We start from the raw sequence: 112,752 nt of genomic DNA, 5'->3' as shown, positions 1-112,752 counted from the left end.
TATCTAGTAGATCACACGTAGATATTCAATGTGTATATAAAGCCGAATTTCAACCAGCTTGATTACCAAGACCACCCCATTCTGGCGCATTTTTCTTCAACATCTCTTTCCACGTTTCAGAAGTGTCAATGCCTGGCCCACTCCCGAGAGCTCTAGTTTTCTAGTTCTCCATTTCCAGACCATTCTAGCACTACAGTTACTCTTTTAATCAACCGTGACGCCACGTAACTTACACAGTGGACGAGAACAGGAGAGGAAATGTCGTCCTCGGGGAGAGTCCAGTGTATGTGTGTATCGGCCTGGAAATACTGGGTTCATGGGCGGGAACGGGAAGTGCCCTGACCATGCTCTCTGCAGTGTGATTCACTGTATGAGCTTGCTGTGAGCGAGAGAGTGAAATAGATGCTAATTTAAAAATGCAGATGTTCTGCATTTGATTTCTATCAAGAGTTGAAATGTTGAGAGACAATTTAAAGAAATAATAAAGTGTCTTCCATTATTTAATAAGGTGTTTGGGGTTTTATGTCCCCCTTCCCTGTTGCTTTGAAGTTTGAGTTGCTTGGGTTCTGGGATTTTTTTTTCCCCCTCAAGCCATGTTTAGTTCCTTAATTACACTTTCTTCTCCATGAAACTCACAGGTAGTAAGAGCTGGCATTTGAGTGCTTACTGTGAGCTAGGCACTTTATTTTTTAATTTACTTTTTTTTTTTTAATAGTTTTCTCCTTTTTAAAAAAATACTGATTTTAGAGAGAGGGAGGAAGGGAGAGAGAAAAACACTGATTTGTTCTTCCACTTATTTATGCATTGATTGGTTAATTCTTGTATGTGCCCTGACCGAGGCTTGAACCTGCAACCTTAGAGTATTGGGACAACGATCTAACCAGTTGAGCTACCTGGCCAGGGTGTGAACCGGCACTTTACGATGCATGATCTTGTATAATAGCCTGAACCCTGCTGTAAGGTAAGTACTGCTGTGACCCCCCCATCATACAGACAGGAAGTGGGTGTGCAGAATTCAGCTCTGGTGCCCAGGAGAAATGACTGATGTTGCTAACAGTCATTAAATAGCTTGGAAGGATGATGTGAAAAAATTAATTGTATTTTTAATTCTTTCGATCCATTTAAATGCCTCAGGGAGGAAGTCAGTTTAATGCTAGCTTGTAATTAACAAAGCAAACAGGCGTCAGGCTCAGAGCCTCTGGCAGAATCTCAGCTAAGTTTTCAGTTACCTTCTTTTTGGTATAGGCTGTACTGGTTTTCTATCTACAGCCGTGACAAGAGATTCCTTTAAAAATCTAAAGTGTTTTTAAAAAATAATGGTTGACTCAAAAGCAAAATACATGGCAAAAATCTTAAGGGTGGTGTTAAGAGCAGCTATGGTTTGGGACATCCTGGCTGTACGTGCCTGTGACGCTGACGGCTCCACTGGGTTGGCCCCCTTGGGGTGGCTCAGCTGCTGGGGAAGAGACTGATCAGGTTTCTCCATTTCATGCCCTCTCTGAACAAATAAATACCCAGGCCTTGAGCCAGATCAGGGTCTAGGTGCTGGGTTTGGTTTTAGCTACAGCGTGGAAATGGCACCTGCTGTCCTGGCTGCAGCAGCAGCAGCTACCCTACAGGTGACTGCCGAGCCTGGGAAAGTGAAGGAAGCCAGACACATGCATCCACACCAGAGCGGAGACTTCAGGCAGATTGCTTCATTTGTATATGTAAATGACAAACATTTCAACATCATCGGGCCCACCAGCTGTACAATGTCGGCTCTGCTGCCAGCTCCCAGCACCCATCTGTGGCACCCGATGCTCCTGTACCCATGTCGGGGATGAGAGCTGTGGCAGACGATGCAGATTGACCCCCGATTTCCATTCACCCCTTCTCTTGGTAGTGGGAGATCTGAGTGGTAGACGTATGGCCACCCAGAATAAAAACTGCCTTAAAAATTCACTGATTGATAGAAGCATTGCTGGACAGGATAATGCTTCTTTCTTTTTATTTTCACTTAGAATAATGAGTTGATATCTTAGAATCCCCAAGTGACTAATTTTTAATCATGAACTTGTTGGTTTCAGTGTATTTTACTTGTTCCGGTGTGCATTATTATTGTCTTGGATGCTCAACTTCCCGTCTCTGGCCAGTAGGAGCCTCCTGTTTCCCGAATCCCTCCGACACGGCCCTGAAGTCTGATCGCTTCCTCGGGTTCTGGTGTGTCACGGTGCTTTAGGCTCCTCGGGTAGGTGTCCTGCCCGAGTCCTGGAATCAGATGTTTCTCCAAGTCCTGGGTCTGTTCACGGGGAAATGACATTGGGAGACTGTAGTCTGAACACTTGGGGAGCTGACTGTCGCTGTACTGTTTCTAGGTGTTTTCAGTGGGCAGAGGTAGGAACAGGTTGACGTTTCAGGAAAACAACACACAAGTCCATGCTTATACTTAAACTGAAATTCAGGACCACAGAGTTTCTGTCTTGCTCCCCCACACTGAGCATCCTGGTCCTCGAGGATTCCGGGGAAGCTACTGCTAATTTTGATGTCGCCTCCCATGACTAAAGCTGATCCTGACTGATGTGAGGGCACAGCGGGCCTGCAGTGGCCCTTGGAGAGTGTCGGTTATTCACTGGAGCTGGGGCGGAGGAAGGACGAGGCTCGGGGGCGGGAGGAGCATTTGCTGCGTGTGATGAACTGGTTGCTCGCTGCTCTATTAGGAAATGAAACATCAGGAGAGAAGCCAGCGGGGGATGAAATGTGGTTTAAATGCTGTTCCTCACCTTCCCCTCACCCCCCACCCCAGAGGGGCCTAGGGTCCTGCTGTTGACCTTTCCAGCCCTCCTTCCCACTCTCACTACTCTTGTCCACGCCCCTACGCACCATCGTTTCCCCGCATTGTTCGGCGTGGTCCGGGAGGCACTTCCTGTGCCGTGTCTTCTGCAGCTTCCTGATTTCATCCATGTCGGTATGTCCATTCTGGTCTCATTAATGCGCCCATACAGTCTCACTGCTGTATATATTCCACCGCATCATTGTACCAGCTTATCCGTTCTCCTAGCAACAATCATTTGTTTAGCTCGGATGTATCCAACATCTGGCTGTCACAAGTGTTCTTGTAGGTGTCTCCTGGGGGTAAGAATTTCTCTAAGGCAGGCCAGGGGTGGGTGAAGTTTTTTTGTAAATGACCAGACAGTGAGTATTTTCAGCTTTAGGAGCTAAGAGCCATACCCTCCAAAAGTATGTACTTATATAATGAGAGAAAACAATTTTTCACAGTTTTTTTTTAAAGATTTTATTTATTTATTTATCTTTAGAGGGGAAGGAGAGAGGGAGAGAAACATCAATGTACGGTTGCCTTTCATGCATCCCCTGCTGGGGACTGGCCTGCAACCCAGGCATGTGCCCTGGCTGGGAATGGAACCGCCATCCTCTGGTTCGCAGGCCTGTGCTCAATCCACTGAGCTACACCAGCCAGGGAGATTTTTCACAGTTTTTTAATTAAAAATTCAAGACTTTATTTATGGACAATGAAATTTACATTCCATATAATTTTCATGTCATGAAATACTTTTCTTTTGAAAAATTTTTTTTCCAAGTTTCAACCATTTGAAAATGTTAAAAACCATTCTTAGCCTTCCGGGGGCACAGCAGCAGGAGGGCGGGCCGCCCCGGGCAGCGGCCTGCCATCCTTGCTCTGTGGGGCGTGAGCCCAGGGGATGGCCGGGCGAAGGGGAGCAGGTTACAGGCATCTGTAACTGTCCTTGGCTTTGCCAGCTGCTCTTCCAATTCCTGTTGTCAGCTGGGATTGTCACCAGAGGATGAGACCTCCTGTTGCCCTTTGTATCAATTACATCGAATCTCCCCATTGAATGTGCTGCTCTAGTTCCGGTTTCATTTGTAATCACATTTTGAAAAGTGGTGATAACACACTGTGTGTTCCTTTTATTCCTTTATGGAAGAAATAAAAATATACATAAACAAGATATTTAAAGTTGCCCATAGTCCTTCCACTCAGAACCAAAGTTATAACCTGGCGCCTGTCCTTGCAGATTTCATCCTTAGAGGCATCGGGTTTGTTTTTGTTGTGACAGGAACCCCACCAGAAGTGGCACTGACAGTAATAACACACGTTACCTCACGCAGGGCCATCTGGAGGGGGTCAGTTCCAAGGCTGCTGAACTCGCTGGCCCAGCTGTGTCACCAAAAACTCACGGGGCCTTCTGTCTTTCCCCTCCGCCACCCTCGGCGTGCCGAGAGGTCTTCCCTCGAGGTCTCCAGCCGGCAGAGAGGCAGGCCCAGGCTCACGTCATCCGTCACATTATGGGAGGCAGAGGCCAGCCAGTGGAAAGAGGCTGTTTCCCTTCCTTGAATGTCTGTGTGACAGTGAGGGAGCACTTCCAGAAATTCCCTAAGATGTTGCTTCATTCTGCTGCCAGAATTGGGTCAAAGGCCTACCCTCCACCATTCCCAGGCGAGGGGGAGGGGCAGGACCAGGACAGCTTGGGCTGGGAACGGCCCACTTTCCCCTTGATGCATGTGGTCACCCATTATCCCCCCAAATGGGTTTTCTTAGCCAGGACGACAGGGCCCAGGGTAGAGAATGGTGGTTGGGTGGCAGCGTACAGGTCTGCCAAGAGCAGGGACTAATGGGTATTTGAGGAGTCCTATCTGAACTTTAAAGAAATACAAGATTTCTACTACTCTGATTCGTTTTTAGTCATTTTAGCATCTCAAACATTTAAGGAGAGGATGAAATTTTTCTCTCTCTAAAGATGGTAAGATGCAGCCTAACACTGTAAACATCTCCATACCCTAAATCTTTAATCGCTGGTATTTTATTATTTTCCCCACCAATTCGCTATCGATGGGCTCTTTTCAGCTTTTCCTCACTGTAGGTGTTGCCAAGGTGACTGCCCTTGGGGCGGAGCTCCGTGTGCACCTGTTCGCTCTGAAGGGAAATGCTGCGACAAGGCACAGGACGTTTCAGGCTTTTGAAAGGTGTCCCCTCGTTGTCCTCCAAAAAGGTCTAACCAGCCAGCCCTCCATCAGCAAGTAGTTTACTTTGCCACAGCATAAACCAGCTACATTTTTGTGGACTTTTTTTTTTTTTTTTGCGAAGCAAAGATCTATTTTCTTCCCCATTTGTATCAGGGAAATCAGTCTTCCTTCTTCTGTCATGTGTCCAGTGGGGTCCCCAAAACCCCACTCCACTGGTGTGAGAAATGGCAGGAACTAAAAGGAGGGCGTGTGGCTGCTCTTCCCTTCACACCTGCACTCTGACCATATTGTTCTTATTTTAAATACATGGCCTGGGGCCCCAGCTCGCGTGGCTCGGTTGAGCAGCATCCTGCAAAGTGAAAGGTTGCTGGTTCAATTCTGTCTGGGTCAGGGCGCATACAAGAGACAACCAATCAGTGTTTTTCTCCCTTTCTCCTTCCTTTCCCCTCTCTCTAAAAATAAATAAAACATTAAATAAAACATATGGCCTGGGGCCTTGAGGAACGACTTAATGAGTCTGGCCGCTGTATCCACAATGTTTCACATTCAATTTCCTACTTACCACAGGCCTCCATTCTGGAGGGAGTCGGGTGGGGCGAGGGGACTGCTCCCCTTTCCTGCCTTTAAAGTTCTAGTCCGTGGCAGAGCACTGCTGCTGAGACTCCTCCTCGTGCTTGAATCGGGCCAGTCCTAAGACTGGCATCCCATCCCTGCCTATAACTTGATGGCCATGGCCTGCTAAGGAGAAGCTGGCCACCCCTGTCCACCCTGGCTGTCCCCACCAAAGCAGAAGTAGGATCCTGTCTGCGGCCACCCTGCTGAGGACCCTGCCAGATGTGTGGGCCTCTGGGAATGTGGACCCAAGACCACGAGAGGCCACGTCTTGCTGATGGCACTGCTGCTGTGGGTCCAGAGAAGGGTCCCCACTCACACAAAGGCATCTGCAGGCAAACCACGGCCTGTCTTGGGGGACTGAGGGTGCTGAGGCCCTGCCCCCGGGCCTCACAGCAGCCAGGGCTTGGCCAGCATGCCCACTGTGAAGAGGTGGCCGGCTTGGGGGTGGGGCCGTTTCTGTGTTGCCTCTGGGCTGAGCATCTGAGCACCACCAGACTGTGGCACTGAGCCACCTCCTGCCTGGCCAGCCCAAACGTGATCTCTGCAGACCTAGGAAGAGCCAGCTCCTTTCCCTGGGAGGCCTCACACCCTGAGCCTCAGGGTTCCCAGGGGCCCTGCAACGACAGGGCTGCAGAGGGGACGCCAGGGGTGGGTCCTGCTGCTGGGCGTCCCGCTCCCCGGGCCAGGCACACGTGCCCAGTTCACTGGCTGAACTGCCGGTTTCCCCAGGGGTGCTAGCTTCACACTCTAGTCCTTTCTCTACATGCTGTGTGTAGCTCTGCTGTCCCCTTGCCCAGACCTCAAAGGGTTATAAGTATTCGAGAAGTTAGTTATGCTGGCTCTAAAAAAATCTTATAGGCATATATTACCTCAAATAATAGAATTATTAGATATGCTAAAGGCAGACAGCAGGAAGTTTTGATTCTCAGGCAGACTTTAGAAAAAATACATCAGAAAAATATATCTTTGTAGAGTTTTGCCTGCTCCAAAGGTTTCTAGCCAGACAGACAGACGACTGAAGCAACAAGGATCACTCCCGTTTCTGTGGAAATGCTCTTCTGGGCTGGGCCCTCACTCGACCAGCAGGGGGCAGAAGAGGACCGAAGGAGACCCAGGCCAGTGCTGGTACCTGCTGGGGAGGTGCCCCCAGCCCCACAGCCCAACCTTGAGGCCTTCCACCAAGCCCCCCACATGCTTCTCTACCAGTGTCATTTTCAGGTCTCAGCTAAAAGTGGCAGGCCAGACAGGACCTGGTGACAGGGGCCGGTCTGAATTGAAAAGAACCTGTTTTTACTGCTCATTCTCTGAACTCCAAAAAAATGCTTGTTTTTTTCTGGCAAACTATTGAGTTTACAATGCAGCTTCCACCTCCGAGATCAGATCCTGAGTTTTAGGGGAGAAAGTAAACTACTTGTGAGTTGGGGGTGAGAGAAACAGTCTGGTCTCAGACCCTGGCCCACCCCCCACCTCATGAGGACACAGGACCCCCCTCTTGCTTTTCCACTAAAAGGAAACAGGAAATGATGAGACCAGAGTTATGCCCACATCAATCCTCCAGTGGGGTATCGGGTGGAGTAAAAGAATCCTGTTTGCCTCAAATTATGGGGTTAAGAAGAGATTACATAAACAAAAACGATCATATTTTAGCTCTATCAAGTACAAACTTTTCATGCACAAAAAGGAAACCACGTGCTTCCTGCCGGACTGGCCTTACATTTCCAGGGAAAGGGAGGGGGTTGGGGGAGGGGCCTGGCTTCGTGGGCTGGACGCATGAGTCCTCAAAGGGTCCCGAGATCAGTCTTTCCTGACTCCCAGAGCCACGCTGCCTGAGGCAAAAGAGATGGACGTGTACTTGTGGCCAGCCCAGGGTCTGAGCTGGCCCCTGGGTCCCCACAGAGAGCCAAGGGTGTGCACACAGTGAATGAAACCACCCAGAGGGTGACACGTCCCAGCTCCAGCTGGCACCCTGAGCCACACGAGGTAATTGCCAACAGCCTGGAGATGGGCAAAGGCAAGCAAACAAGGCTTTTTACAGGGCAGGTGAGGAGCGGGTGTGAGAGTCGGCAACTCCATTTCACCTGGACATGACTGGCCGCTCGGAACCCTGCATGGGAGGGAGAGAGAGCAAGCACTTGGTAAAGGGACTGGGTCCTGGGGTCGCAGTGGCTGCCTGGGGACTACAGGTGAGGATCAGATGCACTGGCTGGAGTGTGGGGAGAGGCAGCAGACTCTGGACCCAGCTCCATGTGTGGGTGAGCTGGGACCCCTGCATGGGTGACAAGTGGCACCCAAGAGTAGAGAATTGGGAGAGGGAGGAAATGTCGATTAGCAGTGAAGGTGGCCGCAGGTAAGCGGTGGGCAGGCTCCACGCAGCCCAGGAAAAGGGGCCTCTGGACAAACAAGGACTCCTAACAGAGGGAATCAAGGTGAGGAAGGCAACCGCTGGGCTTGCACCACTTGGTTCAAGTGCATGAATTTCAAGGAAATCAGGCAGTGGCTGCTGGCCCACATAAGCCCCGACCTCTAGCTCTTTCCTCTAGGGGGCAGTCTGACCCCACAGAAAAGGCACTCCCCCAGCCCCAGCCCCAGCCCCAGCCCCAGCCCCAGCCCCAGCCCCAGCCCCAGCCCCAGCCCCAGCCCCAGCCCCAGCAGCTTCCACAGGGGCTCAGGGGAAGGGCCTGCGCAGGTGTGCTGGTTACCAGTGTAAACATTCACAGTATTCCCAGAGAAGGCGGTGGCTGCCTGCCACCCAGGGGGACAGCCTGTGAGGTGCCAGCCAGAGGTACAGCAGAAAAAGGTCACTCGGTTTTTCTTTCTCGGGGTGTACAAGGAACATCACCAAGGGGAGTGTGAGGTTTTCAAGGTTTCTGGGCCTGCCACTTGGGTCAGACTTGCTGCCGTCGAGGCCCCAGGTGCCTTGATGATGAGGAGGCAAGTGGCAGCTGGCTCCTCGCCCAGCTGGCTCCTGGGGTCTCGGTGGTGGCAGCAGCTGGGCATGGTGGACTGCAAACCAGCGCCCAAGGACACCCAGTCAGGGCAGCTTCCACAGCAGGGCTCCTCCTCTCGGGGCCTCAGCTGGACATATGACTGTTTGCCTCGGCTACAGAAGCAAAAGGAGACTTCTACCTAGACAGGTGTTCCCTCTGACCTGCAAGCTGGGAGCCACGCTGCAAGCAGAGGTCCAGCTCGGTGAGGAGAAGAGCGATGGCGTTTCAGAAGCCAGCTGGCTCTGCAGGCCTGCACGGTCCGGGTGACGAGCACCTTGGCTGCCTCAGGCTCTCATCTTCCCTGAAGGGGCCGCCAAATGCAGGTGCCCTGCTGCCCTTGCTGAGTGTCCATCCTGGGGGCCAGGCAGAGGTGCTGCTCCGTCACAGCAGCTCCTGCTCGTCGTCCTCGGAGCCAGAGGGGCCCTGGCGCACCTCTTCGTACCACTTGTTGGTGAGGGTTTTCATCTGTATGCGCCCATGGTGGAGGTCCTGAGGCAGGAGACACAACCAAGCCAGTGGGTCAGGGTCAGGGTCAGGGTAGAGGAAGAAGAGGAGCTGCTTTGTACCTTGTGGGGGGATGGGAGGCAGGGACCATGGCCCCACACAGTTTCAAAGCATGAACTAAGCCAGCTGGGATTCTTCTTTGTGGGGGTGGAGGTAACAGGTGTCACTCAGAACCAGGAGGAGTGGGAGACAGGGTGGCAGGGTGTTCCGAACTGTGGCTCTGGAACCAGACACTCCTGGGCTCTCCTCTCGGCTTTGCCTCATACTGGCTGTGTGACCTCAGGGGGCTATCTTACCTCTCTGGGCCACGGCCTCCCCAGCTGTCAAGTGAGAGAACAGCCACCTCTACTGGGATTGTTGGGAGGACGAACCAGAGCAACTGTGAACGCCATGTGGTGTGGCTGGTAGTGGGAGCTCACACACCGCACCGGGACTGCCGCCAGTGGGAAATGGGGGCGGCAGCCAGAAGAACCCCAGCCCACCCCGAGGCCTGCAGAGGGCAGGGTGACTGGTTTGCAAAGCAGGCCCAAGCCGGGCCCCGAGACTGCCTCCCACCCGGTCAGTCTCTCAGAGGCCAGTGGTGCCCGGAATGATGGAACGGGTGCCTGAACTCGGGCCCCTGCCTGTGGCCCTGGCGGGTCTGAAATTCCTCAGCACAGATTCAGTAGCCAATCAATGTTCCGAGTCTATCATCCAGGAAAAGCAAACTGTGCTAACAAGTCTATTATTAAACTAGCACTAAATCCGGCAGCAAAGGAAAAACAGCAGATGCGATCCCGGGAAGGAGAGCCAAGCGGGAGGGGGTGGCCTGGCCTCCCCTCCCCAACACAGCTTGTGAGCCTCGCCTCCCCGTCCCCCTTGGCCAGTGCTGGTTCTGAGGGAGGAAGGCAAGGGACCCTCAGCCATGTGGCGCTGGCCTGTGTCCCACCTCCTGGGTCAGCCGACGTGTGAAGAAGGGGTTCAGGTACTTGGCGTCCAGCCACAGGAAGCCTTTGAGGTCCTGCCGCCTGACGTAGTGGGCTTCGTACTCCTCCTCCGTGAGCTCCGACAGGTGCTCCGACTCCACGGTGTTGCCCTGCGGGGAGGCAGCGAGTGCGGGCCGGCAGATGGGACGGCATCTTCCTGGCAGCCTGCGCCACCCTAGCAGCCCTTCACCCCTGGCCACCCGTGTCCCCAGCCCCGCCTGCACTTCCGAGTCCATGCAGTGTGTCTGTGGGCAGCATGGGGCTTGCTGGGAGCCTGCAGGGAGGCAGGAAGGTTTGTAAAAACATGACAGATACCCAGGAATAAACCAGAACTGGGAATAAATCAGAAGTTCTGGGCTGGCGCTGGGCTTGGTCTGTAAGCTTCCAGGAGACTTCCAGGTGTGGGTCCGTGCTGGGGAGAGAAGGCACACAGACCATCCCAGCAGGAACCACGGGGGAATGACAGTGCCTGCACGGGGCACAGCAGGCCTGGACGGCGAGTGGGCCTCACTAACTGGACCAGCTCGGCCCAGCCCCGGCCTCTGCAGGCGGCCGCACGGCCTGAACGCTGGTGCGCTGCTCTGCTGCGCAAGTTGCGCCACAGCCACAGCCTGCTGGCCGGGCCTGTGCTGATTCACAGGGCCTGTGAGCCCCCGGAACGCTGGGCCCACTCGCAGAGTCCCTGATTCAGGGCTTCTGGGACGGGGCCCAAGTGTATGCGTTCCTAACAAGTTCCTCATGACGCTGCTGGCCCAGGAGCCCACCCTGGGGACCCCGGTGGACCGTGAAGAGAGAAGGCTCTGGACTCTGTGTGACCTTGGCTCTGTGACGGGGCCTCTCTGTGCCTCGGTGCTCTCACCTGCGTGAGGGGCGTGACAAGAGCCTCTGCTTCCTGCAGGTCATCAGGTGACCTGCCACAGTCCGAGGAGACAAGCACTGTGCCTGCGCCACAGGACACTCCCTGAACGGCATGTGCTTCCTTGGAGCAAACATCCTGCCTCTACTAGAGCCTGGGGGTGGGGGCGGGTGGGTGGTTCCAGTGGTGTTGGTTCACCGAGTGTGGTTGCAGGACCTGCACCGGGCAACCTGTTAGGTGTGCACATTCTTTCCAGCCCCACCCCAGACCTATAGGGCTCTGCAGACCTGCCTGGATTCTGACACCCACTGACCGGTTTCGGACCTACACTCGAGCTTTCGGTGAGATGGAGGTGGGTGGGTGGGGGTGGGGGAAGGGCCGCTGAGAGAGAGAGAGAGAGAGAGAGAGAGAGGCAGCCAGACACCACGTCCTCTGAAGGTTTCTTTCCAGCAGCACAGCCAGACCCGGGCTTCCCACATGAGAAGTGGGCGGTACATCCCTGTGCCCTGTCTCCTGGCAGAGGATTTCTGTGCCATCCGTGACCAAAGTTACTGAGGCAACTAGAAAAAGATGCATTTATGGAAATTCATGTGTGGGGGGCAGTGGGGGAGCTGGTGCAGAAAGGCGGAGAGGCCTGGGTGGCTCTGGCTCCTGTCGGAGAGCCTGGCTTGGCACATGGGGCCTGAGGGGGGCACACAGGGCAGGGAAGCAGGGAAGGCACAACTACGGCTGCCTTGGGAGGGGCGGCCCGCCGGCAGGAGCGGCTGCCGGCAAGAGGGTGGCAGGGGTGCGGGGCCCCAGTGGGCACCCCAGTCCCCAGTTAGGCCCTTGACAGGCTTCAGTACAGGGCACCTCTAACGGCCCCCAAAGCCTCCTTCCCCACTCAGGCCCCAGCAGGACGCTGTCGTGAGCACTGGGGATGAGGTGGTGTCGAAACCATCCGGTGTCAGGCCCTGACGTGGCGGACGGTTACTGGCAGGGGAGGAGCATTACTGGGAGAGTCTGACACTGGCCCATGCTCCCCGTCCACAACCTCGTGGCTTCACCAGACCACAGGGCTGACAGACAAGCCACCCAAAGAGCTATGCTTCAGAACCTTGTCTGGTTGGGCGGCTACACCTGTGTGTGCGTCTGTGTGTGCGTGAAGGTGCCGAGCATCCTCAAATTGTGTCTCACGTCCCCATTTCCTGGCAGTCGGTGGGGAACAGCCCTCTGCCCCACCCCGCCCAGGGCCCACCGAGCACTAACCATCTTCTCTGTCTTGCTGAGGTTGACGTCCTTCCTGTTCCGGCGACGCGCCTTGGCGTCCTCGATGTCCATGAGGCGGATGAGGGGCATGGTGCTGCCGCCCAGCAGCAGGATGGTGAAGAGCACGATGACGATCGTGGTGGTGCCGATGAGCTGCCGCTTCTCCATGGGTTCCAGGTCCAGGTGCAGGCTCAGGGCGTAGGGGATGGCACCCCGCAGGCCTGGGGGGACAGTGAAGGGCGTGAGAGGAGAGGGCAGCGGCACCCTGACCCGGTTCTCTGGGGAGAGCGCAGCATCATGGCCAGCCGAACATCCTACCCACCGCGCTGGAGAGCACGAACATCCGTGAGGCTCTGGGGTGGGAGAAAAGCAGGCTGCAGAGAGGTGGGGCCCGGGGGAAGCCTCCCTTCATTCCCACTTCACAGCCTAGTTGGGCAGATCAAGTGAGCTGCTCTGTGCCGGCCGTGAAGTGCAGCACGCACACGCACACGTATTTATCCAGCCCAATGCTCACGTTTAGAAACACGAGGGCCAGTGCATGCAGACCAGGTCTTCCCTGTGCGTGTGCCGGCCCTGTGCCGAGTGCTCTGTGCACGCAGCCTCGTTTGCTCTTCACAGGAAACTGTAAAGCAGGTCCTGTTACTCCCCACAATCCACTCACGAGACTGAGACTACGTCCTCCCAGGGCCTCCCAGCCTGGACAACAACACAGACAGCGCCCCCTGCTGTGCAGCTCCTGGCAGCACCGACAGGCTTGGGGCCCAGAGTGACTTCTGGCTCAAGAGGCACACTCATTTCCAAGGGGCGCTGACCACATGTGCCCTCTACACGGTGTGCGCCTCTGCAAGAGGCATCTTCCCTCCACATGATTCATTCAAGGCTGGACTCACCACTGAACCACATGATGAACATCATCTTCGGGGTGATTTTATGATCACGGAAGAAATTCAGAAGGTAGGAGAGAGGGAAAATGTTCACCGCTCTGCCGAACAGCACAAGCACCTGTTAACAGCGACAAACACGTCTTAGACGGAAATCTCTGGTGCTTCGAGTTGAAGCTCGTTGCGGCTCACACAGGCCTTGTGGTACACCCACTCCAAGTAGTGCGCGCCCCTCGGTTATAACAGGCGCAAATGACAACACCGCACTACTCAGAAACCTGGCTGGGTGGGTTGTCCCTCTTGTCTGGTTTCTGCATGTCCGGGAAAAGGTGAAGTTTGTACACTGCATCTCAGCAGTCAGAAGGAGAGGACCAACAACGTGTCCGCGCTGGCGTCACTGGTGACAGAACAGAACTGAACGTGGCCAAGAAGCCAAGCAGACGCACCCAGGTTAGTTTGAGGGCAGTCTAACTCCCCCACAGGCGCTGCGCCAGGCCACGTGGCTGTGCTCGTCCTCCCGAAGGGCTAGTTCTGCAAGGACGGACGGGGTGGTGCTGCTTCTCCAGCGGACCTGCTTCTCGGGGAAGGAGGGAAGGCTGGGAAGGGCCGGCCCATGCTCATGAACGCTGCTCCCTGAGCCAAAGGAACATGTCGGCTGGTTCTAAAAGGAGGTCGCACAACCCAGCCAGCTGCTTGCCACGGCTTTTGGTTGCTGACCATCTCCAAAAGCATGTTTGTTTTGATAAAACACAGCTTTATGTAGTTTAAATCTTCTCTAAGTGGGCACTTAGATCTACTTATTAATTACTTCCATTTTTTCAGTCTCGAAAGGGAGAATATACACAAGGACATAACATAGGCTCTAAGTTCCTCCTTCCAACCAGCAGGAACTGAGTGTGCTGTGCAGCGGGGGTGCCTTGGATGGTCAAGTTGATAATGGCTCCTAGTCATCTGACATTTATATGCCAGACAATGCGCTCAGCATTTTCTACGTGTTATCATGTTAAATTTAGACCCCTGCAATGGCCTTCCGGAGTAGGTGGCACTGTCTCCATTTCAGGAACAAGAAAAGGGAGACACAGGGGGGTTAAGCAGCTGGCCCGAATCTAGTCCCCACTCTAGGCCCCCTCCCTCCTCCCTCTCCTCCCAGCCCACAGCCAACACGGCCGGCACCCAGATTTCCGTTCCCACACTCATGTTGCAGTTCAACCCAAAGTGGCCCCTAGTGCCCAGTGCCCACCCTAGAGACTCATACTTTCTGAAAAGCCTTGCTGCTGTCCTCTTGTCCTGAAACCCGAATTTGGAGGACACCAGTGACAAAAGCCACGTGCTCCTGCTGATCGAGGGGTGAAAGACCCCAGGGGGCCAGGAGAAGCATCTTTTTCCTGAGGGCTCCTCATCCCCTCTGTGTCTCGGGTCCCCGCACGCCAGACGGGCAGGCCTCCGGGCGTGCCCCCCGCAGACGACTGTGCACAGCAACAGTCCGCCTCCCGAGAGCTGTGCCCAGGACGTGGGGCTGGCAGTAACAGTTAACTGCAGGTGAATTGCGATAATTCAACAGTAGTAAAGTAGACTTCTTACACGCCTTATTACCATAGGATCTAAAAAGGCGACAGGGACCAAGTCGGGGATAGAGGATGGATCCGCAGGAGGGCCCACGGAGATGCAGAACACGGGCAGGCGACCGGGGCACACCACGCTCAACGCCAACCGGTCAGGAGCCACTCATGTCACTCTGATCGGGTGCCTGGGGGAGCTGGGCCTTTCTCTCAGATGCCAAACTGTTCTTTTCCCCACAAGGATCTGCTTCTGCTGCAAATGATTAAGCTTCTACTTTCCTTTTTTAGAGGCGCATTTTAATTTGTCTCCTCTGCCACCCCCAGTGCAATCAGAACAGTTTCCTGAGCCTTCCTGGTGGTGAGCGGCACCTGGGATGAGTCCCCTGGGTGGTGCTCCAGGGGCGCAAGTGAGGAGCTGGTATCTTTACTTGAAACAAGTGTCCAAGGTCATGCTTCTGCGTGGACACGTCTGGGGGAGCCAGAGTAGGAAATACATGCCTTACAAGCTACCCGGAAAACACAGAAAAGAAAAAGCAACGTCCCCAGTTCTATAAGCACTGGGAACACTTGGCTAAATTTTCTTTACATATTTTCTTTTTTCTATGCATAATGATTTTACATGGTTATGCTCAAATCCATATTCAATTCTGAAATCTGCTTTTACCACCTATCATAAAAATTCATAAGCTTGTACTTTTAAATAAAGAAGCCCATAATATTCAAGACCATTTAAAATTTTAAAAGAAACTAAATTCCTTTTCTGCGGATATTCATTCATTAAGTTCCATCCCTTTACTGTATGTTTATGATTTTTTAACAAAAGAAACTTTAAACAAAAGCATGTCTATGTAGCTGTTGACTTCGAAGAGTTAACAGTTACATGAATGAATCCAGAACGGGTGGTTACTGAGCTGTGAATAAATAATTAAATAAAAACGAGGAAAATACTTACTATGCACCAGACGACAAAGGAAATTTCAAACTTGTGAGGGAAACTAAAAATGGACAGGCCAAGAAACGCAAACACACATGTTTCTGAAACAAACCAAAGAATGGATTATTCAGTCCCGACTATTTCTTCCGAGACTTAACAAATTGTTAAACAAGCGTTCACACGTTAGTCAGAACCCAGTGTAACTCTGGGCTTGTTTTCTGGGACATCCTGCAATTGCTACCTAGTGAAGCTTGTCCTACAATTCTCTCTTTCTCTGTCACCCAAGTGACATGTGCTTGCTACTCAGAATCTCCTGATTTAATGAGGCAACTGTCAAGTACTCTTGCAAATTAGCACTCAGTCCACTTGCTGAACACTGATTAGCAAGGATCCCAGCAGCTGGCAAAGTGGCAAGAAGTCAGAGCCGAAGGCTGCAGGGGCCACGTGACCAGTGTGTCAGGGCCCTTTACTATCTTCTTGGCCAGAGTGGACCAAGCCACATGCTGGACCTCACATACTTAACGCCACTGCAGGTTTAGGAGACGGCTCACCCTGCAGGGTTTGCAGGGAGAGACACATTTCTGGCCCCTGGCTTCACTCGACAAGCCCGAGTCCAACATGTACACATGTTGTACAAGCAGTGGGGGTGTATCTTAAAGAAAAGCACTTTGCCCATGTCCAGCACTGGGTCCCTGCTTAAACTGCGATGCCCCCAGACAGCCTCGTAACCAGGGAGAAAAGGCCATTTTTAAATAGCTGAACATCATAATACGGTGAGGCTGCTTTAAAAGCATTTCGGCCCTGTTTTTTCCCTCAGATGTGTATACTTTTAGAGCAAGTCACAAGCTGGACAGTAGACCCACCCCTCTCCTCCTTGAATTTTCTTCTGATCCATTAAATATTTTTTGTGATCTTTCCAAATAGGCTCATTTAGAACACACTGAGATCTATGTTATGCTTTTCTTTGGCAGCATAACACTCGTGTAGGCAAAAGTAGATTTACGCAAAGCAGTTTATTCTTGTATTGTCATCATTTATTATTGTGTTAGTTTCCATATGAACAGCTGTACACTCACCTTTGCCCCACCCCATTTGGGAATTTAATGGTTAATTTAATGAATCCTTTGTCGTTGCTTATTTCAACTGTTTCTACTTCTAATATTACAAACAACAATAAACGTAATTCTGCACAGGCCACATTCCTGGTGGTAGAACGGTGGGTCAAAGGGCATGAGCCTTGTAAACTCAGACATGCCCAAATTCAGACTCTCCAGAGCTGGCGTCAGCAGACACGCCATCACCAGGCCTGTTTTCCACACACCTGTGCCGGAAGTGGGTGTTATCAAACCTAAAATGCACTAATCTCTTGGGTACCAAACAGAACTGGAGGGACGTTTTGCCTTACACCCTTTACGCGTGAGAGCCAGGGTCAGAGACTGGACCGAAGAGACAGACCTGGCTTTAGAGTCACTTCTGAGCCCTGTGACTGTGGGCAAGTCATCTGACATGTGAGTGTCCTTGCCCAGGGAATGACGGCTGCATGGCCTGCCCCTGCCTCCTCGCACACGACAGCGTGGAATTCAGCTTCCAAGTGAGACGAGCCAAGCCGAAGTACCGGGGTAGACGCTGATGGCGGTGGCTAGGGCACGAACACTTGGCACCAGTGCAAAGGGACAGTGTGCGTGGTTCCTTCACCCCCAGGCATAAGCTGAGGAGGAGGCACGTGTGGGGGGTGGGGGGTGGGGCGGGGGGCAGCATCCACTGTCGTGTACCCCAGCTCAACAGCGATGCCTCCCCAAGTTGTCTTTCACGGGTCCTATGGATAAGTGTGGGAAGTGCTGTAACCGCATTTCTCTCTCAGAAATTCACAATGCACGCTAGCTGGAAAGTCTTGCAGTTTGGGAACTTCTTAAACTTTACTTACCCCAAGACTTCCCAAACTCCCAGTTTTGACTGTGGAGTCTTTATTCCCCTAACTCTCATCAATATCAGTTCCAAAGGAAAACGTTTTTGGAAATTTCACTTTAACACATTAAAATGCATGAGTCTCAAATGTGCATAATTAGTAGTTCTTATTATTTTTGGTTTTAAAATTGCAGGCATCAAATGTTCTACTCGTTAGGCATTAGGTTTACGTTATGGAATTCAAAAGCCAGAGTAACGACCAAAAGATAAGGGGGCGTGTTTTCTGGCTCTGGGGATCCTGCTGCCTCTTCTGCCGGGAAAACCCTTGGCCCTAGAGCAGGGTGAGATGGACGAGCAGCTCCGGGCAGGCCCGCGCCAGAGCGCAGAGCAGCGGAACTCACCGCACAGGAAGGCCACGGTCCGCAGGGTCTGCTGCATGAGGATCTGGGTGACCGGGGACAGGTTATGGTGTGTGTAGTGGGACATCACGATGCCGGAGAACAGGATGGCCATGATGCCTGGAGAGGGACAGGGGGCCGAGTGAATAGAGCAGAAAAGCACCCACCCTGTGACCCACAAACAGTACGTCCCACTTCCTGCAAGTCCCTGGAGCCTGCCGTGTTAGGTGTTTTAAGAAAAAAGGACAGAAGAAAGTACTACCTCCTCCATCCCGGAAAAGGAAAGAGCAGAGAACTTGCTGTTTTCTGCTCCCAGAGGCCTCCCAGAGGCTGCAGAGAAATGCCACGGGCCCTTCTGTCTGTCAGCTTCATCACCGGCTGGCAGACCTCGGGCAGAGATCTCCCTGGCCCCCCACCATGCCTGTTTTCGTTTTAAAAGATTTTATTTATTTTTAGAGTGGGGAAGGAGAGTGAAAGAGAAGGAAAGAAACATCAGTGTGTGAGAGAAATGTGGATTGGCTGCCTTGTCCCCAACTGGGCACCTGGCCCCGCAACCCAGGCCTGTGCCCTGACTGGAATCGAACCAGTGACCTTTTGGCGCACAGGCCGGTGCTCAGTCCACTGAGCCACACCAGCCAGGGCCAGGGCAGGGGTGGCAAAAGCTCCAGTTTTCTCATCGGGACAGTAGGAACAGGAGCACCCACTCATGAACCGTTAGGGGAGCAGTGAGGACCAGCCATGCGGAGGGCCCACCACAGGGCAGGCGAGGGCCGTCACTGCCATCCACGGACCGAAGGAGGGACGGAAGGAGAGGGTAAGAATCTGGGTAGATTTTAATTTATTTTTTAATACTTTCCTTAATTTTGAGTTCCCCTATAATCACCATGAACTACTCTTACAATGTAGACAGATGCGTTACAACACAGTGTCTTTCCCATAAAGCCCTCCATCAGAGCCTGCAACTTCTGTTGTTCACTAACACTTAAATTTTTATTTATTCATTTATTTTAAAAGATTTTATTTCTTTTTACAGAGAAGGGAAGGGAAGGGAAAGAGAAAGAGAGGGAGGGAAACATCAATGTGTGGTTGCCTCTCACATGCCCCCTACTGGGGACCTGGCCTGAAACCCAGGCATGTGCCCTGACTGGGAATCAAACCTGTGACCCTTTGGTTCACAGGCCAGCGCTCAATCCACTGAGCCACGCCAGCCGGGGCTCGTTTACCAACGTTTTAAGTCTTCACGTTGGGCCGCTGCCCCCATCATGGCTGAAGCACTTTACGCAGGTCTCCTCTCAGCATCTCCCTGTCTAGGGTTCTCTATTTTAGGTAAGGAAGCTGGCATTTTCATAAAGTTGCTAAATAAGCAAATATATACAAACTGCAAGTCAGACTTTATAAACAAAATTCTTACTCCTGTTGTTTTGCAGAAACATGAATTAATCGTGAACTTTACATTCTGAAAGGGTGAATGAACTGTCATAGAACCGCATCACAGACATTTCGATGGCTGAGCTTCCTGTACACACAATCCCCCACAAGACAGAGGAAGACCCTACTCTCTGGCCCAACGGGCACGTGCTGGCCCGAGTGACGGCAGAGGCCGGAACATTTCATCTCCTAGCCCTCTTAGCAAACAGCAAGTTCTCTGCTCTTTCCTTTTCCGGGATGGAGGAGGCTAGACAGGGACATTCCAGCAACGCTGCCCACGAGCCACGCCCGACAAGATGGGAGAAGGGGAAGCAGTGAGCAGGAGGCTTCTGTACTTGCCGCTGCAGAGCGCCGAGAAGGCTCTGTAGCTCAGGAGCCATTCAGAACCACTGTACCGCGAGATAAAAACCAGGCACATGACAACCAACCTCTGGGGGCTCTCCCATGTGATCCTGCAGGTGATTACCTGAAGAGCTGACCCTTCCACAAACCATCAAGAAGCAAAGCAAAGGGAGTCGGTGGAGAGGCAGATCCTGGGTCTGGAGCTCAGTGGAGACTGGAGGAGAACAGGGCAGGACAGACTTTTGCGGTTATGCACCTGGCCTTGTGCGGAGCAGGCCAGTGTGGAAAGGTGCTGGCTTCCCAGCTTTCAAAGGCCGTTGTCTCACCAACCTGGTTTGAGAAGGGTTACCCATTCATTGGCAAAGCTGAGACTCTGGGGTTCTTACCTTGAAGGAAAAGTTACCCCAGAGGAGCTTGAGCCCCGTTTAAGTTGCGACATGAATGGCCTTCTCCCCATGTGGCTGTCCAGCCCACAGAGACAGGGTGTCACAGCCAAGGATCCTGACATGACTCAGCCACTCCAGAGAGCCAGGGCCAGACAATAAAATCAAAATAGAGTGGGTGAGTGGCCCGTGGGTGAAGAAGGCGCAAACAAGTCATCCGCAAAGGGCGGGGGCGGCCCTGTGCATGGGGCCTCGGGCTGGCCAGCCTTCCCGCCGGTTTTCTGAGATGCGAGGTACCTGTTTCTTATGGGAAATCTGCTAACTTAATGATGTAACTAATTCAAGTGTTTAAAGTTTTTTTGTTTGTAGATATAAAAGCTCTATCTGGGGGGTGAAATTAGACCAGATGAAAATGGGCCTCTGGCCTTTACCCCAGGCTAGTGTGGGGTCAGGGCATCTCTGAATCCTAGGGGCCAATGGAAAGAGTCAAGGTCAGCAGTGGGTGCAAAGGCCTGAGGGACAGCTCAAGTGTCTGCCCTCTGTGCCCTCCCTAAGCCAAAGGTGACTTCCCCACCCCCCAGACTTCCCTCGTCCACTGTAGCTGCCAGCTGCACAGGCTGTAAAAACACTAGTGGGTGAAATAGCAAGAGCAGGCCCACTCCTAGGAACAAAAATGCCCTGTCGGGAAGACTTCCTGACACATTTCTTTTAGATGGAAAAATCGTTTAAGGAGGCAAATAAGAGTGTAGCAGAACGGTCCGCCTCCTAGAAGGGAGGAAGGAGGTAGCACTCCATCCCCAGTCCCAGGTAAACCCACCGTTCTAAACGTAATAAGGAAGAGGGAGAAGGGATGCAAGTCCAAAAGGTGGACATGAAGGGTGGCTTGGCACAAGTTCCGCTGCACCCTATCTTCCTGTGGGTCATAAACAGTGAACTTCTTGACGGCTGAGTCAAACCACAGTCAGCTTTCTTTGTTAATTACCCAATACTAAACATAATTATATAGTTTTGCTGTAAAGCACCCAGGCTCAGAGGTATAAAGAGAATCTCCACCTTCCTAGAGGTTAACTACCATTAAGAGTGTGCTATGCATATTGCCAGTTCTTTTACTCTGCCATTTTCAAGTTTATCCATCTTTAAAAAGTAATAAATGGGATCCGATTAGATACACAGCACTTTTTGCTAAGGCCTCTGAACTTGCTTTTGCATAATTAGCAGACTCCTGCCTCCTTCCCAGGCCTACAGAGCCCAGTGGGTCGGGCTCCCTGCCCCTCTGCCCCAGCCACGCGGTCCTCCTGCTCTGCTGGAGCCTGCCTAGCTCCCTCCCGCCTGTCTGACCCTTAGCACCTACTGCTCTTGCTGCCAAACACCCTCCGAGACCCGCCCAGGGCCGGCTCTCACCACGCAGGTCTTAGCTCCATGGCCACCTCTTCGAGGAGACCTTCTGACCCGTCCCGTGCTGCTGCCACCCCCCCCCCCGCCAGCCACTGTCTACGTTACTCCCTTCATATCATTTCTCACTGCCTGAGATCAAGCTGTGTGCCTGCTCATTTGCTTACTGTCTTCTGCAGGCAGAAACTCGATCTTGTCTTGTTCACTACCATAGCCCCATTACCAAGGGCAGTTGTCGGCACATGGTGGGTCTTTAACACATACTCACTGAATGGCTGAATGAACAGTAACTGTCTTCAAACTTGACAATCTATTTTGGAGTGGCAGTACAAACAGGACCATTCCGCGTCTGAAGTGGCTGCACAGTATATGCCACAGTGGGAGGGGCCGGGACTCACTCCACCGCCGCAGAACACAGATTGCGCCCAGCTTTTCTCTCGCGGGCTGCACCGCGGAGGAATTCCTTAGATACAGGCCTGTGCCTATGGGTGCCGGGCAACACACTCCATCTTTGGCTGACACGTTCCCTACTTTTATAGGAAGTGTCATGTCCTGGAGGCTCCCCGCTCTGTGACTCGCCTTGACAGAGTGTGGCTCTAGCCTGGTTCCCCTCCCTCAGCCCAGAGCTGGCTCACCTGGCAAGAGGCAGGGCTTGTACATCTTTGGCCCTCTAGGCCCAGAGGGCAAAGCAGCCTGCAAAACTGGCTCGAATAAAAAAATCGGAATAGGCTGCATTGATAGAATTAGAACAGAGTCTGAGAATAGCTAATGCTTCCAAGTAAGAATTAGGGCAACTGTTCGATTTGCTGTTGAAACCAGGACACTTCTGTGAGTGAAACGGGTACTGTTAATTTATCGTGTTGGGACAACAGGGGGAAACTGGACGGGGGCCCTGGCGATACCACGATCGGGGCCTCTGGCAGGACTCTTACTTGCGTAGCCCCCTCTCATCCTGGCCAGCAGCCTGAGGGTGGCCCCTGTGTTACGCGAGGTTGTGAGTGGTTACGTCTGCCGTCAGAGGCGCACAGCTGCTGATGAGAGGCGGGGCTGGGATCCGAACCCAGGGCAGTGCAGTATCCGCAAGCTCTGGGCTCTGAACACAGGGTTTGGGGAGGAGACGTGCGGAGAGCGTGTCCTGCTTGGCGGTCATGGGAACCACTCCCTGTCGCCCTTCGTGCGAGTCAGGCAAAGCGGAGCCCGAAAGGGGAGGGGGAGGGACAGACATCTGCTCTCCCGTTCGTGCTCCGACAGGGGCACACGCACGGCACGCCGGGGCCCTCTCCCCTTCTCCGAAAACCGTGTGGCAGGTGTCCCGAAGGCCCAGAGGTGGACCGTGTGCTCTGGGCCGGCACGCGCTGTCTCCGGCCGCACTAGTGAGAACTGCAGAGGTCCCTAAGGAAATGAAACCCTACCACTGAAAACACTGCCTCTCTGAAGAGAAGGCAAGAAAAATGCTCCCTTGTTTTAACCACAAATTCCAAATGGACGTATGAAATGTATCTTTGCCACCAGACACTTGATGTTCAACTCAAGGGGTGGGGGACAATTTAGAAAAACAGAGGTAAAAACAGCAAGGCCAGAGCCAAGTGACTCACAGGTAATGTTTGTGTAAGTGCCCCAACTCAGGGACGGCGAGAGAGGAAAGTTGACGGCAGGTAGCGGGATGAAACTTCCCCAGAAAACTGGCTTGGGATTAAAAAAAGACAAAACAGAAAACCCTGATGTTTCCAACGAGTTCTCCAGCGAAAATGGCCAGAGGCCTCCCTGCTTTCTTCTTGGCAACGTCTGCTCAGAGAGCACCCGCATGTGATTCCAGAAAGTGATCTGTGGGGAAACTCTGTTCAATGGAGTCATTTAAAACCCGTGGGGACTCGCGCTTTGCCCGTGAAGAAATAATTGCTACACAAATTGCTGCCTTGCCATAAACAACTAGAAAACTTGTAAAAGGCATTGAATAAAGCTGTCTTCTGACACTGGGTGCTGGGCAGGCTAGGACTGCGGTTCCCAACAGGGGGACGCAAACAAGGTAGCCGCTCCTACCCCAGCCCAGCTCCCCCCCTGGACGGGGCGCCTAGACTGAGGCTCGGAGAGGGGAACCCTGAACCCAGCCCCGCAATCTCAGTCTGGCTGAGAAGGGGAGACTGAGAGCTAGCGGGCACGGAGAAGCTGTACAGACAACTGAAAGAGAGGTCCCACGAGCTGTGACCGAGTGCCCTTGAATCTCGGACTGAATCCGGTCTGCACGTGCGTGGGTGAGACTCCAAGCGGCTGGAAGAGAATCGCTAAAAAGGAATAGGCTGAGCCATTCCCAAGGCACATGCAAGGCCGGGAATAACTTGCGTCCCCACAGGCCGGAGTGGAGTAACCTCCTAACACAGGGCGCATGAGGCAGAGCCGTGTTCCTCGTCTCCTCTGGACCTGCCCCGACAAAGTTTAAAAGTAAACCTCAAAAGGATCCACTCTAGGAAACTTAGACGTGTGGCAAAGAAAACCCCAAACTCTATGAAGAACACACTACAATCTAATAAGCAACACATAATCAAGTTCACAATGCCTGGTATCCAATCAAAAATTAACAGGCAAGCAAGCAGCAGCAGTGTATGCTGAATAAACTGGAGAAATTTAATCAACAGAAACAGACTAGAATCAACAGAGACCATGGAATCAGCAAACAAGGACATTAAAATCGCTGTTATAAATACCGTTCCACGTGCTCCAGAATGTAGAGACAATGATAAATATGATACACGCAACACATGATGTTGCTCGAAAATGTTACGGTAACTAAAAAAAACAGGATCCAGGTGACTGCACACTACACCATATCACTTCTCTGACGCTCTGGAAAAAGGACACTGTACTGGCCAAACGCAGCTCCCTGGGTGCTGGGGCCCAGGGTGGGCCGCCGGCAGTCTGACCCCATCCTCGGGGGAAGGACCTTCAGAGCCCTTGTCCCGGAAAAGAGGCAGAACTGAAGCGATTGTGGTTGCTGCTGTGGGTGGCCGGTCAAGTGAGAGGGGACTGTGACAACCCGAGGCCCTGGGTGCAGCTGGATCTCTAGGGGCCAAGAGATTCCCTTGGCTGCTTAAGCTCTTCTGAGCTGTGACTGTCTCTCGTGGTTGCCAGTGACCCAGCTGACAACCTCTCTCACCAGGCGGGACAGCACGCCCCCACCCAGCACGGCAATGCTCTCGTCCACTTACCCGAGAGGGAGATTCCTTCCGCGAGCCCGTAAGGAAGATACGCGAAAATGATCATCATGCCGAACTCCAAGGAAGGCGTTTTCCTCAAGTCAATGTGCTTGAGCACGTGAATGACGGTTGTCAAGGAAAAGAACCGAGGGACCGTGGACAGGGGATGTAGTGAAGTCACAAAATGCTGCCTTCCCAATGCATTAAGTTAAACATTGGATATGAGATTCTGGAATATTCTGAGCTAGCTTGTGAAAATCTGTCATCATGGATTTTTTTTTTCTTCACAGGGAGACTAGTTTTAAGAAAGGGAACCTGATAAAACTAAGAAATGTAAATTCCTGAGACAAACGGTTGGGGGGAATTCAAATCGACCTGAGTCAGCTCCTTTCAGAACGCTGACTTGGATGGTGGGCAATGTGCCGGGGCTGCGGGCGGCACCGCAGGGGCTGCAGGAGGCCTGGGGACAGCCCACGCTGCGGGGTCCCCTCCGGGGCCTTGTTACACTTTCACCTCCTCCTCTTCCGTCAGATGAGATGAGCTAACAGGGTTTCCAGACTCTGGGGTTCAGTGTCCCATTGGAGGGCCGCCTTTCCTACTCCTGGGGCCATCCAAACTCACGCTCTTGAAAAAGAGCGTCTCCTACATCTTCCAACATTGGCCCCGTGCACCTGGCTTCAGCAGCAGACGCTCCCTGCCCCTTGTAAGAAAAAGATAAATATGGAGGGAAGTGTTAAGCTGGTGAAAGTTTTCTGTTCTGTTCTGTTTATTGGTGCAATATGAGAAGCTGTCAAGCAAGTCAGCAGAGCATTTAGACTTCTGGACAGAAGAGGCTATGGGAAAATTCCACAGGGTGGCAGACAGACGCGCCTGTCACAGGCGACAGAGGCTTTCCCGGCCATCTGGGCATCTGGGACACACACTGCTCCCGGGGGAGGGCCGGGCGGCCGTCTCCCTGAGATGCAGGCTTAGGCCCCGAAATGGTCAGGCGCCTGTTCCTGTCACGACCCTGATGAATTTTCTACGGCAGTGAAGGTGTCGCTGGCCTTCACAGGCCTCTTTCCTTCTCTGGAACAGCTTATGGGTGGTTAAGCAAGAAAATCAGTGCAAACAACTTAAGACAAGCTCTCTTTGAAAGGCTCTTTTCTGGTCCTTCCAGATAAACACTTCCAGATTTTCTCAATTCGGCATTTTCAAATGAAATTAATTTCCAGTTTTTTTAATGTGAAAAGTGAGACGGCAGAAAATGAAAATCATCTGAATGCAGTCTTCATATCCTAGGAACTCCAGCAGTGAGCACGGTTTTTCAGCTTTAAAAAGTGACATTCTAAATTTCACATGTTAAATTAAAAAATCTCTTGAGTTTAAATTAAAGTGCTCCTGGAGCCAAAACTGAGCGAAAAAACCCTCCATCACACACCACCTCAGACTAATACTGGTCCCCTTAAGGGGCCAGAGAAAAGGCTGGAGATGGAGGTGGTGAGGGACACTCTCCCCGTCCAGGCCTGTTGGTCACATTCAAAGGATATTAGTGCAGAGATTAAGCCGGTGAGAGTGCCGAGCGCGGCCGAGCCAAAGAACATTTTGAGGAAGTAGCCAAGGGCTTGTAAAAATGTTTGCCACCCACTGACATCTGACATATTTTTTCTTGTTAAACCTTCAGCTGTGCTAGGAAATAAAAGAAAAATGGAAGGAAGTTGAAATGTTATAGACGAAGTTAGTAGAGCTTTTTCCTTGATTATCCCCTCACTCCTTTGTCCCATCATTCGGTGCGTCACACGTGTTTGTTCACCTGCTTTGTCCCAGGCCCCGTGTCCGTGCCCAGGGGTTCCCAGGTGAGGGCCGAGCCCCTGCCTGCGAGGAGCTCCCCAGTCTAATGCGACAGGATGCACGACCATCTGGGTGAGGGTGCAGGGCTGTGGCAACACCAAGGTTCTGCATGGCGTACGGGCTGGGTTTAGAGCTAGGCTGCAAAACAACGAGGGAATAGCACCGGGCAGAGGGAACAGAGTGTGCAGAGGCAGAGAACCTGAGAATACAAGCACATCCTGGGAACATTCGATTACATAGGTTAGTATGGATAAAGCACAGAAACAGAATGGGCGGGCGCGGCGGGGAAGACAGAGGCGAGGGGTAAGGCCAGAGCAGCAGGCAGCTCAGGACCCATGAAAGGCGTTTGATGAGCCAGCCTCAGGGTTGCCCCTCCACCGCAGAGGCCCTGGGAGCGTTTCCAGCATGGGGGCTCCTGCGGTAAAACCTGAGATTGAGGCGGGGCCATACAGTCTGGTGAGAAGGGAGCCATCTGAAGAAGAACCGCCACTGGGTAGGGTCCGAGAGGGTGGAGTTAGGAGGCAGGAGGAGGAAGAACTGAAAGAGCTTTCCCTTCACTGTAACAGCACAAAGTAAAACTGTCAGAAGCCATTAAATTCAGTTGTTGGTTTTACCCCCCAGGGAAAACCATTATACCATTAGATGGAGTTACTCTCATTACGAGTCCGTCTCACAGTCAGATTCCGCCTCAGGCTGTTTCTTAAATCCATCTGCTTCTCTCCCCTCCTGCCCTCCTGTGCTGTCCCTGAGTTGATGCCTCGCTGACCTCGACAGACCTCCCTGTCCTCCTAGGGACCACCCCGTTCTCCACCTGGCAGCCTGAGTCATCCCCATAAAATGAATGCGCATCTGACCAGGTTATTGGCCTGTTCGCTACCCATCAACAGCTTTCCTGCTGCTTTGTAGGAGGACGCCTAGTCTTCAGCTTGACCTGGTTAGTGACAGTGGGGTTCTGGGGACCCCAAACTAGTAGTCAAGAGGAAACCCCAGAGAAATTTCCAGACAGATTTTATGAAGCTCATGCTCAAGCACAAGGCAGGCAGCCCAGAAGAAAGGACGGTCCTCTACCCTGGCTGGGGGGCTGGCTCTGCTTAGCTGCTTTTCCGAGCTGGACACAAAGCAGGCTTGATCGGAAAGACAGGCTTTTCGAAAAGGTGGGCTTGCAGGGTTTTCCACTCAGGGTGGGGTGACTCCTTTTCCTGCTGCGCTGCCTCTTCACTGCATTCACACCCACGCCGTGGGGGCAGGGTGGCGGAACCCCAGGAAGGCCCCTCGGCAGTCAAACCCTGGTGTCCTGCGCATGCGGGTCAGTGGCTTTAGTGGGCAGTTACAGGGAGATGAAATCAGCTCCCTCTGTGTTTTGGGGGTAGGGAGTGGAGGGGCGGAGACATTTTTGCACTCCTTGCAGTCGCCTGGTCTCAGCTTGACTTCCTGGCCCCCCAGTATTTTGTTTCCATTTCCTGTGCTGTTTCAACCCAATTCCTCTCCCTGCCACACCTCTCGATCCCACTCCTCATTCAGGGTGGGCTCCACTGTCACCGGCACCTCCTGGTAGTCACTCCTCACTCCTTCCTGGCCCCAGCTAACTTGCCAGTTTGAGTCTCAGAACCCAGGGTCAGTGCTGCTTCCTCAGGGACCCCTGCCCTGGGCCCTTTGGGCAGACCGGCCATTTCTCAGGCTCTCCTGCTGCCACCTTCTCCAAAGCAGCCAAAAACTAATGAACTGGTGCATGGGCACCAATCCCGTTCAACTGCCACACGTCCAGGGCCTAAGGCAGCGTCTGGCACCCAGAAGACACCCAATAAACTTTTGCTGAATCAGTAAACAAGGCGAAGAATTGTCAGCAGTAATATTCAACTTCATTACTCAGCATTATGTTAATTGGTATAATTATAAAGCCGGATAATCTCTGATAAAAGGGTAGTTAGATCAAAGGACCTCAGGAAGCCTTTCGTGGGGATTCCCTGCACAATGTAACACAAGTTTCTGCCACGTCCTGAAAGGAAAAAAACCTTTTTTCACCCAGGCGTTCTCCAACTTCACGTCAATGCACCACGCCCCCACCCCCTCTCTTTCGGACATGACCGCAAGTTAACATCCCGCCTTGGAGAATGCCGGGATCCAGTGAGACTCTTACCGGGAAAGTGCTTCCGAGGACTAAGATCGCCCGGAGTTCCCGAAGGTCTGTGGACACGCACAGTGTCTAGCCCCCGGCCCAGGTGGCTCCCTCGGCTGGTACACCGGCCAGTGCCACTGCTTTCTTTTTATGTAGAGGAGGATTAGGCCAAACGGTTTCTGAACTCAGGACAAATGAAAGCAGAATCTGGACTCTTTCTGGCCTGGTAATTTTCTACATTTAATTTTTTTCAGGTCATGCTTCTCTCACCTTACGAATATAAAACAATGCCGCTTCAGAATCCGTTTCTCTCTCTCTTTTTTAAAGATTTTATTTATTTATTTATTTTACCGAGAGGGGGGAAAGGAAGGAGAAACATTAACATGTTATTGCCCCTTGCATGCCCCTAATTGGGGACCTGGCCTGCAACTGAGGCATGTGCCCTGGCTGGGAGTTGAACCAGTGACCTTTTGGTTCGAAGGCCTGCACTCAATCCACTGAGCCACACCAGCCAGGGTAGGATCCATTTCTTGAGCTTAAACTGTAGCTCAAAAGGTTTGTGTAGAACAAAAGGTTTCCTCCACAGAAGTTATTTTAAGAATAAATTGTCAGAGCAACAAATCAAAGCTAAAAATAATTTAATTAAAGTTAATAAAGAAATAGGAGATACTTAGCTTTCTGGCACTTCTGAAAGTAAAAACATTAAAAAACATTCTTATATTCAGTTGCAAAGATAAATGTGTGAGATCACTTTGAAAATGATCATTTATGAAGTACACCCTTAAAAACAAGGCATGATTCTACCTTATAACTGAGGAAAGCTGACAACAGTTCTCTCCTGTAACACCAAAAACAGGGCAGGTCTACCATGTCCCTTGCTCCCCCCCTCTTCTATCTGAAACACCCACTGACTCACGAGACTGCCCCCCGAGAAGCCTCAGGTGCACCCCGCAGAGTGGCCTCAGGTGCACCCTGCAGAGTGGCTGTGTCCTGCTCGCACGGGTGTGTCCACTGCTCTGAGAGCATCTTTCTCTCGCCTTGGATGGAGTCTGTCGAGTCCGACTGCTCCAGCCGGAGCAGTGCCGGTCCAAGTGTCTGGGCCACAGAGGTCCCTCACCAGTGCTCATGGAGGGCGGCCAGCCGACAGTGAGCCTGGAGTCAGGGAGGCTGGCTGGTCGCGTCTCAGGTCAGTGATGCCCTGGTCCGCCTGCGTCCCCGCAGTGGGGGAAGCTACATGGGCGTGTGTGCAGACCCAGTCTGGGGAACTGCCGGCACAGGTGCTCCGGCCTTGGAAAGCACCTCGCCAGGAAAAGCCTTTGGCTACTTTTAACTCATTTTAAAAAGAGAGTATCTCCTAGTGTTTGGCCTTTTTTATGACAAAGAGACCTGGAAAAGCTTGGAATAGGTCCTATTTCTGACTAATTTTTAAAAACAAAATAAATGAGAGACAAAGCAATGGAGTTTAGCTCCTAAAGTGTGAAAATAACTCATGATGTCACCTCCAATTTGGGCACAAATTCCTTATCACAAATGTTCAATGTATGCAGCCAGGATATGAGATCGACATCAAAACCGGAAAGCTAAGGAGCTTTCAGAGTGGATCTTAAGAAAAATACAGCCATCCGGTTTCTTAAAGGTCTTACAGCAAGATATGTGAGAGTTTCCTAATAAAGCTACAGAAAACTCTGTCAAGAGAAATGTGAAAAAGCCAGCAACAAGGTAAAATGATGTTACAGAAGATTATTTTACTTCCTCTGTTCAATGGAGAAGCTACACTGCAGTATGTGGATACGAGCTCATCTCAGTAAGAGAAATGTGTCCTTCCACCCAACTGTTAACTGTAATGACCTCTGGGTAACAACGCATGTAATTTTTCTTCCTTTCTTCTTGTGTGTGTTCTAAATTTCATGTGAATTAACTATATATTATTTTTAGAATAACAAAAATATTTTAAAGTTTGTCTTGTTTAGGTTTGCTAAGCACTTCTTGCAGTTAAGCAACCTTTGTTTGGTAAGTTCTTCCTGCAGAAGCAGCATAAACACAGAGCCAACAGTGGAACAGTGGCGGGGCCGGCGCAGGAGGGCAGAGGGTCTCGCATGGCTTGCTGTCAGGTGCTTTTTGCAGAGTGCCACACTGCGCTGCTCATTCCTCAGATCCAGTCCGAGGTGGAGGCATTACCGCCCTCACAGCCACTAACTACAGAAAAGCCTGTGGCTCAGGAGGCGAGGGAGCCGACCCAGGGTCACACAGCTGTGAGTGGCACTGGTAGGTGGGACAGGTACTAAACTAGGCAGGGAGGAGGAGGAGACATGTCTCACCCTCTGGCTCAGCAGTCCTGAGCCTGGTCTGATAGGATCACCAGGTTTTCCGACCATCACCAGCAGGGACAGCGCAGGAGGAGGGGCCCTGAGACTCCGCTGGGAAAGGCGGCCTCTGTAACAATTTCACTAACCTCGATAAAGAGCCTTAGTAACAGGAAGAAAGCCTTGGTAGCTGTACAGTGTTCCCAAGGTTTAGAAGGGGAAGGAGGAGGAGAAACCTAGAAACTGACTAAGGTATATAACCCCTGAGCCCCAACAGCTGGTGCACTCAGATTAGCTGGGTGCCCACTTGCAGCCTCGGCTCAAGCATAGAAAATAATCTCACTCACGAACTTACTAACAACTTTATTTCCTCCACGCCTGGGGCATTCAGACTAGCTAGGTGCCCACTTGCAGCTCTGGACTCATACGTGGTTCACACGTAAACTTGCTATCCCATTCCCACCACGCGTGTTGCCTCTCACTTGCATCCTTCCCTTGCAAGTGAGGCAAGAACTGAGGAACAGGCTTGGGGGGCGGGGCCTTGGCTCCGGATCTCTCCCCGGTAACAGCATCACCAGGACTTGGACCCAATTCGGCCTGGCTTCAAAATCCGGGCTCTTTCCACTGTAAAACATCCTTCTAGTCCAGTATATGAATTTCAAATGTCATCTATGACACAGCTTTTAAGAAAATGCTAACCACCACAGAATGTTATGCTTAGCAAAGAAGCTCACAACAAAGGAAACCAGTCAGAATTCAGATCACGGAAATTCTACTCTCCATCAGAACGCTGACTGGCTCCCCACATTCTCTGGGCTCATCAAATCACACACTGTATAGGGCTCTTTTCTCCAACTGCTTTGACTGTTGGTACCTTTTCTGTTTTTTGGCAAAACTGTTTGGCTCTCTTGCCCACATAGGGCAATGAACACCACAAAATATAGAGTTCGAGGGTAAACACATCTGAAATTATCTTGAATTCTGTTTCTTTTCCCAAAGACATCTTACGATTCACCTTTCATTGCTCAGATCCCATCAACAAGGGCACAGCGATGCCAATGCACGTTTGAACAAGACCCGCGGTTTCCGAAGTGGCTTCCACCCAGCGGCATCTTAAGGAAGGCGCCCATCCCCTCCGCTATCCTCCTTTCCAGCCGGGAGAAGGAGGGCAACCTGTGGCCGCTCCCGAGTGGGGAGCAAGGCTCCGTCTGCAGCATGCAGTCCACACTCAGCCCTCAACAGGCTGCTCGGTCATCGTCTGGGGAAACTGTTAAAAACCCAAGTTCTTAGCACTCACCTCAGACCAGTCACTGGCTTAAAAGCCCTGGGGTGGGGCCTGGGAATGCCACATTTAATGAGACCCTCCGCCCCCCCCCCCCACACTCCGAACTACTGCTACAAGTCAGGTTATAAAAGGCGATCACCCGAGACCTTGACAGTATCCCTGGGGCACAACCACACTGGTGAGCACAGAAAGAGAAGCAGGTGAACCGGTCACCCAGAGGACAAGCAACTACACGTACAGCTGCATGGGGACCTCTGTCCTTTTGTGCCGGGGACCTCTCATTCCGTCCCCCGAAGAGAGCACACTCACTTGGTCAGGACGATGGACACCGCGTCGTTGAGGATACTCTCTCCGAAAACCAGCATGTTGAGCACCGGGTCCACGTGGAGCGCGTTGAAAATAGCGATGGTGGCCACTGGGTCGACAGCAGAAATCAGGGAGCCAAACGCAAAACTGTAACGAAGGGAACAGGAGGGGGCATCTGTAACACTCCTCACTTGGTCCACATGCTAAAGCATTAAAGCCAGGGGCTGTGTTTGATACGACATCACCGCACACCCACGGGAGCTGACGTGATGACAGGAGCTGGTGTGTTTTTTCTTCTTACAATATTGGCGGATTGACACTGAGGGTGGAGCAGTGAAGTGCCCACTCGAAACAGAGTTGTGAGGAACAGCCTGGCTGTCCACTCTGCGCATCGAGACTCGGTGGAGCAGCGATGGAGGGAAGGCTTTGGCCTACATGCTCGAGACTCCTCAGCTTGTTGGTTGGAGCGGTTGGGAGCACAGTGGCTCAGGGGCCGCCCCCAAGTGACCCCTGGGCTGCTGGGTCTGAACTCTGCTCTGCTGCAGCCTCGGTTCACATTTGTAACATCTAAAAAATGCCAAGAGCAGCAACGCGAGCGCACTTCAGGAAAAGGGTGGCTTGGCTGGCGGACACCAGCCCCAGAGCTGCCTCCTGCTGGGCCGGCAGCTCTCATCAATAGCCCCCACAGAGGTCTCGTTACCTCCAACCAAGATGCATCAATGGCCTGCTGTGCTCCAGGCACCGAGGCCAATGATAACAGTAACCTTTGTGTGCACGGATCCCGCCCCAGGTGCTGTACGAAGCACTTTACACGGAGTAGCTCAATAATCCACCCAGCAGCTACATGAGATGCACCGTTACTGCCCCGATGACACGGGAGAAAGCTGAGCTTGTCCAAGGCTGGGCGGCTAACAAGCGGCAGAGGCAGGATTTAAACACAGGTCATCTGGCTCAGAGTCAGCGCCCCTATACCAGATACGGCAATATCCAGAGACTGAGACCAACTCAGAAAATGACATATTAAATCAGGGTGACAAAGAGTAACCTGGAAAGGGGGAGGGATGCACTGTTGGATTGAGCAGTCAGGAAAGGCCTCTCTGAAGAAATGACACTTATCTGAACAAGAACTTGGATAAGCAGCAGGTGGCCGGACCAACATCTGGGGGCAGTGGCAACAGCAAGCTGCCTCTGCGGTGGGAATCAGCTCGGCTGAGAAACAAAACAGCCAGTCTGGCGGCTCCATGGCCGGGGCAAGTGGCAGGAGATGGCAGGGGCTGGCGAGGGAGGCGAGGCAGGTGGGGCCTCATCGCCCCCTGGGGCTTTGTGGGCCACCCCAGGAGTCGAAGGCTTGTTATCTCAGCCCGTGTGTCCTCCTCCCCCTCAGTGTCCCTGCAAGCCTCTGTCCTGCATTGGCAGAATGGGTAGGCCTGCCCCTCCCACAACACAAGGCACGACATGGGGCCCCAGTGGCAGGGCCCTGCGTGAGAGCCCCCACCACTGCTTCCCACCCCCACCAGCTCACAGTCTGGGCGGGGAGGGGGAGCCTCTCGGCCTGCAGACGGAGTGCACTCTGTCCCCTCTGCCGTCCCCAGTGGCCCTGGATGGTCACTGGACTCCGGGCTCAGGGAGGGGAGTGCTGGCGGGAGGAGGAGCCCGGCTGCTTCACCAGGCACGGTTCTCTCCAGAAATCGGTGCCCCGGCCTTCAGATTTCCGGGGCAGCTCCCTGCGAGTTCAGTTCCTGTGAGTTCACGCAGGGGAGCCTGCTCGCCTCAAGGAGCGTCTCCGGACCCAGAGGGTCTCAGCTCAGACCCCAGTTCCCACGTTCCCTGTCCTCGCAGAAGTTGTGACATGCATTGTGAGCTGTGACCTCACTTGCTTCTAGCTTTCCCTGTGAGCACCAGGGGTGTGGGCCCTGCATTTCAGCCATGGGTATATTCCCAGGATGGATACTGAGCACAGTGCAGAGAGCTCGGTGGAAGGCAGACAGGCTGGAGGGAAGGAGGAGGGGAGGCTGGGAAACAGATGACCGCCAACCTGGGAGACCCTGACCGGCTGGCGCCTGCGAGGCCCCGTGCTGCATCCCAGACACAGGCCTTCTAGTCTCTCTTCTTCTGTCCCCTTTCTCATCACTCATTCATGGCAAATCTGCAGGGGCCGCGAAGGAAGCCAACTGTCTAAACAGTGTATTCTGAGGTGGTGGGAGAGGCGGGGGTATGGGGGACAGTCCTGGGAGCCCCTCCTTCCATCCCCCAGTGCCACACAGGAGAGTGGTCGGCCACAGGTCTCCCTGCTCAAACACCCATGCACCTGGGTTTTGGTAACAGCACCCCAATTTTTCTTTGAGGAGCCACTTCCTTACTCTTCATCCATGCAGTTGTGTGGGACTCTAGGACTGGGCAGGGGACCCAAGTTTGGTCAACGTGGGCCATCAGCAGGCACCTTAGCAGGTCATGTGGAATTAGTGTGGCCATTTGGCAAGGATGGCTGAAGGGTGACATGATCCCAGAGCCATCGGTGCTGCCACTTGGGGCACAAGTGCCCGAGGAGGAAGTTAGTCAGGGAAGAGCAATGTTGTGGGGACAGGGGAGATTCCTGACACTGGGGGCCCCTGCTGGCTGTCACGCCAGAAGCCTCACTCTGGGGACACTTCAGTTCTATAACCAACTTCCTTCGTCTTTGAAAAGCCACTCTGCACTGGGTTTGAGCTGCACTGAGAGAGGCCTGCCTGATGTCCTTTGCCATGGTCCCCACGGCACCCTGAACTGGCAATCAGAAGCAGGAACCAGAAGGTGGACTGATGAATGGGTAGGGCGATAGGGAGATGGAAGACCCGTGCAAAAGCAGACAGAGCAGAACGGTAACTACAGACTCGGGGTGGTGGTCACGGGGCCACGTTGCTGTCCGTTTCAGGTGTTACGATAAAGGGTTGGGGGAAAGGCTTTATGTAAATTATACAGCACATGGTTGGGGATCCCCTGGTTGGGGATCTCAGCTTGGGTGCAGCACTTCTGACAACGACTGTGGAGAGTCAGGAGCTGCCTCCCCTGCGTCACCCACGGTCCGAAACCAAGGGGTCACATGACTTGCCAGTTGCTCCGCTTCACACCTTCCCATCCCAGTTTTCACACAGCCAGAAGCTAGGAGTTCAACTTAAAAATGTGTTTTCTTGATTCCATCATCTTAAAGAATAGCAACATCAAGAAAACAAAAAGAGGCTCAAGAACAACTCAGAGCCCCAGAGCCGATAAATCTAAGCGATGAAGAAATAGCCAAACTTTCAGATGCACAGTTCAAAACACTGGTGATCAGGATGCTCACAGAACTGGTTGATTTTAGTCACAAATTAGAGGAACATATGAAGGCTAAACTAATTGAAATGAATGGAAATACACAGGAAACCAATACTAATGGAAAGGAAACTGGGACTCAAATCAAAGGAGTGGACCAGAGGAAGAAAAAAAAAAAGACCAAACAGAAAAGGATGAAGAAACAAAAATTTAAAAAAATGAGGAAAGGCTTAGGAACCTTCAGGACATCTTTAAACGTTCCAACATCTGAATTATTGGGGTACCAGAAGAGGAAGAGGAACAGCCACCAGTGGAAAACTTATTTGAACAAATAATAAAGAAGAATTTCGCTAATCTGGCAAAGGAAATAGACTTCCAGGAAATCCAGGAAGCTCAGAGAGTCCCAAAGAAGTTGGATCCAAGAAGGAACACACCAAGGCACATCATAATTACATTAGCCAAGATTAAAATGAAGGAGAGAATCCTAGAAGCAGCAAGAGATAAGGGGACAGTCACCTACAAAAGACTTCCCATCAGACTGTCAGTGGATTTCTCAAAAGAGACCTTATAGGCAAGAAGGGGCTGGAAAGAAGTATTCCAAGTCATGAAATCCAAAGACCTACATCCAAGACTGATCTATCCAGCAAAGCTTTCATTTAGAATGGAAGGGCAGATAAAGTGCTTCTCAGATAAGATCAAATTCAAGAAGTTCATCATCACCCAGTCCTTATTATATGAAATGTTAAAGGGACTTACCTAAGAAAAAGAAGATAAAAAAGATGAACAGTGAAAGGACAGAAGGACAGCAAACTCACAGTTATTAAGAACCATACCTAAAACAAAAGCAAACTAAGAAGACAGCTAGATCAGGAGCAGAACCAGAGAAATGAAGATCACGTGGAGGGTTAGCAACAGGGGAGTGGGAGAAGAAGGGGGGAGAAGGTACAGAAAATAAGTAGCATAGATAGTAGATAGAAAATAGAGGGGGGGCAAGAATAGTATGGGAAATGTGGAATCTAAAGAACTCGAGATGTGGTCATAAACTAAAGGGGGGGGAATGGTGGGGGAGGGGTGTGCAGGGTGGAGGGGAATGAAGGGGGGAAATAGAACTGTAATGGCATAATTAATAAAATATATTTAACAAAACAAAACAAAAAGAACCCTGGCCAGTGGGGCTCAGTGGGTGGGGTGTCGTCCTGCAGACCGAAAGGTCAGGGGTTCAATTTCCGGTCGGGGCACATGCCTTGGTTTCAGATTCGGACTGGGGCTCCTATGGGGCTCCTATGAGCATTTCTTCAGACAGATAAAAACAAGGAAAGAAAACAAAAAGGAAACAGTCTAGGATGCTGAAATATTTCAGGGTGTATCTGGGAGTAAAATACCCCTCCAGCAGAAATATCACTAAAATAAAGTGCAACAAAGTTTTCTTTTTTTTTCTTAAATGTTTTCTCTAGTGCAGATGTCTGTGGGTCCCACATTGGACCTGCATGGTGTTTTGAAAAACTGAACAAATTGTCAACATTTAAGAACCAGAAAATTCCCTATTAAAATATAAAAACCTGTCCTCTTTTGAAAAAAATTTAAAAAAATATCTAGTGATTCTGGGGGCAGAAAGGTAGCTAGCAGGCAGAGCTGGGTGGGGAGTGGCCGCCCTGGCAGACAGGGCATGCTCTCCGGTTCCCGGTCCCCCCTCTCGAGTGCACCAGGCCAGCTCCCTCCCGAGTGATGAACGAGCTCTGCCAGGCCCGGCAGCTGTGTGGGTTTGCCACGGCTGGCTAGTCCCCCCCCACACACACTCCCCGTTTGCGGGACAGTCACTTTCCAACAGGAAACAAAGTGTCTGCACAGAGAGGAAGAGAGTCCACCTGGCTGTCACTGTGCTTGTCTCAGGACCAGTTCTCTTATTCCTCCCCCTCGACATCCCAACCACCGGTTCAATTCAGTTCCACAAGAATTTGTTGGGCACATTCTGCATCTCTGCCCAGTTGCCCCCAATCAGGTTGAAGGACAGAAGGAAGGCCGAGATGCCTTCCTTTACTTGGACTGGGTTTGGGGCCTTGCTTTTCACTGGTAAAATACCTACAAAATACGGGGCACCAGTTCTGGTTTATTTCCAGCTCCTTATGGGACAAGAATATGACTTTTGCTACTTGTTTATATGTCAAAACTATCTTTCAACCAGAGCTCTGAAATTTATGCCCCTGGGAGAAAAATGAGATTGGACTTAATGTTATCAGAGGCACATTTCCCATGAAAAGGGCTCCGAGTTCTAGTCCCCAGGGTGCTGCTAAAGGCTGACAGCTCTGGCGGGCTGGATTGGGGGGCCCCAGGGCAGAGCGCTTGGACCGCTTCCTAGCTCCCCAGCCCTGGGTGGCAAGAAGAACTGAGTGCTGACCGTGGGGCCAGAAACACAGAGCAGGGCTACACCCTTGCTGGGCTCTTCAGGGAGAAGAGACCGGCTGTAATCTGCTGATGCGCTTTTTCAGCACTAGATCCAGAAACTACTGAGAAACAGCTGCTAGGCTGCTTCTCACTAAGCCAGTTATGGACATTCCCAGACTGGGCTTCTAGGCTTTGGCCCTGAGCGCTCGCTGGGGCAGCTTCAGGAGGAGGACATCTGCAGTAGAGCCCGCGGCCCTGCCTGCTTCCCCCACTGTCCCCCCACCCCAGACCGGGTGGGGGTCCCAGAATAAAGATTCACACCTCACTCCCCCCTCCACCCCTAACCCACTTCAAAGTTTACACAGTTGTATTTTTCCCTGTGGCCATTGAAAAGGACTTAGAAATCAGCTGAAAAGGTTGTTACTAATAAATCAACGGTACAGTGTGTGGTGTTGGGGGGGGCAGTTAACTCCCCCCACCCAAACCCAGGGAGCTGGGTTAACCCCCAAGTTACTCCCTCCAAAGCTTAAACTATAGTAATCATTTCAATCAGCAATGTTCTGACTAGAGATCTTGAAAATTTCTTCCATCTAGTTTTGATTCATTTCAGAGACCCGCATTAATTCAGAACAGATTCTACAGGGAAATCATCAGCAAAACAAAAAGAGAAAGAACAGAGAGGTACCACACCCAGGAATTAATGTCTCAAAATGTCCCCCCTCTCAAAAGTAGTCGCGTGGGTGTTATAGTATGAAAGATTTACCTGTCTGTCATGTTGAGTTTAGAGATTACATCAGCCTGCAAAACAAAACACACAAACACACAGACACAAAAAAATACCCCTGGAGAACAGCCAAGAAGATGAAAATGCCCGTTAGTGCGATACCACAGACTGATAAGGACACGCGTCCTCCGTCCTCAAACCACTTGAAAGAAACGTTAACACTCCTCTAACTTTTAGTTTAAATCTGTATCTGATCACCATACAACAGAAGCGTGGAAAAGAATGCTATGTTTTTCAAGCCAAACTAACTACGACTTTCTTTTCTAAAGTTTATTTGTGTTTGGTGCTAGAAGCCAGGCAATGAGGTGAAGGTCAGATGGAACAGGCTTTAGAGCGCATCTGACCCCAGCAGGAGAGACCTGCCTGTCACCCAGCTGCCTGAACCTCAAACTGACTTAACAGAACTGGGGCAGACGCACTTCCCGCTACTGGCCAGAAAGAAGAACTACCATGCATAGATGTGCATGAGGCAAAACCACAAACACTACCTGCCTGAGGGGGGGGGGGGGGGGCTGATTTAAACGAATTCAAACAATCTGAACCCCAAGCATGGAACACCCGATTGGTGACCCTGGAGCTGGTGTAGCAGTGGTGGGAAATCCAGAGTGTAGAAGTGTACAGGTGGACACATTAGAATTGAGTGAACACGTTCAGAATCATCTTTGATTTTTAAAACACGAATTTTAATTTAAAAAAGGAGCATCTAACCCTGATTCAGTGTATATAACAACACAACCAATAGTGTTATAACCTGAAGATCTTGATGATATATATTCTGCTTTATTTTTAGCTCTTTCAACTTAAGACAATATTGGTTTGTGAGAGCAAATAAATATTGTACTTTTGAGGATTATGGGAAAGACTCACTCAAGTCCAAGACATCAAAGCTCTCGAGGACACGGAGGGACGACTTCAGCATCACTCTACTGTGCCTCCTTGAGTCTGGACTTCCTTCCAGGGGGGCAACCCCACCCCGCCTCCCTGCACCAGCGCTAAGAATGTACTACTGTCAGAGTTTCCCAAAGATGGTTGGTTCTCTTACCTGGCCCAGAAAATAAATTCCTCCGCCTACTACAAAAGCGGAAATTGCTGTACCAAAAACAGAAAACAAGATGATGGAACCAATGTTTTGAAAGAAGTTACCCTGTTTGAAAGAGCAGAAATGAGAGGAATAATTAGAAAAGCCGCTCCAGCCGAAGAAGGCAGAGACCCCACACCTGGTGCTCCTCATGCGCTTGTTTCCAGGACGTCGCCGCCCACCCTGCTTGGCAAGCTGGACACCCCGGAGCCTGCCCGCATACCCACTTCTAATGCAGAGTCTGGTCCTGCGGCTTCTGCCTTCCCCAGGCCGCTCACCCTTCCACCCCACCAACTTCTTTCCATCGTCACCTCCACTGCCCTTGGCCAATGCCCCGTCTTCTCCCCGCCAGGGCCACTGCAATAGCTCTAACAAGTCTCAACCGTTCCTGACTCATGCCCTCCACTCTCTAAGGGCTTCCAGAATGATCTTTGCAGAAAACAATTCTGATTGTGCTGCCTTAACTCTGACCCCATTCCATTCAAAATGCAGCTAAAACCCAACCAAAGCCTGGACGGTCCAACCCCTGGGAAGGCCTCTGACCTCCCCGTTTTCTGGGCGCCGGTCACACTGGTGGGTTTCTGTTCTTCACACACACTGTGCTCCCTGGGTCTGGAGCCCCTCTCCTTCTCTTTGCTCGGTGAACTTGCAACACCCTGAGATCTCGGGACATTTTCACTCTTCCTGAGGGAGGTCTTCTCTGATCCCCTAGCAAAGTTACGTCCTGTTCTGTGTCCTCAATGCACAATGGACCCTCTCCTGGTAGCACTCGATATGGCTGAAAATTTACATTTATTTGTGTAACTGTGTGATGTCCATCTTTCCCACTCAGCACTCAGTGGGAGCAATGACCACATCTGCTTTTGTACAACGTCACCGACATAATGCTTGTCAGAGGCAAGATGCCCAATGAACAGGTACCAAAGGAATTAATTGGGTTTCATGTCTGATCAGAGTCCAAAGTTGATACTGTTGTAATTTTTCATTTCATTAAGAAAAGGCACACCACTACAAAAAATGTCAAAACAGTAGATTGTACTGCCAGAAACTCCTCTTTGCTGTCCAGGCCTTTCAAACAATTTATTTCACTCCATTGGTACCATCACCAAATAGAAATATGACGGATAAAATGTATTTCCCTCTATGTTCTATGGCATTTAAGAGAAAATATTTGAGTCCAAGCAGCATGATGACATCTTTCAAATTTCCATAAAATTAAGAAAATCGGCGGTTTCTCGGAACCCTGTGGGCCCACTCGGGAACAATGCCATGAAACCCTGACGATCCCTTGACTATGAGCGTGGACAAGGGACCCCAGCTTTTCCTTCTGGAACGGGCAAGCCACAGATGACAGGAACTGATGTTTTAAGGCTCACTTCAAAAGGGCGCCCTCAGCTCCACCCCGACAGACCACTAATCTGTCCCCTCAGGAAGTTTCTGTGCGTCATTCACTGCGATTTTGAGTCGGCTGCCCACGGTCTGACACTCAGTAAGTTGGTCTGGCATGTCGATCCTTAGCCACAAAGAACTTTAACATAACTCAAGCCAAACACAATGATTTTTTTTTGAAACAAAAGGCTTTCATCTATGAGTCTTTCTTTGCAAAAAGCTGCTTTATTTTGTTAGTATTTTAAAACAGACTCAAGTAAGTCTTGGTCTGTTTATAGGGAGCTCATTCTGATAAAATATATGTAGGCGGTTCATGGTAATCTGGATGTTGAAAATTTACCCAAGTTCATGTTACTACACTGTAAGAACTCCCCTTTGCTAAACAGAGTAAATTCATCTGCTTCTGACATAATTAATGTCCTACTGTTTGCATGACATTAATAATTTAAAAAGCCGATACCTGGCTAGCTAATGCATATCAACTTAGAAGAGACTCACTGAACTTTTTATTCCAAATTTACATGAGCAAATACAGCAATATTAAGATAAAACACTCAAGGATGACTTCCTATCTCCTTTGGGGGAAGGTTAAAAAGTGGGCAGAGTCTCTGAATTCACATTTCCAAATCACATTAGTCCCTTTCACATAAATTATCACACTTTTCTGCTGGAAAGCCATCTTCAAAGAAATGATTTTCATTTTTTTTTCTTAAGACTTTATTTATTTATATTTTAGAGACTGGGGAAGGGAGGGAGAAAGAGAAGGAGAGAAACATTAATGTGCAAGAAACCTCAATTGGTTTCAACTCCCACTCCCCTAACCAGGGGCCTGGCCTGAAACTCAGGCATGGGCCCTGACCGGGCGTCAAACTGGTGACCTTTCAGTTTGCAGGTCACCCACCTGCAAACCCACTGAGGGCACCCACAATGCCCAGCCCACCGAGCCATACCATTCAGGGCAAAGAAATGATTTCTAAAGAAATTATTATTTTCCTCAAAGTTTGGACAAGTTTATTTCCCCTCCCTCCGAAACATTAGAAAACTTTCCATGCTCCAATATGGTCAGCAAAGTGTTGTTTTTAAGTCAAAAATACAATCTACTTCCTCAACTTTGATTTAAAATATTTTCATAATCTGCCCTGGCTTGCACCAGCCTGTGAACCAAAGGGCTACAGGTTCAATTCCCAGTCAGGGCACATGCCTGGGTTGCGGTCAGGTCCCCAGTGGGGGGCGCATGAGAGGCAACCACACACTGATGTTTTCTCTCCCTCTTTCTTCCTCCCTTTCCCTCTCTCTAAAAATAAGTTAAAAAAAGAATTGTGGCTTTTATTTCCCTCAAGATTCTTCTTGAAGGAATAAAAATAAATAAATAAAATAAAATATTTAAAAAATCTGTTGATACAAAATGAAAGAATAAAAGACATTGACCTTCAATTCCTTCTTGCTTTTTTCTTTTTATCAATTATCTGATATCAGTAACAGTTTATAAGACTTGGGAATTATTTTTTTCTACATTAAACTTTCTTTTCACATTTTCTGTGGATAGATGGACAATAAAATAACAACTTTAAAATAAATCTGGACTGAACATCTTAAAATGTTTTTGGTGTAGTACCCAGGTGAAAAATTAAAAATTAATTTATATGTGTTAACAAAAACTCTTGACAAATTTAATACCCAAGTTTATTGTTATTCTCATAATACTACTAGTAATATTAATATTAGTAATAATAGATATTATTATTCACAAGAAGCACTATGATTTATTTAATGTGGTGGGTGGTGCTTTGCATGCATTTTTTTCATCTAGTGTAAATTTCCAAGCGACCTGAGAGGTAGGGTTTTGGTGGGGTTGTTTTAATTTCTACAGTTCCCAAAGAAATCCATAGGGGGCAGCACATGATTAGATCTAGGTTTCTGGCTCCAAAGTCCAGGCTCTTTCCTCTCTCCAAGGGTAGGCCAAACCTCGGTCCTTCCAACCTCTATAATTTCTTTATCATATTTACAAAGTAACTTTTGTATACTAACATTTAAATTGAATCATCTACTTCAAAACTGAAATACACTGGTATTTAAAGAAAACACAGGCAAAGAAAAACACCCATGCATACAAACAAAACGGGCTTAAAAGTGAACAGCTCCTGCCCAGACAGAAAGAGTCCACTGGCACCTGGAGGAGAGACCAGAAATGGCAAAGCAAGGCAGGGACTGGACTGCGCAGGGGCCAGTGATGCTGCTCCTCAGGCTGGAGCTGGGGAGCTGAGACTGGACAGAACCACTGTGGGACTGGGGGAATGTGCCAGAAGGAGCTGGACAACAAGGCAGAAGGATGGGGCTCCATCCTGGACGGGGGGATGTGGGGGTAGAGGTGGAGACTAGGGGAGGAGGGGAATACCAGCAGGAAGTTGAGGCCCAGGATGGGGCACTGAGAGGGGAGACACTGAACAAGGAATGGGCCTAAGGAGGGCAGAGGGCCCACGTGGTGAGCTGAGAGAATCGAAAGGCCCAGGGCACATGTCCCTGTCCACCCAGGACACAGTCTATCCTTTCCACACGTGTCGGTTTACGTCCAACAAGAAGAGTCAACATGCCGTCTGTGCACCACTGAAAATCACTTTGGTCATCTTCCTAGCGAAGCGCCCTTCTGTGGACAGCACTGCCTGAAACCAGGAACGCAGCCCGCTGACCATGTCTGCTCCCGCCCACAGGGCAGGCTGTCCATCCAGCTTCTCCCATGCACGCCCAGGGTGAGCAAAAGGAGACACTGCTGCTAAATTAACGTCCAAGCTTTTAAGGAGCTTGCCTTACCGACGCGGAAGCCATCCAGCCTTACCTTGTGTAATGAATATCCTGACTCAAATATAATAGGTGGAAGCAGCAGAAGAAAAAACATATTTGGACGGAACATTTCTTCTTCCTGGAAATATTAAATGGGTACTTTCAGAGGCAATTATGAAATAAATCCATCAGTAAAGAGTCAAAGTAATTCTTCTCTTAGGCCTGGCCCAGTGGAAACACATCATGTTTTAAAAACTGCATGATAAAAACACCCAGCAGGAGAACAGACAAACCCCCCACCAAAAAATAAAACGTGCATTTTAAATTTAGGATAAGTGGTTTAAAAGATGACCAGCAAAAGAAAAGGCAGAATGAATTGCTTCTAAACATAGTCATATGCTTTTTTACCCTTTACTAAGGCAAGAAAATTAATTTTCATATAGAAAACATTTCGAACAGAACACTTTTGAAAAGCCCACGGACTGGAACCCTCCAGGACAAAGGTACTACTGGGAAGCCCCAACACACTCCAACTGCAGGAAGAGTAAAGCCCACACGTTTGAAAGAGCCCTGCCTTTTCTCTGCCTGCCTCAGACAACCCTGCCACTTTCCTTGATCTGACTGTGATGAGGGAGTCCCCACCTGATGCTCTCACGACTTAGGACATAGGACCTGGCTATAAAGCCAGTCCCTCAACACGCTTTCAGATTCAAATGTTAACTACGGTTCTGAAAGGCATTTCCAGGTAGTGCCATCTTTGGCGGGTTGAAATAACACTCCAATTGTTGGTGAGTTGGGGGAAAATACACTCCAGTCCTCAAGCCACAAGAGACTGCATGTAATACATGTAAATATTGCAAAATCAGGCCTTTTTTCATGTGAAAATTTCTAAGCGACGATCTTGACAGTCTGATTTCTTATCAAAAGCTATATTCAAAAGAAGGACTAAATGTATTCTTACAAATGTACAGCTGTTACCATAAAGACTAAAATAGCATTTAAAAAAGGCTCAAAATGGAAGTAAATGATGACTTCTAATTAAGTCTTAAAATAACTGCAGGTGCGACAAGCTCATGACTCAGACCGGGGCCGCGGGACAAGTAACGGGCTGATCTCCATGTTTTGTGGGGCAACCAATTCTCGGAATCTGTGTCATGCGGCCGCTGTGCTGATCTTCTTGGACTATCAGAAACTAAATCTCTGCTGGGAAAAAGGAGAACCCAGCGACAGTGGATCGTGTAGTACCCTCCTGTCCCAGTTCATGTCCACTGGAACCTCAGAATGTGACCTCACTTGTAAATCAGGTCTTTGCAGGTGTAATTAAAGGAAGAATCCCCAGGAGATCACACTGAATGAGGGTGGACCCCACACCCAAGGAGAGTGTCCTCATCAGAGACAGAACAGGACACACCCACACACAGCGAATGTCCTGTGAAGATGAACTGAGACCCCCCCACTGGGGACCTGGCCCACAACCCAGGCCTGTGCTCTGACTGGGAATCGAACGGGAGACCCTTTGGTTCACAGCCCATGCTCAATCCACTGAGCTACACCAGCCAGGGCTAAATTCCTGTTCTTTTAATTCACCCAATCTGTGGTACTTTGTTACAGTGGCCACAGGAAATGCATCTACTACCTTACCATGAACAATGTTACAAAAAGGTCCCCGGTTCCTTTTGGCAACGTTTCTCCCCAAACAGTCTGAGATCATTTTCGGTGGCACCTAAGAAGTGTGCACCGCATACCACTGACCATGCGGACTGAGAAAGTTCGCCCCTTCGGACTCTTTTCCAAGTCCAGTTGGAGACACAGCCTCCCTCCAGTGTGCTGATTTCTCTTTTCGACAGAGAACGGGCTCGCCTCAGAGGCTACAGCAGGCACACGTATTCCTTTGTTTTTATGTGTTTATTTACAAAAACAGTATTGTTATGTTTCCTTTAAAATAAATGGATAGTCCTGGCTGGTGTAGCTCAGTGGATTGAGTGCCGGCCTGTGAACCAAAGGGTCGCCGGTTCGATTCCCAGTCAGGGCATGTGCCTGGGTTGCAGGCCAGGTCTCTAGTGGAGGCCACGTGAAAGGCAATTACACATTGATGTTTCTCTTCCTCTTTCTCCCTCCCTTCCCCTCTCTCTAAAAATAAATTACAAATATTTTTAAAATAAGAAGGGGAGCCCTGGCTGGTGTGGCTCAGTGGACTGAGTGCCAGCCTGAGACCTCAAAGGTCACTGGTTCAATTCCCAGCTGGGGCACATGCCTGCCAAGCTGGGTCCCTAGTTGGGGGTGTGTGAAGGGCAGCCAATTGATGTTTCTTTCACACAGCAGTGATCCTCTCCCTCTCTTTTTCCCTCCATTCCTCTTTCTCTGAAAATAAAAAAAGTCTTTTTTAAAAAGCAGGGAGTGGGGGATGGGAGGTTGTTTAATGGATAGAGTTTCTCCCCAGGATGATGGAAAAGTTCTGGAGACAGTGGTGATGACCATGCAACCCTGTGGGCATGTCCAGTGCTACTGAACTGTGTATGTGATGCTACTGAATCGCACACTCAAAAATGGCTAAAGGGATACGTTATACGTTTTGTATGTTTTACCACAATAAAGCTTTAAAAAACTGCTACAAACATGTATATAAATAAAAAAGTAAGTTGATCAACAGAAACATACGAAGCATTAGGACAATACAGGAAGAAGGCTGCCCCAGTGAGACACAGTCTGAAAACAGAACTTCTTGGAGGAAAAAACACCAAGCTCCTCGTTCTTATCTCCCAGGTTCCAAACAGGTGTCCTGCTTCCTGCTCTTGCTTTCCGCAAACACCTGCTCTTCCAGGAAGCCTGCCCCACTACCCCCCACTAGAAACCTCGCCCTCTTCTGAGGTCAACCACTGGTTGCCCAGATGGCTCTTCGGGAAGTTAATTATATTCATTACCCAGCTCTGGTTCACTTGTCTGTACTATTGAATGTACGACCGTTATTTTAACCTGAAAACGAAATTCAGTAACACTGAAGCACATAAAACTAAAAGTGAAAGGTAACCTCCCTTCCCCTTCTCCCACGACTCAGAGCAGGGGTTCCCAGCTCAGAGGCTTCTGCGGGGGGCCCACAGCATCACCGGGGGAGCAGCTTCCCGTCAGTGCCTTGGGACCAATCTCTGCTGGGCAGAAGGTGGGCTGCTGTTAAGAGAGGTGCTTTTTCAAGAGAAGCTAGAAGTTATTTTTAAGTGAAAGTTCCAGAAGTTTCTATAGAGTAATATTTTAAAATCAAACAATTTTTAATGGTTCTAAAATCAATTCCAATTTTGATCAACTGATTTTATATCAAATGAAACAAAATGCACTAGGTGTGATTCTCTGCATATCAGGTTATAACAGCCCTGGGGGTAGAGAAAGGGTTCTGGTCTGCACCCCATGGCCGGAGACGCCCCCAGCTACATTGAGCAGGAAAGCAGAGGCGGACCCTTCACAATGTGCTCTGGCGGCACCTGCCCAGGCTCGGCCCCTGCCCAGGTGCAGTCCCTGCTGGTAGGAGTTCTACAACATTAGGAGCTGAATATACATTTGAGAATTCAATTAATACATACAATATTGCCCGAATGTTATTTATAACAGTTTAAAATCATGTTTTAGGTCAGATTATATGGCTTGTTTATTTTTTAAAGATTTTATTTATTTATTTATCTTCAGAGGGGAAGGGAAGGAGAGAGAGGGAGAGAAATATCAATGTATGGTTGCCTCTCGTGCATCCCCTGCTGGGAACTGGCCTGCAACCCAGGCATGTGCCCTGACTGGGAATTGAACCACAATCCTTTGGTTCTCGGGCCCACGCTCAATCCATTGAGCTACACCAGCCAGGGCTATATGGCTTGTTTTATACATTTTACACTCTATAGTTTAATAGGCAAACTAATCCGGGGGGAGGGGCTCAAATGTGCTCAATTTTAACCAACTAATTCTTTCATATTTTGAAACGGACCTTATTTCCATTCGCAAATTCAACATTGTAACGCACTTGTTAATCTCCCTACTCAATATGGACGCTCAAATGTAAGCAGAAATTCCAGTCTCAGTTAGTCCTCAGGTCACAAGACGAGGCTCCGGCTCTCACGACCGCTGTGTGTGCACAAAGCCACGGGCGTCCGAAAACTGGGCCTGGCACGGTCCGGAGGGGAAAGTGGACACGGGGCTCCACTCAGCCCCTTCTAATTCTGGGACATGGGACACACCCGACCCCCAGAGCACTACTTTCCTCGTCTGTGACAGCGGGGTGACCGGGGTGACGATAATCCGCAGCCTGCCCACCCTGGGAGTCATGAAGGCAGCACGAGCTACAGTGTGTAAAGTGCTCTGTGAGCTCCCCGGTGCCGAACAGACACACTTCGTGATTCTCAGCGGTGAGAATGGAGTTGGGAGCAGTGAGCACTGTTTAACACTGAATGCTAATCAGAGCCTTTCCCGAGGGCGACGGAAACGTGCGTGACACTGAGTGGCCCACGTTCACTGACCGAAACAGTGTGAGGTTTATGCTTTAAAAAGAACTCGGATGTAAAGGCATCAACCCTCATCTAACCGAATGTTAAATAAAGTAAACTTCACTGATAAGAAAGCTACCATCAGCACTGATGTGACTAAAATGAAGAACAACCAATAAAGTTGTAATTACGTTAAAAAAAGAACAGTTGGGCAAACCTACCTTCCAATTTGCCAGTTTTTTAAACTCTATAATTTTTATGACTGCTCCCATGAGAATACCTAGAAAAGAAAATGTAAGTTTAACATAAATTTAAGGTACAAGGAAGATTACTCAGGTTTATTATTCTAGAGAAACTGAATATCATTATGTCTCTAAATGGCTTTTATGGATTTCTGCAAGTTTTATGTCTGAAAACTTAAGAATCGGAATTAATGTGAAGTTGTATGAGTTACATGAGTTTCTCACTTGCATTTCAGGCAAACATACTATAATGAAAATTATAAAAATTTGGGGGAGGGGGGCGGGAGAAAAAGCTTTACAAAATAGGACCCAGGAACAGTCTGCCTGGCATAGAAGATTTAACACCTTTCATTTTCCCCCCATCTACCCATTTTCAATGTGAAATGGGAGAAATCTCACAAGCTAAGTCTGCCCCTTGTCCCTACCATTAAAAAAAATGAGCCCAGATCCCCTTCTCAGACTCGGACGGCAGCTCGGTGTATAGTGTTCAGTTGGAGATAAAACTGCAATGCTGAAAATAGCCTACAGTAAAAATTCAGTGAAATCCCAGGGAAAAAACAGACCATCTGAGTTCAGCCATGTTTCTATATAGCTGATGGGCTCATTACCCTCTCATAAAGAACCCATCAGAAACAATTCTCAAAGAAGCATCATGAGCACAATTTAGGATTGTTGTGTTACTCACTAGACAAATGATTCTGAACCCTGCTGGCTCATCGGCGTCACCGTGGGAACTTTTCATAAACTAAAGCCGCCAGAGCGGAACTCCCGAATTACTGAATCTCAGCCTCGGTGGGGACAAAGCAAGCAGGAAGCCCCCTGTCGGAGACACTTAGGGATGAGAGAAAGCAGCTTTCCTCAGTCGACAACACAAAGCTGAAGAAACACAGCTCACTGGGAGGGGTAGGAGACGGCACTAAACCACAGTTTATTAGGAAAAGCAGCCGCACCGACACTAATTCCCACGGGCAAGCAGGGACTCGAGGTGAAGAGAGGAGATGAGCAATTGTAACCTCTATGCTATTTGGATTGTTATATGTTATTAAAGCCACAATGAAATTACTTTGAAGAGACCAAGACAAAGGGATCTGAGCTATAAAGGGAGGCTGTGGCCACACCTGCAGAACGGGTCTGTGCCTTCACTCGCCAGACGCAGGAGCGCACTGACTCTGCCCCTCTCCAGCTAGTTCGCCGGTTGCTTCTTTTTCCTTGCTGGTTCAAATTGTGCATACATGTTAAGGAGTTTCATATACATGTTTATGGAGCAGATAGTTCATGAAAACTTTGTGAAATGTTACAAAAAAGACAAGTCCCTTCTGATGAGACCCGCCCCCCACTCTCACCTTAGTTCTCTCTCTTCCTGCCCCAAGGAACCAACCATCTTGATGTGTTCTCGGAATATTTTACCAGACCCTTCTCTGCCCCCTTAGAGATTTATATTTAACCACATGGTCCTGGCGTGTGTGTGTGTACACATAAGGCACATCTGCGTATATTTGTATGAAATTTATGGTGCTGTGATGTATCTTCTTACCATTTTCTGTTTTGCTCAGTGTTAAGTCTCGATCCATGTGTAATAATAGATCAGAGATTACTATGTGGCATTCTGCCTCATTCCTTTTAACAGCTCTACAGCCTCGCATAAGAATGCCACAGACTGAATAGATATTTCTCCAAAGAAGATACAGACATGGCCAAAAAGCACATGAAAAGATGCTTAACAACATTAGTCATCGGGGAACTGCAATTCAAAACCACAATAAGATACTTCTTCACACACACTAGGATGGCTGTAATAAAAAAAAAATGTGGAAAACGAGCGCAGGCAAGGCCCCAGAGGAGAAACTGGAACCCCCTGCACTGCTGGTGGGAACGTGGAGTGTGGCGATCGCCGTGGGGAAACAGCTGGGCAGTCAGCCCCTCGGGAAGTTACACTGAGTCACTGCGAGACTCGGGAATTACACCAAGACAACTGAAAACACACTTTGCTACAGAAACCTGTGTGTGGATGTTCACTGACCGTGTTAGTCATCACAGCCCAAGGGTGGATACTGCCCAAACGTCCACAAACTGATGAACGGACTGGACGACGCGGTCTGCCCACACCAGGGAACAGTGTCCAGCACTGAACAGGAATAAAGCACTGGTTCATGTGGCATGTGATGGACCCTGAAAACACGGACGTGAAAGGAGCCAGACACAAAGACTGTTTTATGATCCATTTATATGAAATATCCAGAATAGGCAGGTCTATAGGGACAGAAATGGTTGCCCAGGATTGAGGAGTAGGGCATTGGGGGTGATAGCTTTCTTTTTGGGGTGATGAAAATGTTCTAAAGTCAATTATTCTGAGGGTTGCACAATTCTGTGACTATACTAAAAGCACTGAATTGTATATTTAAAGTAGATAACTTGTATGGTATGTGAATGTATCTCAATAGAGCTGTTACTAAAAAATGGCCACAGGTTGCATGATTCCATTTATATGAAATGTTCAGAATGGGCAACTCTACAGACAGGAAGCCAATTAGCAGCTGCCTGAGGAAGGGGGCAGGGGGACACGGGGAGTGACTGCTACGAGTAGAGGGCCTCTTTCTGAAGTGATGAAAATGTTCTGGAATTAGACAGTGGTCGTGGCTGCGCCACTCGGTGACTATACAGAAAAGCGGTGAATTGTGCACTTGGAAATTGCTAAGTTTATGGTATGCACATTATATTTTAATTTTTTCAGTCACAGTTTTAAAAACTATTCCGCCAAGAATGGCTGTCTCCAAGTGTTCGCTGCTAACAGTGGGCTGCAGTGAACACCTCTGTGCACGCCTCTTGTGTAAGAGTATTGCCCGGGGGCGGGTCCAGAGACAATGAATGGCAGGAGCTTTCTTCCCCCTAAAAGGCTGCCCAGTCGTCCTCTGAAGTGACCCTGCTGCTGTCCACCAGAGCAACCCCACATCCTCACCAATCCTGGATAATGGTCAGACTTGAACATTTCTGCCAATATGGTGGGCAAGACACTGTACTTGAAGGTTTCAGTTCCCATTTGCAGTCACTCTGCCTTCAGCAATCATTCCTGAACACTAGGGAAGTTGAACCTCTTCTCATGGTTTCAGACTTCACTTTAAAAGCAAGTGCTTTTCTTTGCTCTACTAAAACCTCAACTTTCTTTTTCCCTTGTAAATGCACACCAAACTTTCATACCACGATTAACACTCGTAATTACATACGAAGCAGTAACATTCGAAAATCAGTAATTATTCTGTTGCCTAAGCTTGTTTTTGTGTTATTATTCATGAGGCATGGTTCCCAGGCCTTGGTCACACAGTACGTTTCTTCCAAGAGTTTGCACGTCGAAAATCATACATGTACATGTGCTTGTACACAGAAAACCACTTTTAAGACATGTGGCACCCACCGTTCTATTTCTAGCTGACACCGTATCTCAGAAACCATTCCCCATCCAAGCATACAGAGCTCCGCTTCTTGTTTTGTTGAGGGCCGCAGGGCCTTCCCCTGCAGTGATGTGCCACCCCCCAGCCTGTCCCCTAGCCCTGCCCTTGGGTGTGTCCCAGGCTGGTGCTCTCACTGACGTTCGTCTGAGCAGACACTTCACTCCACATGTGGGCAAGTACCTGCAGGAAAACCTCCTGAAACGGGGGTCACTGGGCCCAAGTACAGGCAGTTTTAATTTTGTAGAGAGCTTACCAGCTGCCTTCTGTGGCAAACGCTGTGTGGCCGGCCGAGTCCCCTTGACTGGTCTGTGAGACCTGCCGTGAGTGGTGGCTAAGTGCTTACAGCTCTCCCCCTTCTCCAGAAAACCTACTTAGTTGCCCAGAGGCTCCTCATGGCAGAGGCTGTGCCCCCCTACACCCCCATGGCCAATGGTAACTGATGGGGGCACGGATGTGTAGCCCCCCTGCTCTAAGGAAGGGCCAGCTCTGCGGTCAGTTCTTGCTGCAGAGCCCCCCTCCCAAGGCTCAGGCTGGACTTGCCCTGAGACCCCACCCCATGTTTGGCTCTCTTTCTCTACTCTGGTGCACTCCCCTCCTCACAGATCATTCCTGAAGAGCGCCCCTTAATAAATTACATGTCCTCAAACCTCTCGTAGGCTCCATTCAGGAGCCAACCTAAGATAATTGGTTCCAGGAGTGGAGTGGCCACAGGGAGCCAACTTGAAATATGGGGCTCAGGAGCAGGCTGGCAATGAGGACCCCGGCACTGGCGGTGAAATACTGAGAACCCCTCACCTGGGTGGCAGTGCCATGGCTTAGACTTGCCGTTGGGGTGGACAGGGCCAGGACGCTGGTGGCTTGTGCGGTACCTCCGCTGTTGGAGAGACAGGGAGAAACAGTGCCCATCACAGCAGCGGGACCGTGTGGTCGCTGCTGAATGCCACTGCCGCACTGAAGGAGAAAATGACAGGCTCAGACAACCCAGCTGAAAGCGAAAGGCAGGAGTCAGAGGGCCTCCTCAGCAGTGTGCAAACAGAGCCTTCATCTCCTGCAGCTGGGGCTTCTAGAGCTGAAGACCAGGTATGGAACTTAACAGTAAGAGTGGCAGGTGTTCGAGAAAGCGGAACTCAAGAAGGCAATTCTCCGACGCCTGCCCTCCCACGGTCCTGATCAGACAGAAGCAGGACTCGGAGATGTGGGGCAGGGGTATGGGGGGATGCACCCGGGCACCTTCAACCTTCAGATTCCTGTGAACCTCCTGGGCCTGCAGAGGTTGCGCCCACCTCCCTGTGGGACTGTGGAGCTCCCCAGACTACTTCGAGATTACACAGAAGTTCCAAATGAGGCAGGTGCCTTATGTGACTCCTGCTTTCTCGTCATATATAGCCCCAAAGGATCTAGGCCATATGGACAGTCCACAGGTCAACACTCTGGCCCACTATCCAGCTGACATCATGCGGATCTGGTATACAAATAAGAAGGTGTCTTGGTAAGACACACGCCTCCAATGACACAAAGTGTCAGGAGTCTGCCCGTCTGTGAAGTTTTTAGGGGTCAAGAGGCTGGAGGGTGCCAGGACATTCCCTCCAAGTAAAGGACAAGATCTGCACGCTCCACCTCCTCCCCCTAAGAAAGAAGCACAATGCTTGGTGGGTCCCCTCCAGGCTTTGGAGGCAACAAAGTCCACACTTGAGAAAACGTCAACTGTTTACTGTGTTTGTGGAAGGCTGATGGTTCTGGTGAGGCCCGGAAGAAATGGCCCTGTAGCAGGTCCAGCTGCAATCCGAGCAGCTTCTGCCATGCGATCGGGCAGACCCCGGGGTATCGGGAGCATCTGCAGTAGAAAGGGGTGCCGTGCGATGTACATGTGAGCCCCAGTAGGAGGGTGGCTCGGCATAGACCCTGAAGGCCCTGGAGCGAGGCCGTGCAGCAGAGACCAATGCACCACTCAAAAACTCCCGAGGAGAAAACCACACAGCTCCTGTCCCCTACCGGGCCCTTGTAAAGACAGAGCCTCTGCGCATGGGACAGCAAGTGCCCAAGTGGCCAGAACGGTCCTTCCTAAGCTGGGCTGCCCTACCCATCCAGCTACAAGGCCAGGTGAGCCCAGTGGCAACCTGTTTTAAGATGAAAGTATCACAGTAGAGATGAGGCTTGCTGGGTCCAGTGGGCACTCGTACACTGTGGGGACAGGAGACCGGTCCTCCCGGCCATCTACAGCTGTGACAGCAGCACCTCTCCCTCAGCCCTGACACGCGGCCACACTGGGAGTTCTTTTCTTTTTCAAAAAATGCATTCATTGATTACGCTATTACAGTAGTCCCATCCCCCCCATTCCCCTCCTCCTTGCACATCCCCTCCCACCCACATTCCACCCCCCAACTTAGTTCATGTCCATGGGTCCTACATATAAGTTCTTTGGCTTCTACATTTCATATACTATTCTTAACCTCTCCTATTTTGTACCTAGTATTTATGCTTCTTATTCCCTGTACCTTTTCCCCATTTTTCCCTTCTCCCCCTCCCCACTGATAACCCTCCATGTGATCTCCACTTCTGTGATTCTGTTCCTGTTCCAATTGTTTGCTTAGTTTTTGTTTTTGTTTTTGTTTTAGGTTCAGCTGTTGATAGTTGTGATTTTATCATTTTACTGTTCATAGTTTTGATCATCTTCTTTTTCTTAGATAAATCCCTTTAACATTTCATATAATAAGAGCTTGGTGATGAACTTCTTCAACTTGACCTTATCTGGGAAGCACTTTATCTGCCCTCCTATTCTAAATGATAGCTTTGCTGGATAGAGTCATCTTGGATGTAGGTCCTTGCCTTTCATGACTTCAAATACTTCCTTACAACCCCTTCTTGCCTACAAGGTTTCTTTTGAGATATCAGCTGACAGTCTTATGGGCACTCCTTTGTAGGTAACTGTCTCCTTTTCGCTTGCTCCTTTGAAGATTCTCTCCTTCTCGTTAATCTTGGCTAATGTAATTATGATGTGTCTTGGTATGTGCTTCCTTGGGTCCAACTTCTTTGGGACTCTCTGAGCTTCCTAGACTTCCTATTTCCTTTGCCAGATTGGAGAAGTTCTCCTTCATTATTTTTTTCCAATAAGTTTTCAATTTCTTGCTCTCCCTCTTCTCCTTCTGGCATCCCCATGATTCAGATGTTGTCCCAGAGTTTCCTAAGCCTCTCCTCATATTTTTGGATTCTTATTTCTTCATTCTGTTCCAGGTGAATGATTATTTCTTCCTTCTGGTCCAAACCATTGATTTGAATCCCGGTTTCCTTCCTGTCACTGTTGGTTCCCTGTTCATTTCCCTTTATTTCACTTTTCATAGCTTTCACTTTTTCCTCTATTTTGCAACAATACTCATTTCAACAACATTTCTGAGCATCCTAATTACCAGTGATTTTAACTTTGCATCTGATAGGTTGGCTATCTCTTTGTCGCTTGGTTGTACTTTTTCTGGAGCGTTGATCTATTTTTTTCATTTGGGCCGCTTTTTTGTCTCAGTGCAATTGTTATGTAGTAAGGGGCGGAGCCCTTGATGTTCACCAGGGCGGGGCCACCCACGTTGCTGCGTTGTGGCGCTGGACGTAGGGGAGGAGGCTAAAAAGGAACAATGCCGCCTACAGCCACTTCCCCTGCTACTTACAAGCCAAGGGGGCCCTTCTGGTGCTGATTCCCGGGTGGGTGGGTTTGTGTATGTTCTAGGACTCTGTGGGTCTCTCCAGCGAACTCTATTGTGAGGCTGGGGGTTTCTCCCAGCACCTCAACCCCCACAGGTGTTTTCTGTCAGAAGTTCTGAGGCTTTATTTTCCCATTGGAACCCTGCATTTGCAGTCTGTCTCGCTTCCCAGTTGTTCCTTCCAGTTTATCTGCACACAAATGTGGGACCCCTGCTCCACCAGCTGCCACTTCACCAGGTCATGAGCCGCCGCCTTGCCATGAGTCCTCTCCGCCCGGCTACCGTCTCCGCCCCTCCTCCCGGTCTAGGTGAATATTTCTGCTTTAACTCCTGGGTTGTTGGACTTCCATACAGTTCGATTTTTCTGGCAGTTCTGGTTGGTTTTTGTTTTTAAAGTTGTTGTTCTTCTCCTTTGGGTTGTGGGAGGAGGCACAGCCTGTCTACCTATGCAACCATCTTGGCCGGAAGTCTGGGAGTTCTTTATGACCAGCTGACAGGGGAGAAAAACCCAACCCAGGGACTTGTAGATTATTCCCCCAGCCTCTGGCATTGGCCACTTCAGCGTTTGTGCAAGGGGCTCATGGACTCAGCAGCCATGACGGCAGGTGGAAGCTATGCAGCGCCCAACAGCATGCACTCACTCTCACCTCTACCTCCTGCCACTGTTGAACGTCCCCTGGACAGCCACAGACACCAACGCAGCACTCAGTGTGGTGCCATCCCTTGAGACCAGCCAGTACGCGCCTGGCACTTGATGACAGCAGACCCTGCCATCCTGGAAAGGATAGCAATTCATTCCGCCTGAGACTGACACGCACGCTGCCTGTCTTTAGGCACCACTGCCGTGGGCCCAGAGGGTCTGACCCACCCAAGTGGGACACTGCGTAACCACGTGTCAAGCCGAGAGACTCGCTTTATGGCAAAGGTGGCGCAGCACTGGGCACGTGACCGTGGACTCCATGCGGTCCTACACCATGTACCACACCACCCACAAGCTGCCAGCCGGCCAGAGTGCTAAGGTGGCCTCTAACGATGGAGCTGAGACAGCACCAGCTTGGCAATGACAACCTGTGATGAAAGGAGCTTTTGCGGTGCGACGTCCCCACCAGGTAAGCACGGAGGAGCACAGCGCACGATGTGCAGGCGTGGCCCCACCCCACTCGGCCTCACCCTCGGGGACTCATGTGGGGGCGGGGTTTCCACCCGGGGAATTTCTGCTTCCTTAGCCTGAAACTTTAGGCTCAGTGAGTTGAAAGGACATGTCCTCCAGGTTCACATAGTAAGAGTTACAGTGGCTGCTTCCCAGTCACTTTGGGCTCTTTGTGCCAACAGACCAGTAGGCCTAGACAGAGGCTGCCACGCTGACCCTGACCATCAGCAGGACGTAACTCTCCTACCACATAATGGGGCAAAACGAAATACAATTACTTATGAAATACTTTTCAACCATAAGTGATTTCTTGAAAATACTTTAAAATATGTTCAGCGTGTCTTGTCAGCTGTAGTTATAGAATCAAGTTGTAGTACAGTAAGGTAACTGAATCCAGTCCTTAATTGTGTGACGTACACTGAAGCAGATGCTACTCTAAAGATGCTCTAAAAGTCAGAAGACCTGCCAGTGAGTTGGGAAACAGTACCTCGGGGTTGTGTGTCTCTGTTTTCTGGGGAAAGGCTGCTTAAATGTTTGGTTTTTAAAGTAGCTTATTTCTTCAAAGGAATGGCATTCCTTATCATCCGCAGAGAACATTTACACGGCGTAATAGGACCTTTATAGAAATCAGCCCCAATACAGCAAGTTTCAGAATGCAATTCATTAGCAGCATTTTGTCTTTTAAAATTTAGACTCCCTCCCTATTTTGGCATATCTGGAAGATGTAAGCATAAAACACAGCTTAACGATGATAAAATGCTGAGATAAGAGGAGATGACCACAAACCGGGGAAAGTCCAAGCAAGGCTCCAGGCGAAGGCAGGACATCATTACACATGGAGCTAATGGCAACAAAACAGCAACACGACGTTCCAAGAACAAATTATCACCTCTGATGCATGTTTCCAGAAACACTGAGGCTAAAAGTCTGTGCTAGCACTCTTCCTTTGAATGTGACGGCCTGACAGTCCCGTCTCCTGTGGTCCTGTTGTCAATCTGACAGCCGGCTTCGGCCCTGACCTCTAAGCCAGCCACTCTCGTACCAACATCCGCATGTCTGTTTCTTCCCTAATCAATCCAAGCACCTACCTCCGGTGCAGGGAGAGCTACCTGTGGGACCCTGAGCTGCATCAGCGTTGGCCGCCAGGAGTCTAAAAAGCAATGAAGGCTGTTATAGTTAGGAGTCTCCCTTTAAGTTTCCTTGAAAACTATTTTTTATAACTTAAGTATAATTAGGATGTAATTACTGTATTTGCCTTTTTCCAGAATTACCTTTAGTCAATAACTCCAGAACTGAGTGGTTTTTCATCATCTTCCACTCAAAACCCTAAATGACAAAAAGAGCACTACTCTTCAAAAAAAAAAAAAATTTAAATCCTTTCGTCAAAACAACAGGGAATGACTAGAACTAAAAGCACAGGCATAGTTAAGAAGGTTATGACAGGGGGCACTTCTGCATGTCCCACTCACCCCACGAGCCAATCAAATTAGTCGTAGGTTAAAATGCAGGTTTTCTGTCTGCAGCATTCAGGCCAATCCTTGGCACTGGAGAGTCAGATTTCCAGCCCTTACCGGCCTTTCCTGCTCTAATATAAAGTGTGATTGTGAAAGAGAATCTACTCCCATTTTTGTTTTGTCACAAGAGGACAGCAGGCAGTACAATCATTTCATTTTCTTTGCTTATAAATTTCAGCCCCAAATCAGCACTGAATCAGCACTCTCTGGCCAATCAAAATAAATGTGTGAACTTAAGTACAACGTGGAAAGAATAGTACAAAGAAAAAACACAAAAAATGATATAAACTCAAACTCCGTAAAGTCATCTAATCAATACATGTATGTCTACAAATAGTTTAGAAGAGAATGAAGCATGATAAAAATAGTCGAAATGGTCAATAAAAAGGATTTCTTTTTCTGTGTAGCTGTTTAAATGTGCAAAAAAATTACTTTTTAAAAAGAGGCCCAAACTACAGAATTTCATGAAGTATAGAAAGTACCTGAAAGCTTTGAACACAGGCCAAGAAAGTATATTTAGAACTGGGAGTCTGTTGATACTACGTTTTTATAAAGAATGAGAAGAGTCTCCTGATTCATTTGAAAATACAATACAACATAAAAGAGAAAACATGTTTTCGCAGTGCAGATGCCAGTCCTTTTCTACACCAACAATTTATTAGGAACTCTGAATGCTGGACTATCACACGGAAGGCCATTCCCGTCCCTAAATGGCTGTGGACTCTGTAACTTCTGTCTAGACGAGGGAGGCTGGGGAAATGTATCCCTGGAAGAGTGAAAACCCCATCTTCTCTGGCAGCTTCATCAAGATTCTTTTTTGGCACAAAAGTTGGAAGTTCTTGAAATGGTGAATATCCCAATATTTTGTTACACTTTGCGCTAGTGGTACAAAGTTCTCCTTCAGTTTACTAATACGTAGCTTTATGAAATGCAGGACTGCTTTGATAGCTTCATCAGCTTTTCTAAATTCCGACCAAATGTTCTCAAATGTAACGAAAGCTACTTTCTGACCCCAGTGCTCTTCCCGGACATGCTCTCAGTGTTCCATTCACCTAAATTAGCAAAATAATTACTGAAAGCAAGACTGACTTTCCATCACCCCACCCCAGGCCTGGCTGCACAGGCTACAGTCATTTCTGTCACATCAGTGAATAAGTAAATCCTGTGGATGGAGAGCCCTGGCTGAGTCCCGACCACATTCGCACCCCCATTCCCCGCTCTGGGGTGGCCATGTGGTCAGAGTGTATCCCCAGCTCCTGGTGGAACCAGGTCAAACAGGAGGCCACCTCCCCCCACCCCCACTTGCTACTAGACAGTAAGCCTGAAGCTATGAAGGTTCACCGAACGCAGAGAGCCTGCCCAGGAGTGAAGCCAAAACAAAGGGAAACGCTGTCGAAAATGTAGAAAAACTGAGTCCAGGAGACTTGACGCAGCTAAGAGTGAAGCTGGCACCACTGTGAATTTTTCTTTTCTCTCTCCTTTTTTTTGGTTGTATGAGCCAATGGGTGTGCAGCTCCACCCCCACCAATTTATTTGAGTCAATTTGAATGGATTTTATCCCTTGAATGAAAAGAGCCTGATCCCATATCAGCTAAGATGTTTTTGGCTGCAAGTAAAAGAACACCTGACTAAACGTTTATCTCACAGAATAGGCAGCTCTGAGATAGGCAGCTATCAATTCAATGAAACAAAAGTGCAGTCACGAATCTAGGCTTCCCGTCTGCCACCCTGGCAGTCCTCGGCATTCCAGCTTCTGTCTGTGAGCTGCAGTGGACGCCAGCTGGCTCCCAGGGCTCCGGGCACCACATCCTCATGCAGCAGCATCAAAGAAAGAAGAAATCACCCTTCCTGTCGGAGGAGAGTCTTCCCAAACCCACCCTGGGCAGCCTCGCCTCGGGCTCACTGCCAGACCTGGATCTCACACTGCCTTGCTGCCTCCGCACCTCTGGGCAAAGGAGAATGCAATTATTATGATGGCGAAGACCAACCTTAACTGGAGGCAAGACACCTGATCAAAATGAGGGTTCTCTTTTCAAGGAAGAAGGAAGAAAATGGCTTTTGGGTAGGCAACCAACAATGCACACTGAGTCCCGGTACAAGCACTGGTGGTCCCTGACCTGCAGTCACCCAAACATTCAAGAGACAGTGAAGAGCTTGACATTCCAAATCAAATAATAAGAACCAACCACTGCTTTAGTTTCCATGCACACAATACCTCAAACCGCACCAACTATATTTATCATTCTTGAGAAACTATGAAAACTGACTGCAGAATTCCTTGGAATGACTTTTAAAAAGCTTTACTGAATGCCCCGGAATAGGAGGTACTAGCTGTTATCTTCAACGTGCCCAACATCGGGAAAGGAATGTCAGTGAATGACCCTCCCATTCTCAGAGCTCTCAGGTGATTTGCTAGCTAAGGCCGTTAGAATCTGCCCAGATGTACAGCTGGAGAGCCTGCTAGACAGAGAACAGGAACTCTCTGGAGCAAAACTGATTTCCAACTCTTTCCTGAAGATCAATACGACCCAGTGGTGCTTCTCCCTTAAAATACGGTGTCCCTGGGGGTCCTGAGGCTTAAAGGAAATGAGGGTGTGGGAGCCCACAGGTCAGACCGGGCACAGAGCAGCACTGGGAAGTCCAGGAAAGGCTCGGCAGGGCTGAACCAGGGCAGCAGGAACCCAGCAGTGGCGCGGGGAGGAGTCTGAGCGTTCATTTCCAAAGCCAATCCAAACAACAGCTATGTTGTGAAAGAATTACTAAATACACTGAACAAGATCTACAAGGCAAATAAAACGAACTTAAAGCACCAGTGGTGATGTGAAACAATTAAATACCATCAGTAGGCAAGTGGAAACCAGTAACTACAATAGAATAATGTGATGAGAGCTTTAGCTGAACTTGGTTAAACCTTATTTTCTACGCCCTAAGCATCCCCGCCCACGTTTTCATCTTGATCTTAACACTCGCTGAAAATAAGGTCTCTGCTTCTTCCTCCACTAACCACTTCAATGAACTTGCTTGTGAGTTCACACCTGTTATTACACCAATTTATTCACTCTAAATAGCAGCTAATTATTTTAAGAGTTAATTGCCACAGGAAACAAAAGAGAGAAATGTGAGGTAGAATGAAATGCTCTTTGAAGACTTTAGATTTGACTCTGACATTAAAGTGAGCCATTTCTCTTTCCTAGACTGTAAAGTGCAGCCCCTCTTGGCTGTAAAATTCAGTGACACTATGAATTCGAGTGTCAGTTACTTGCCTTAGTTCAGCTGGGTGTCAACATAGCCTAGCAGCGGAGGTCAATGCACCTCAATGTGTTCCAGAAGTAGAACAGGCCTTCGAGCTGCACAGAGGGCCGTCCATGTGACCTTCATGAGGTCATGACCCCTCTCTGATCCAGTGTCCTCACCGGTAAAATGGGATCAGAACACCCTGGTGGCAGGTTGCAGTGAGGATTAAATGAGATCAGGTATGTAACACATCTCTTATGGTTCCTGGCAGTAGGAGGTACTAAAAAAGTGATAGCTATTGCTACTGCTTTTATTATAAAATCAGTAATAAGCACTTACCTAGAGAAACAACAGCAACACTCTCTGGCAAGAAATGTAATCTGTATCGAATCAGTAAGTGCACCAATATGATGCAGATAGCTGTGGGGAAAATAAGACATTGTTAAAACAGCACATTTGTAAGTCATAAACACCAAGTTCACAGCAATAGTTACTAAAGGGCTGCGCCAGGAAAACAGAGAGCAGTCAGTGACACCGTAAACGTCAGTCCTATTTTCAGTCTCTTATTTCTGAAACTGGACATAGACTCACGGTGTTCATAACATTTCTGCATACTCTGTACGTCTGACACAATCGGGCATCTACTTTTTTCCTAAGCTGCTAAACCTTACACAATGACTTAAAATGATCTGAACTTCCCTGATTCTGAGAAGTGGTCCTCAACTTTTTTGAAGTTGCCATCAACTGCAAAAGTCTAAGTGGCGAGGAGGAAGTCACTGAAATCGCTTTGATGTACCTGTAACTACAACAGAATGTGCTGACACAGAGTGTTTTACCACCAGGTGACTGGTTCTCTCTTAACACAGAAGAAAGTGGGATGTTTTATAAACACAACAAGGTAAATACTTTGGTTCTAAGAACGTCAGAGAACTAAAGATGGGGCACCTGCTCTGCAGCCGGGTGTGGGGGCTCCCCCTGGTTGAGGGCTCCCCACCAGTCAGGCATGCACTGAACACTTCCAACCAGGCCTCATATGACCCCCGACACCCCTCTCAACTAGCTGTTGTCACCATTATCCCCTTTGGTTCTAGACGGGAAACCTGAGCCTCAAAGGGCAATTTACTGGGAGGTGCCGCACAGTAGGGCCGGAGTCCAGTCCGGTGCCCTGAACCTTGGGCGCCCGACTCCCTGCTGGCTGCCTTCATTCCTCAGTCAGAGGAATAAGGAGAATGCCTGACTTTCCTCACAGAGGTGATGTCATGACAGAAAAGGAGGTAAAAGACTAGAAAACTATTTGAAAGGAGTAAGTACTTCTGGACCCTCCCCCAAAAGCAGCCTTTTACGTAAATAATTCCTCACTGTAAATTCATGGTCCAATGTCAACACACACGTCTCTTTTCATCAGGCAGCAGGTGGTCTGCTGTCTCCCCAGTCACAGTGCTACCTCCATGACACTTTGAAAGGCAATGTTTAAACCACCTGCCCGGCCGTTAACTGGCCCCTCTCAGAGCTGCACTGACAGGGTATCTTCGGTTCCACCAAAAAGCACCAGGTGCCCAGAGAAAGGAAACAGTTGTAAATACGGAGATTTTGTCCTCCTTTCATTCTGGGCTCTAAACTATCAATCTTTGGTGTTACTTTATCATAAACATTTTACCTAGTTAGGGAAATCCTACACTGAATACTAAGAGCAAGAAAAGAGTTCCAATGCCCGATCGTAACATGTGACCAAGGAGCACGCCTACCGTCTAAACAGGCAGGCATAGGATCCCGTAGGTAGACAGATAATACATTAGGAAGTTGAACCAGTTTCTGCTCTTCCTTTGCACCAAACTGGATGAAAAAACTACTTTAAAAAGATATTCTCATGAGTCAAACAACTATTTGCATCTTTCAGAGCAGCGGGGAAAACTATCAACAGAGAGCTAAATAAATATAAGGCTCAAGGAATGGCCTTCAGCCATTAAAAAGAATGAGGTCTGGAAAAACAACCCACAGAATGGGAGAAAATATTGGTAAATGAGATAGCTAGATACAGAAAGAACTCTTACAACTCAACGATAAGAGGAAAAACAACATAATATAAAAATGAGCAAAGGACCTGAATAGACATTTCTCCAAAGAAAGATGAATGACCGATAAGCACATGAAAAGATGCTCAACATCATTAGTCATTAGAAAAATGCAAATTAAGTCACGATGAGATACGACTTCACACCCACCAGGATGGCTATAATTAAACAAATCAGAGTGGATAATAACAAGTGTTGGCAAGGATGTAAAGCAATCGGAACACTTGGGCCCTGCTGGTGGGGCAAGTCTGGCAGTTCCTGAGAAAGTTACAGAGAGCAGCCATGTAACCCAGTAATTCCCCTCCTGAGTATACATCCAAGAGAAATAAACACTTATTGTCCACGCAAAAACGTGTACACGAATGTGCGCAGCAGCCCTGTCTACAGCAGTCAACGGGTGGAAGCAACACAGACGCGCATCAGCTGATGAATGGATAAAACACTGTGTGGTTACACCCCGACAACGGAATATTACTCAGCCGTACAAAGGAATACAATTCTACCACATGCTGAAACACGGGTGAGCGCTGCACACGTGATGCCAAGTGAAAGAGGCCAAATATAGATCATATGTTGTATGATTCCATTTGTATCAGATATTTTGAGTAGGCAAGTTCTTGGAGACCAAAAGCAGAATTGAGCTTCCCAGAGACTGGGGAGAGGGGCAAATGGGGAGTGAACGCTTTTAATGGGCACTGGGTTTCCTTCCTTTTGGGGCCATAAACATGTTCTGGAACTAAATAGTGGTGATGGCTGCACAGCACTGTGACTGTAGTAAATGCCACTGAATTGTACACTTTGAAGTGGTAAATTCTATGTTCTGTTTATTTTGACCACATACACATTCTTTAAAAAGAAAAAAATGATGAAGTCTGTAGAACACACTAACACAGAAAGATCCCCAAGTCATTCTGTGAGGAGGAAAAGCAAGTGCTAGGACCCCATTCACAGTAAAATAAGCAAGCGCCAAGCCCTATGTGCCTGCGTGTGTGTATGTGCTTATGAGCACACAAATGCATATACGCAAACTCAAGTCCAAGTTCCCAAGTGCGCTTCAGGACAGAAGAGCAAGCAGCAACGAAAACTTCCGTGTGGTACGGAGGGTATGCATCCGGCAAGTCAATGTGCTTCCAACTTCTCATGCCTGAAGCAATAATTACGTAAACTATATTAAAACACAGACGTTTTGATTTTAATAACTCCAGTCAATTGAATGGCCCATAAAATGTCTGTCAAATGGCGCTGACTGCTAACTCCAGTGAAAGTCAGTAACGGTGACTCGCCATTGTTTCTGGGGAGTCAAAGATCAGCAAGGGTTAAGTACAAGTGAACTGATTCAAAGCTCCTAAAACTACAAAATAAAAAAATCCCTTCTCAACAAAGAGGAACACGATGTAATCCTTTCATATCCTTACGGATACAAAAGTCACAGTGTCATTTGACTTAACTAACAGTAAACAAAAGCGGCAAATGTGCTCTAGGTCAGTTCCGGAAGTCTACCATGCACTATGGACTAATAATCTCCCTCAATTCACCGGGGTTCGTGTAGCTAGTGAGTTAGCAAGTTATCCATTAACAGGATTTTTTCCTTTTATCAGATTTACATCTAATCAGGAATATACAAGAAACATGTTATCTTTATAAGATATCAGAGGAAAAATGCCTTCAAATTTACTTAAAAAGAAGCATTCTAGGCTGCTAAAGCATGTTGATCTATGCGTAAAAAGCGGTGATACCAACCCACAAACTGCCAAGAATCTGATTCTGTGAAAACAGGGCCCACAGGACATCAGCACAACCCCAGTCTCTGGGCTCCTGACGTGTCTGAAGAGAAGACATCCCAAGAGTAACACACAGCCCTATTAAATGCAGGTCAGGCCTTCTGGTCCCAGACATGCATGAACACTGGGCAGGATTTTGCCTGGATGAAAAAGTACCTTATAAAAACCTATTTTGTGGTCCTTGGCACAAAATGACCTTCAATGCTACACACCCTGAAAATGACTTTAGAAGTCTGACTTATGCTTTTCACCGTCTTGTGAAAAAAGTGATTACAAAACAGAAGTTTCTTTCTTTTTTTTTCCAGGCCAGGCTTTTATATTCTCTAACATATCAAGCTGACGACAATGTAAATAGATTAATACTGCATGATTTTAGGAACTAAAGATTTCTTGACCAACAAAAGAACTGTTTTTCTTCTTTGTATTCAGCTACTATAACAAAAGAACAAGAAAACAAGAGCCCTTGATTGTTGAAGCAATCCCCTAAAAATAGAATTTAACTATATTTATAGGGTAAAAAATTACCTGGGCACATTAAATCTACACGGGACATTGTGCACTTGGGCACCTGCTGGTGGGAATGTAAAACGGCGCAGCCCCTGTGGAAGTCTGGTGGCTGGTGAGGAAGTTACACAGAGAGAATAACCAGTTAACCCAGCAATTCTACTCCCAGGCACCTACTGTATATCCGAGAGAAATAAAAAGGTGTGTTCACACAAAAGCGTGTACACGGATGTTCGCAGCAGAACAATTTATAACAGTCGAAAGGTAGAAACCACACAAATGTGCATCAGCTGATGAATGGATAACACAAGGTGGCATATCCTTATGATAGAATATTATTCCGCCAAACAAAGGAATACAATTCTAACACACGCTACAACATGGGTGAACCTCAAAGACATGATGCGAAGTGAAAAAAGCCAGACATAATAGGTTTTTGGTTTGGTTCTGTTTTGTTTCAATCTATGAGAGACGAGGTGACTTTACTATATTATTGACCATGAGAGTCTGAAAGTCAGCGTGAGAGAAGTGACATTTTTCCTCAAAAAAGTCTTACTAGACATCAGAGAAATGCACTCCCCCTTTAAATCCAGATGCATCTTTCCCTGTTCTAAAAAGATCTAATTGGAAATATGACTAACTATCATTAAAGGACAGCGGAGAAATGTAAAGCTGCCAACTTCACTTCACCAAGTGCAGTTGGGCTCAGGTAAAATTCTATGCCCTTTCTCCTGTACTCAGCTAATCCAGAGTTGGTTGTGCAGTTTCCAGGGAAGTTTCTGTGCTTGTTTAACACAATTCTCTGCTACAGTCTCTGGAAGGCATGGAAGTTATTACCTTTTATCTAAAATTCTTGACTGATGTCTGGTAACCTGGATATTAGTCTCTAGTCTCCCAAATACCAGGCCAATTGGTTAATGTCTCTGGGCCTAAATTTTCTCACTCGTTCAAGGAAGAGGGTGAACAAAATGAGATTTTGAGTTTGAGAGACTGAATCTGTTTGACTCCCCCGACCTCCTGTCGCCGCTACCACACACACGTACACACAGATTCTCATGAGCAGTTTGAAGTCCATTAAACTGGAAGATGTTCAAGGTTCTCTCTAGGTCAAAAATTTTTCAATTCTCTCTTCCAACAGACATCTAAGATACTGCACCAAGGGTTCTTCCGGATTGCTAAGCTCTGATTTTATGAAGAAAAAGAAGTACCCTGCTATAATGGTACGCACTGCTCAGTGTCCCTCGCTGTCTGAAATGAAAACCAAATGGAGGATTGGACAAAGTCAACAGTGATTTAGACGGGCTGACCATAGCCAGCACCCACTGACACTCAGGGAGGCAGACACGGTGCGGCTGCACTCACCTAGGACGAGGAGGCTGAAGAAAATCGTCATGCCACTTGACTGCTCCTCCTGCTGGGCCTGCTCCCCCGTCTGCACAGGTAGGATGGGCTTGGCCGGGGTCGGAAGCACCAGTTTCGTCGTGGCAACCAGGGTGGTGTGGAGGGTGACATTGAAACTTTCCTGAGTTGTGTTGAGGAACCTGTCGGCAGACATAAAAAAAGCAGAATTAGGTCAAGGAAAAAGGGCCCCAAAGCATCAACACACAAAGCCAGAAAGAGAACTTGACACAGAGCTTTACAGGCATCACAAGTCTTGCAATTAACAGGCAGGTCTTGGAGAACCTGATTGAGAAAATGCTGGCCTGCTGCCGCTGCAGGAGGGGACCAGTGCCCTCAGGTGCTTCTGAAAGCAGCCACTTAGAGAACAGGAACAAGGGGGAATCAGGGGCAGCTTAGAAAGGCTTGCTGCCTGTTCCTTGGCCTTTATGCAGGATTTACATGGAGGCAGTGGTCAGGGGGAGCTTAAAGGGTGGAGGGATTGAGCAAAAAGGATAAAGGACTCATGGACATGAACAACCATGTGGTGATTGCAGGGGGAAAGGGTATAAGGGGACTGAATGGTAATGGAAAAAAAACACAACTTTTTAATTAAAAAACAAATGAAGGCTAACTGGCGTCTCATCACTTCCAAGGTCCGACTTTGTAAGGTCAGACATTATTTACTTGGCGCCTTTGTTTCTCTAGTTTACATTCTTTTCCTTGAATTATCTCCACAAGTTGAAGAAGCCACCTGAATTTGCGATCATTGATCTGGTACTTCACAAAATCCTTCTCAGATTTCAAAAGGCTCAGTGTAACCTCCTCTGATACCCCTCTCCAGCCCACCACTTACATTCCTCACAGCTCTCTCCTCACCTGTTGGACTGTACACTAGTGCAATCCACGTAATAGTGATTGTATTGTGAGTTTTAACAGCTAATGTTTATTGAGGCCTGTTCCATTTCAGGGAAACATACAACCTTTCATTCAATAGGCATAATGTGCCTGAGGTGGATACTCTTACTTTCCCTTTTATACCCCCGAACAGTGACTCAGAGAGGTTGTGTAACTTGGCCAATGTCTCAGTCAGTCCGTGGTAGAACCGAGCTTTGAAAGCAAACTTGAGATCACTAGTTCATATCACTTCTTTTGCTCTGTGCTGCTGTGGCACAGTTTCGAGTCTGGGCCAGAGCAGATGCACAATGTTCAATAGGTGACTAAATGAAATGACCACCCAGCCAAGATGCATATCCGAAAAGTTGTCAGGTGAGGGAGCCAAATTTCAACCACGGGATTCCCTGTGAACTTTCACATATTCATTCCAGAAACATAGGCAGGGCGCCTGTAACATGAATAGACTGTGCGCAGCAGGTATGGAGACGGACGAAGAGTGGTCCTTCCACAGAAGTACCTGCAGGACCCGCACCCCCGCTACCCCCTTCTCATCTTGTATGGCCAGCCCCCGTGCTCTCTACACTCTAGTCACCCATGCCTGCCTTTCTGTCCCTCAAAGGCACTAATGCCTTTCTTGCACTTAATGCCTCTAGCACTTGCTGCATCCTCTCTCATCCCTCGTTCTGTTCATTAAGGTTTCAGCTGGCACTATCACTCCTTCCTGAGCAGACTTCCCCCACCCTAACACTATTGCATTTCCTTCAGAGCATCTGATATCATCTTGTCTATTTATGGTCTTCTTCTACTAGAAAGGAAGTTCCCAGAGAGCGGTTCCTGGTCTACCTCCTTCACTACCAGGTACCTAGGGCCTGAAATATAGTGGGCCGCCAACAGTTTATGAATGAATGAAACTAAGTGGACACAGATGCGAAAAATGATCGTTACAGTGGAGGAGACTGGCTAACTGGGGACAGGGTTGGGGGACTTCCTGGAGGAGGAGGAGGAGGAGGCGGAGCGCTCCGTTGTCAGATGATCGAAAGCTGGAAAAGGGAAATTTGGGTTGCGGTTGACGCTAGACAGCTTTCGAGGCCTGCGCTGGGCGGCCGATTGACAGCCCAAGGGTCTGACCTCCAGGAGGCTGCAAGGCCGGGCTGGGCCCAGGCCCGTCCCTCCCGCCCTCCTTGCAGGGGCCGGCATGGTCAGTCCTGGCCAACCAGCACAAGGAGCTCCACGTTCCGGGGGCCAGAAGGCGGCCTGAGGCGCTAGCTGTCACCCGCTGGGGCCCAGCCCCGCCGCCTCCGCCGCCCGGTTAAAACCCACTCACTCCTCTCCCGCCATCTTCGCCCCCGTCCTGCCGATCCTCCAAGACCACCGAGTTCCGAGTCGCAGGGCTAGCAGGGCCCGCTTTTTTTGCTTCCGGCTTCCGCTGAAGGCGCCAGCTGGCTGACGAGAGGGGGCGGGGCCTGGGCCACGCGAGGGCGGCCCTTCAGTCCCTTTGTCTCTATAGCCCGAGGGTGGGAGCATGCGTATGGGAGGATCTTTCCGGAGCACTTATAGGACTTGCGGAGCATTTGGGCCCACGAGGTTTCGGCTGCCCCCCACAGCCCCCCACAGAGCGGGGACATTTTGAGAGAAACTCCTGTGAGGTCACTGTGATTCACCCTAGCCGAATGGTGGGAAAGAAACATCGAGCATCACCTGGACAGAAGGACCCGAGGGTTTTACTTTCCCAGCCTGAGCCTCGGTGTTCCTCTCTGCTCTAAGGATGGCTAGCCACCTGGGCTTTCCAGAGCTGTGCAGTATCTACCTATAAACCTTTACCGAGTTCTGACTATGTGCCTAGCGTTCAACTAGGTGGTGTTACCTAGGGATGTGTCATTGATTAATATGGTGCCCATATGTACCTAGCAGCGGCCTGTGGGGTTGGGGGTACAGCAAGGAGTAAGGTGGGGTTGGAGGTGTAAGAGGAACCCCATTGGGAGAGCTGGGCCATATTGTAAGGCCTTTAGGCCTTTGCATTTGAGGCCACCTCTGCTGCTAACCTTTTCATGCCAGCCATCTTATCTCGTAACATCTGCAAAGCTGCCCAAATCTCTCTGTCCCTGCTGCGATTGTTCCCCTGGCTTTCCACACAGTGCCCACCCCCCCCGCCCCCGCGGTGAACTTTTAAAACTTGGGTATTCCTCTACTTAAAACCTCCACTGGCTTCCAATGTTGATCAGAGAAAAAAAACGTGGAGTGCTAACAGGACTCAACCCAGCCCCCTTTCCCCCTCTAAGTTGGACCCCTCTCTCCCTCCAGCACCCATAGCACTGCGGTCACAGTGGCTTTCTCAGGGTGCCTGAAACACACCGGGAGCACTGCCACCTCTGCCCTGGCTGATCCTCTTGTCTAGAATGCAATCATGCACTGCATAATGATGTTTCCATCAACCACGGAGGCTACGCCATCTAGGTTTGGGTAAGTGCACTCTGTGATGTTTGTACAAGGATGAAATCGCCTAATGATGCATTTCTCGGAATGTATCCCTGTCCATAAATGGCACGTTGTCCTTTGGCTCCCACCTTCCCCACTTGCAGGCTTTTAATTTAATCCTCATCCATTCCACCTTCCCCAACCACTCTGTTTAAAATCCAAGGCCCCTTGCCTTTCCTGAGTTATTTTTCTCCATAACACCAAACATACTATGTTTTACTTATACATTTGTTTATTGTCCTTCCACAAGCATGTAAACTTCCAGAATGCAGAGGGTTTTGTTTGTTTTGTTCTCTGTTTTATCTCCAGTGCCTAGGATAGTACACATACCTGACACATAGTAGGTACTCAATAATAAATGATCACTGAATGAATAAAGACATTAGTTAACACTAGATGTGTTAGGAAATAGGAAGTCTTCGAAAAGAAGAGTGCTACAACCCTACTTTTATTAGGATCCCTTTGACAATAGAGAGTTGGGGGACGGGGTGTGGGGACAAATATGGAAGCCTTTATACCTGCTGGGGGGTCTTGACAGTGATCTGGGTGAGAGCAGGTTATAGTTTGGATTCAGGTGATGCCATGGAGATGGTAGGAATGATTGGACTCTGAAGGCACGATTTGCTGATGGACTATGGCATGGGAACGAAAGAGAGAAGTCAAGGCTGACGTCAAGCTTTTGGTCCTGGGTGGAACAGAGATCTCTCTGGCTCCAACCCAGAGCTCACTGCCTCTCCAAGACTTTTTAGGACTATTGTCAAAGTGAATGTGCTCAGGATCAGCCAAAGTTTACTGAGTCCTTCCGTGGGTGTGGTGCCGGGCTATTGTTTCCTTAATTCCTCACATTTCTTTGCGACAGATATTATCATAACCCCTAAACTGAAGCCCAGAGAGGTCAACCTCTCTTGCCTGAAGTCATGCAGGTGGCAAAAGTCGAGGCTGTGATTCAGGCGAAGTCTGTGCTTTTAACCTGTACCCCCTGTTCCTCTCCACTGTCTTCATTTCTCTGGCTCTAATATGGGGCTAAACTGCCTGGTTTCCTCTGTTATCACAAACAGAGCCTGGTGAAAATGAAATGGCTTCTAGGGATCAGAGAAATGGCTTCTAGAGAGCTGGGTTCTCTCAGAACCACACTTACCAACTGAGGGCATTGAGGTTGCCACTTTTCTGTCGGGCCCAGAAAACCTCAGCTAGCTGCTGGGGTTGAGCCCTGATGGGCTGGAGTTAGTCAGAATGAGAGCAGGGCCCTGAGTCACCGATGGATGTCTCATTTTATCTGCATCGCCCCCACTGCCCTTGCCCCACAGATCCTGTTATCGGGTCCACATCCGGGCTTTGTGGCAATCATGGACCTGCTGCCAACCAGGAGCCCAAATAACACCTGCTCTCAGGCTTATGAACAAATCCCAGGCCCTTCTCACCTGTTCCTGGGAATGAATCTGAAATCCCCGGTCATTGACACCAGGAAGGCAAATAAAGTCATTTGACAAATAAAGCCATTTCCTGGGCTCCTGTGCCCTGTTAGGCTGCTGGCACAGGGCATGGCAGGCTTTGGTGCCAGACAGTCCTGTCTCCCTGCCCGAACTCAGTACCTGTGGGCCTGTGACCCTGGACCCTACAGCACCTAAAGAACCTTAGGTCACGTGATTGTTGTGACAAAAGCCTTTGGAAGGCTGTTATAAGATTAGAGAAAAGGCTTTACCTTTGTTCTCTGTTTCCACAGCCCTCTTCCCCTAATCTTGCCATTCAGATCTCAGTTTAAATGTCACCTCCTCAGGGAGGCCCTCCCTGACCACTCAGTCTAAAGCAGGGATTGGAAACTTTTTTTGTAAAGAGCTGGACAGTAAATGTTTTAGTCTGATCTCCATCCCAACAACTCCGTTCTGTCTGACAGTGGGAAAGACACTATAAATGATTTAAATGGGCGTGGCTGTGCTCCAAGAAAACTTGATGGATATTGAAACTGGAATTTCTTATCATTTTCACATGTCATGAAAGATTCTTTTGATTTTTTTCAACTGTTTAAGAATGGGGAAACCATTCTTAGCTAGAGGCTGTATAAAAGAAGCTGGCAGGCTGGATTGGCCCACCATGGGCGGCCAACCCTTAGTCTAATCTTAAAACAAGTATTTCTGGGGTATTTATCATTATCAGGCATTTTCCCCCTTCTTCCCTCCATCCTTCCCTTCTCTCCTTCTTCACTAAGTTTATCATCCATTCTCCCCTCCAGGATGCAAGTCCCTGAAAGTAGATGGTTGTCACACTCCTGTCTTTTTTCTGTTCTTTGTCTCTTTTAATGTTTCTTGAATATTTATTCTGTACCAGGCGTTGTTTCAAGGACATGATGCTCTGTAATTTATTTAACGCCTATAAAAACCCTATGAGTTACTCTGATTAGCCCAATTTTACAGATGTGGAATCTCGATGTCTTCTTCATTACTCTTTTCCCCAGAGCTTAGAAAATGCTGAAGCCGTCTGCAAAACAGGGGCACCAAAAAAAACTTGTTAATGACTTTGATATGTCAAAGTGGTTACCGTGTATACCAGTCAGGGTTTAACCGGAGAAGCAGACCCAGCAGGAGAAATACGTTAAGAGATTTATTGTAAAAAAGTGGCCTAAAACAACACGAATTGTTTATTATCTTAGAGTTCTGCTATAGGTTAGAAGTGTTGTGGGTGTAAAATCCAGATGTCAGCAGGGCTGCCTGTGTTCCTCCTGGAAGCTCGAGGAAAGAATGTCTTTTCTTGCCTCTTCCAGCTTGTAGAGGCGCCCACATTCCATGGCTTGTGGTCCCATCTTCTCTCTTCAAAGCCAACAATGGCATCACTTCAACCTCTGCTTTGGTCATCCCATCTTCCCTGACTCTGACTTTCCTGCCTTCTTCTTTCCTTTATAAGGAGACTTGTGACCACATTGAGCCCATCCGATGTTCTGAATGACCTCCCCATCTCAAGGTCAACTGAGATTCTCCCTTGTCATGTAATAGAACATATTCACAGGGTTCAGGGGTTAGCATGTAGACATCTTTGGGGGGCCATTTCTCTGCCTACTGCCCTGTGGGGAAAATAAGTTCTGTGTTGGCCTTCCTGTCATTGAGTTTTACCATTTAGTATTCTTTCATATGGATTTACACATGGGGAAGAGTTGGGTATAATTTTTAATGTGTATAAATTTTAATGTTTTAATTTGGTCCTGGCCACTTAGCAGGTAATAGGCACTAAAATTACTGGGCAGAAATGAAAGATCTGAGCTTGTTGAATTCAGTGGAGTCAGGTGCAAAAGATACGTCTGAGAGAATTTGCGAAAAAAATACAGATTCCAGCCCTGACTAGTGTGGCTCAGTTGGTTGAATGTCATCCCACAAAGCAAAATGTCACCAGTTTGATTTTTGGTCAGGGCACGTGCCTGGGTTGTGGGTTTGGTCCCTGGTTGGGACACGTGAGAGGCAGCCAATTGATGATTTCTCTCTCACATAGATGTCTCTCTCCCTCTCATTCTCCATCCTTCCTCCTCCCTCTAAAAATAAATAAAATATTTGAAAAACAAACAAACAAACACAGCATCTTTGTAAAAAATACAGATTCCAGTCCTGTCAGAGATCTACTGGATCTCCAGTTGTGGGGCCTGGGAATCTGAAGTTTGGGGGCTTTCCAGTTCCATAGCAGACTCTGTTGGTGACTGCTCATAACCCCTCAGAGGGTCCTGCTGCTGACTCAGTGCTTCCGGTCAGCACAAGACAAGCCAGCTGCGTTGGGTGTTGATGGTCCCAGAACAGGCCTCAGCCAGTAACTGACGGAAGTTGAAGGACCTTGGATGGAGCAGCTCTGAGGTGCATGTTCTAAACAGTTGCCCAGAGTTCCAGCTGCCCATAAGAGTGACCCCCTTGACACCACATATGTATAGGAAACAGAAACCCAGCTCAAGACAGAAGCAACTGGAATTCCCAGATGGTGGTAAAGGGGGATCCCAGAATGATGGCTGCGTACCAGAGGGGGTACCCAGTGAAGATTCCAGCAGGTCTGAGGGCCCCAGGGGGATCTCTCCAAAAAGGTAAGTAAGTACCATTTCTGACACTGGAAGGTGTTTGCCACTGGACCATTGGCAAAATGTTTGAAGTTGAACTGGAAACAAATACTGAGAAAATTAGGTCTGCTAGGGGTGGGGGAGGAGAATAAGACAATGATTAACTCAAGGAAAATTATAAAGCTGTGCAGGAAAGCAAAGGACATCGTAGTTTACCACACAGCTCAGCTGTGAATGACATTTACATAGTGACAATTCTGTAAATAATAAATATTGATCTTACCAAAATTACAACCATCTTGAGAGGGTGGGGCAGGTGGGAAGGGCGTGTGCGATGCTGGGGCCCAGTGTAGAGGGGGAAAGGGAGCAGAACCCTCACACCCTACAGCGGGGGAGAAGATTATCCCGAAAACTGGGAGATTCAGAAGTGCAAATAGAAGCCTGTTACTGAGGGAAATGGAGTTAATGTCAAACAACCAGTTCAAAGAGGTCAAAGTGGGTGTCTCTGGGAAGGGGGAAGTGGGAGGAGGGAATGAAGTGGAGATTTCTGTTTTTAGAAAATCTGACTCACCAAGTTATTTGCCTCTATAACCTTGATACAAATAAAACCGATAACCCAAAAAATAAATACATAAAGAAGGGCAGGAAAATATATATTCAAATGTTGTTTTGATGATGGTTGTCTCTGAATTGTGGATCATGGGTGTTCTTTTTTCTTTTCTTGTTATTGAAATTGTTTCTTTCCTGAAAATGATATGAAGCAAGAAAAGAGGAAAAATAGGATGTTTTTTAAAGGGGAAGAGAAAAAAGGTATGCTCAGGGCCAGCCTGGAAATGAGCGTTTCTGTCTGTCGCCAGGTCTCGAGGTGGGGACGGTGGGAAGAATACAAAGATGAAGGGTGGAGGGCAGGGAGGAAGAGTTGACGGAGCTTGGTGACTCATGGAATAGGGAGGTGAGGTGGCATCCAAGATGAAGATATCCAATAACCGTGGCCTCCACTTCCTGTTTTTGAATGTGACAAGCTGGCATATTTCTAGTTTTTGACAGTTGACCAGCAGTTACTGGGTGTTCCCCATGACAGGCAATGTGCCAAAGGGCTCTGCTTATGTTTTCTGCTGCTTCTACTCTTACTTGCTGTTTAAGCGTTCACTGATCCTGTTCTTCCCATGCTCAAAAGCATCCCAAGGCGCCCCTTCTAATCGTGAACAAAACCCAAACTCTTCTGAGTACTCTGCAGGCCTACTTCCATCTTCTTTCTGCCCTGCAGGGGTCTCTCACCTTCTCGGGTACCTTTCCTACCACAGCCCAACTCACTGGGCTCCAGGCTCTGCTCCCTTAACCTCCGTGAATGTGGCGAGCTTGCCCCTACCTCAGGGCCTTGGGTGTTTCACAGGTTGGTTAGTCAATAGTCGCATTGAACAAATCCTTATGTGGATCTGTGAGTGCTTAAAAGTCGTAGGTGTGAGCATTTCACTCTTGATCTCCCAGCACGTCCCTTGGACAGTAAATAGACGTCACGTCCAGGCAGGCACCGTGCACCAGGCTAGATGAGGAAAAGACTAAGCACACTGACATCGGTATTTGGGTGTGTCTTTTGTTTTGTGTAATAAGTTCTTCCTGGACACCTACCTAGAGAGACCTTTGCAGGCCTATCCTGTGAAAATACAAAGGAAGCCACACGTCATTTCAAATGTTCATTTTAAAGGAAGCGCTTTATGGCTTCTCGTCGGCCTGTCCAAGTCACCAGCATTATCCCTCTCGCTGAGCCCTTTTATTGATTCTCCTGGGTCAGAGATACCAGCTGTGGTGGACACTATCCGTTTTCTTACCTCATTTGCTGACCAAAAGGGAAGTTCCCCTGTCTTTTCAAGTAGGGGAAAATTACAAAAATTTTAAATGAACGCATGAAAAATAATCGCTCTCATGTACGGATTTCATCCTAGGAAAGGGCCCGTGCTCTGCCTTGGCAACATGGTGTGGTGGTTAAGGCCATGGGCCTTGGAGCCAAATTCCCTGTGTCTGAATTCCAGCTTAGCTACCTATGGCTGTGTGACCTTGGCTACGCCACTTCGCCTCTCTCTGTCTCGGTATCTCCATCTGTAAAATGGGGTTAATAATATAACGCATCACACAGAACTGTTGTTAGGATAAAATGAATTCAATAGAGAGCAACTATCATATGTAAGGACTCAGTAAACCTTAGCTAGTACTGTTGAATTAAAAAATAGAACAAATATGCTTCAGTGTTTAAATAAGTGCCTATGCAGTAATAAAAAAATCTATGAGATAATTTATAAAATGCTCTAAAATTATGATTGCTTTTCTGTACTGTCTGATTTTTTATAATTATAAGCTAATATTACTTTTGTAATTAGAAAAAAATTTAAGTTAATTCCATTTGGGGTTGGGAGCTTAATAAATAACTCTGTCCTCGATAAATTGTTTGCCTGTCCTCACCTTCATGTGTTTAAGGACTGTTTTTGCCTGGGGAATTCTTGCCAAAACACAAAGCCACCTGTGTTTGCTCAAATCCTCTCCTTGTGAATCAGGGTGAGCCTGTGAAGCGCCCGGTGGGTCCCCCTACTCTGTGTTGCAGGAAAGGAGATAGGGACCCACCCACCCCTGGTTCTTTTGGCTGTTCATTTCACCTGCAGTCATTCAACAAGGTTTGGGAAACAAACATGGCCCATCCAACCAGTAGAATTCTATGCATCCATCTCGAAGATAGAGGCAGATTCATATCTATTACACTGGAAAGACGTTTATAATTTTTTTTTAAGATTTTATTTACTTATTTTTAGAGAAAAGAGAAGGGAGGGAGAAAGAGAGAGAGAGAAACATGGATGTGCGAAAGATACATGGATTGGTTGTCTCTTGCACACTCCCAGCTGGGGACCTGGCCCAAAACCCAGGCATGTGCCCTGACTGGGAATTGAACCAGTGACCTTTCTGTTTGCAGGCCGGCAATCAATCCATTGAGCTACACCTGCCAGAGCAAAAAAAAAAAAGGTGTTGAATTCTAAAAATAAGTATTACCATGGAAAGACGTTTGTGATCATACCGCTCAGTAAAAACAAACTAACTACATTTATTCTAAACATAAGTATTGAATACTTAACCGTTCTGTTCAAGGCCCTGGGGACACAGCAGTGATAAACAGAGAAAAGCCCCTAACCGTGGAGAGCTGACATTCCGGAAGAAGAGACAGACAGTATACAAGAAAACAAAGTAAGTTAATTCAGACAGTGAAAAATACTACAATACAAGAGATGGGATGGAGGCAGAGCTACATAGCTGGGGTGGTATTTGAGGATGTACAGTATGATCCCAGTTTTGTAAAAATATTCCTCTGTGTGTGTGTGTCCGTTTATCATAAGCAAGAGAAAAAGGAATCCTCACCAGACTGTTTGCACTTTGACTCCAGATACTTCTGGAGTTCTCTTCTATGCATGGGTCTGGGCAAAATTCTTGGCTAAGCAAAGTCCTGCCCTCAGAGGACTATGTCCTTCTCTGATTTCCCCCTCGGTCAGGTTAGGCTGGACTCTGAACTCATCAATGCAAGCAACAGAAACTCAAAGTAGTCTAATGGAAAATTGGGTCATGTAAGGAAAAGTCTAGTGGTAGAACTGGTTCAGGCATGGCTAGATCCAGGGGCTCAACAGTGTCAATAAGGGGCTCTGCCCCTCTTCCTCTCCCATTTCTGCTTTCCCTTCTACTGGCCTCACTCTCAGGCAGGCTCTTCCCATGTGATGACCAGGATGGTTTCCAGCAGCTCCCAGATTGTGGTCCTTCCAGCTCAGCAATCCTAAAGAGAAGAGAAAAAAGAGAGAAGAGAACCCCCTTTCCCTAGGAAGACCAGTAAAGTTCTAGAGCCTCCAGTCATTGGTCCAGTTTGAATCACATGTTTACCCTGAACCAATCAAATTGGCCTGAGGGATGTGGACATTCAGGTGAAGATAATGCATTCACTCCTGGAGCCAGGAGGGAGAGTCTCCCTCCCTTGAACCACATCTACTGAGGAGGGGGAGAGGCCATTCACTACTAGAAGGCTAAAAAAAGAGAAAAGGTGTGATCAGCACAGGTTAAACATTAACTATTTGTCACACGTTAATGATGCTGGATAGGGACACTTATTTCCATTTTACAGAGTCGAATTGAAGGTCAGCAACTTTTGAAAGGCCGGAGAGCCAATAAGTGGAGAAATTGTTCACTGAAGTCTGTCTGATGCTAAAACCCCTAAGTGATGATGATGATGGTGGTGGTGATTATAGTAATAAGAACTACTATTTATTGAGTACCTACCGAGTGCTAAGCTTTGTAAGCAAGATCTCACTTCATTCTCCCTGCACCTTTGGGCAGGTGCAGTGGACAGCACAGTTGACTCCTTGACATCCATTCCAACCCAGGCCTGGGACCCAGTTAGTCTAAGCCGATCATAGGAATTACATCCCCTTGCCAGAGATTGGTTCAGGAATGGGCGTGTGACCCAAATTTAGCCAATGAGAAGTGAAGAGACTTGCCAGGATAGTTCTTCCTCACTCTTCCAGGAGAGGGTCTGGAAATGCCCCTTTTTGCCTACTGGACATGAAAGAGGATGCCTGTAGCCCTGATTGCTCTTGACAGTGATCCTTTGTGAACGAGGAGAACTAGCCTTGGGATGAAGTCAACACTGGACAGCAGAACAGGGATGGAAAGAACCTGGGGCCTTGATGATGTCACAAATCTGGCAGCTCCACCACTGCCCCGAGGGGAGGCAGGCTAGCCCATTCTAGTTAAGCCAGTTTGGGTCTTATTAGCTACTGCTTTTTTAGCAAAAGGCATTCTAGTGGACTCAGTATGGATTTTTTAAATCTCTATTTCACAGATAAGGAAACTGAGGCTCAGAGAGGTGAAGTGAGTTGCGTAAAACCACACAGTGAGCAGGGCTTATCTGATTACAAACTCATCGAATAGTACAGTTCCCACACAGTAATAAACCTTCCTCTGCTAGATGCTTTTTAAGCACAGGGAAGTTGAATCTTTATAACTACCCTGCAGAGTAAGTGCTTTTATCCTTTTTGTAGGTCACAAACATCCATAGGGGAAGGGAGGCTGTTTAGCAGAGAGACTTTGGAATCTGGGGATTGCTTACAGGCTCACAGTTCATACATAGTGAAGGACAGACAATGGGCAGGTGGCAGCGGGTGGGGTGGGGAGTGCGGAATTCTTGGGGGTCACAAAAAGCCAGGATCTCATTTGAGTCCCGCTGAAGGGTTGAGCCAGGAAGACTGGCAGAAAGAGCCCCAGAAACTTACTGCTCCTCTCTCAGGACTTACTTCTAATTCATTGTAAATTTGAGCAAGAAAAAAAAAATCCACGTAGGGACTACAGCACCATTTTAGAAAAAAAGTTGGAAATATAGACGTGTAATAAGAAAACATAACTCAGAAACATTACCAATACTTCAGCTGTCTAATCATTGGCCATTATGCTCCATATTTTCCTATAAAGAAAATAGTTGGGAAATAGGTGGCATGTGAGCTGAGGCCTGAAGGGTGAGAGGGAGCCCTCATGGGAAGAGAGTTCCAGGCAGAGGGAACAGCGCATGCAAAGACCCTGAGGTGGGGGTGAAGGTGGCTGAGTGAAGGCACGGGAGAATGGCCAGTGGGGTTCATGAGAAACAAGGGAGTGGGGGTCGAAGGAGATGAGGTGAGGGAGACAGAGTCTAGTCAGATCATAGAGGAGGAAATGGGCTTGAGGCCAGGGAGCTGCCCGTGTGCCCGGCACCCAGGCGACGGACCAGTAATATAAGCAGGTTTATTAATGAGCATCAGGCTTGGGGAGCAAGACAGGGTGAGCGACACCGCCAGTCCAGCCCAGTATATTTTCACCAAACACCCGCCCTATGCCAGGCCCGGCTCAGCGTTCTAGCTTTCAGGGCATTTGCTTTGAAGATCAGAAATTCAGGGGCAGCCATGGCTCTAAAGAGGCATTTTTCCAAAAATGACATATGACTGGCCAATAAATAGATGGAAAGAGCCTCAACGTCTCTCCAAAGCAGGCAATTCAAGTTCAAACACTTAAGAGACGTTTCACAGCCGTGGACTGACAGCAATTTGAAAATCAGAAAACACTGAAGTGTAGAAGACTGGTTAATAAATAGCTCAGGCTCCGGAAGCGGCCTCTCTGAGCTCATACCATGATACCATGCTCTGCCATTCAGAGTGATTTGAGGCTGGTTACTTCCCCTCTGTGGCCTCCATGTCTCTCTCTCTGTCAAAGGAGAATGAGTTGTCTTTACCTCCAAGTTTCTCGGAGGGTTGGTACCACGAGTTAGTTCACGTTAAACTTTGTGAAAGTACCTGGTACATAGTGAATGTTGATGTGAGGGTGGTGGTGTCGGTGGTGAGGATGTGGGGAGCGGGGAGTCCCTCGCACACGCTGCCGTTTGCCTGCTGAAACGCACTTGTCCTGCGGCCAGCAGCCCGCTTCCTCTCCTGCGCCCCGGAGAAGCGCTGGCCTGTGCCTGTACGGGTGCAGTAGCTCCGCCCACAGCGGGCCTGCAGGGAAATCGGTGGGAGAGGCATCGGTAAGTGAGTGGGTAAGTAAACTGTGGCATATTCCCTGAAAGGAATACCAGTGGGCAGTAAACATGAGTAAACTAGATCTAAATAGGTCTTAAAAGTATAATGTTGAGTGAAAAGAGAAAGTTTCAGAAGTAAACTCTTAGTGCGATACCATTTATGTAAATATTAATGCCATAAGGCAATGTTTGTGTGTGTGTGTGTATATATATATACACACAAATATATATACACAGTATATATATACACTAATATATATATATATATATATACACACACACACACATATATATATATATATATATAGTAAGCTCCTAATCAGCCCCTGAACAGTGGGCCTTTGGAAAAGAGGAACTTTTATGACTTTATCATTGTTGTGGCCCTGTACCGGGCTCTGCAGACTGACCTATCCTCTCCCAATCCCCTCTAATATGGCTTCCTGCACTGTAAAGGCTAGAAAGTGAAAACTAAACCCATCTCCCAGACTCCTTTGCAGCAGGAGTGACTCATGTGGCCCAGGTTCCCCTGGCGAGCCTTCAAGGCAAAAACAAGTTGTGGGATGCCAAGTGATGGTGCCTGCTGGCCAGCACAGTAGTGGAGTGTCTGGTCCTTCTGGGGAGTACCCTAAGTGCTGGGCAGCGGCGGCAGCAACAGCAGTGACGTTTCTGTTGGAACAGTTCAACAGTGAAGGTGGATATTTCTCTTGGCTTTGATACTCCTGCCTACACTGTTGTAGTTTAGCATCTGGGATACTACCTAATACCTTTTTAAAAAACCCTTCTGATTAAGGTGGTCTAGCTGATTTTACTGTCTGCAATTTAGATTGCTTGCCCAAGCCCTCAATAAATATCTGTTGAATGACTGACTGAATGAATAAATGGTGACCTTTTAGGAACCTTCCTGTTCCCACTGCTTTTATCCCCAAAGAGTAACACCGCAGGCCCTGGGTGAGCACTGTTCTTGTAAAGGTCAGGGACAGGAAGACGATGTGAAATGTCTTATCACTGGCAGGACAGAACAGAGTCCTTGAGGAGGGAACGGAGTCCAAGGAGGGGACTGAGGCTAACTCCCTGGGTGGGCAGGGGAGCTGGCCGGAGCCTTGGACTGAATGGGTTAGGGGGAAAATTGATATACGAGAAAGAGGGTGCAGGCAGGGTGGATTCCTGAGTCGTCCCAGGGCCAGCCAGGGGCAGGAGGGGAGCAGTCCTCTTATTAGGACCCTTTCTGCTGTGCTTACCGGTAGGTTGGTGCAGGGCACTGCTTACCAGCTGAAAAGTAGGTTGGAGAAAATAACAACTATGAGGCAAATATTTTCAAAGAATGCTTGCCAGGAAGCACTGGTGGGGGAATCTGGAAGTGAGACAGGGTGGGGAAAAAAGCCAATAAAAGGTGAGTTACTAAGCAGGTTATCACTCTGGGCAACTGAGGCTCAATCCCACCCTGGAACTCCAGGGCGCAGAAGAAAACACACCTCAGAACTGTCCACCCAAAGGGCAAGGGAGTAGGGGGTGTTTATCCCCCAGCTCCTGGCAGTCACTAGTTAAGGTTCTGTTCCTACAAAGGCTGAACTTATAGAGATGGAGGAATCTCAAGGTGGAAGATGCCCTGGGCACCTACCCTGGACAGCCACATGCCATCCGAGCTCCTCCGTTACCACAGAGACATCCTTGTCCACGTGGTCCAGGGTGGCTCCCCAACACCACGTCTTATTTCAGCCAGCAGGAAGGGAATGGCGAAAGGAAGGGCACTGTCCCTTCCTTGTGAAGGGCAGGACCCTGAAGTGGCACCTGTGGATGTGTGGGGGCAGAGCTTTTCATTGCCTGTAACTGAATCATACGCCTCCAGCCGACTGCAGTGAAGCCTAGGGTAGGCGGTAAAGCCACGGGAAGCCGTGTCCAGCTAAGCGCTGCAAAAGATAACAACTATTGCTGTTGTTGCCTCTTCTTTGAAAAGCCTTGTAAGTATATTTAGAAGATGCGCATAAATGCTGGGTACAGATGCCACCCTGCACCAGACTTTGGAATCAACACAGTTAGGTTTAAATCTTTATTTTCATGCCTTCTGAGGCTGTGTCACTTTGGATAAATGACTTAACCTCTCGGAGTCATCTGTCAAGCAGGGATAAAGGTATATTACTGAGGCAAGGACTAGGAAAATCAAATAAGACAATGAGCATGAAGCTCAAGCACAATGTCCAGCCCAAAGAAATTCTTAATAAATGGTCATTTTATTGATTAAAAAAATGTGTGTGGTGGGTAAGAACATGAGCTCAGAGATTAGACAGACCTGGGGTCAAATATAGAATCTTCTACTTTCTAGCCAGGCAAATAAATGGTTTAACCTCTCTGCGCTTCTGTCCCCTCATCTGTGAAATGGGAGCAGTAGCAGTCCGAGACTGCTAAGTGGTTTTGAGATTCCGAGCCATGGCCGACACCCTGAAAGCAGGCAGGAGAAGTGAGTTATTATTAGGTTCCTGTTCCCACCGTGAGCTTGTGGGGGATGAGGCAGGGTCAAAGGCTGTTGCTACAAACATGATGTCGTACAAAGGAGTCGTACATGAGAGAAGTAGTGCTGTGAGATGTGGTTACACAAAGTTCAAGAACAGGAAAATGGCATTGGTGCTGGGGATCTGGGTAATGGTGACCCCTGTGGGGGGTCGTAGAGACTGGAAGGGGGCAGCCAGGTGATTGGTATCATTCTGGGGGCTGGTTACCCTAGTGTGCCGTCTTTGTGAACATCTATGGAGCTGTCATTTATGTGTGCGCTTTTCCATATGTATGTTACACTTCAAGAGAAAGTTTCCTCCCCAAAGTATCTGTGGTTTATTTGGAAGCCAGCAGTGGCCGAGGGACCGGAGCACACAAATCGGGGGTGTTTTCCCTTGCCAGCCACCACAGTTTCTGTTTCAGCTCAGGGTGCAGCACCAGCTTCCCCTCCAAATACTCCACTTGTTGCTCACAGAATTCCCCTTTCCTCTTTGAGGCAGCCTGATAACACATCCGGTCCAGTGCGGTGCCGGGCAGCCTGACTGCCTGTACAATCAGTTCCTGGATGGGAAGTATCAATAAGTCACCGTAAACAGCAGCCTCATATGATTGATGTCACAAGTAGAGTTGGTGCTGTTCATTCTTGATTTCATTAATGCAAACACTTTTTGGTTTTCAAACACTCACTAGGTAAGTAGCTCCAGATGAAAATCGTGCCCGGTTCAAAGATGCTTCATTCATTCATTCACTAAATAGTCATTGGGCCCCGACCAGGCACTGTGCTGGGTACTGGAGATGCCTCTGTGCAGAAACCAGACGTGGTCCCTGCTCTGCAGGAGCTGACTTATTCATGGAGGCAGATGGACGAGAAATAAACAGGTGAATGCACGGTGTGTTAGATGGTGACGAGTGCCATGGAGAAACATTAAGCAGAGGTGGCGATATGCAGTATAAGACATGTCTGGAGCTTGCAATTTTCACAGAGTGTTCAGGGAATGCCTCCATGAGAAGGTGCCATTTAAGCAGAGACTTGAATAAGAAGAGGGAGGGGGCCCTGTGAGGACATGAGGAAAGAACAATCCAGCCAGGGAAGAGTGGGGAGTTGAGGTCAGAGAAGTTGCAGGGAACCAGTTCTCTGCAACGTCCCTGGCATAAAAGACAAAGGCGAGGAATCCTTCCAGGTTAAAGGAAACTAGAGAGACATAATAACTACATGCAAAACATGGCCTTGAACTGGAGCCTGTACTAGAGGGGGAAAGTGCTGTAAAGGACATTGTTGCAACGATTGCTAAGCTAGAAAAATGGATGGTATTGTATCAAGGTGAGTTTCCTGTATTTGGTAACTGGAGTGTAGTTACATAGAATAATATCCTGTTCTTAGGAAATACGTAGTGTTGAAATGTGTAGGGGCAAATGAGGCACGATGTGTGCAGTCTATTCTCAAATGTTGCAGCAAATAAATAGTAATAAGAATGAATAAGTAAATATATTCACATGAACAAAGAGAGGGTGGTAAAACAAACATGGTAAAATATTAAACACCGGTGAATTTGGGTCAAAGGTATATTGGAATTCTTGAATTATTTTTGCAACGTTTCTATGCATTTAAAACGATCTTGCTCCACACAGCAGGTTCTCCATATTAGCATTTAAAACCATTTTGCATCCTGTAACTGTGGTTGCTTCTGGGGTGGGGAAGTGGGTGAGGAAAGAAATGGAGGAAGAGAAACTCACCTTTCGCCTTTTTTGGAAGTACGACCTAGACAAGTAAATAAGTACAAAGCGAAAAAAAATAACAGAAGTTCACGTATTAGACACACATTCTAGGCACTGTGTGAAGCCACTTAACGCATTTGAGAAAATTCTTATTTATTTCTCTCAAGTATTCCCATTGCATGGAGGAAGAAACTGAGGCTCAGAGAAGGGAAGTGATTTGCCCACGGCAGAGCCAGAACCAGGAACATTAATCCAAATCAGTATCTTTTCAGAGACTTCAAAATCAGTTGGGTGGGATCTTTGCCTTTAAGGAGACAAGATTTCTCAAAACTATCTTCATTATTTAAAAGGGGAACCCCATTAAGCTCTTAGCTATGCAGGTGTGGGTTGTCCATTATAAACATTAATCTCGGGCGTAGCTATTTGACCAATTAGTCATCCAACAGATGTTTACTGAAAAGCCTTACTGGGCCTGAGGCAGATTTACTGGTACTGGGAGGGTTAGGGGTTCTGGAGTGTCCCGGGGCAGCTGAGGGTCAGCCAGGGTACAACCGGGAAGCATTTCTCGGTAAATTGTCTAGAAAGAGCTCAGAAGAAGGGGCTCTGACTCTCCAAGTGTCCAGTCATTTGAGATGAATTGTTATTTGCCTTGTCAGTGAACACCCCCTTCCTTCCTATTTCATATTTATACTTTTGCACTTTTTTTCTAAAACTTCATGAACTTCAGAGCCCACGGCCGCTAAGAGGCAAAGAGGGAGCTCCAAGCCCGATGAGGCTGAGCACTCACAACACAGGATGCTCTTCTGGGGAAGCAGAGGCACCATGGCCGCCCCGATCTGTCACTCAGGAGTCCCAGGGCTGTCTTTCACCCCTTCCTCATGGCTGCCTCAAAACTCCTTTTTGACCAGCAATTGGCATTTTTTATTACCTGTTTTCCTGCTGTCCCCAAAGTGCCCTGGGAAACTCCGTAGCACATGTGTGATAATACTAGGTAATGTGATGAGCGCTTCCCATAGGCCAGCCACTCTTCCAAGTCCTTTACTGAAGGAAGGCATCTCTTTTAAGCCTTAGAGCATCCCTATGGGGGACATACCATTACTATCCCATTTTACAGATGCAAACACTGGGGCACAGAAAGGTTAAATACTTTGCCAAGGTCACAGAACTGTCATGTGGAGGAAGCAGGAGTCAAACCTGGGCAGTGGGTCCATGGTCTCCCAGTACTATGAGAGTCTGTGGCTCACACCTGCCCAGAATCCTGATCTTCCTTTGGGGATCCACTTGACCCCCTACGGACCCTGTGATTTGGGTAAGGCTGCCCACACTCTCTGGCTTTTCGGGTGAGTCATGTCATCCAATCCTGGCCTGTCAGAGCCACAAATTGTCCTGGCCATAGTGAGTAATTCAATAGTGACTCCAGTCAAGTCAATGAGAACCCTCCCTCAATCCTTTACTAAAATCATGCAGAAGAAAGTACTCCTTAGGGTGACTGGGATGGTAAGAGCTGCCAAGTCTGTCTTTGTCACTTGTTTGAGTGACAAAGGCAACACAAGCAAGTCTGAGCTAAGAGACTGAGCACAACTGAGCTCCTGGATCCAGCCATGCCTGAAATACCCATAGATTTTTCCATTATGTGAACTAATGTATTCTGTCTGCCTCCCCACCCCCCTTTTTCTTTCTTGGCTCAAGCTAGTTAAGCACCTACTAGGAGTAAATGTTCCCACATTGATATGGTTTAGGTCATGGTCACAGCCTATTCCCTTACTTTTCTTCTTTTTCTCCTTCCCCTTCTTCTCCTCTTTCTCCTCCTTCTCCTCCTCCTTTCCCTCCTCCTCCTCCTCCTTCTTCTTCAACTTTCTTTAACAGCTTTACTGAGATTAAAATTCACATACCATATAATTCACCCATTTAAAGTATTCGATTCAGTGGTTTTCTATATATATTCAGAGTTGTGTGACCATCTCCAATTTTAGAATATTTTCATTACCCTTAAAAGAAGCCTTGTATCCATCATTGTTCACTCTCCACTAAACCCCTGACCCCTCTTCTTGCAGCTCTTGGCAATCACTAATCTACTTTCTGTTTCTGTAGATTTGCCTCGTCTGCACATGTCATGAGTGTGATTGTATCATATGTGCTTCTTTGGGTCTTTCACTTAGAGTGTTTTCTGGGTTCATCCATGTTGTAGCATGTATCACTATTTCACTCCTTTTTATTGCTGAATAATATTCTACCATATGGATAGAACACATTTTATGTATCCATTCGTCAGTTGATGAACATTTGGGCGGTTTCTGTGTTTGGCCATAATAAATAATGCTGCTGTAAACCTGGTGTACCTGCTTTTGTGTGGACATAACGTTTCCCGTGTGAGGGTGTATACCTGGGCGTGGAGTTGCTGGGTGATAAGATAATGCCGTTTAACATGTTGAGGAACCGCCAGGCTGCGTTCCAGAGTGGCTGCACCGCTTTACAATCCCACCAGCAATGTGTCCCATTTGCTCTGTGGGGAGGATTAGAAAGGAATCCTGCACGTGGGATTTGGGGCAAGTCTGAGTTCTTGGCCTCAGCTGTCACCCATGAAATGGGGATAGATAGCTAAAGGCGTTTCCGTGAAAGAGTTCTGAGGATGGAAGGGAACTCAGCGGCTAAAAACAGGACACACGCAATAAAAGGTGGTCGTAGACCTAGCTCCAGTGTGATTACCCTCTTTCCAATTGAACAAAACTTGCCTGAACATTTGTATGTGATGCGCTATGGTATCACATGCATTAATGCTCCATTGACTTCCAAGTTGGCATTCCTTCGCCTTGTGAAACTCGGGGAGGTTGGTGGTCAAATCTGTGATGATCAGCTGACATTTGGGAACCCACAGTGTGACATGATCTGCTGATGAATGACACATTCACTGAGAAAGAAAACTTGTGCAGAGCTTAAAGCCGAAGAGTGTGAAAACCCCATGACTAAGCCATGGTCCTCAGGCATGGATGCAGGCGGGGAGGAAGGGGGAGAAATGAGAGGGAACTGAATAAAAATCAGTTTCCTGAAGGATCCTGCCATCTTTCGAGCCTCATGCTTCCTCTCCCTCCTTCTACGGGACCCATCAGTCAGAGTAAATCACTTGCATTTTCCAGAATGAGCAATGCTCCCCAGATCTTTGTACACGCTGTTCTCTCTGCCTTTCTCTCCCTGTTCTCACTGTCGCCTGGCATAGCCTACTTCATCCTTGAGATTTTGGCCTAGAGGGCAACCTCTCCAGGAAGCTTTCTGCAGTGGGGATGTTTTATCTTGCCTGCATGACATTTGTTTCCTCCAGATCCAAAAACAGCATCTGAGTTTTCCTTTGGGGAACCATTCCCTCCTCGATTCTTATCCGTGAGGTTCAGGGATGGGTCCCTGGCTGTATTGGTGACCCCGGCCAATCAGTGTATTCCATCCCACTGGCCACAGTGATTGGTTTCTGGATGGGTGTGTCATTCCAGAGAGGCCAATGAAATTCATTCCTGGGACTTTGGTTGGAATTGCTGAGAAAGAGGATTTCCTTTTCCATTGGGGCTGCCAATTACAAGAATTGAGCAAGCTTGGAGAGGCTGCTGGCCACCTTTGCTGCCATGTGCAAAAAGCCTTTCTAAAAGTAAATCCAAAACAGAGGAAAGGAGATCTGAAAGGTGGAGAGAAAGAGAGAGAGAGAGAAAGGGAGGGGGAAGAGGGGAGAGAGGAAAAGTGAGAGGGGAGAAGGGAAGGGAAGAGAGGAAAAAAGAAGAGACAGACAGATACATTTTTTGCCATTTGAGCCCCTGGCTTCAGTCATGCCTGAAGGTAGTTTTACACGATTTCTCATGAAACAGTCCCCCTACCCCTCTTTATTTATTTGACCAGTGTGGTAAGTATTCTATCACAACCTAAATACACATGCTAACACACCTCCACCCCATTTTTGGGATCTCACACAGCCCCCATCCCTGTATTTTCACTGCACTTATTGGATTTTATCATAATGATCTCTTTGGTCCTTCAAGTCAAGCAGCAGTAGTGCCTTGTTTCCTGCTGTATCTGTAGCACCTAGCTATACCTGGCACATAATAGCACCTCCATAAATTCAGCTCTAATTGCTTCTTAAACAATTACAAATGAGTTCACGATAGCATCTGTGTAAATACACACAAAACAATTGTGTTACTTTTCTATGGGTCCGTATGGAAATGCACAGAGAGAGTCTGGGATGATACCGCCTTTGCATCACAGTGTCAGTTACCTTGTACTATAGTGGCTACGAGAAGAACGTACCTATGTATCAGTCATTATTAAAAATTAATGTAAAGCAAAGCTTAACAAAGCAGCACATGCTCTTTGCAATTCAAAAAGTACAATTAAAAGTGAGCTGCTACTTTGCCCCTCCTGATAAATATTTGTTGTATGAAGGAATAAAAACCGTAAGTATAAAAGCTAATGAATGATTGAATAAGAAAAGTTTCATTCAGAGAGACCTCAGTTTAAGGTGTCCCCCTCCCCTTCCCCCTCCCCCCCCTTAGCAGGCCAGCTGGTTTCCCTGAAAGCCTGGGCCTTGGGCCAAGGTTTCATTTCTTTCTTGGGTGGGCCCCTATCTGGAAGTCCTTTTTCCAGGGAGCTCGGAGAATGAGTCACAGGGTTTGCTTTCACAATGAGTACCCAGTGACTAAAGGGTCACCTCCTCAAGCAGGTGGGCTGTGTGTAGACTCAAGCAGAGTGTGGTTTGGGGGGTAGTGGGAGGCTCCTGTGTGGCCCTGTGGCTGACTGCTGTTTCCCAAGAAACAGCTTCCCACCGACATTCGGTCCCCAGGTGTAACTGTGGAGAGTCTGTTGGCCCAGACGGTGGGCTCAAGGTCTGGCCCTGACAATCAACTTGTTATGGGACCTCTCTCACCCGTGAAATGAAGGCGGTGTGGAGCAGGCACTGGTGGCCGCCCAGCTAGTAACTGTCCTGCCTCTTCTTTCTTGCTTACAAAACGTCAACCGTGGGAAGTGGGCACATTGGATGGCCGTCTGTTTAAGGCAAGGCTGGGCCTCTCCTCAACCCCAATGTTTCTGTGTCCAAGTGAGTACACACACACACACACACACACACACACACACACTTACATAGTCTAAGTGAATTACAGTCACTCCCAAACATCCACTTGCCAGCGATGTGTGTAGGCATAGAACAATCTTCTCACTTTCTATGTGGTTTAGGCCAGTTATTTAATCCCTTTATGCCTTGGTTTCTTCTTTAAAATGGGAGTGGTTCTTACATTCCACTGTTTGCAATGGGCCTTAACAATAACCCAGCTAAAGGGCCCAACCTAGAGTAGGAGTTAGAATAACAGTTCTTAGACAAACACTGTTGGCTTAATGCTCCATTTGAGGGCACCTGTGGTTTCGGTGAGTGACAAAGACATTATTAGCTTGATTTGCTAAGCCAGTGAATCCCATTTGGAAGGTGCATGACTATTTACATATGAGGAGAAACACTGTAAGGACAGAGGATGCGGGCTGTGAACTACTGAGAGAGGCTGCGGTCCGGAAAGTCGTCTCGTGGGAAATTCAGAAGTGCTGGTGCCGTCCTTCAAGGCTCAGATGCAGTGGCTCTGGGGTGAGGCCGGGGCCTCTGTTCACAAGGGCCCCATTGGATTTTATTTTATCAGCTAAACAGTTCAGGAATTACCAGTTTGGGAGATAAATTCTAATCCTGATTTTGTCCTTCACCATCAGGCAAATCCTCCCACTTCCACAGCCCTGGTTTCCTCGTCTGTAGAATGAGGATGTACCAACCTGTCATTCGTAGCATCAGTTAACAGTGGTGCCCAACAGGGGGTGATTTTTTTTTTTGTCCCAGAGAACATGTGGCAATGTCTACACAGTTTTGGTTGTTATAACTGGGCATGGGTCTGAAAGGAGGGTGCCATGGGCTTTCAGTGAGTGGAGGCCAGGGATGCTGCTAAACACCCTGCACTGCACAGGATGGACCCCATTACAGAGAATTATCTGGCCCCAAATATCATCAGTGCCAAGACTGAAAAACTCAGGTTAAAGATATTCATGTGTTATGTGTTCCAAGGAGAGTGGGAGTCAAGGATACCTATCTATTGCCTTAGCATAAAGTTGCCCACGACATACGAGTTAAGTGTGGGGGTGGGGGGTGTGGAGAAGGTTCAAGAACCAGAGAGAGCCACACTGTTCTGTGTGAGGGGGGTGGGCGGAGTGGCAGTGGTACCAGAATTTCTGTGTGTGACCCACTGGGAGAAGCCAACTGCCTCGCCCTGGCCACCCCATTGGTCAGATGATGGCCACACCTAGTGTCAAGGGAAGCTGGGAAATGTAGTCTTTATTCTGGGTGCCCATGTTCCGATTTGGGGTTTCTATTACTCATGAAGAAGAAGAAAATGGATTGGGGGGATGGGTAACTGGCAGTGTATGCTCCAATCAGCTACCATTTACTGAGCTCTAGCTGTGTACCAGATGCTTCACATCCTCTGTCCATTTAATCCCCACAACACTGATGGCAGATAAGAGTTATGATCCCGGTTTTACGGAAGCCAAGGCTTGGAGGAGACAAGGGAGTACCCCGAAGGTACTGTGCTCGAAGTGTCTGTGCAAGATTCCAACTCCAGTTTCTTCTGTAGGCCACTCTGCCAGTGCTTGGTCGGGGGACTCGGAGACGGAGGGGGCCACCCAGTTGTCACCTCAGAGGAACAGCTCTTTGTTTGGTCTGCCTAACATCAGCGCCTTCTGCTGAGTGCAGAGCCCCAGGTTTCCTGTGGGGACCGTAGAAGATGCTATCAGTGCCCTGGCATTGTCATAGCCTTCAATGCACACTGGCCTAACCCTTATCTCTTTGTTTGAGGACTTTCTTAGGTCACCAGGGACCAGTTTGTTCTTGCATGCTGCAGTTCTGGGCAATTAAATCTTCTAAAGGCAGCTCCCAGAAGACTGACAAGAACTGGCAGATAAACCCCTCGGCTCCCCCGGCCCTAAGATGGGGTAACTCACGTGTGTGTTCTACACTGGCTGCCAGAGTTCCCCGACGGGATTAAGCTGAGGTGATAACTTGCTCGATGACACAGTCTCTATTCATTGCCTTTCCTGTCTCATTCCTGGGATCCTCTCCCAAATAATCTACTTGTACCTCAAGTCCTTGTCTTGGGGTCTTCTTCTGGGGGAGCCCAAGCTAAAGGATAAAACCACCCTCCCCTCTCTGCAGTGTCCTTCCATGTGGTTAAAATGGGAAGGACCCCGTGCCAACTCCGAGGACGGCACATGACTCACATCCAACCAATCACACCACCATAACTCTTTAGCTACTGAGACTGGTTCAGAGGCCGCCATGTGACCCCAAGCTAGGCCAATGGCAGCTTCTTCCTAGATTTCTGCTGGAAAATTGAGAAAGAACATTCTTCTGCTCTGGTCCCTAAACTTTAGGCGGTGGCTTGGGGGCCAATATTCTCTGAGACTGAAGCCACCTCAGAGGACAGCAGTGCTGAGATGAAAAACAGAAATCGGATCCTGACGGCTTTCTGAGCATCCCTGGTTCCAGGGTGGTGCGTAAATGATTTTACACGTCAGTATTGGGCCCAGGCATGCTGAACCCTCCTGTTCCCCACAGGCAGGCCTACTTCCCATTCATTGTCTCCCTACCGGGTCCCACGAGGCTGCAGGGTTTGCAGTCTTTGGGTTTGGCTGGGAAGCAGCCCTTGCCGGAGTGTTTCAAGTTGTTTTAGCAACATTATGGAGCAACTGAGTTACCCAAGTTGAACGTTGGTACTCATTGAGAAATGAACTGCTTTCATTTCAACTCCAGAGTCGTTAAGAAAGAATGGAAGGTATTTTCCCTGGTCTTTGCCGAGCAGCTAGCTGGGACTTTGTGATGGAAAGGTCTGAGTTTCTTTGACCTCTAGGCAGAATTAACGGGCCTTTTTTTTACCCCCAAGGTTGCAGAGTCTCAGATTGGGGTGGGCAAGAGCACCTACCCTGGGAGACCTGGAGGAACAAGTTCTTGGAGGAGCCCAGGTGACTCAGTTACTATCTTAGGGGACCAGACCTGGGACTTTGCCTTCCAAACATGCTTCCCCAAAAGTTGGGAAATGTAGGAGTCTTTATTTGTAAATGGCAGAAAACCTAAGTGAAACTGGATTATGCAAAAAAGGGGGTTTATTGGCTTAAGTAACTGACCGCTGCCCCTTCTCCCCGCTGACTTAAATAACTGAAGAGTTCTGGCTGTAGGCCTGGCTGGATCCATGAGCCCCAGTGAGGTTGCCAGGCATGGTGACTTGGCATCTTTCCGTTTCACTCTTCCATGAGATGGCTCCATTCTCGGTCTCTGTTTAACAAGATGGCACTACCTGCACCCTGCCCGGTACGGTGGTCTCCCTTATCCACGGAGGGCATGTTCCAAGACCCCCAGTGGATGCCTGAAAGCTTGGGTTGCACCAAACCCTTATACTTTATGTGTTTCCTGTGCATACATACTTTTTCACTTAAAGGAAACAGTTAATGGATCGTGCAAGATTTTATTACGATACGCAGAATAGTGCGTAGTCTAAAACTTATAAATTGTTTATTTCTGGAATTTTCCATTTAATATTTTTGGACCACGGTTGACTGCAGGTAACTGAAACCAGGGAAAGCAAACCACAGAAAAGAGGGGATTGACTGCTCTACAAGTCTGCAGAGAAAGAGAGACTCGTGTCCTGGAAACTCTGTTGAAGTTCCAGCATCTACTCTGATTCGACTACCTTAGGTCGTGGCCCATCTCTGAAGCGCCCACTGCCGCTCAAGGAAGGCCATGGTCTGATTGTCCAGGCCTGGTCACACACATGTTGAGGGAGGGACAGCGTCAGCTGAACTTCAGGGACTGAACGTGGGCAAGGTGAAGTTCTCCTAATAAATACTGGGTACTGTGAGCAAACATGGGGGGATGAAGGCTGGACAGGCAAAGACGGGTGGTATCCAGCATAGAGTACCTGATTTAGGCCATAAATCTTAGGGGCCCTGGGCTACTTGGCATCCTTCTGGGGTCCAAGGTGTTCTTTGGTGCAGATCAGGAAAGGAGAACCAAGGTCCCTGGTCAAGAGACCACCAAGGCATAAAGCAGACTCTGTTGACTGCTTAATTCCCCCTCTTCCTTGCCAATGGAACCTAACTTTGGGTGGCCAGGAACAGCTTGCCAGGCCCAGAGCATGGATTCTGATTGGTAGAAACCAGCCATGGCAATTTGTCTCCCTTTGTCTTCATCTTGGGGTAACACGGGACCCAGACCTGGCCAACTGGGCAGCTGGGATAGTCTGCTGAGGGCTTCTGGGAAGTATTCTCCCTGTTCAAAGAAAGAGATTCCTCCCCCAGCCCCTTTTCTTTTACACACACATTCTTCCATCCTTTGGATACTGTTCTAGGATGTGACATTTGGAGCTACAGCAGTCATTTTAAGACCATGAGGAAAAGGCCAAGGGAATCCTCAAGAAGCTAATATTGAGAGGCTAAAATGCCCATTTCTAAAAAGGCCTACCTATAGGTTTATTGTTACCTGAGATAATAAGTGTCCTAGTCAGTGAAGGCCTTCTTGGAGGCGGGGAGGGCAGGACAAAAAATGCCGCCACTTCTCAGAGATTATTCTGGTTCTAGAGCTGGTCTGGCCTGTTCTAGTTTGCTCTCTGAATGTTCTATAGTGTAGCTCTTGCACCTGGTTAACATTAGTAATTCATCCGAACCCTACCACTATGGGCTGAGTTTTGTAAACTTTCTTGTAAGTCTGGAAGTTGCCTGAAGCCCTGTGCAAGCATTTACCACACAGAGTAAGAGCAGGCTGGTTGTGGGGGGGCGGGGGGCGGGCAGGGAGTCTGGTCTCTAACGTTTTTATCTTTGTTTTTTTCAGTGTTTTATTGTTTTAGTTGTTCATGCTATCAAACCTACAGAAAAGTTGGACAGACACAAAAAGAGCAAAAAACACCTATATATACACCTATGTACCCTTTACCGGATCTGTTGTTAACACTTTATATCGTCACTCTCTGTGTTTGTGTGTTTCATTTTTGAACCGTTTGAACGTAGGTAACATCTGTCATGGCCCCTTACTGTTAAATACTTCAGTGTATATTTGCTAATAGGAATATTATCTTAACCCTAGTGCAGTGACCAACCTTAGTACCTTTAACACAGTCTCCAATTCCTGTCATGGTATTCCAACTTGGTTAATTAATCCAATAGGGTCCTACGGGCTTTTCCTCCTCAGATCCGGGGTCCCGTTTGGGCTCAGAGATCGCACTTAGTTGTCACGGGTCTCTTTAGCTCCCTGTAATCTGGACCATGTCACAGCTGTTCTTTGTCGTGTATGACATGGACATGGTTGGATGATACGCTCTCCACACACACTCCTTGTCTTTTTTTTTTAAAACAGTGTCCCTTCGTTGGGATTTGTCTGTTATTTCCTCATGATCAAATTTAGCTCAGGCATCCTCAGCCTGGCCACTGATTTTGATTCTGATAGAACCTGGCCCTACAATCCTGAGCAAGTTATACCTTCTCTTTGAGCCTCGGTTCCCGTATCTGTAACAAAAACAAATTGGCTTCAATGAATGCCCTTTCACTAGCTAAGAGATGGATTGTGTGCCCGTTCTGGATCAATCATTGCTGAAGGGGAACAGATTACTGTTCTTATATATAAGGTGTGTCGTTATTTATCTGCTGGGACTAGGGAGCAACCCACCCCCCAAAATCAAGAGATTGCTGCCCCTTAGCTGAGCCCTAGATCAAAGTTCTTCGGAGTGTGATGTTTGTGGAAAACAGGGAGGAAGCTAACTAACTGGTCGAGGGAGCTTTAGGCAGGAGTGCAGATTTGACAAAGTCTTGATCAATTCTGTGGGGCACTTTAGAGCATGGACTGTCGATTAGAGGAGCCCCCGGGCTGGGCAAAAAGAGCCAGCTCCTTGCCCCCCACTGTGCTCAGTTATTGGCTGTGGGCTCTTTGGGAAGACCATGGTCTTGGCTTGAAAATTGAGACACATCCCAAAGATGCTGTGGCTGGAGGCTGTCAGCCAACTGCACTTTTCACAGGAGAATAGCAAGTTCTTCCTTGAAGCTGTGCCTCTCCTGGGCTGCCCAGTCTCTAGCCTTCCTGTGCCCAAAGAGGTCAGCCTTGAGGTCGACATGTTCATTTCTGCCCGGACCAGCCTTGGTTTTGACAGAGTGAGTCAGAAAACCAAGTGGGAGATCAGACTCAGTTCAGAACTTTGGTTTCATGGAAAAAAAATGTTTTTCCCACACAGAATATTTTCATTATAGTAAAATTAGAACTCACACCTATACACAAAGAAGGTAAAAATTACTCATAACTTTTCCACCACTGAAGAAATGACATTAAAAAGATCTCAACAGCTAACGTGCGTGGGGTGGCGGTTGCGTGCCAGGTTCTGTGATGACAACTGGCACTCGTTACCTTGTTGAACCTCAGCACCACTGCTGGGGGCTTGAGTCATCCCTCTGTGCCCCGGTTTGCCCATCTGCCCAATGGGAAGATACAGGACATTCGAAGAGTTCGTCCATGCAAGGTGCTTGGAACATTGTTACCTGGCTCCCGTAAATGCTTTGTAGAGGGCAACTGTTATCCCCGTTATGCGTTCTCATTTCTTCATCCACAATTCGGAACATTTTTTAAAAAGCTATGAAAACCAATGATTCCTACAAAGCCTGGCACCCAGACTCCTTCAGAAGCAAACCCTGGCCTTTTCGGAGGCTCTTTATTGTCTTGTTGAACCCGCTTCGTGGGACTGTTTATATGTTTCGTATCAATGAGTATATAATGAGATACTATAAAATATATGGGTATGGACCACAGCACTTTTCTGAAATCTGAACATTTCTAAATTTCGAAACCCTGATTTCTGATAAGGGACTGCGGACTGGTACCATCGGTCTTCAGAAAGTCCCTGAGGTGGGTGCTTTTAAAATCCTCATCTTATTAAAGAGGAAGCTGAAGCTCACAGCCATTGTATGTTTTTCCCAGGGCCACCTAGAGGTGGGAGAGGGAGGGTGTGAACCGAAGCAGACTGACTCCAGAGCTTCTGTTGTGAGGGAAAATTTTTTCTTAAAATAGTTCCCTTTATGGCAAGATTTTCCGGAGCCTTTAATCTGCTATCATGTTCTGTAAATTTCTGGGAGGAGGTTAGAAAAACGCGGCATTCCCCAGACTCCCGAGCTGTGGATGTCAAGGTCGTTCGTTTTCTCAGGGAGTTTCCCAGCCAGTGCTCACGCTGCGGCCCTGTGGAGGAGATAAGGAGCATGAAAGGGACAAACTAAGCACACAGGGGCAGGCGAGGACGCCCTTGGCGACTCCTACCCTGTCACCAATTGACTTCATGGGGCTTTGAAAAAAAATCCTGCCTCCTGACTTGGAAAGCCAATGACAAAACCGTCTTTGAGGTCCCTTAGCTCGCCAGCAGCATTTTCTCTGAAGAAAGCAGGCAGGCGGACACATGCGAAGTAGACTTTCAGCAAACTTCAAAGGGGCGCCGCTGTGCGCGTTTCCAGGAAACCCTTTGAAACCTCGGGCTGGATGGGCTGGGCTGCTGGGAACAAACGCAGGCAGGAAGATTCCTCCAGCTCCTCAAGGCTGAGTCCCACCCACGTCACCTTCCAGCCTTTTTAGAGACCAAACCCCTGGACAGCCTCTCTTTTCTTGCAGTCCCAACAGCCTCCCCGAGGCTATCTCGGCAAGCGCTGGGCTTGCCAGATTAAATTCACTTATTTCATGCCCTTAAAAGAAATGCAAAACTCAATTATTCCACTGACTTTTGAAGTTGTGCTTTCTAACTTTTGAAAAGGTGAAAACTGATCCAAGATCAACGGCATTCAAGGAAAATACAAATTTCCAGAAAACACGAGTCTCCCCATCACCACAACCAGTTTGACGTATCTCCTTCCAGGTGAATTTTAGACGTACATCGGCACTTAATGTTATATCTGTTGAGGCGTTTGGGCTACACCCAACCTACAAGTCTATGACTGACTTAGGTGTACATGTAGAGAGTTTCAAAGTCCATTTAAGAAAGCAATGATGTTATCAAGGACCCAGATCCTTCCCCTCTCTCCTCTGTTCTCCGTGACCTCTGGCCCAGCACATTTGTGTCTTAATAATGGGTGAGGCAGAGCGTGGGCAGGAGGAGTACCCTGGAGGCCACTCCCACGCCAGGACAGCAGGTAGTAACTTACTTTACTGTGCGTAGAAGACCTGAGTGCCGTGATGCCGTTTTCACTGGGGGGCCATGTCAGCCTCCCGGTTGCCTTCAAAGGGCCAAATGTAATTTCAGCTCCTTAACAGTTAAGGCGTCGTTACATGTATACAGCCCTAAAATTATTTCAGCCCTTTGAAGGCAACTGAGAGGTTGATGTGGCCCCCGGGTGAAAATGAGTTTGATTCCCTTGCAAAACTCAGCTGAATGGATTCCCCAGTCCTGATAGCTTCCCAGAGAAGCTAAAGAGAACTAGCTTCTCTTTAGCTATTCCCCCCCAAAATGCTGGGGATCCCCAATGCCACCTGATGCCAAGGCAGGAGATGCGAGGAATTGATGGTCTTGGTGATTGCAATTCAAAAACCTTATCTTTGCTGATACAGTCGTGGAGTCACGTGACTCTGTGAGCACAGGTAAGGGCCGGGCAACCGAGGGACCTTGAACTCCTGTTTCATTCTCTTCTCAGTAGAGCTCCCTCCAGATTTAAAGAAAGCAGGGCTGGAATGGGTGGTGGAGTAGATGTAAAAAGTGAGTTTAAGAGAGAAATTGAGAATGATCTGAAGGAGCTTTGGGGCTTGAGCAACCAAGTGTCCAGTAGGGGAGAAAAGGGGTCTGGGGCGTCAGGAACCGGAAGTTCACTTCCAGCCACGTTGAGTTTGAGATTTCTGTTAGACATCAGTAAGTAAAGCTGGACACACAAGACAGGCATTTACTATCTCCAGACTTCTTGACAAGTAAACCACATATTTGCAAGTTGTTTTTTTGTCCTTATGGCCAGAAGCGTCCCAACAGAGACAACATATGCACATATGTGTATTTGTGTGTACATATTTATATATAAGTATCTATTCACCTATCTATCTGTGGTGCATGCATTTAGGGCATGGGAAGCTTGGGGAGTATTCCTTTTCTTAAATTTGGCTTAAAAAAAGGAAATAGAGGCTCGGATGTAACTTGCCTTAGGTCAGTGGTGGACAGAGCTGCCATTTGGAAGGAGGTTGGCCCAGCTTCAGAGTCCGGACTCCTTCTGTCCCAACAGCCTTGCCCCTAACGGAGTTGGGAAGGGAAATGAGTCCTTCCGGGGGGAGTGTGGGCCTCCTTGCCTGCCTCTCCCTGGGCTGGCTCCTCGGCGAGGCTCACTGTGGCATCACCTGTGGCTGAACATCAATAACCACGTGCAAGGATTCCTGTTTGTGGCTGGAAGAGTCTGTCTGCACTCTCCTTCCCTCTGTCATGGAAACCACAAAGCCCAGGGCTACAGCTGCAGCAAAATGGTTCTGGGGTGTGGTCAGACCACCCACCTGTCCCCAGTGGATAGACTTCTCCTGCCTGCCTTTACGTCAGGATTAGGGCTGCTTGGGATGCTGGTGGGAGAAGCCTGGTTCTCCCGCACGCAGCTGATGGAGCTGTGCGTTCTTGGGCGAGTTACTTACTTTCTCTGTGCCTCGGTTTCCTCACTTGCAAAATAATATTAAAAACAGTGACTATCTCCCTGGCTGGTGTAGCTCAGTGGACTGAGCGTGGGCCTGCGAACCAAAGGATCGCAGTTTGATTCACGGTCAGGGCACATGCCTGAGTTGCAGGCCAGTTCCTGGCAGGGGATGCATGAGAGGCAACCAATCATTGGTATTTCTCTCCCTCTAAAGATAAATAAATAAAAATTTAAAAAAAAACCCGAAAACAGTAACTATCTCACAGGGGTGTCATGAAGGCTCAGTCGGTGGATGGAAATTACGTGGTTCGCTGTCCGCCTGGCTCACCACTGGCCTGCCTGCATCGCTCCTGCTTCCCACACTCCTACCCCTGCAGGGTCTTAGCACACGCGTCCCCTCTGCCTGGAATGCTCTACCCTCCCCTCTTTGCCTAATTAATGGCCATTTGCCCTTCAGATCCCCCAACACACGACTGTAACTTTCGCGACGGCTCTCCACGTGATCCCGACACCCAGCACACTCGTGTGAGGTGCACGGCCAGTGTCCATTCAATATTCAGTGTTTGTTAGTGAGTGAGTGCACAGCTAAGTGAATAACTGAAGTACATGATCGGTTAGTGCCACTTCCTTCAACAAATGCTCTGTGAATCGGGATCAGCACCTACCTCGTATCAGCGCGAGAATAAAAGTGTTTTCATTTAAAATATCGAGAGTAGCACTGAATCAGGATTACTGTTAACACCATTTTATATCATCGGCCATGATTAGTCTTTCCGGCAAGGGCTCTGGCGGGCTCTCCGGGTGCCTCTGGGATCGGACGCTGCTCCTGGCCCAGCAGAGCTCCAGCGGGACAGCCAAGCAGCCTCAGCCCTTCCCCAGAGGCAAGGATGGGTCTCAGCCTCAGGAAATAGGATTCTCCGCTTCCAGTACAGCTTCTGCAACTCGGCTTCAGTCTGTTTGCACGTAACCTCACACATCTACCAAGTGTCGGGGACACATCTTGTGGCTTCTGCCCAGGCCGTGGTAACCCCTCTCTGTGAAACAGGTGTGGGCGCCCCAGGAAGCCATGCTTAGAGCTACGTGACACCACGCCCCAGCCAAAGGGGTCTGATGAAAGGATACAAGGTCCTCTTTGCTGAGAACTGGGGATTACAACCTAATGGTTTTTGTGGGCTGTTGCTTAAAGGCAGGGGTTGGGAACTCAGGTGCTGTGAGGAGGACCTGTTTGGCCATGCATGGACTTGGGGAAGAGGGGGGAGAGAGAGAGAAAACATAGATGAAGGAATCTGCGGTCAGAGTGAAAAGGGGGCAGAGAACATGAATGTTGCAATTTCTGGTGCTCTTTCAAATGCTAGTTCCAGGAATGTGTGAAACCACGGCCACTTCCTGTCGTCCTCCCCTCCTGCCCTGGTGTTTGATTTGGTAACATCAAGAATGCTGGGTGGTATAGTTCACACCTATTGTCTTTGCTCTTTGGGTTTTAGTTCTCCATCTTCCAGAAACAGCTCTTTGATTTCCCCAAGGGAACCCAGTCCTACTGTCCTACTCTCTCCTGCTGTCTGGCCGCGGTGTTCAGCAAAGCCGACCCCTCTCCACCTGGCTCTCCACCAGCCCAATCACAGCACTTTATTCCCTGAGAGTGGTGAGGATTGGCTCAGAAATGGACCCAGCTAGAACCAATGGGACTTCTTTCTGGGATGTTGTGTTGACAGCAGTGAGAAGACAGATGCTCTTGGCCCCGTAGTTGCTGAGAGGGCGGAGCCACTGGTCCCATGTTGTCCCCAGGAGGAGGGCTCACTGCTGAGATGGAGGGAATGCACCTGGGACATCATTTGAGCCGTTGGATCCAGCGATGCTTAAAGCAGACTGTCTCAGTCTTTCCAATGAAGTGAGCCAATCGACTTCTTTTTCGCACAGAACCCAGTTTGAGTTGGGTTTCCATCACTTATGCTCCCCATCAGTCCTCCTCACAGTGAGATCCTCCTTCTCACTTATGGGGTCTGTCCCGTTCGATCTCAAGGTCTGGGACTAGAATTAAGGATTTAGTCTCTATTCTGCTGATCACACCTCTGCTCGGTTCCCAGTGACTCTGCAGGTTCCTCGTTTGGGGCCTTACTTCCTTTTCCTGCCTTTCTCTTTTGAGAACTTGCCTAAGAAAAAGGGAAGTGAGACCTCCCATTCATCAAGTGATTACAATTTTAATCATCGCAGCTGCCCTATGTGGAAAATACTATAGTTAGCAGACGTGAAATGATGATCAATGGCAGTAGGGCTGTACCGATGAGGAGAATGCAGGCCCAAGTCACTGGTGAATCTACCTAGTATTATCTACCTAGTAAGTAGCTGAGCTGGGGTTTGAACCCTGATCCATATAACTTCAAAGCTGGCCTTTCACCACGGCCTCTGGGCCTCTGCCGCTCAGCAACAAAAACAAAAACATGCCCGTGCACAACCACCTGCTTCAATGATATGTATCAGAAGTCCCCAAGTTTATGGTCTTTAACCTGCAAATTCCAGGCCTGGGTGTTTATCTTAAGAAACTAAAGTTGTGTTTTGCAACATTGAAAGTGAAAAACTGGAGACAATGTAAATGTCCCTGAATGGAGATTAGATAAAGTATACGATAAATCGTGCTAGGAAAAGTTGTTTATTTTACAGGTTCATGGTGAAGGTCACAGGCTCTCAACTCAGACTGTCTTGAGTTGAAATTCTGACTCTGCTATTTCCTAACTGTATGCTCTTAGTTATCTGACCACTGTGAGCTCTGCTTTTCTCTCCTGTAAAATGGACATAATAATGGTCCCTACCAAAAAGAGTACTAAGGAATATGAAATGAGTTAAAACATAAAGTGCTTAAAAATATCACACGAGTGGTAGTGAATGTGGGCTTTGGAACTAGGTTCTCTGAGTGAGGGTCCTATTCCTGCTGTTTACTTAACCTCTCTGTGCCTTTTCTTTCCTCATCTGTAAAACAGGCTTAAGAATAAGACTAGCCCTGACTGGTGTGGCTCAGTGGTTGGGTGTCATCCTACAGACCGAAGTCGCGGGTTTGATTCCTGGTCAGATCACATGCCTGGGTTGCAGGCCAGGTCTCCAGCTGGGGGCCTGTGAGAGGCAACTGATCAATGTTTCTCTCTCACATTGATGTTTCTCTCCCTCCCCATCTCCCTCCCCTTCCCTCTCTCTAAAAATTATAAATAAAATCTTTAAAAAAAAAGAATGGGATTATTGTGGTCAATTAACACACACATACAGATAAAGTGCCTAAGAGCTGAGTTGTGGCAGAGACCGCGTGGCCCACAAAGCCTAGGATATTTATTTACCAAGTGGCTCCTTACCTGAAGGGTTTGTGGCCCCGTCTTTTTGATTCTTATAGCATTGTTATCCCCCTTGTACTAACGGGAAGACTGGGAGGTTACGCCATCCCCAGAGTGCCACCGCGGGGAACGCTGGTCTTAGTGCACAGGTGTCCTGGCCTCTGAGCCGGGGCCTGAGTACTGGCCGTCTCTGGGCCACCTGTGTGGCCCACCAGCCCTGTTACCGTGGAGGCTGGTCCAGCATGAGAGACGGCAGTGTCTCCTCAGATGGCCTTCTGGGGCACCTTGCCAGGCCCTTTTTTTCCCCTCTGCAGTCCAGCCTGGCTCACACAGGCCACTCTGTGAGGCTGTGGACAGGAGACCTCTCTCGCCAGCAGTGTTCGGTTACCCCAGTGACATTCAATTGTTCCTGAGACAGGAGGCCCATTTTTGGCAGCCCCGAGACCTGGATTCCAGGAAGCTCTGCCTGACTCCGTTTCTGTTTGTTTCCAAGCAGCCAGTCTGCCTGTATCACTTTCCACTGGGTTGCGTAAGTCCGCCTGCTGCTCTCTCTTTCGCTCTCTCTCTCTTGCTGTCATTTCCACACCGCTTGGAGCTCACCACCGGCTAGGGAGGAAGATATGGGGGAGAAGCAAGATGAAGGGCATGTCAGCGGGCACCTACTGCCTCCCACAAAGGCCCGAACGGCAGCTCGCCAGGCCCCAGAGTGCCTGGGGATGGGTGTTTTACCCCAGACCCAGGCACCCAGGGTCTCAGCCCTGACGAGAGATCCCTGAAAAGAGGGCAGTTCAGCCCCGTGGAGGTAGGACCCCTGTTGGCGTACACACTGGCACCGCCCCCCGCCCCTGCTTGGCCCTCTGCAGGGCAGCTTGGCAGGGGCTAGGAAAACGGAAATTGGACACGACTCTGGGGGCAGCTGCCTGAGTTAAAACCCTGCCTTTGCCCTGTACCGGCTACGTGACTTTGGGAACAGTCCTGAATCTCTCTGTGCCTCAGTCTCTGCATTTGTACCATGGGGAGAATCATAAAACCTCCTTCGTCAGACTGCGACAAGAACTGAGTGAATGGCTCAGTACAATGCCTGGCACGTGATAAGGGCTCAATAAGTACAAGTGTTGATGATTATTTTATAATAATTACTATGAGTGTTGATATTTACCGAGAGAAAAGGTCATATATGTGTCCAAGAAGATATAAATAGTAATATTCATCGCAGCACTATTTTTAATAGCGGTGGATTGAAAGCCACCTCAATATCTCTCAGCGGAGATGGCTAAGCAAATGATGGCGTGCCCACACTGTGGAATTCCGCGCAGCAGTTATTAAGAATGAAGCAGAACTATCTAGCCTGATAGAAAAAGACTTCCAAAAAAATGTAGTGCCTGGTGAAAAAGTGTGCAAGAAGCAGGAGCATACACAAAGCATGGAAATGTATGTAAAACACAAAATGCAAAACACTCTATGAGCAATGCACACGGCACTTGTCTGATACAGATGTCGCGTTTAAATGTGAATTATTTAAAATGAAATAAAATTCAAAATTCAGCCCCTCGGTGGCATCAGCCACATGTGGCTAGCGGCTTGCGGGTTGGACAGTGCCACTTATAAAGTACCTTCATCGCTGTGGAACTTTCTGTTGGATGGTGCTGGTCCAGACGGGTAAAAAAGCCAAACCGATAAAAGCAATTTACCTTGGCATGGAGGGAGCAAGGATCGCAGAGTAGCATTTATTCTTTGATATTTATTGTTTGAATAAAAGAATCCTTCTTCTCAGTGGTCCTCCTCGGCGGTGCTATGTCACGTGGAAATGGGTGCTTTGGTGTGAAGCAGAGCAGGGGGTGTGGACACAGAATGTTGGCAGACAGCACTGGGTGATGATTAGAGACATTTTTTTCACTTACCTGCATTTTTTTTAAATGAAGAGACTGCCTTACTTGTGTAATTAAAAATTTATAGAAGGAAATAGAAGTACCTCCGCCCTGGAGAGAGGAAACCTGGAATCTTGCCCTGGTTCTGTCCCTAACATGTGCCCCCTGTGCCTTAACCTTTCTGCTGTCCCATTTCTTTGTCCCGGTGTGCATTAGACAAGGGCTGTGAGGCCCCTCTGTCCTGTGGTTGGATGCTTCCCCAAGTCTCTCCTCCACCTGTCGGGGAAGCCCAGGAATCACTGGAGCCCTTTGGAGGTGTTAACATGTAAAAACTGCAGGAATTACAACAAACCAAGGAGGGGGGTGGATTTAAGGGGAGGTGAGTGGGTGGGGGAGACCCCCCTCACAGTCAGCAGAGGCTGGAATTTCCAGCAAACTTTGCCTGAGGGCTCTCTGTGCACCCAAGTTAAACCAACACTGAATTCCCGAGAAACCCCTGTGAACGGTATGCAGACAAGACACTTCGTAACAATAGTTAGTATCGGTTCAGCGCTGACCGTGTTCCCCAGCGTGGAATAATTCATTTAATCCTCATGACAATGCCGTGGAGGTGGGTACAATTTATCAAGCCCATTTAACAGGTGAAAAAAAAATCTAGGTTCCAACAAACGAAGTAACTGGATTATTCTAATGGTGGAGAGCCTGGGTTTCAACTCGGAGGCCAGCCTCCAGAGCCCCCGGTCTTCGCACAGGGCTTCAGTGGTTTACACTCAACTAGAACGTGACCAGAAGACATAAGTGCTTCTGCTTATTTCAAGCAGTCCACACATGTGTTCTGGGTGTCTAGACCAAGTGAGGATTAATTGTGGTTGAGGATGTTGGGGTTTCTTGCTTCTGCCCTAGCCAGCCACTCCCCAGAAGCCAAAAGACTCCTCAGTCAGACCATAAACCTCCCCGGCTCCCAGCTCATTCAAGGTAAAAGCCTCACTAGGATTAACAAGGCCTCTTGTGCTGGCCACCGCCCACTTCACCTCTGACCTCCTTCCTCCTGCGCCCACTCACCTGCCTCCAGCCACAGTCGCCTGTCTAGCTGCCCCACCTTGACAGCTTGGCACCTACCTCCCTGGTACTTATGTGAGCTAGAACCTTGACAACGGAAGCTTCCTGGTGGACGTGAGGCATGAGCTGAGCCTGGCAGGGTGCATAGGTGTATGTTAGCCTCCGTGAGTGGGAAAGGGAGGGGAAGGTTTCAGGGAACAGGTGTGACAGAGGGAGAGGGAGAGAGGAAGAGAAGGAGAAAGGATGAGAGAGAGAGAGAGAATGTCTCATTCAAGGGCTATAACGAAAGCCAGTAACACCCTGCCTGGTGTGGCTCAGTTACTTGGGCGTTGTCCTGCAAAGTCAAAGGTCAATTTCTGGTTGGGGCACATGCCTAGGTTGTGGGTTCACGCCTCAGTCAGGGTGCGGCCTGGCACGTTGTAAGGGTATTGGGATTTTTTTTTTTTTTTTGAGGGCAGTAGGGAGCTATGAAAGAGTGTTGAGTAAAGGAAGAACACACTTGGATTTGCTTTTCCTGCTTTGGCTCTTGTGTGTAGCCACCTACATAGCTATAGGTGACCCTCAGCCTCAACCCCGTCACTAATTCATTCAATAATTTTTTTAAAAAATTAGTTCTTTTTCCTTCTTGAGGTATGTGTATGTTCAGAGCAATTTTATGTTTACAACAAAATTGAGAGGAAGTATAGAGATTTCCTGCATATTCTTTGCCCCTTCTCATGCACAGCCTCCCCCCATTATCAACATCACTCACCAGAATAGTGGTTGTTTAGTTTGTTTGTTTTGGGTTTCTTTTTTTTTTTTTTTTTTTTACCAAGGATGAACCTATGTTGACCCATCATTATCACTCAAAGTCTATATAATTTATCTCAGGGCTGTACATTCACTGTCAGTTGCCCATTCTATAGACTTAGACAAAAGTATAACAAAATATAGCCACCATTATAATATACTCAGAGTGCTTCACTAAATATCCTCTGAGCTCTGCCTACTCATCTTTCCCTCCACTCGCCAACCACTGGTCTCTATGCTGGCTCCATGGTTTTGCCTTTTCCAGGATGTCATTTCAACGGACTCAGGTTTTCTCTTACTGCCTTCCGCTTGGCTTCTTTTACTTGGCTGCTTGCTTTTAAGGTGTCCGCCATTTGGCTCTCATGACTGATGCTGCCACGAATACTCATGCACAAGTTAGTTTACCTGTGGACACACATTTTCAGTTCCCTTGAGTGCGTACCTCGGAGTGGAACTTCTGGGTCGTATGGTAGCTCTCTAGTTACTTGCTGGAGAAACGGCTGGACTGCTTCCCATTTCACAATCCCACCAGCAAGCAATGCATGAGGGTTCCAGTTTTTCGGTGCCTTTTGTTTTCTGAGGCACACGATTCTATGGTCATACACACACAGAAAGAGGTGAAGAAGGGTGCGGGTAGGGTAACAAGATGGGGTTGAAGAAGAAGGCTGGTACCTGATGATACCGGGCTTTAGTGCTCAGGAAGGTACTGAGCTATATCGCTATTTCAGCAGGTGGCTTTTGGAGGCTTTTACAGTGGGGGAAAAGAGCACGACCTGATTTGCATGTGTGTGTGTGCGTGCATTTTCATTGTTCTTACATTTAAATGCCCAAATGCATAGTGATTCATATGCTTCCTCACCCTGCAACAGGTACCGACTGTTTTATTTTCCTACGTGTTCATTTGCATACATAAGCAAAGACAAAAACACGTTGTTTTCTGTTTTTATACAAGGTCGGTACCATCGCACTTGATTTTGCATGCCACGGTGCGTCTCAGAGGCTTTTCCATGTCAGTACGTGGAGAATACCACCGTTCTTTCCCACGGAGCATTCTGCTACTTTACTCATCATGATTTATTTCCCTAGTCTCCTCTTAATCATCAAGGGGCTTGTTAAAAATTTTTTTTTCTATTATGGCCCGTGCTTTTAATAAATAATTCCACACAAATGTCATCTCACGCATACACAGGTTTCTTTTGAGGACAAATGCCCAGAAATAGATCAAAAAGGTATATTTATCATTTTGGTAGACTTTTGCCAAATTGCTTCTAGAGAGATTGGGACAACTTATACCTCTCCCGGAACCACGAAAGTGCCCATTGTCTCAAGCTCTTATCACCCAGCCTGTTAACAAGCTTCTAGAACTTTGCCTCTGTGAAACATAGAGGGAACATGTTAGTTCCATTTGCATTTCTTAGAATGAGAGAGGCTGAGCAGCTTTCCCTATGTTTAGCAGCCGTCTGATTTTCCTGGTCTGCGCACTGTCTGTTTACATCCTTTGTTCGTTTTTCTATTGGGTTGTTGTCCATTTTTCTTATCTGTCTCTAAGAGCTCTTCTTACATGAGGAAGACTAGCTCTTTGTGGTGTGAATTGCAAGAATTTTTTCCTAGTTTGTCATTGGGGTTTTGACTCTCCACACGGTAGCTTTTTTTCCTCCCCCAACCCTGCTTCCATGCTCTCTTTTCGTCATAAAGTTTTTTTTTTTAATGTAGTCAAATATATCAATCTTTTATGGCTGCTGGACTTTGGATCCTAGAAAGTCCTCTTTCATATTTTTTATAACTTCATTGTTTATTTATTTTACAATGCAGCCAAATGTCCTACTTTATGTCTCTTTCTGTTGGTTGCTGTTAACTGCTGTGTAGTATGCCATCATCTCACTGATAAAAACAAATGATATTAACCCATTCCTCTCGTAAGGGAATTTAGGTTGCTTGTAATTTTTTCCTGTTATACTCAGTGATGCAGTGAACACCCCTGTGAATATTTCCTTCTGCTCACCTGCCAGAATTTCTATGGAGCACATATACAGGAGTAGAATTTCTGTCAATCTCTGAAGGTAAAATAGCCTCCGATTCTGGTCTTAATTGAATTTTCCTGATTAATCCTAAGACTGGGCTTTTTTTTCACACGTGCTTATGGGCCCTCTGGGTTTTTTCATCTCACAGAAATGCTTTTTCAAACCCCTTAGTCCCTTTTCATGGGGGGTGGTTGTCATTTTTCTCATATGGATCTGTGATAGTTCTTTATAAATTATGGATAGAATTCCTTTGTTACATTAGTCATCTTCTCTGAGCTTGTCAGCTGTCTTTCCTTTTGTGGGGTCTTTTGCCATCTAGGAATATTCCATTTTGATATAGTTCAATATGTTAATATTTTCCTTTGTGTTTTTGTCTGGTCTAGGAAATCCCTTTCTCCCCAAGGTCATGAAGCTATTCTTCTCTATGTTCCTTTCATCGTTTTAGAGTTTTTGTAGAAAAACAATAGTTTGGAATCTAAAATAGTGCCGAAGGGGACAGAGGTGCCTTGTGTCCAATGGGGTGGGGGTTTACGAAAACTGGGAAAGAGAGCTGAACCCCTGCCACCCCAGCCTCTAGCTCGGGGCAATATTGCATTTGCTGTCATTTGTGGGCTGACTGATGATGGCTGGGCTCTGGGATGTTAAGACCCAGAGGTTCTCTCACTGCCTTTGATCAACACTCCTCACTCCCACCTGTGGCCCTGGGGGGTGGCTATGGCCACAGCTCCTCTCCCCAGGCCCCCATTACTCCAGTCAAAGTAAGGCGGCTGGTTCAAAGCCCTGCCCTGAGACCCAGGGGGTGCATAAAGGGGGTGGGGGTGGAGAAGCAACAGCAGTTTTTCCTTCCTGAGACCATGAGGCGGGACAATATGTGATTCCTCCAGGCACCCGCCGCAACACAATGTCCTTGGCTAACTAGCTTTTCCTGGTGCCCACATGGGCAGCCCTCCCTCCAATCAGTGGGTGACATACGGAGTCCTGTCCATCTCTTGGGAGTTGCGATACTTTCTCACCTCAGCAGCGAGTGAAGTGAGCCCAGCTTTGGCACGTCCGTAAGCTTTCTGTTCAGAAGCTGAGCTAGGTGGGAGCAGCCATGGACTTGGATATGGGAATTGTCTGACCTACTTGAGGGAACTTTCTAGCAACTTCCCCATCCAGGGCCGTTTTAGGATCTTCCTGGGCCTCTACCATTGTTATTTTTTAAGGCTCCACCCACATCCTATTAAGCATAACAAAATGCAGCACCATGGCCTAATAGATACAATTAGATGTAATCATGAGAGTTCAGAGGCAGTTGACTAGTTGTTGACCTGATAATGTATCTCTAAACATTTTAATTAAACATTGATTAGTTTCAATTTTTGCAGCTTCCGTTTTGTATTTTGGAGTCAGTATTATTTTTCAGGTCTCAAGTATCTTTATGTGCACTTGAAATATTTGGAGACTCTGGACTCTGGTCTACAGTGTCCTTTGCTAAAACTGTCACCCAGCCCCCAGCTTTCTTTCCTAAGACAGGGTTTGCCAGCCCCCTAGACTGCACAGACTCTCCAAACACGTCCCCGTGGGTGAAATCACGGCCCGTTCCCGCATCCTTTTCCTGTACGGGACATCGAGGGATATTTACAGAGGTTCCTTGACCTTTCGGCAGAATTGAGGCGTATTTGCTGGACCCTGCTTCCTCCGTGTGAAATCTTGGAATGTGTTCTGAATCCTCTACATAAAAGTCGCAAGATATTTTCAGAATACATCCTTTGTAGGCGCCTAGTCACGGCCTGTTTGTACTGCCTCTTCCTCTGTGTAATATCAAGGAATCTTTATAGAACACCCTCCTATCTGCGGCCTCATTAACTGGCAATTTCCTATGTTTCATGCCCTAGAGTGTTTACAGAGCGCCCCCGGGCTAGGTAGAATCGGGGAAATGAGCACTCTTCTCTGAGTACGGTCATTAATTGTTTCCAGGCTCACCAACTGTTTGCACAGCACATTGGAACACCGAGGAAGATACCTATATCTATATATATCTATATAATCAATACAGATGCACACAGCTATCTAGAGTTCTATCTATAGAACTCTATGGTATAGGTAGTCTTCTCCTCCTGGGTCTAAAACCCTCAAATGTCACCAGGGCATTCCCTGCGTACAGGATTTTAGGGTGTGTTGAACAACTTTCCCTTCCTGTGTAGAGAATCAGGAACCGTTTCTGAGGAACATTCTCATGTATACAGACTCATGGAGTGTTTGCAGAGTCCCTTCTTGTGGCCAGAATCTTGCACTATTTGCAGAACACCTGTATATATGGCCCTGACCGCATGGCTCAGTGGGTTGAGCGTCGTCCTGCAGAGCAAAAGGTCACTTGGTTTGATTCCCAGTCAGGGCACATATGCCTGGGTTGCAGACCCAGTCCCTGGCTGGGGCATGTGCAAGAGGAAACCAATTGATGTTTCTCTCTCTTTTTCTCCTCCCCTTCCCCTCTTGTTAAAGATAAGTAAATAAGTAAATAAAATATGTTAAAGCATCATTAAATGTCTGCAGAGCTTCTTTGCTCATCAGTGTGGAATATCTACAGAGCTTCCTCATCTCTATAGATTCAAGGAATGTTATTGGAACCCCCTTCTTCTGTGTAGTTGGCTGAGCCCTTGAGGTACAGACTCATGGAATGTTATTAACCACGTTTCTCACTATAAAACTTGAAATGTTTACCCTACATCCCTGCTTGCATGTTGGAAGGCAGCGAATGGCACAAAGGGTCACGGCCAGGTCTTGGAAGTGTCTTAGAGATCAAATGAAGCTTTAGCTTTGTTCTTTAAGCTGCAGGGAGCTGCCAAAGTTCTAGAAGTAGAAGAGTAACACCATGAAAATTATGTCTAGGAAGCTTAATATAGTGAAGGAGGTAAATAGGATAAACTGAAAGGTGGTGGCTTATAAAACGAATTTTTCAAAACAAAGTAAAAATTAAGGTACTGATTGATTTTACTAACCTCAGTAATCTTTAGTCAATGCTTTGGTAAAATAAAAACCCATTCATCAGTGCAGGGTGAGCAAACTGCAGCCCATGGGCCAAGTCTCCTTAACTCTTTTATACCATTTCTTCCTGTCTTGCTCTTTCTTCAAGGAGCTCTGTGGCCGAGGGCCAGAGCCCTGGAAAGTTCTGATCATAGCAACTGCAGATGAGGCAGAAAGTCATGGGAACCCTCATTCACTACTGCAGGGAGTGTAAACTGACCCACTCACTTTGGAGAACAGTTTGGAAATAGATAAGCAGAAGATGGGGTGCTCACCCGCCTGCTC

General features: G+C 48.3%; 1 protein-coding gene and 2 long non-coding RNA genes across 4 annotated transcripts; 1 reads left to right on the top strand and 2 right to left on the bottom strand.

Annotated features, from left to right (window-relative positions):
- Positions 1 to 8,221: 8,221 nt before the first annotated feature.
- Positions 8,222 to 69,881, bottom strand: SLC9A8 (solute carrier family 9 member A8). The gene is made up of 16 exons (XM_037167154.2): positions 69,798 to 69,881; positions 67,562 to 67,740; positions 62,182 to 62,262; positions 48,789 to 48,847; positions 44,163 to 44,246; positions 39,905 to 40,006; positions 38,842 to 38,876; positions 32,412 to 32,555; positions 26,098 to 26,236; positions 24,581 to 24,686; positions 17,836 to 17,952; positions 15,548 to 15,630; positions 13,046 to 13,157; positions 12,156 to 12,376; positions 10,015 to 10,161; positions 8,222 to 9,071 (listed from the first exon to the last, which is right to left on the bottom strand). The coding sequence occupies exons 1-16, from the start codon at positions 69,809 to 69,811 to the stop codon at positions 8,964 to 8,966; spliced, it is 1,731 nt and encodes a 576-aa protein (XP_037023049.2). The 5' UTR covers positions 69,812 to 69,881; the 3' UTR covers positions 8,222 to 8,963.
- Positions 69,882 to 77,797: 7,916 nt separating this feature from the next.
- On the bottom strand, positions 77,798 to 81,534 carry LOC119064904 (uncharacterized). 2 transcript variants are annotated; one of them, XR_008392615.1, is made up of 3 exons: positions 81,314 to 81,534; positions 78,698 to 78,777; positions 77,798 to 77,958 (listed from the first exon to the last, which is right to left on the bottom strand). It is a non-coding gene; the product is annotated as an uncharacterized LOC119064904 (long non-coding RNA). The 2 variants fall into 2 exon arrangements; XR_005085513.2 differs by lacking the exon at positions 77,798 to 77,958 and adding an exon at positions 81,150 to 81,224 and having other exon boundaries at positions 78,481 to 78,777.
- Positions 81,535 to 93,682: 12,148 nt separating this feature from the next.
- Positions 93,683 to 95,755, top strand: LOC119064899 (uncharacterized). Its single transcript, XR_005085512.2, has 3 exons — positions 93,683 to 93,762; positions 94,360 to 94,621; positions 95,624 to 95,755. It is a non-coding gene; the product is annotated as an uncharacterized LOC119064899 (long non-coding RNA).
- The last annotated feature ends 16,997 nt before the right edge of the window (positions 95,756 to 112,752 follow it).

Source organism: Artibeus jamaicensis, unplaced genomic scaffold (genome assembly GCF_021234435.1).
Source record: "Artibeus jamaicensis isolate MK-2021 breed Jamaican fruit bat unplaced genomic scaffold, CSHL_Jam_final contig_685, whole genome shotgun sequence".
Lineage (NCBI taxonomy): Eukaryota > Metazoa > Chordata > Mammalia > Chiroptera > Phyllostomidae > Artibeus > Artibeus jamaicensis.
Note: the sequence above shows the minus strand (reverse complement) of the source record. Positions and strands in the feature narration are given on the sequence as shown.

Bases quoted from the DNA above. Each gene is read 5' to 3' on its own strand.
- SLC9A8 (XM_037167154.2), bottom strand. The intron at 62,263-67,561 runs GTGAGTGCAGCC...TTTTCCCCACAG, and splicing joins CTTCAGCCTCCTCGTCCTAG to CTATCTGCATCATATTGGTG. The intron at 15,631-17,835 runs GTGAGTTCCGCT...GGTTTGTTTCAG, and splicing joins GACCGTGGCCTTCCTGTGCG to AAACATGTGTGTTTGCGTTT.